The following is a 144179-nucleotide window of genomic DNA, read 5'->3' on the forward strand; positions in this document are numbered from 1 at the left end:
CAATTGATTGTTGAGGACTGAGGGCTGAAGATTGAGGATTCAGGATTGAGGATTCAGGATTGAGGTTTGAGGACTGAGGATTGAGGATTGAGGATTGAGGATTGAGTATTGAGGATTGAAGATTGAGGATTGGGTATTGAGGATTGAACACTCAGGATTGAGGATTGAGGGTAGAGGATTGAGGATTGAGGATCGAATATTGAATATCGACGATTGAAGATTGAGGATTGAGGATTGAGGGTTGTGGATTGCGGACGAGGACTGAGGGTTGAGTATTGATGTTTGAGGTCTGAGGATTGAGGATTGAGGATTGAGAATTGAGGATTGAGGATTGAGGATTGAAGATTGAGGATTGGGTGTTGAGGATTGAAGAATGAGGATAGAGGATTGAGGATTGAAGATTGAGGGTTGAAGATTGAGTATTGTGGATTGAAGGTTGAGGATTGAGGATTCAGGATTGAGGATTGAGGATTGAAGATTGAGGATTGGGAATTGAGGGTTGACGGTTGAGGATTGAGGATTAAATATTGAGGATTGGGTATTGAGTATTGAACATACAGGATTGAGGATTGAGGATAGAGGATTGAGGATTGAGGATTGAGGATTGAAGATTGAGGACTGGGTTTCGAGGAGTGACGAATTAGGATTGAGGATTGAGGATTGAGAGTTGAGGATTGCAGATTGAATATTGAGGATAGAAGATTGAGGATTAAGGATTGAGGATTGAGGATTGAGGACTGAGGATTGAGGATTGAGGATTGAAGATTGAGTATTGAAGATTGAAGATTGAGGATTTAGGATTGAGGATTGAAGATTGAGGACTGAGTGTTGAGGGTTGAGTGAAGAGAAATGATGTTTGTGGATTGAGATTTGAAGTTTGAAGAATGGGGATTGAGTATTGAAAACTGTGAATTGAGGATATTCTATTGAGGATTGAGGATTGACAATTGATTGTTGAGGACTGAGGGCTGAAGATTGAGGATTCAGTATTGAAGATTCGGTATTGATGTTTCAGGACTGAGGAATGAGGGTTGAGGGTTGAGGATTGCGGATTGAGGATTTGGGATTGAGGATTGAGGATTGAGGATTGAGGATTGAGGATTGAGGATTGAGTGTTGTGGATTGAGAATTGAGGATTGGGGATTGAAGATTGAGTATTGAGGATTCAAGATTGAGGATTGAGGATTGAGGATTGAAGATTGTGGACTGAGTGTTGAGGGTTGAGTGATGAGAATTGATGTTTGTGGATTGAGATTTGAAGATTGAAGAATGGGGATTGAGTATTGAAAACTGTGAATTGAGGATATTCTATTGAGGATTGAGGATTGACTATTGATTGTTGAGGACTGAATTTTGCGGATTCAGGATTGAGGATTCGGGATTGAGGTTTCAGGACTGAGGATTGAGGGTTGAGGATTGAGGATTGTGGATTGAGGATTGAAGGTTGAATATTGATGATTGAAGATTGAGGATTGAGGATTGAGGTTTGTGGATTGAGGACGAGGACTGAGGGTTGGGTATTGATGCTTGAGGTCTGAGGATTGAGGATTGCGGATTGCGAATTGAGGATTGAGGATTGTGGATTGAAGATTGAGGATTGAAGATTGAGTCTCGGGTATTGAGGATTGAAGATTGAGGATTGGGGACGGAGTGTTGAGGGTTGAGTGATGAGCATTTATGTTTGTGGATAGAGATTTGAAGATTGCAGATTGAGTATTGAGTATTGAAAACTGTGAATTGATGATGTTGTATTGAGGATTGAGGATTGACAACAGATTGTTGAGGACTGAGGGCTGAAGACTGAGTATTCAGGATTGAGGATTGAGGATTGAAGATTGAGGATTGCGGATTGAGGATTGAGGATTGAGGATTGCAGATTGAATATTGAGGATAGAAGATTGAGGACTGAGGATTGAGGATTGAGGATTGAGGACTGAGGATTGAGGATTGAGGATTGAAGATTGAGGATTGAGTATTGAAGATTGAGGATTGAGGATTGAGGATTGAGGATTGAGGATAGAGGGTTGAAGATTGAGGATTGAAGATTGAGTATTGAGGATTCAAGGTTGCGGATTGAGGATTGAGGATTGAAGATTGAGGACTGAGTGTTGAGGGCTGAGTGATGAGTATTGATGTTTGTGGATTGAGATTTGAAGATTGAAGAATGGGGATTGAGTATTGAAAACTGTGAATTGAGGATATTCTATTGTGGATTGAGGATTGACAATTGATTGTTGAGGACTGAGGGCTGAAGATTGAGGATTCAGTATTGAAGATTCGGTATTGATGTTTCAGGACTGAGGAATGAGCGTTGAGGGTTGAGGATTGAGGATTGAGGATAGAGGATTGAGGATTGAGGATTGAAGATTGAATATTGGTGATTGAAGATTGAGGATTGAGGATTGAGGGCTGTGGATTGCGGACGAGGACTGAGGGTTGAGTATTGATGCTTGAGGTCTGAGGATTGAGGATTGAGTGTTGAGAATTGAGGATTGAGGATTGAGGATTGAAGATTGAGGATTGGGTGTTGAGGATTGAAGAATGAGGATAGAGGATTGGGAATTGAAGATTGAGAGTTGAAGATTGAGTATTGAGGATTGTAGATTGAGGATTGATGATTGAGGATTGATGATTGAGGATAGAGAATTGAGGATTGAGGATTGAAGATTGAGTATTGAGGATTGAAAATTGAGGATTTAGGATTGAGGATTGAAGATTGAGGACTGAGTGTTGAGGGTTGAGTGATGAGAATTGATGTTTGTGGATTGAGATTTGAAGATTGAAGAATGGGGATTGAGTATTGAAAACTGTGAATTGAGGATATTCTATTGTGGATTGAGGATTGACAATTGATTGTTGAGGACTGAGGGCTGAAGATTGAGGATTCAGTATTGAAGATTCGGTATTGATGTTTCAGGACTGAGGAATGAGCGTTGAGGGTTGAGGATTGAGGATTGAGGATAGAGGATTGAGGATTGAGGATTGAAGATTGAATATTGATGATTGAAGATTGAGGATTGAGGATTGAGGGCTGTGGATTGCGGACGAGGACTGAGGGTTGAGTATTGATGCTTGAGGTCTGAGGATTGAGGATTGAGTGTTGAGAATTGAGGATTGAGGATTGAGGATTGAAGATTGAGGATTGGGTGTTGAGGATTGAAGAATGAGGATAGAGGATTGGGAATTGAAGATTGAGAGTTGAAGATTGAGTATTGAGGATTGTAGATTGAGGATTGATGATTGAGGATTGATGATTGATGATAGAGAATTGAGGATTGAGGATTGAAGATTGAGTATTGAGGATTCAAGATTGAGGATTGAGGATTGAGGATTGAAGATTGTGGACTGAGTGTTGAGGGTTGAGTGATCAGAATTGATGTTTGTGGATTGAGATTTGAAGACTGAAGAATGGGGATTGAGTATTGAAAACTGTGAATTGAGGATATTCTATTGAGGATTGAGGATTGACTATTGATTGTTGAGGACTGAGGACTGAATTTTGCGGATTCAGGATTGAGGATTCGGGATTGAGGTTTCAGGACTGAGGATTGAGGGTTGAGGATTGAGGATTGTGGATTGAGGATTGAAGGTTGAATATTGATGATTGAAGATTGAGGATTGAGGATTGAGGGTTGTGGATTGAGGACGAGGACTGAGGGTTGGGTATTGATGCTTGAGGTCTGAGGATTGAGGATTGCGGATTGCGAATTGAGGATTGAGGATTGTGGATTGAAGATTGAGGATTGAAGATTGAGTCTCGGGTATTGAGGATTGAAGATTGAGGATTGGGGACGGAGTGTTGAGGGTTGAGTGATGAGCATTTATGTTTGTGGATAGAGATTTGAAGATTGCAGATTGAGTATTGAGTATTGAAAACTGTTAATTGATGATGTTGTATTGAGGATTGAGGATTGACAACAGATTGTTGAGGACTGAGGGCTGAAGACTGAGTATTCAGGATTGAGGATTGAGGATTGAAGATTGAGGATTGCGGATTGAGGATTGAGGATTGAGGATTGCAGATTGAATATTGAGGATAGAAGATTGAGGACTGAGGATTGAGGATTGAGGATTGAGGACTGAGGATTGAGGATTGAGGATTGAAGATTGAGGATTGAGTATTGAAGATTGAGGATTGAGGATTGAAGATTGAGGATTGAGGATAGAGGATTGAAGATTGAGGATTGAAGATTGAGTATTGAGGATTCAAGGTTGCGGATTGAGGATTGAGGATTGAAGATTGAGGACTGAGAGTTGAGGGCTGAGTGATGAGTATTGATGTTTGTGGATTGAGATTTGAAGATTGAAGAATGGGGATTGAGTATTGAAAACTGTGAATTGAGGATATTCTATTGTGGATTGAGGATTGACAATTGATTGTTGAGGACTGAGGGCTGAAGATTGAGGATTCAGTATTGAAGATTCGGTATTGATGTTTCAGGACTGAGGAATGAGCGTTGAGGGTTGAGGATTGAGGATTGAGGATAGAGGATTGAGGATTGAGGATTGAAGATTGAATATTGATGATTGAAGATTGAGGATTGAGGATTGAGGGCTGTGGATTGCGGACGAGGACTGAGGGTTGAGTATTGATGCTTGAGGTCTGAGGATTGAGGATTGAGTGTTGAGAATTGAGGATTGAGGATTGAGGATTGAAGGTTCAGGATTGGGTGTTGAGGATTGAAGAATGAGGATAGAGGATTGGGAATTGAAGATTGAGTGTTGAAGATTGAGTATTGAGGATTGAAGATTGATGATTGAGGTTTGAGGATTGAGGATTGAGGACTGAGGACTGAGGATTGAGGGTTGAGGATTGAAGATAGAGTATTGAGTATTGAAGATTGAGGATTGAGGATTGAGGATTGAGGATTGAGGATAGAGGATTGAAGATTGAGGATTGGGGATTGAGGATTGACGATTGATGATTGAGGATAGAGGATTGAAGATTGAGGATTGGGGATTGAGGATTGACGATTGAGGATTGAGTGTTGAGGATTGAGAGTTGAGGATTCAGGATTGAAGATTGAGTATTGAGGATTCAAGATTGAGGATTGAGGATTGAGGATTGAAGACCGTGGACTGAGTGTTGAGGGTTGAGTGATGAGAATTGATGTTTGTGGATTGAGATTTGAAGATTGAAGAATGGGGATTGAGTATTGAAAACTGTGAATTGAGGATATTCTATTGAGGATTGAGGATTGACAATTGATTGTTGAGGTCTGAGGACTTAAGTTTGCGGATTCAGGATTGAGGATTCGGGATTGAGGTTTCAGGACTGAGGATTGAGGGTTGAGGATTGAGGATTGAGGATTGAGGATTGAGGATTGAGGACTGAGGATTGAGGATTGAGTATTGAGGATCGAAAATTGAGGATTGATGATTGAGGATTGAGGATTGAGGATTGAGGATGAGGGTTGAGGGTTGAGGATGGAGGTTTGAGGACTAAGGACTGAGGATTGAGGATAGAGAATTGAGGATTGAGGATTGAGGATTGAAGACTGAGGCTCCGGTATTGAGGTTTGAGGATTGAGGATTGAGGATTGAGGATCGAAGGTTGAATATTGATGATTGAACATTGCGGATTTAGGATTAAGGGTTGTGGATTGAGGACGAGGACAGAGGGTTGGGTATTTGTGCTTGAGGTCTGAGGATTGAGGATTGAGGATTGCGAATTGAGGATTGAGTGTTGAGAATTGAGGATTGAGGATTGAAGATTGAGAATTGTGTATTGAGGATTGAAGAATGAGGATTGAGGATTGAGGATTGAGGATTGAGGATTGAAGATTGAGTATACAGGATTGGAGATTGACGATTGAGGATAGAGGATTGAGGATTGAGGACTGAGGATTGAGGATTGAAGATTGAAGTTTGAGCACTGAGGATTGAAGATTGAGGATTGAGGATTGAGGATTGATGATTGAGGATTGAAGATTGATGATTGGGGACTGAGTGTTGAGCGTTGAGTGATGAGAATTGATGTTTGTGGATTGAGACTTGAAGATTGAAGATTGGGGATTTGGTATTGAAAACTGCGAATTGGGTATATTCTATTGAGGATTGAGGACTGACAATTGGTTGTTGAGGACTGAGGGCTGAAGATTGAGGATTCAGGATCGAGGATTCAGGATTGAGGTTTGAGGACTGAGGATTGAGGATCGAGGATTGAGGATTGAGTATTGAGGATTGAAGATTGAGGATTGGGTATTGAGAATTGAACATTCAGGATTGAGGATTGAGGATAGAGGATTGAGTATTGAGGATTGAAGGTAGAATATTGATGATTGAAGATTGAGGATTGAGGATTGAGCGTTGTCGATTGCGGACGGGGACTGAGGGTTGAGTATTGATGTTTGAGGTCTGAGGATTGAGGATTGAGGATTGAGAATTGAGGGTTGAGGATTGAGGATTGAAGATTGAGGATTGGGTGTTGAGGATTGAAGAATGAGAATTGAGGATTGAGGATTGAAGATTGAGGGTTGAAGATTGAGTATTGAGGATTGAAGATTGAGGATTGAGGATTGAGGATTGAGGATTGAGGATTGAGGATTGAGGATTGAGGATTGAGGATTGAAGATTGAGTATTGAGGATTGAAGATTGAGGATTGGGGATTGAGGAGTGAGGATTAAGGATTGAAGATTGAGGATTGAGGATTGAGGATTGAGGATTGACGATTCAGGATTGAAGATTGAGGATTGAGGATTGAAGATTGAGGATTGGGAATTGAGGATTGACGATTGAGGATTGAGTGTTGAGGATTGAGGATTGAGGGTTGAGGATTGAAGGTTGAGTATTGAGGATTGAAGATGGCGGATTTAGGATTGACGATTGAAGATTGAGGACTGAGTGTTGAGGGTTGAGTGATGATAATTGATGTTTGTGGATTGAGATTTGAAGATTGAAGAATGGGGATTGAGTATTGAAAACTGCTAATTGAAGATATTCTATTGAGGATTGAGGATTGACAATTGATTCTTGAGGACTGAGGGCTGAGGATTGAGGATTCAGGATTGAGGATTCGGTATAGAGGTATCAGGACAGAGGATTGTGGGTTGAGGATTGAGGATTGAGGATTAAGGATTTGGGATTGAGGATTGAGGATTGAGGATTGAGGATTGAGGATTGAGGATTGAGTATTGAAGATTGAGTATTGAGGATTGAATGTTGAGGATTCAGGATTGAGGATTGACGATTGAGGATTGAGTATTGCGGATTGAGAATTGAGGATTGAGGATTGATGATTGAGGATTGAGGACTGAGGATTGAAGATTGAGGATTGGGAATTGAGGATTGACGATTGAGGATTGAGTATTGAGGATTGAGGATTGAGGGTTGAGGATTGAAGTTTGAGTATTGAGGATTGAAGATGGCGGATTTAGGATTGACGATTGAAGATTGAGGACTGAGTGTTGAGGGTTGAGTGATGATAATTGATGTTTGTGGATTGAGACTTGAAGATTGAAGAATGGGGATTGAGTATTGAAAACTGCTAATTGAAGATATTCTATTGAGGATTGAGGATTGACAATTGATTCTTGAGGACTGAGGGCTGAGGATTGAGGATTCAGGATTGAGGATTCGGTATTGAGGTATCAGGACTGAGGATTGTGGGTTGAGGATTGAGGATTGAGGATTAAGGATTTGGGATTGAGGATTGAGGATTGAGGATTGAGGATTGAGGATTGAGGATTGAGTATTGAAGATTGAGAATTGAGGATTGAATGTTGAGGATTCAGGATTGAGGATTGACGATTGAGGATTGAGTATTGCGGATTGAGAATTGAGGATTGAGGATTGAGGATTGAGGATTGAGGACTGAGGATTGAAGATTGAGGATTGGGAATTGAGGATTGACGATTGAGGATTGAGTATTGAGGATTGAGGATTGAGGGTTGAGGATTGAAGGTTGAGTATTGAGGATTGAATATTGCGGATTTAGGATTGACGATTGAAGATTGAGGACTGAGTGTTGAGGGTTGAGTGATGATAATTGATGTTTGTGGATTGAGATTTGAAGATTGAAGAATGGGGATTGAGTATTGAAAACTGCTAACTGAAGATATTCTAGTGAGGATTGAGGATTGACAATTGATTCTTGAGGACTGAGGGCTGAGGATTGAGGATTCAGGATTGAGGATTCGGTATTGAGGTATCAGGACTGAGGACTGTGTTGAGGATTGAGGATTGAGGATTAAGGATTTGGGATTGAGGATTGAGGTCTGAGGATTGAGGACTGAGGATTGAGAATTGAGGATTGAGGACTGAGGATTGAAGATTGAGGATTGGGTGTTGAGGATTGAAGAATGAGGATTGAGGATTGGGGATTGAAGATTGAGTGTTGAAGATTGAGTATTGAGGATTGAAGGTTGAAGATTGAAGATTGAGTATCGAGGATTGAAGATTGAGGATTGGGGATGGAGGATTGAGGATTGAGAATTGCGGGTTGAGGATTGAGGATTGAAGATTGAGGATTGGGTGTTGAGGATTGAAGAATGAGAATTGAGGATTGAGGATTGAAGATTGAGGGTTGAAGATTGATTATTGAGGATTGAAGATTGAGGATTGAGGATTGAGGATTGAGGATTGAGGATTGAGGATTGAGGATTGAGGATTGAAGATTGAGTATTGAGGATTGAAGATTGATGATTGGGGATTGAGGAGTGAGGATTAAGGATTGAAGATTGAGGATTGAGGATTGAGGATTGAGGATTGAGGATTGAGGATTGAGGATTGAGGATTGAGGATTGAAGATTGAGTATTGAGGATTGAAGATTGAGGATTGGGGATTGAGGAGTGAGGATTAAGGATTGAAGATTGAGGATTGAGGATTGAGGATTGAGGATTGACGATTCAGGATTGAAGATTGAGGATTGAGGATTGAAGATTGAGGATTGGGAATTGAGGATTGACGATTGAGGATTGAGTGTTGAGGATTGAGGATTGAGGGTTGAGGATTGAAGGTTGAGTATTGAGGATTGAAGATGGCGGATTTAGGATTGACGATTGAAGATTGAGGACTGAGTGTTGAGGGTTGAGTGATGATAATTGATGTTTGTGGATTGAGATTTGAAGATTGAAGAATGGGGATTGAGTATTGAAAACTGCTAATTGAAGATATTCTATTGAGGATTGAGGATTGACAATTGATTCTTGAGGACTGAGGGCTGAGGATTGAGGATTCAGGATTGAGGATTCGGTATAGAGGTATCAGGACAGAGGATTGTGGGTTGAGGATTGAGGATTGAGGATTAAGGATTTGGGATTGAGGATTGAGGATTGAGGATTGAGGATTGAGGATTGAGGATTGAGTATTGAAGATTGAGTATTGAGGATTGAATGTTGAGGATTCAGGATTGAGGATTGACGATTGAGGATTGAGTATTGCGGATTGAGAATTGAGGATTGAGGATTGATGATTGAGGATTGAGGACTGAGGATTGAAGATTGAGGATTGGGAATTGAGGATTGACGATTGAGGATTGAGTATTGAGGATTGAGGATTGAGGGTTGAGGATTGAAGTTTGAGTATTGAGGATTGAAGATGGCGGATTTAGGATTGACGATTGAAGATTGAGGACTGAGTGTTGAGGGTTGAGTGATGATAATTGATGTTTGTGGATTGAGACTTGAAGATTGAAGAATGGGGATTGAGTATTGAAAACTGCTAATTGAAGATATTCTATTGAGGATTGAGGATTGACAATTGATTCTTGAGGACTGAGGGCTGAGGATTGAGGATTCAGGATTGAGGATTCGGTATTGAGGTATCAGGACTGAGGATTGTGGGTTGAGGATTGAGGATTGAGGATTAAGGATTTGGGATTGAGGATTGAGGATTGAGGATTGAGGATTGAGGATTGAGGATTGAGTATTGAAGATTGAGAATTGAGGATTGAATGTTGAGGATTCAGGATTGAGGATTGACGATTGAGGATTGAGTATTGCGGATTGAGAATTGAGGATTGAGGATTGAGGATTGAGGATTGAGGACTGAGGATTGAAGATTGAGGATTGGGAATTGAGGATTGACGATTGAGGATTGAGTATTGAGGATTGAGGATTGAGGGTTGAGGATTGAAGGTTGAGTATTGAGGATTGAATATTGCGGATTTAGGATTGACGATTGAAGATTGAGGACTGAGTGTTGAGGGTTGAGTGATGATAATTGATGTTTGTGGATTGAGATTTGAAGATTGAAGAATGGGGATTGAGTATTGAAAACTGCTAACTGAAGATATTCTAGTGAGGATTGAGGATTGACAATTGATTCTTGAGGACTGAGGGCTGAGGATTGAGGATTCAGGATTGAGGATTCGGTATTGAGGTATCAGGACTGAGGACTGTGTTGAGGATTGAGGATTGAGGATTAAGGATTTGGGATTGAGGATTGAGGTCTGAGGATTGAGGACTGAGGATTGAGAATTGAGGATTGAGGACTGAGGATTGAAGATTGAGGATTGGGTGTTGAGGATTGAAGAATGAGGATTGAGGATTGGGGATTGAAGATTGAGTGTTGAAGATTGAGTATTGAGGATTGAAGGTTGAAGATTGAAGATTGAGTATCGAGGATTGAAGATTGAGGATTGGGGATGGAGGATTGAGGATTGAGAATTGCGGGTTGAGGATTGAGGATTGAAGATTGAGGATTGGGTGTTGAGGATTGAAGAATGAGAATTGAGGATTGAGGATTGAAGATTGAGGGTTGAAGATTGAGTATTGAGGATTGAAGATTGAGGATTGAGGATTGAGGATTGAGGATTGAGGATTGAGGATTGAGGATTGAGGATTGAAGATTGAGTATTGAGGATTGAAGATTGATGATTGGGGATTGAGGAGTGAGGATTAAGGATTGAAGATTGAGGATTGAGGATTGAAGATTGAGGATTGGGAATTGAGGATTGACGATTGAGGAGTGAGTATTGAGGATTGAGAATTGTGGATTGAGGATTGAAGATTGAGTATTGAGGATTGAAGATTGAGGATTTAGGATTGAGGATTGAAGATTGAGGACTGAGTGTTGAGGGTTGAGTGAAGAGAATTGATGTTTGTGGATTGAGATTTGAAGTTTGAAGAATGGGGATTGAGTATTGAAAACTGTGAATTGAGGATATTCCATTGAGGATTGAGGATTGACAATTGATTGTCGAGGACTGAGGGCTGAAGATTGAGGATTAAGTATTGAAGATTCGGTATTGATGTTTCAGGACTGAGGAATGAGCGTTGAGGGTTGAGGATTGAGGATTGAGGATTTGGGATTGAGGATTGAGGATTGAGGATTGAGGATTGAGGATTGAGGATTGAGTGTTGAGGATTGAGAATTGAGGATTGAGGATTGAAGATTGTGTATTGAGGATTCAAGATTGAGGATTGAGGATTGAGGATTGAAGATTGTGGACTGAGTGTTGAGGGTTGAGTGATGAGAATTGATGTTTGTGGATTGAGATTTGAAGATTGAAGAATGGGGATTGAGTATTGAAAACTGTTAATTGAAGATATTCTATTGAGGATTGAGGATTGACAATTGATTCTTAAGGACTGAGGGCTGAGGATTGAGGAATCAGGATTGAGGATTCGGTATTGAGGTATCAGGAATGAGGATTGTGGGTTGAGGATTGAGGATTGAGGATTAAGGATTTGGGATTGAGGATTGAGGATTGGGTATTGAGGATTGAACATTCAGGATTGAGGATTGAGGATAGAGGATTGAGTATTGAGGATTGAAGGTTGAATATTTATGATTGAAGATTGAGGATTGAGGATTGAGCGTTGTCGATTGCGGACGAGGACTGAGGGTTGAGTATTGATGTTTGAGGTCTGAGGATTGAGGATTGAGGATTGAGAATTGAGGGTTGAGGATTGAGGATTGAAGATTGAGGATTGGGTGTTGAGGATTGAAGAATGAGAATTGAGGATTGAGGATTGAAGATTGAGGGTTGAAGATTGAGTATTGAGGATTGAAGATTGAGGATTGAGGATTGAGGATTGAGGATTGAGGATTGAGGATTGAGGATTGAGGATTGAAGATTGAGTATTTAGGATTGAAGATTGAGGATTGGGGATTGAGGAGTGAGGATTAAGGATTGAAGATTGAGGATTGAGGATTGAAGATTGAGGATTGGGAATTGAGGATTGACGATTGAGGATTGAGTGTTGAGGATTGAGAATTGAGGATTGAGGATTGAAGATTGAGTATTGAGGATTGAAGATTGAGGATTTAGGATTGAGGATTGAAGATTGAGGACTGAGTGTTGAGGGTTGAGTGAAGAGAATTGATGTTTGTGGATTGAGATTTGAAGTTTGAAGAATGGGGATTGAGTATTGAAAACTGTGAATTGAGGATATTCCATTGAGGATTGAGGATTGACAATTGATTGTCGAGGACTGAGGGCTGAAGATTGAGGATTAAGTATTGAAGATTCGGTATTGATGTTTCAGGACTGAGGAATGAGCGTTGAGGGTTGAGGATTGAGGATTGAGGATTTGGGATTGAGGATTGAGGATTGAGGATTGAGGATTGAGGATTGAGGATTGAGTGTTGAGGATTGAGAATTGAGGATTGAGGATTGAAGATTGAGTTTTGAGTATTCAAGATTGAGGATTGAGGATTGAGGATTGAAGATTGTGGACTGAGTGTTGGGGGTTGAGTGATGAGAATTGATGTTTGTTGATTGAGATTTGAAGATTGAAGAATGGGGATTGAGTATTGAAAACTGTTAATTGAAGATATTCTATTGAGGATTGAGGATTGACAATTGATTCTTGAGGACTGAGGGCTGAGGATTGAGGAATCAGGATTGAGGATTCGGTATTGAGGTATCAGGAATGAGGATTGTGGGTTGAGGATTGAGGATTGAGGATTAAGGATTTGGGATTGAGGATTGAGGATTGAGGATTGAGGATTGAGGATTGAGGATTGAGTATTGAAGATTGAGTATTGAGGATTGAATGTTGAGGATTCAGGATTGAGGATTGGCGATTGAGGATTGAGTATTGCGGATTGAGAATTGAGGATTGAGGATTGAGGATTGATGATTGAATATTGATGATTGAAGATTGAGGATTGAGGATTGAGGGTTGTGGATTGCGGACGAGGACTGAGGGTTGAGTATTGATGCTTGAGGTCTGAGGATTTAGGCCTGAGGATTGAGAATTGAGGATTGAGGACTGAGGATTGAAGATTGAGGATTGGGTGTTGAGGATTGACGAATGAGGATTGAGGATTGGGGATTGAAGATTGAGTGTTGAAGATTGAGTATTGAGGATTGAAGATTGATGATTGAGGTTTGAGGATTGAGGATTGAGGAGTGAGGAGTGAGGATTGAAGATTGAAGATTGAGTATTGAGGATTGAAGATTGAGGATTGGGGATGGAGGATTGAGGATTAAGGATTGAAGATTGAGGATTGAGGATTGAAGATTGACGATTGGGAATTGAGGATTGACGATTGAGGATTGAGTATTGAGGATTGAGAATTGAGGATTGAGGATTGAAGATTGAGTATTGAGGATTGAAGATTGAGGATTTAGGATTGGGGATTGAAGATTGAGGACTGAGTGTTGAGGGTTGAGTGATGAGAATTGATGTTTGTGGATTGAGATTTGATGATTGAAGAATGGGGATTGAGTATTGAAAGCTGTGAATTGAGGATATTCTATTGAGCATTGCGGATTGACAACTGATTGTTGAGGACTGAGGGCTGAAGTTTGAGGATTCAAGATTGAGGATTTGGAATTGATGTTTCAGGACTGAGGATTGAGGGTTGAAGATTGAGGATTGAGGATTGAGGATTTGGGATTGAGGATTGAGGATTGAGGATTGAGGATTGAGGATTGAGGATCGAGGATTGAAGTTTGAGTATTGAGGATTGAAGGTTGAGGATTGAGGATTGAGTATTGAGGATTGAGGATTGAGGATTGAGGATTGAGGATTGAAGATTGAGTACTGGGCTTCAAGGAGTGACGAATTAGGATTGAGGATTGAGGATTGAGGATTGAGGATTGCGGATTGAGTATTGAGGATAGAAGATTGAGGATTGAGGATTGAGGATTGAGGACTGAGGACTGAGGATTGAGGGTTGAGGATTGAAGATTGAGTATTGAGTATTGAAGATTGAGGATTGAGGATTGAGGATTGAGGATTGAGGATAGAGGATTGAAGATTGAGGATTGGGGATTGAGGATTGACGATTGAGGATTGAGTGTTGAGGATTGAGAGTTGAGGATTCAGGATTGAAGATTGAGTATTGAGGATTCAAGATTGAGGATTGAGGATTGAGGATTGAAGACCGTGGACTGAGTTTTGAGGGTTGAGTGATGAGAATTGATGTTTGTGGATTGAGATTTGAAGATTGAAGAATGGGGATTGAGTATTGAAAACTGTTAATTGAAGATATTCTATTGAGGATTGAGGATTGAGTATTGAGGATTGAGTATTGAAGATTGAGTATTGAGGATTGAATGTTGAGGATTCAGGATTGAGGATTGACGATTGAGGATTGAGTATTGCGGATTGAGAATTGAGGATTGAGGATTGAGGATTGAAGATTGAATATTGATGATTGAAGATTGAGGATTGTGGATTGAGGGCTGTGGATTGCGGACGAGGACTGTGGGTTGTGTATTGATGCTTGAGGTCTGAGGATTGAGGACTGAGGATTGAGAATTGCGGATTGAGGACTGAGGATTGAAGATTGAGGATTGGGTGTTGAGGATTGAAGAATGAGGATTGAGGATTGGGGATTGAAGATTGAGTGTTGAAGATTGAGTATTGAGGATTGAAGATTGATGATTGAGGTTTGAGGATTGAGGATTGAGGACTGAGGACTGAGGATTGAGGGTTGAGGATTGAAGATTGAGTATTGAGTATTGAAGATTGAGGATTGAGGATTGAGGATTGAGGATTGAGGATTGAGGATAGAGGATTGAAGATTGAGGATTGGGGATTGAGGATTGACGATTGAGGATTGAGTGTTGAGGATTGAGAGTTGAGGATTCAGGATTGAAGATTGAGTATTGAGGATTCAAGATTGAGGATTGAGGATTGAGGATTGAAGACCGTGGACTGAGTGTTGAGGGTTGAGTGATGAGAATTGATGTTTGTGGATTGAGATTTGAAGATTGAAGAATGGGGATTGAGTATTGAAAACTGTGAATTGAGGATATTCTATTGAGGATTGAGGATTGACAATTGATTGTTGAGGTCTGAGGACTTAAGTTTGCGGATTCAGGATTGAGGATTCGGGATTGAGGTTTCAGGACTGAGGATTGAGGGTTGAGGATTGAGGATTGAGGATTGAGGATTGAGGATTGAGGATTGAGGATTGAGGATTGAGTATTGAGGATCGAAAATTGAGGATTGATGATTGAGGATTGAGGATTGAGGATTGAGGATGAGGGTTGAGGGTTGAGGATTGAGGTTTGAGGACTAAGGACTGAGGATTGAGGATAGAGAATTGAGGATTGAGGATTCAGGATTGAAGACTGAGGCTCCGGTATTGAGGTTTGAGGATTGAGGATTGAGGATTGAGGATCGAAGGTTGAATATTGATGATTGAACATTGCGGATTTAGGATTAAGGGTTGTGGATTGAGGACGAGGACAGAGGGTTGGGTATTGATGCTTGAGGTCTGAGGATTGAGGATTGAGGATTGCGAATTGAGGATTGAGGATTGAGGATTGAGGATTGAGGATTGAGGATTTGGTATTGAGGATTGAAGAATGAGGATTGAGGATTGAGGATTGAGGATTGAGGATTGAGGACTGAGGATTGAGGATTGAGGATTGAACATTGAGGATTGGGTATTGTGGATTGAACATTCAGGATTGAGGATTGAGTATAGAGGATTGATGATTGAGGATTGAAGATTGAATATTGATGATTGAAGGTTGAGGATTGAGGATTGAGGGTTGTGGATTGCGGACGACTCCTGAGGGTTGAGTATTGATGTTTGAGGTCTGACGATTGAGGATTGAGTGTTGAGAATTGAGGATTGAGGATTGAAGATTGAGAATTGTGTATTGAGGATTGAAGAATGAGGATTGAGGATTGAGGATTGAGGATTGAGGATTGAAGATTGAGTATTCAGGGTTGGAGATTGACGATTGAGGATAGAGGATTGAGGATTGAGGACTGAGGATTGAGGATTGAAGATTGAAGTTTGAGCACTGAGGATTGAAGATTGAGGATTGAGGATTGAGGATTGAGGATTGAAGATTGAGGATTGGGAATTGAGGATTGACGATTGAGGATTGAGGATTGAGGATTGAGGATTGAGGATTGAGTATTGAAGATTGAGTATTGAGGATTGAATGTTGAGGATTCAGGATTGAGGATTGACGATTGAGGATTGAGTATTGCGGATTGAGAATTGAGGATTGAGGATTGAGGATTGAGGATTGAGGACTGAGGATTGAAGATTGAGGATTGGGAATTGAGGATTGACGATTGAGGATTGAGTATTGAGGATTGAGGATTGAGGGTTGAGGATTGAAGGTTGAGTGTTGAGGATTGAAGATTGCGGATTTAGGATTGACGATTGAAGATTGAGGTCTGAGTGTTGAGGGTTGAGTGATGATAATTGATGTTTGTGGATTGAGATTTGAAGATTGAAGAATGGGGATTGAGTATTGAAAACTGCTAACTGAAGATATTCTATTGAGGATTGAGGATTGACAATTGATTCTTGAGGACTGAGGGCTGAGGATTGAGGATTCAGGATTGAGGATTCGGTATTGAGGTATCAGGACTGAGGACTGTGTGTTGAGGATTGAGGATTGAGGATTAAGGATTTGGGATTGAGGATTGAGGTCTGAGGATTGAGGACTGAGGATTGAGAATGGAGGATTGAGGACTGAGGATTGAAGATTGATGATTGAGGTTTGAGGATTGAGGATTGAGGACTGAGGACTGAGGATTGAGGGTTGAGGATTGAAGATTGAGTATTGAGTATTGAAGATTGAGGATTGAGGATTGAGGATTGAGGATTGAGGATAGAGGATTGAAGATTGAGGATTGGGGATTGAGGATTGACGATTGAGGATTGAGTGTTGAGGATTGAGAGCTGAGGATTCAGGATTGAAGATTGAGTATTGAGGATTCAAGATTGAGGATTGAGGATTGAGGATTGAAGACCGTGGACTGAGTGTTGAGGGTTGAGTAATGAGAATTGATGTTTGTGGATTGAGATTTGAAGATTGAAGAATGGGGATTGAGTATTGAAAACTGTGAATTGAGGATATTCTATTGAGGATTGAGGATTGGCAATTGATTGTTGAGGTCTGAGGACTTAAGTTTGCGGATTCAGGATTGAGGATTCGGGATTGAGGTTTCAGGACTGAGGATTGAGGGTTGAGGATTGAGGATTGAGGATTGAGGATTGAGGATTGAGGATTGAGGATTGAGGATTGAGGATTGAGGATTGAGGATAGAGAATTGAGTATTGAGGATTGAAAATTGAGGATTTAGGATTGAGGATTGAAGATTGAGGTCTGAGTGTTGAGGGTTGAGTGATGAGAATTGATGTTTGTGGACTGAGATTTGAAGATTGAAGAATGGGGATTGAGTATTGAAAACTGTGAATTGAGGATATTCTATTGAGGATTGAGGATTGACAATTGATTGTTGAGGACTGAGGGCTGAAGATTGAGGACTCAGGATTGAGGATTCGGTATTGAGGTTTCAGGACTGAGGATTGAGGTTTGAGGATTGAGGATTGAGGATTGAGGATTGAAGGTTGAGGATAGGGTATTGAGGATTGAACATTCAGGATTGAGGACTGAGGATAGAGGATTGAGGATTGAGGATTGAAGGTTGAATATTGATGATTGAAGATTGAGGATTGAGGATTGAGGGTTGTGGATTGCGGACGAGGGCTGAGGGTTGAGTATTGATGTTTGAGGTCTTTAGGATTGAGGACTGAGGATTGAGAATTAGGGATTGAGGACTGAGGATTGAGGATTGAGGATTGAGGATTGAGTATTGAGGATTGAAGATTGAGAATTGGGTATTGAGGATTGAACATTCAGGATTGAGGATTGAGGATAGAAGATTGAGGATTGAGGATTGAAGATTGAATATTGATGATTGAAGATTGAGTATTGAGGATTGAGGGTTGTGGATTGCGGACGAGGACTGAGGGTTGAGTACTGATGCTTGAGGTCTGACGATTGAGGATTGAGGATTGAGAATTGAGGATTGAGGATTGAGGATTGAAGATTGAGGATTGGGTGTTGAGGATTGAAGAATGAGGATAGAGGATTGAGGATTGAAGATTGAGGGTTGAAGATTGAGTATTGAGGATTGAAGATTGAGGATTGAGGATTGAGGATTGAGGATTGAGGATTGAGGATTGAGGATTGAAGATTGAAGATTGAGTATTGAAGATTGAAGATTGAGGTTTGAGGATTGAGGATTGACGATTCAGGATTGAAGATTGAGGATTGAGGATTGAAGATTGAGGATTGGGAATTGAGGATTGACGATTGAGGATTGAGTATTGAGGATTGAGGATTGAGGGTTGAGGATTGAAGGTTGAGTATTGAGGATTGAAGATTGCGGATTTAGGATTGACGATTGAAGATTGAGGACTGAGTGTTGAGGGTTGAGTGATGATAATTGATGTTTGTGGATTGAGATTTGAAGATTGAAGAATGGGGATTGAGTATTGAAAACTGTTAATTGAAGATATTCTATTGAGAATTGAGGATTGACAATTGATTCTTGAGGACTGAGGGCTGAGGATTGAGGATTCAGGATTGAGGATTCGGTATTGAGGTATCAGGACTGAGGATTGTGGGTTGAGGATTTAGGATTCAGGATTAAGGATTTGGGATTGAGGATTGAGGATTGAGGATTGAGGATTGAGGATTGAGGATTGAGTATTGAAGACTGAGTGTTGAGGATTGAATATTGAGGATTCAGGATTGAGGATTGACGATTGACGATTGAGGATTGAGTATTGCGGATTGAGAATTGAGGATTGACGATTGAGGATTGAAGATTGAATATTGATGATTGAAGATTGAGGATTGAGGATTGAGGGTTGTGGATTGCGGACGAGGACTGAGGGTTGAGTATTGATGCTTGTGGTCTGAGGATTGAGGACTGAGGATTGAGAATTGAGGATTGAGGACTGAGGATTGAAGATTGAGGATTGGGTGTTGAGGATTCAAGAATGAGGATTGAGGATTGGGGATTGAAGATTGAGTGTTGAAGATTGAGTATTGAGGATTGAAGATTGATGATTGAGGTTTGAGGATTGGGGATTGAGGATTGAGGATAGAAGATTGAAGATTGAGTATTGAGGATTGAAGATTGTGGACTGAGTGTTGAGGGTTGAGTGATGAGAATTGATGTTTGTTGATTGAGATTTGAAGATTGAAGAATGGGGATTGAGTATTGAAAACTGTTAATTGAAGATATTCTATTGAGGATTGAGGATTGACAATTGATTCTTGAGGACTGAGGGCTGAGGATTGAGGAATCAGGATTGAGGATTCGGTATTGAGGTATCAGGAATGAGGATTGTGGGTTGAGGATTGAGGATTGAGGATTAAGGATTTGGGATTGAGGATTGAGGATTGAGGATTGAGGATTGAGGATTGAGGATTGAGTATTGAAGATTGAGTATTGAGGATTGAATGTTGAGGATTCAGGATTGAGGATTGGCGATTGAGGATTGAGTATTGCGGATTGAGAATTGAGGATTGAGGATTGAGGATTGATGATTGAATATTGATGATTGAAGATTGAGGATTGAGGATTGAGGGTTGTGGATTGCGGACGAGGACTGAGGGTTGAGTATTGATGCTTGAGGTCTGAGGATTTAGGCCTGAGGATTGAGAATTGAGGATTGAGGACTGAGGATTGAAGATTGAGGATTGGGTGTTGAGGATTGACGAATGAGGATTGATATTGGGGATTGAAGATTGAGTGTTGAAGATTGAGTATTGAGGATTGAAGATTGATGATTGAGGTTTGAGGATTGAGGATTGAGGAGTGAGGAGTGAGGATTGAAGATTGAAGATTGAGTATTGAGGATTGAAGATTGAGGATTGGGGATGGAGGATTGAGGATTAAGGATTGAAGATTGAGGATTGAGGATTGAAGATTGACGATTGGGAATTGAGGATTGACGATTGAGGATTGAGTATTGAGGATTGAGAATTGAGGATTGAGGATTGAAGATTGAGTATTGAGGATTGAAGCTTGAGGATTTAGGATTGGGGATTGAAGATTGAGGACTGAGTGTTGAGGGTTGAGTGATGAGAATTGATGTTTGTGGATTGAGATTTGATGATTGAAGAACGGGGATTGAGTATTGAAAGCTGTGAATTGAGGATATTCTATTGAGCATTGCGGATTGACAACTGATTGTTGAGGACTGAGGGCTGAAGTTTGAGGATTCAAGATTGAGGATTTGGAATTGATGTTTCAGGACTGAGGATTGAGGGTTGAAGATTGAGGATTGAGGATTGAGGATTTGGGATTGAGGATTGAGGATTGAGGATTGAGGATTGAGGATTGAGGATCGAGGATTGAAGTTTGAGTATTGAGGATTGAAGGTTGAGGATTGAGGATTGAGTATTGAGGATTGAGGATTGAGGATTGAGGATTGAGGATTGAAGATTGAGTACTGGGCTTCAAGGAGTGACGAATTAGGATTGAGGATTGAGGAATGAGGATTGAGGATTGCGGATTGAGTATTGAGGATAGAAGATTGAGGATTGAGGATTGAGGATTGAGGACTGAGGACTGAGGATTGAGGGTTGAGGATTGAAGATTGAGTATTGAGTATTGAAGATTGAGGATTGAGGATTGAGGATTGAGGATTGAGGATAGAGGATTGAAGATTGAGGATTGGGGATTGAGGATTGACGATTGAGGATTGAGTGTTGAGGATTGAGAGTTGAGGATTCAGGATTGAAGATTGAGTATTGAGGATTCAAGATTGAGGATTGAGGATTGAGGATTGAAGACCGTGGACTGAGTTTTGAGGGTTGAGTGATGAGAATTGATGTTTGTGGATTGAGATTTGAAGATTGAAGAATGGGGATTGAGTATTGAAAACTGTTAATTGAAGATATTCTATTGAGGATTGAGGATTGAGTATTGAGGATTGAGTATTGAAGATTGAGTATTGAGGATTGAATGTTGAGGATTCAGGATTGAGGATTGACGATTGAGGATTGAGTATTGCGGATTGAGAATTGAGGATTGAGGATTGAGGATTGAAGATTGAATATTGATGATTGAAGATTGAGGATTGTGGATTGAGGGCTGTGGATTGCGGACGAGGACTGTGGGTTGTGTATTGATGCTTGAGGTCTGAGGATTGAGGACTGAGGATTGAGAATTGCGGATTGAGGACTGAGGATTGAAGATTGAGGATTGGGTGTTGAGGATTGAAGAATGAGGATTGAGGATTGGGGATTGAAGATTGAGTGTTGAAGATTGAGTATTGAGGATTGAAGATTGATGATTGAGGTTTGAGGATTGAGGATTGAGGACTGAGGACTGAGGATTGAGGGTTGAGGATTGAAGATTGAGTATTGAGTATTGAAGATTGAGGATTGAGGATTGAGGATTGAGGATTGAGGATTGAGGATAGAGGATTGAAGATTGAGGATTGGGGATTGAGGATTGACGATTGAGGATTGAGTGTTGAGGATTGAGAGTTGAGGATTCAGGATTGAAGATTGAGTATTGAGGATTCAAGATTGAGGATTGAGGATTGAGGATTGAAGACCGTGGACTGAGTGTTGAGGGTTGAGTGATGAGAATTGATGTTTGTGGATTGAGATTTGAAGATTGAAGAATGGGGATTGAGTATTGAAAACTGTGAATTGAGGATATTCTATTGAGGATTGAGGATTGACAATTGATTGTTGAGGTCTGAGGACTTAAGTTTGCGGATTCAGGATTTAGGATTCGGGATTGAGGTTTCAGGACTGAGGATTGAGGGTTGAGGATTGAGGATTGAGGATTGAGGATTGAGGATTGAGGATTGAGGATTGAGGATTGAGTATTGAGGATCGAAAATTGAGGATTGATGATTGAGGATTGAGGATTGAGGATTGAGGATGAGGGTTGAGGGTTGAGGATTGAGGTTTGAGGACTAAGGACTGAGGATTGAGGATAGAGAATTGAGGATTGAGGATTCAGGATTGAAGACTGAGGCTCCGGTATTGAGGTTTGAGGATTGAGGATTGAGGATTGAGGATCGAAGGTTGAATATTGATGATTGAACATTGCGGATTTAGGATTAAGGGTTGTGGATTGAGGACGAGGACAGAGGGTTGGGTATTGATGCTTGAGGTCTGAGGATTGAGGATTGAGGATTGCGAATTGAGGATTGAGGATTGAGGATTGAGGATTGAGGATTGAGGATTTGGTATTGAGGATTGAAGAATGAGGATTGAGGATTGAGGATTGAGGATTGAGGATTGAGGACTGAGGATTGAGGATTGAGGATTGAACATTGAGGATTGGGTATTGTGGATTGAACATTCAGGATTGAGGATTGAGTATAGAGGATTGATGATTGAGGATTGAAGATTGAATATTGATGATTGAAGGTTGAGGATTGAGGATTGAGGGTTGTGGATTGCGGACGACTCCTGAGGGTTGAGTATTGATGTTTGAGGTCTGACGATTGAGGATTGAGTGTTGAGAATTGAGGATTGAGGATTGAAGATTGAGAATTGTGTATTGAGGATTGAAGAATGAGGATTGAGGATTGAGGATTGAGGATTGAGGATTGAAGATTGAGTATTCAGGGTTGGAGATTGACGATTGAGGATAGAGGATTGAGGATTGAGGACTGAGGATTGAGGATTGAAGATTGAAGTTTGAGCACTGAGGATTGAAGATTGAGGATTGAGGATTGAGGATTGAGGATTGAAGATTGAGGATTGGGAATTGAGGATTGACGATTGAGGATTGAGGATTGAGGATTGAGGATTGAGGATTGAGTATTGAAGATTGAGTATTGAGGATTGAATGTTGAGGATTCAGGATTGAGGATTGACGATTGAGGATTGAGTATTGCGGATTGAGAATTGAGGATTGAGGATTGAGGATTGAGGATTGAGGACTGAGGATTGAAGATTGAGTATTGAGGATTCAAGATTGAGGATTGAGGATTGAGGATTGAAGACCGTGGACTGAGTTTTGAGGGTTGAGTGATGAGAATTGATGTTTGTGGATTGAGATTTGAAGATTGAAGAATGGGGATTGAGTATTGAAAACTGTTAATTGAAGATATTCTATTGAGGATTGAGGATTGAGTATTGAGGATTGAGTATTGAAGATTGAGTATTGAGGATTGAATGTTGAGGATTCAGGATTGAGGATTGACGATTGAGGATTGAGTATTGCGGATTGAGAATTGAGGATTGAGGATTGAGGATTGAAGATTGAATATTGATGATTGAAGATTGAGGATTGTGGATTGAGGGCTGTGGATTGCGGACGAGGACTGTGGGTTGTGTATTGATGCTTGAGGTCTGAGGATTGAGGACTGAGGATTGAGAATTGCGGATTGAGGACTGAGGATTGAAGATTGAGGATTGGGTGTTGAGGATTGAAGAATGAGGATTGAGGATTGGGGATTGAAGATTGAGTGTTGAAGATTGAGTATTGAGGATTGAAGATTGATGATTGAGGTTTGAGGATTGAGGATTGAGGACTGAGGACTGAGGATTGAGGGTTGAGGATTGAAGATTGAGTATTGAGTATTGAAGATTGAGGATTGAGGATTGAGGATTGAGGATTGAGGATTGAGGATAGAGGATTGAAGATTGAGGATTGGGGATTGAGGATTGACGATTGAGGATTGAGTGTTGAGGATTGAGAGTTGAGGATTCAGGATTGAAGATTGAGTATTGAGGATTCAAGATTGAGGATTGAGGATTGAGGATTGAAGACCGTGGACTGAGTGTTGAGGGTTGAGTGATGAGAATTGATGTTTGTGGATTGAGATTTGAAGATTGAAGAATGGGGATTGAGTATTGAAAACTGTGAATTGAGGATATTCTATTGAGGATTGAGGATTGACAATTGATTGTTGAGGTCTGAGGACTTAAGTTTGCGGATTCAGGATTGAGGATTCGGGATTGAGGTTTCAGGACTGAGGATTGAGGGTTGAGGATTGAGGATTGAGGATTGAGGATTGAGGATTGAGGATTGAGGATTGAGGATTGAGTATTGAGGATCGAAAATTGAGGATTGATGATTGAGGATTGAGGATTGAGGATTGAGGATGAGGGTTGAGGGTTGAGGATTGAGGTTTGAGGACTAAGGACTGAGGATTGAGGATAGAGAATTGAGGATTGAGGATTCAGGATTGAAGACTGAGGCTCCGGTATTGAGGTTTGAGGATTGAGGATTGAGGATTGAGGATCGAAGGTTGAATATTGATGATTGAACATTGCGGATTTAGGATTAAGGGTTGTGGATTGAGGACGAGGACAGAGGGTTGGGTATTGATGCTTGAGGTCTGAGGATTGAGGATTGAGGATTGCGAATTGAGGATTGAGGATTGAGGATTGAGGATTGAGGATTGAGGATTTGGTATTGAGGATTGAAGAATGAGGATTGAGGATTGAGGATTGAGGATTGAGGATTGAGGACTGAGGATTGAGGATTGAGGATTGAACATTGAGGATTGGGTATTGTGGATTGAACATTCAGGATTGAGGATTGAGTATAGAGGATTGATGATTGAGGATTGAAGATTGAATATTGATGATTGAAGGTTGAGGATTGAGGATTGAGGGTTGTGGATTGCGGACGACTCCTGAGGGTTGAGTATTGATGTTTGAGGTCTGACGATTGAGGATTGAGTGTTGAGAATTGAGGATTGAGGATTGAAGATTGAGAATTGTGTATTGAGGATTGAAGAATGAGGATTGAGGATTGAGGATTGAGGATTGAGGATTGAAGATTGAGTATTCAGGGTTGGATATTGACGATTGAGGATAGAGGATTGAGGATTGAGGACTGAGGATTGAGGATTGAAGATTGAAGTTTGAGCACTGAGGATTGAAGATTGAGGATTGAGGATTGAGGATTGAGGATTGAAGATTGAGGATTGGGAATTGAGGATTGACGATTGAGGATTGAGGATTGAGGATTGAGGATTGAGGATTGAGTATTGAAGATTGAGTATTGAGGATTGAATGTTGAGGATTCAGGATTGAGGATTGACGATTGAGGATTGAGTATTGCGGATTGAGAATTGAGGATTGAGGATTGAGGATTGAGGATTGAGGACTGAGGATTGAAGATTGAGGATTGGGAATTGAGGATTGACGATTGAGGATTGAGTATTGAGGATTGAGGATTGAGGGTTGAGGATTGAAGGTTGAGTATTGAGGATTGAAGATTGCGGATTTAGGATTGACGATTGAAGATTGAGGTCTGAGTGTTGAGGGTTGAGTGATGATAATTGATGTTTGTGGATTGAGATTTGAAGATTGAAGAATGGGGATTGAGTATTGAAAACTGCTAGCTGAAGATATTCTATTGAGGATTGAGGATTGACAATTGATTCTTGAGGACTGAGGGCTGAGGATTGAGGATTCAGGATTGAGGATTCGGTATTGAGGTATCAGGACTGAGGACTGTGTGTTGAGGATTGAGGAATGAGGATTAAGGATTTGGGATTGAGGATTGAGGTCTGAGGATTGAGGACTGAGGATTGAGAATGGAGGATTGAGGACTGAGGATTGAAGATTGATGATTGAGGTTTGAGGATTGAGGATTGAGGATTGAGGATAGAAGATTGAAGATTGAGTATTGAGGATTGAAGATTGAGGATTGGGGATGGAGGATTGAGGATTAAGGACTGAAGATTGAGGATTGAGGATTGAAGATTGACGATTGGGAATTGAGGATTGACGATTGAGGATTGAGTATTGAGGATTGAGAATTGAGGATTGAGGATTGAAGATTGAGTATTGAGGATTGAAGATTGAGGAATGAGTGTTGAGGGTTGAGTGATGAGAATTGATGTTTGTGGATTGAGATTTGATGATTGAAGAATGGGGATTGAGTATTGAAAGCTGTGAATTGAGGATACTCTATTGAGGATTGAGGATTGACAACTGATTGTTGAGGACTGAGGGCTGAAGGTTGAGGATTCAAGATTGAGGATTTGGAATTGATGTTTCAGGACTGAGGATTGAGGGTTGTGGATTGCGGACGAGGACTGAGGGTTGAGTACTGATGTTTGAGGTCTGACGATTGAGGATTGAGGATTGAGAATTGAGGATTGAGGATTGAGGATTGAACATTGAGGATTGGGTATTGTGGATTGAACATTCAGGATTGAGGATTGAGTATAGAGGATTGATGATTGAGGATTGAAGATTGAATATTGATGATTGAAGGTTGAGGATTGAGGATTGAGGGTTGTGGATTGCGGACGACTCCTGAGGGTTGAGTATTGATGTTTGAGGTCTGACGATTGAGGATTGAGTGTTGAGAATTGAGGATTGAGGATTGAAGATTGAGAATTGTGTATTGAGGATTGAAGAATGAGGATTGAGGATTGAGGATTGAGGATTGAGGATTGAAGATTGAGTATTCAGGGTTGGAGATTGACGATTGAGGATAGAGGATTGAGGATTGAGGACTGAGGATTGAGGATTGAAGATTGAAGTTTGAGCACTGAGGATTGAAGATTGAGGATTGAGGATTGAGGATTGAGGATTGAAGATTGAGGATTGGGAATTGAGGATTGACGATTGAGGATTGAGGATTGAGGATTGAGGATTGAGGATTGAGTATTGAAGATTGAGTATTGAGGATTGAATGTTGAGGATTCAGGATTGAGGATTGACGATTGAGGATTGAGTATTGCGGATTGAGAATTGAGTGTTGAGGATTGAGGATTGAGGATTGAGGACTGAGGATTGAAGATTGAGGATTGGGAATTGAGGATTGACGATTGAGGATTGAGTATTGAGGATTGAGGATTGAGGGTTGAGGATTGAAGGTTGAGTATTGAGGATTGAAGATTGCGGATTTAGGATTGACGATTGAAGATTGAGGTCTGAGTGTTGAGGGTTGAGTGATGATAATTGATGTTTGTGGATTGAGATTTGAAGATTGAAGAATGGGGATTGAGTATTGAAAACTGCTAACTGAAGATATTCTATTGAGGATTGAGGATTGACAATTGATTCTTGAGGACTGAGGGCTGAGGATTGAGGATTCAGGATTGAGGATTCGGTATTGAGGTATCAGGACTGAGGACTGTGTGTTGAGGATTGAGGATTGAGGATTAAGGATTTGGGATTGAGGATTGAGGTCTGAGGATTGAGGACTGAGGATTGAGAATGGAGGATTGAGGACTGAGGATTGAAGATTGATGATTGAGGTTTGAGGATTGAGGATTGAGGACTGAGGACTGAGGATTGGGGGTTGAGGATTGAAGATTGAGTATTGAGTATTGAAGATTGAGGATTGAGGATTGAGGATTGAGGATTGAGGATAGAGGATTGAAGATTGAGGATTGGGGATTGAGGATTGACGATTGAGGATTGAGTGTTGAGGATTGAGAGCTGAGGATTCAGGATTGAAGATTGAGTATTGAGGATTCAAGATTGAGGATTGAGGATTGAGGATTGAAGACCGTGGACTGAGTGTTGAGGGTTGAGTAATGAGAATTGATGTTTGTGGATTGAGATTTGAAGATTGAAGAATGGGGATTGAGTATTGAAAACTGTGAATTGAGGATATTCTATTGAGGATTGAGGATTGACAATTGATTGTTGAGGTCTGAGGACTTAAGTTTGCGGATTCAGGATTGAGGATTCGGGATTGAGGTTTCAGGACTGAGGATTGAGGGTTGAGGATTGAGGATTGAGGATTGAGGATTGAGGATTGAGGATTGAGGATTGAGGATTGAGGATTGAGGATAGAGAATTGAGGATTGAGGATTGAAGATTGAGTATTGAGGATTGAAAATTGAGGATTTAGGATTGAGGATTGAAGATTGAGGACTGAGTGTTGAGGGTTGTGTGATGAGAATTGATGTTTGTGGACTGAGATTTGAAGATTGAAGAATGGGGATTGAGTATTGAAAACTGTGAATTGAGGATATTCTATTGAGGATTGAGGATTGACAATTGATTGTTGAGGACTGAGGGCTGAAGATTGAGGATTCAGGATTGAGGATTCGGTATTGAGGTTTCAGGACTGAGGATTGAGGTTTGAGGATTGAGGATTGAGGATTGAGGATTGAAGGATGAGGATAGGGTATTGAGGATTGAACATTCAGGATTGAGGACTGAGGACAGAGGATTGAGGATTGAGGATTGAAGGTTGAATATTGATGATTGAAGATTGAGGATTGAGGATTGAGGGTTGTGGATTGCGGACGAGGGCTGAGGGTTGAGTATTGATGTTTGAGGTCTTTAGGATTGAGGACTGAGGATTGAGAATTAGGGATTGAGGACTGAGGATTGAGGATTGAGGATTAGGGATTGAGTATTGAGGATTGAAGATTGAGAATTGGGTATTGAGGATTGAACATTCAGGATTGAGGATTGAGGATAGAAGATTGAGGATTGAGGATTGAAGATTGAATATTGATGATTGAAGATTGAGTATTGAGGATTGAGGGTTGTGGATTGCGGACGAGGACTGAGGGTTGAGTACTGATGCTTGAGGTCTGACGATTGAGGATTGAGGATTGAGAATTGAGGATTGAGGATTGAGGATTGAAGATTGAGGATTGGGTGTTGAGGATTGAAGAATGAGGATAGAGGATTGAGGATTGAAGATTGAGGGTTGAAGATTGAGTATTGAGGATTGAAGATTGAGGATTGAGGATTGAGGATTGAGGATTGAGGATTGAGGATTGAGGATTGAAGATTGAAGATTGAGTATTGAAGATTGAAGATTGAGGTTTGAGGATTGAGGATTGACGATTCAGGATTGAAGATTGAGGATTGAGGATTGAAGATTGAGGATTGGGAATTGAGGATTGACGATTGAGGATTGAGTATTGAGGATTGAGGATTGAGGGTTGAGGATTGAAGGTTGAGTATTGAGGATTGAAGATTGCGGATTTAGGATTGACGATTGAAGATTGAGGACTGAGTGTTGAGGGTTGAGTGATGATAATTGATGTTTGTGGATTGAGATTTGAAGATTGAAGAATGGGGATTGAGTATTGAAAACTGTTAATTGAAGATATTCTATTGAGAATTGAGGATTGACAATTGATTCTTGAGGACTGAGGGCTGAGGATTGAGGATTCAGGATTGAGGATTCGGTATTGAGGTATCAGGACTGAGGATTGTGGGTTGAGGATTTAGGATTCAGGATTAAGGATTTGGGATTGAGGATTGAGGATTGAGGATTGAGGATTGAGGATTGAGGATTGAGTATTGAAGACTGAGTGTTGAGGATTGAATATTGAGGATTCAGGATTGAGGATTGACGATTGAGGATTGAGTATTGCGGATTGAGAATTGAGGAGTGACGATTGAGGATTGAAGATTGAATATTGATGATTGAAGATTGAGGATTGAGGATTGAGGGTTGTGGATTGCGGACGAGGACTGAGGGTTGAGTATTGATGCTTGTGGTCTGAGGATTGAGGACTGAGGATTGAGAATTGAGGATTGAGGACTGAGGATTGAAGATTGAGGATTGGGTGTTGAGGATTCAAGAATGAGGATTGAGGATTGGGGATTGAAGATTGAGTGTTGAAGATTGAGTATTGAGGATTGAAGATTGATGATTGAGGTTTGAGGATTGGGGATTGAGGATTGAGGATAGAAGATTGAAGATTGAGTATTGAGGATTGAAGATTGAGGATTGGGGATGGAGGATTGAGGATTAAGGACTGAAGATTGAGGATTGAGGATTGAAGATTGACGATTGGGAATTGAGGATTGACGATTGAGGATTGAGTATTGAGGATTGAGAATTGAGGATTGAGGATTGAAGATTGAGTATTGAGGATTGAAGATTGAGGAATGAGTGTTGAGGGTTGAGTGATGAGAATTGATGTTTGTGGATTGAGATTTGATGATTGAAGAATGGGGATTGAGTATTGAAAGCTGTGAATTGAGGATACTCTATTGAGGATTGAGGATTGACAACTGATTGTTGAGGACTGAGGGCTGAAGGTTGAGGATTCAAGATTGAGGATTTGGAATTGATGTTTCAGGACTGAGGATTGAGGGTTGTGGATTGCGGACGAGGACTGAGGGTTGAGTACTGATGTTTGAGGTCTGACGATTGAGGATTGAGGATTGAGAATTGAGGATTGAGGATTGAGGATTGAACATTGAGGATTGGGTATTGTGGATTGAACATTCAGGATTGAGGATTGAGTATAGAGGATTGATGATTGAGGATTGAAGATTGAATATTGATGATTGAAGGTTGAGGATTGAGGATTGAGGGTTGTGGATTGCGGACGACTCCTGAGGGTTGAGTATTGATGTTTGAGGTCTGACGATTGAGGATTGAGTGTTGAGAATTGAGGATTGAGGATTGAAGATTGAGAATTGTGTATTGAGGATTGAAGAATGAGGATTGAGGATTGAGGATTGAGGATTGAGGATTGAAGATTGAGTATTCAGGGTTGGAGATTGACGATTGAGGATAGAGGATTGAGGATTGAGGACTGAGGATTGAGGATTGAAGATTGAAGTTTGAGCACTGAGGATTGAAGATTGAGGATTGAGGATTGAGGATTGAGGATTGAAGATTGAGGATTGGGAATTGAGGATTGACGATTGAGGATTGAGGATTGAGGATTGAGGATTGAGGATTGAGTATTGAAGATTGAGTATTGAGGATTGAATGTTGAGGATTCAGGATTGAGGATTGACGATTGAGGATTGAGTATTGCGGATTGAGAATTGAGTGTTGAGGATTGAGGATTGAGGATTGAGGACTGAGGATTGAAGATTGAGGATTGGGAATTGAGGATTGACGATTGAGGATTGAGTATTGAGGATTGAGGATTGAGGGTTGAGGATTGAAGGTTGAGTATTGAGGATTGAAGATTGCGGATTTAGGATTGACGATTGAAGATTGAGGTCTGAGTGTTGAGGGTTGAGTGATGATAATTGATGTTTGTGGATTGAGATTTGAAGATTGAAGAATGGGGATTGAGTATTGAAAACTGCTAACTGAAGATATTCTATTGAGGATTGAGGATTGACAATTGATTCTTGAGGACTGAGGGCTGAGGATTGAGGATTCAGGATTGAGGATTCGGTATTGAGGTATCAGGACTGAGGACTGTGTGTTGAGGATTGAGGATTGAGGATTAAGGATTTGGGATTGAGGATTGAGGTCTGAGGATTGAGGACTGAGGATTGAGAATGGAGGATTGAGGACTGAGGATTGAAGATTGATGATTGAGGTTTGAGGATTGAGGATTGAGGACTGAGGACTGAGGATTGGGGGTTGAGGATTGAAGATTGAGTATTGAGTATTGAAGATTGAGGATTGAGGATTGAGGATTGAGGATTGAGGATAGAGGATTGAAGATTGAGGATTGGGGATTGAGGATTGACGATTGAGGATTGAGTGTTGAGGATTGAGAGCTGAGGATTCAGGATTGAAGATTGAGTATTGAGGATTCAAGATTGAGGATTGAGGATTGAGGATTGAAGACCGTGGACTGAGTGTTGAGGGTTGAGTAATGAGAATTGATGTTTGTGGATTGAGATTTGAAGATTGAAGAATGGGGATTGAGTATTGAAAACTGTGAATTGAGGATATTCTATTGAGGATTGAGGATTGACAATTGATTGTTGAGGTCTGAGGACTTAAGTTTGCGGATTCAGGATTGAGGATTCGGGATTGAGGTTTCAGGACTGAGGATTGAGGGTTGAGGATTGAGGATTGAGGATTGAGGATTGAGGATTGAGGATTGAGGATTGAGGATTGAGGATTGAGGATAGAGAATTGAGGATTGAGGATTGAAGATTGAGTATTGAGGATTGAAAATTGAGGATTTAGGATTGAGGATTGAAGATTGAGGACTGAGTGTTGAGGGTTGTGTGATGAGAATTGATGTTTGTGGACTGAGATTTGAAGATTGAAGAATGGGGATTGAGTATTGAAAACTGTGAATTGAGGATATTCTATTGAGGATTGAGGATTGACAATTGATTGTTGAGGACTGAGGGCTGAAGATTGAGGATTCAGGATTGAGGATTCGGTATTGAGGTTTCAGGACTGAGGATTGAGGTTTGAGGATTGAGGATTGAGGATTGAGGATTGAAGGATGAGGATAGGGTATTGAGGATTGAACATTCAGGATTGAGGACTGAGGACAGAGGATTGAGGATTGAGGATTGAAGGTTGAATATTGATGATTGAAGATTGAGGATTGAGGATTGAGGGTTGTGGATTGCGGACGAGGGCTGAGGGTTGAGTATTGATGTTTGAGGTCTTTAGGATTGAGGACTGAGGATTGAGAATTAGGGATTGAGGACTGAGGATTGAGGATTGAGGATTAGGGATTGAGTATTGAGGATTGAAGATTGAGAATTGGGTATTGAGGATTGAACATTCAGGATTGAGGATTGAGGATAGAAGATTGAGGATTGAGGATTGAAGATTGAATATTGATGATTGAAGATTGAGTATTGAGGATTGAGGGTTGTGGATTGCGGACGAGGACTGAGGGTTGAGTACTGATGCTTGAGGTCTGACGATTGAGGATTGAGGATTGAGAATTGAGGATTGAGGATTGAGGATTGAAGATTGAGGATTGGGTGTTGAGGATTGAAGAATGAGGATAGAGGATTGAGGATTGAAGATTGAGGGTTGAAGATTGAGTATTGAGGATTGAAGATTGAGGATTGAGGATTGAGGATTGAGGATTGAGGATTGAGGATTGAGGATTGAAGATTGAAGATTGAGTATTGAAGATTGAAGATTGAGGTTTGAGGATTGAGGATTGACGATTCAGGATTGAAGATTGAGGATTGAGGATTGAAGATTGAGGATTGGGAATTGAGGATTGACGATTGAGGATTGAGTATTGAGGATTGAGGATTGAGGGTTGAGGATTGAAGGTTGAGTATTGAGGATTGAAGATTGCGGATTTAGGATTGACGATTGAAGATTGAGGACTGAGTGTTGAGGGTTGAGTGATGATAATTGATGTTTGTGGATTGAGATTTGAAGATTGAAGAATGGGGATTGAGTATTGAAAACTGTTAATTGAAGATATTCTATTGAGAATTGAGGATTGACAATTGATTCTTGAGGACTGAGGGCTGAGGATTGAGGATTCAGGATTGAGGATTCGGTATTGAGGTATCAGGACTGAGGATTGTGGGTTGAGGATTTAGGATTCAGGATTAAGGATTTGGGATTGAGGATTGAGGATTGAGGATTGAGGATTGAGGATTGAGGATTGAGTATTGAAGACTGAGTGTTGAGGATTGAATATTGAGGATTCAGGATTGAGGATTGACGATTGAGGATTGAGTATTGCGGATTGAGAATTGAGGAGTGACGATTGAGGATTGAAGATTGAATATTGATGATTGAAGATTGAGGATTGAGGATTGAGGGTTGTGGATTGCGGACGAGGACTGAGGGTTGAGTATTGATGCTTGTGGTCTGAGGATTGAGGACTGAGGATTGAGAATTGAGGATTGAGGACTGAGGATTGAAGATTGAGGATTGGGTGTTGAGGATTCAAGAATGAGGATTGAGGATTGGGGATTGAAGATTGAGTGTTGAAGATTGAGTATTGAGGATTGAAGATTGATGATTGAGGTTTGAGGATTGGGGATTGAGGATTGAGGATAGAAGATTGAAGATTGAGTATTGAGGATTGAAGATTGAGGATTGGGGATGGAGGATTGAGGATTAAGGACTGAAGATTGAGGATTGAGGATTGAAGATTGACGATTGGGAATTGAGGATTGACGATTGAGGATTGAGTATTGAGGATTGAGAATTGAGGATTGAGGATTGAAGATTGAGTATTGAGGATTGAAGATTGAGGAATGAGTGTTGAGGGTTGAGTGATGAGAATTGATGTTTGTGGATTGAGATTTGATGATTGAAGAATGGGGATTGAGTATTGAAAGCTGTGAATTGAGGATACTCTATTGAGGATTGAGGATTGACAACTGATTGTTGAGGACTGAGGGCTGAAGGTTGAGGATTCAAGATTGAGGATTTGGAATTGATGTTTCAGGACTGAGGATTGAGGGTTGTGGATTGCGGACGAGGACTGAGGGTTGAGTACTGATGTTTGAGGTCTGACGATTGAGGATTGAGGATTGAGAATTGAGGATTGAGGATTGAGGATTGAAGATTGAGGATTGGGTGTTGAGGATTGAAGAGTGAGGATAGAGGATTGAGGATTGAAGATTGAGGGTTGAAGATTGAGTATTGAGGATTGAAGATTGAGGATTGAGGATTGAGGATTGAGGATTGAGGATTGAGGATTGAGGATTGAAGATTGAGTATCGAGGATTGAAGATTGAGGATTGAGGTTTGAGGATTGACGATTCTGGATTGAAGATTGAGGATTGAGGATTGAAGATTGAGGATTGGGATTGAGGATTGACGATTGAGGATTGAGTATTGAGGATTGAGGATTGAGGGTTGAGGACTGAAGGTTGAGTATTGAGGATTGAAGATTGCGGATTTAGGATTGACGATTGAAGATTGAGGACTGAGTGTTGAGGGTTGAGTGATGATAATTGATGTTTGTGGATTGAGATTTGAAGATTGAAGAATGGGGATTGAGTATTGAAAACTGTTAATTGAAGATATTCTATTGAGGATTGAGGATTGACAATTGATTCTTGAGGACTGAGGGCTGAGGATTGAGGATTCAGGATTGAGGATTCGGTATTGAGGTATCAGGACTGAGGATTGTGGGTTGAGCATTTAGGATTGAGGATTAAGGATTTGGGATTGAGGATTGAGGATTGAGGATTGAGGATTGAGGATTGAGGATTGAGGATTGAGGATTGAGTATTGAAGATTGAGTGTTGAGGATTGAGGGTTGAGGATTGAAGGTTGAGTATAGAGGATTGAAGATTGCGGATTTAGGATTGACGATTGAAGATTGAGGACTGAGTGTTGAGGGTTGAGTGATGATAATTGATGTTTGTGGATTGAGATTTGAAGATTGAAGAATGGGGATTGAGTATTGAAAACTGTTAATTGAAGATATTCTATTGAGGATTGAGGATTGACAATTGATTCTTGAGGACTGAGGGCTGAGGATTGAGGATTCAGGATTGAGGATTGACGATTGAGGATTGAGTATTGCGGATTGAGAATTGAGGATTGACGATTGAGGATTGAAGATTGAATATTGATGATTGAAGATTGAGGATTGAGGAATGAGTGTTGAGGGTTGAGTGATGAGAATTGATGTTTGTGGATTGAGATTTGATGATTGAAGAATGGGGATTGAGTATTGAAAGCTGTGAATTGAGGATACTCTATTGAGGATTGAGGATTGACAACTGATTGTTGAGTATTGAGGATTGAATGTTGAGGATTCAGGATTGAGGATTGGCGATTGAGGATTGAGTATTGCGGATTGAGAATTGAGGATTGAGGATTGAGGATTGATGATTGAATATTGATGATTGAAGATTGAGGATTGAGGATTGAGGGTTGTGGATTGCGGACGAGGACTGAGGGTTGAGTATTGATGCTTGAGGTCTGAGGATTTAGGCCTGAGGATTGAGAATTGAGGATTGTGGACTGAGGATTGAAGATTGAGGATTGGGTGTTGAGGATTGAAGAATGAGGATTGAGGATTGGGGATTGAAGATTGAGTGTTGAAGATTGAGTATTGAGGATTGAAGATTGATGATTGAGGTTTGAGGATTGAGGATTGAGGAGTGAGGAGTGAGGATTGAAGATTGAAGATTGAGTATTGAGGATTGAAGATTGAGGATTGGGGATGGAGGATTGAGGATTAAGGATTGAAGATTGAGGATTGAGGATTGAAGATTGACGATTGGGAATTGAGGATTGACGATTGAGGATTGAGTATTGAGGATTGAGAATTGAGGATTGAGGATTGAAGATTGAGTATTGAGGATTGAAGATTGAGGATTTAGGATTGGGGATTGAAGATTGAGGACTGAGTGTTGAGGGTTGAGTGATGAGAATTGATGTTTGTGGATTGAGATTTGATGATTGAAGAATGGGGATTGAGTATTGAAAGCTGTGAATTGAGGATATTCTATTGAGGATTGGGGATTGACAACTGATTGTTGAGGACTGAGGGCTGAAGTTTGAGGATTCAAGATTGAGGATTTGGAATTGATGTTTCAGGAATGAGGATTGAGTGTTGAGGATTGAGGATTGAGGATTGAGGATTTGGGATTGAGGATTGAGGATTGAGGATTGAGGATTGAGGATTGAGGATTGGGGATTGAAGTTTGAGTATTGAGGATTGAATGTTGAGGATTGAGGATTGAGTATTGAGGATTGAGGATTGAGGATTGAGGATTGAGGATTGAAGATTGAGTACTGGGCTTCAAGGAGTGACGAATTAGGATTGAGGATTGAGGATTGAGGATTGAGGATTGCGGATTGAGTATTGAGGATAGAAGATTGAGGATTGAGGATTGAGGACTGAGGACTGAGGATTGAGGGTTGAGGATTGAAGATTGAGTATTGAGTATTGAAGATTGAGGATTGAGGATTGAGGATTGAGGATTGAGGATAGAGGATTGAAGATTGAGGATTGGGGATTGAGGATTGACGATTGAGGATTGAGTGTTGAGGATTGAGAGTTGAGGATTCAGGATTGAAGATTGAGTATTGAGGATTCAAGATTGAGGATTGAGGATTGAGGATTGAGTATTGAAGATTGAGTATTGAGGATTGAATGTTGAGGATTCAGGATTGAGGATTGACGATTGAGGATTGAGTATTGCGGATTGAGAATTGAGGATTGAGGATTGAGGATTGAGGATTGAGGACTGAGGATTGAAGATTGAGGATTGGGAATTGAGGATTGACGATTGAGGATTGAGTATTGAGGACTGAGGATTGAGGGTTGAGGATTGAAGGTTGAGTATTGAGGATTGAAGATTGCGGATTTAGGATTGACGATTGAAGATTGAGGTCTGAGTGTTGAGGGTTGAGTGATGATAATTGATGTTTGTGGATTGAGATTTGAAGATTGAAGAATGGGGATTGAGTATTGAAAACTGCTAACTGAAGATATTCTATTGAGGATTGAGGATTGACAATTGATTCTTGAGGACCGAGGGCTGAGGATTGAGGATTCAGGATTGAGGATTCGGTATTGAGGTATCAGGACTGAGGACTGTGTGTTGAGGATTGAGGATTGAGGATTAAGGATTTGGGATTGAGGATTGAGGTCTGAGGATTGAGGACTGAGGATTGAGAATTGAGGATTGAGGACTGAGGATTGAAGATTGATGATTGAGGTTTGAGGATTGAGGATTGAGGACTGAGGACTGAGGATTGAGGGTTGAGGATTGAAGATTGAGTATTGAGTATTGAAGATTGAGGATTGAGGATTGAGGATTGAGGATTGAGGATAGAGGATTGAAGATTGAGGATTGGGGATTGAGGATTGACGATTGAGGATTGAGTGTTGAGGATTGAGAGCTGAGGATTCAGGATTGAAGATTGAGTATTGAGGATTCAAGATTGAGGATTGAGGATTGAGGATTGAAGACCGTGGACTGAGTGTTGAGGGTTGAGTAATGAGAATTGATGTTTGTGGATTGAGATTTGAAGATTGAAGAATGGGGATTGAGTATTGAAAACTGTGAATTGAGGATATTCTATTGAGGATTGAGGATTGACAATTGATTGTTGAGGTCTGAGGACTTAAGTTTGCGGATTCAGGATTGAGGATTCGGGATTGAGGTTTCAGGACTGAGGATTGAGGGTTGAGGATTGAGGATTGAGGATTGAGGATTGAGGATTGAGGATTGAGGATTGAGGATTGAGGATTGAGTATTGAGGATCGAAAATTGAGGATTGATGATTGAGGATTGAGGATTGAGGATTGAGGATGAGGGTTGAGGGTTGAGGATTGAGGTTTGAGGACTAAGGACTGAGGATTGAGGATAGAGAATTGAGGATTGAGGATTGAGGATTGAAGGTTGAATATTGATGATTGAACATTGCGGATTTAGGATTAAGGGTTGTGGATTGAGGACGAGGACAGAGGGTTGGGTATTGATGCTTGAGGTCTGAGGATTGAGGATTGAGGATTGCGAATTGAGGATTGAGGATTGAGGATTGAGGATTGAGGATTTGGTATTGAGGATTGAAGAATGAGGATTGAGGACTGAGGGTTGAGTACTGATGTTTGAGGTCTGACGATTGAGGATTGAGGATTGAGAATTGAGGATTGAGGATTGAGGATTGAAGATTGAGGTTTGAGGATTGAGGATTGAGGACTGAGGACTGAGGATTGAGGGTTGAGGATTGAAGATTGAGTATTGAGTATTGAAGATTGAGTATTGAGGATTGAAGATTGAGGATTGAGGATTGAGGATTGAGGATTGAGGATTGAGGATTGAGGATTGAAGATTGAGTATCGAGGATTGAAGATTGAGGATTGAGGTTTGAGGATTGACGATTCTGGATTGAAGATTGAGGATTGAGGATTGAAGATTGAGGATTGGGATTGAGGATTGACGATTGAGGATTGAGTATTGAGGATTGAGGATTGAGGGTTGAGGACTGAAGGTTGAGTATTGAGGATTGAAGATTGCGGATTTAGGATTGACGATTGAAGATTGAGGACTGAGTGCTGAGGGTTGAGTGATGATAATTGATGTTTGTGGATTGAGATTTGAAGATTGAAGAATGGGGATTGAGTATTGAAAACTGTTAATTGAAGATATTCTATTGAGGATTGAGGATTGACAATTGATTCTTGAGGACTGAGGGCTGAGGATTGAGGATTCAGGATTGAGGATTCGGTATTGAGGTATCAGGACTGAGGATTGTGGGTTGAGCATTTAGGATTGAGGATTAAGGATTTGGGATTGAGGATTGAGGATTGAGGATTGAGGATTGAGGATTGAGGATTGAGGATTGAGTATTGAAGATTGAGTGTTGAGGATTGAGGGTTGAGGATTGAAGGTTGAGTATAGAGGATTGAAGATTGCGGATTTAGGATTGACGATTGAAGATTGAGGACTGAGTGTTGAGGGTTGAGTGATGATAATTGATGTTTGTGGATTGAGATTTGAAGATTGAAGAATGGGGATTGAGTATTCAAAACTGTTAATTGAAGATATTCTATTGAGGATCGAGGATTGACAATTGATTCTTGAGGACTGAGGGCTGAGGATTGAGGATTCAGGATTGAGGATTGACGATTGAGGATTGAGTATTGCGGATTGAGAATTGAGGATTGACGATTGAGGATTGAAGATTGAATATTGATGATTGAAGATTGAGGATTGAGGAATGAGTGTTGAGGGTTGAGTGATGAGAATTGATGTTTGTGGATTGAGATTTGATGATTGAAGAATGGGGATTGAGTATTGAAAGCTGTGAATTGAGGATACTCTATTGAGGATTGAGGATTGACTACTGATTGTTGAGTATTGAGGATTGAATGTTGAGGACTCAGGATCGAGGATTGGCTATTGAGGATTGAGTATTGCGGATTGAGAATTGAGGATTGAGGATTGAGGATTGATGATTGAATATTGATGATTGAAGATTGAGGATTGAGGATTGAGGGTTGTGGATTGCGGACGAGGACTGAGGGTTGAGTATTGATGCTTGAGGTCTGAGGATTTAGGCCTGAGGATTGAGAATTGAGGATTGAGGACTGAGGATTGAAGATTGAGGATTGGGTGTTGAGGATTGAAGAATGAGGATTGAGGATTGGGGATTGAAGATTGAGTGTTGAAGATTGAGTATTGAGGATTGAAGATTGATGATTGAGGTTTGAGGATTGAGGATTGAGGAGTGAGGAGTGAGGATTGAAGATTGAAGATTGAGTATTGAGGATTGAAGATTGAGGATTGGGGATGGAGGATTGAGGATTAAGGATTGAAGATTGAGGATTGAGGATTGAAGATTGACGATTGGGAATTGAGGATTGACGATTGAGGATTGAGTATTGAGGATTGAGAATTGAGGATTGAGGATTGAAGATTGAGTATTGAGGATTGAAGATTGAGGATTTAGGATTGGGGATTGAAGATTGAGGACTGAGTGTTGAGGGCTGAGTGATGAGAATTGATGTTTGTGGATTGAGATATGATGATTGAAGAATGGGGATTGAGTATTGAAAGCTGTGAATTGAGGATATTCTATTGAGGATTGGGGATTGACAACTGATTGTTGAGGACTGAGTGCTGAAGTTTGAGGATTCAAGATTGAGGATTTGGAACTGATGTTTCAGGAATGAGGATTGAGTGTTGAGGATTGAGGATTGAGGATTGAGGATTTGGGATTGAGGATTGAGGATTGAGGATTGAGGATTGAGGATTGAGGATTCGGGATTGAAGTTTGAGTATTGAGGATTGAATGTTGAGGATTGAGGATTGAGTATTGAGGATTGAGGATTGAGGATTGAGGATTGAGGATTGAAGATTGAGTACTGGGCTTCAAGGAGTGACGAATTAGGATTGAGGATTGAGGATTGAGGATTGAGGATTGCGGATTGAGTATTGAGGATAGAAGATTGAGGATTGAGGATTGAGGATTGAGGACTGAGGACTGAGGATTGAGGGTTGAGGATTGAAGATTGAGTATTGAGTATTGAAGATTGAGGATTGAGGATTGAGGATTGAGGATTGAGGATAGAGGATTGAAGATTGAGGATTGGGGATTGAGGATTGACGATTGAGGATTGAGTGTTGAGGATTGAGAGTTGAGGATTCAGGATTGAAGATTGAGTATTGAGGATTCAAGATTGAGGATTGAGGATTGAGGATTGAGTATTGAAGATTGAGTATTGAGGATTGAATGTTGAGGATTCAGGATTGAGGATTGACGATTGAGGATTGAGTATTGCGGATTGAGAATTGAGGATTGAGGATTGAGGATTGAGGATTGAGGACTGAGGATTGAAGATTGAGGATTGGGAATTGAGGATTGACGATTGAGGATTGAGTATTCAGGATTGAGGATTGAGGGTTGAGGATTGAAGGTTGAGTATTGAGGATTGAAGATTGCGGATTTAGGATTGACGATTGAAGATTGAGGTCTGAGTGTTGAGGGTTGAGTGATGATAATTGATGTTTGTGGATTGAGATTTGAAGATTGAAGAATGGGGATTGAGTATTGAAAACTGCTAACTGAAGATATTCTATTGAGGATTGAGGATTGACAATTGATTCTTGAGGACTGAGGGCTGAGGATTGAGGATTCAGGATTGAGGATTCGGTATTGAGGTATCAGGACTGAGGACTGTGTGTTGAGGATTGAGGATTGAGGATTAAGGATTTGGGATTGAGGATTGAGGTCTGAGGATTGAGGACTGAGGATTGAGAATTGAGGATTGAGGACTGAGGATTGAAGATTGATGATTGAGGTTTGAGGATTGAGGATTGAGGACTGAGGACTGAGGATTGAGGGTTGAGGATTGAAGATTGAGTATTGAGTATTGAAGATTGAGGATTGAGGATTGAGGATTGAGGATTGAGGATAGAGGATTGAAGATTGAGGATTGGGGATTGAGGATTGACGATTGAGGATTGAGTGTTGAGGATTGAGAGCTGAGGATTCAGGATTGAAGATTGAGTATTGAGGATTCAAGATTGAGGATTGAGGATTGAGGATTGAAGACCGTGGACTGAGTGTTGAGGGTTGAGTAATGAGAATTGATGTTTGTGGATTGAGATTTGAAGATTGAAGAATGGGGATTGAGTATTGAAAACTGTGAATTGAGGATATTCTATTGAGGATTGAGGATTGACAATTGATTGTTGAGGTCTGAGGACTTAAGTTTGCGGATTCAGGATTGAGGATTCGGGATTGAGGTTTCAGGACTGAGGATTGAGGGTTGAGGATTGAGGATTGAGGATTGAGGATTGAGGATTGAGGATTGAGGATTGAGGATTGAGGATTGAGTATTGAGGATCGAAAATTGAGGATTGATGATTGAGGATTGAGGATTGAGGATTGAGGATGAGGGTTGAGGGTTGAGGATTGAGGTTTGAGGACTAAGGACTGAGGATTGAGGATAGAGAATTGAGGATTGAGGATTGAGGATTGAAGGTTGAATATTGATGATTGAACATTGCGGATTTAGGATTAAGGGTTGTGGATTGAGGACGAGGACAGAGGGTTGGGTATTGATGCTTGAGGTCTGAGGATTGAGGATTGAGGATTGCGAATTGAGGATTGAGGATTGAGGATTGAGGATTGAGGATTTGGTATTGAGGATTGAAGAATGAGGATTGAGGACTGAGGGTTGAGTACTGATGTTTGAGGTCTGACGATTGAGGATTGAGGATTGAGAATTGAGGATTGAGGATTGAGGATTGAAGATTGAGGATTGGGTGTTGAGGATTGAAGAGTGAGGATAGAGGATTGAGGATTGAAGATTGAGGGTTGAAGATTGAGTATTGAGGATTGAAGATTGAGGATTGAGGATTGAGGATTGAGGATTGAGGATTGAGGATTGAGGATTGAAGATTGAGTATCGAGGATTGAAGATTGAGGATTGAGGTTTGAGGATTGACGATTCTGGATTGAAGATTGAGGATTGAGGATTGAAGATTGAGGATTGGGATTGAGGATTGACGATTGAGGATTGAGTATTGAGGATTGAGGATTGAGGGTTGAGGACTGAAGGTTGAGTATTGAGGATTGAGGATGCAGGATTGAGGATTGAGGATTGAAGATTGAGGATTGGGTGTTGAGGATTGAAGAATGAGGATAGAGGATTGAGGATTGAAGATTGAGAGTTGAAGATTGAGTATTGAGGATTGTAGATTGAGGATTGAGGATTGTGGATTGAGGATTGAGGATAGAGAATTGAGGATTGAGGATTGAAGATTGAGTATTGAGGATTGAAAATTGAGGATTTAGGATTGAGGATTGAAGATTGAGGACTGAGTGTTGAGGGTTGAGTGATGAGAATTGATGTTTGTGGACTGAGATTTGAAGATTGAAGAATGGGGATTGAGTATTGAAAGCTGTGAAGTGAGGATACTCTATTGAGGATTGAGGATTGACAACTGATTGTTGAGGACTGAGGGCTGAAGGTTGAGGATTCAAGATTGAGGATTTGGAATTGATGTTTCAGGACTGAGGATTGAGGGTTGTGGATTGCGGACGAGGACTGAGGGTTGAGTACTGATGTTTGAGGTCTGACGATTGAGGATTGAGGATTGAGAATTGAGGATTGAGGATTGAGGATTGAAGATTGAGGATTGGGTGTTGAGGATTGAAGAGTGAGGATAGAGGATTGAGGATTGAAGATTGAGGGTTGAAGATTGAGTATTGAGGATTGAAGATTGAGGATTGAGGATTGAGGATTGAGGATTGAGGATTGAGGATTGAGGATTGAAGATTGAGTATCGAGGATTGAAGATTGAGGATTGAGGTTTGAGGATTGACGATTCTGGATTGAAGATTGAGGATTGAGGATTGAAGATTGAGGATTGGGATTGAGGATTGACGATTGAGGATTGAGTATTGAGGATTGAGGATTGAGGGTTGAGGACTGAAGGTTGAGTATTGAGGATTGAAGATTGCGGATTTAGGATTGACGATTGAAGATTGAGGACTGAGTGTTGAGGGTTGAGTGATGATAATTGATGTTTGTGGATTGAGATTTGAAGATTGAAGAATGGGGATTGAGTATTGAAAACTGTTAATTGAAGATATTCTATTGAGGATTGAGGATTGACAATTGATTCTTGAGGACTGAGGGCTGAGGATTGAGGATTCAGGATTGAGGATTCGGTATTGAGGTATCAGGACTGAGGATTGTGGGTTGAGCATTTAGGATTGAGGATTAAGGATTTGGGATTGAGGATTGAGGATTGAGGATTGAGGATTGAGGATTGAGGATTGAGGATTGAGTATTGAAGATTGAGTGTTGAGGATTGAGGGTTGAGGATTGAAGGTTGAGTATAGAGGATTGAAGATTGCGGATTTAGGATTGACGATTGAAGATTGAGGACTGAGTGTTGAGGGTTGAGTGATGATAATTGATGTTTGTGGATTGAGATTTGAAGATTGAAGAATGGGGATTGAGTATTGAAAACTGTTAATTGAAGATATTCTATTGAGGATTGAGGATTGACAATTGATTCTTGAGGACTGAGGGCTGAGGATTGAGGATTCAGGATTGAGGATTGACGATTGAGGATTGAGTATTGCGGATTGAGAATTGAGGATTGACGATTGAGGATTGAAGATTGAATATTGATGATTGAAGATTGAGGATTGAGGAATGAGTGTTGAGGGTTGAGTGATGAGAATTGATGTTTGTGGATTGAGATTTGATGATTGAAGAATGGGGATTGAGTATTGAAAGCTGTGAATTGAGGATACTATATTGAGGATTGAGGATTGACAACTGATTGTTGAGTATTGAGGATTGAATGTTGAGGATTCAGGATTGAGGATTGGCGATTGAGGATTGAGTATTGCGGATTGAGAATTGAGGATTGAGGATTGAGGATTGATGATTGAATATTGATGATTGAAGATTGAGGATTGAGGATTGAGGGTTGTGGATTGCGGACGAGGACTGAGGGTTGAGTATTGATGCTTGAGGTCTGAGGATTTAGGCCTGAGGATTGAGAATTGAGGATTGAGGACTGAGGATTGAAGATTGAGGATTGGGTGTTGAGGATTGAAGAATGAGGATTGAGGATTGGGGATTGAAGATTGAGTGTTGAAGATTGAGTATTGAGGATTGAAGATTGATGATTGAGGTTTGAGGATTGAGGATTGAGGAGTGAGGAGTGAGGATTGAAGATTGAAGATTGAGTATTGAGGATTGAAGATTGAGGATTGGGGATGGAGGATTGAGGATTAAGGATTGAAGATTGGGGATTGAGGATTGAAGATTGACGATTGGGAATTGAGGATTGACGATTGAGGATTGAGTATTGAGGATTGAGAATTGAGGATTGAGGATTGAAGATTGAGTATTGAGGATTGAAGATTGAGGATTTAGGATTGGGGATTGAAGATTGAGGACTGAGTGTTGAGGGTTGAGTGATGAGAATTGATGTTTGTGGATTGAGATTTGATGATTGAAGAATGGGGATTGAGTATTGAAAGCTGTGAATTGAGGATATTCTATTGAGGATTGGGGATTGACAACTGATTGTTGAGGACTGAGGGCTGAAGTTTGAGGATTCAAGATTGAGGATTTGGAATTGATGTTTCAGGAATGAGGATTGAGTGTTGAGGATTGAGGATTGAGGATTGAGGATTTGGGATTGAGGATTGAGGATTGAGGATTGAGGATTGCGGATTGAGGATTGGGGATTGAAGTTTGAGTATTGAGGATTGAATGTTGAGGATTGAGGATTGAGTATTGAGGATTGAGGATTGAGGATTGAGGATTGAGGATTGAAGATTGAGTACTGGGCTTCAAGGAGTGACGAATTAGGATTGAGGATTGAGGATTGAGGATTGAGGATTGCGGATTGAGTATTGAGGATAGAAGATTGAGGATTGAGGATTGAGGATTGAGGACTGAGGACTGAGGATTGAGGGTTGAGGATTGAAGATTGAGTATTGAGTATTGAAGATTGAGGATTGAGGATTGAGGATTGAGGATTGAGGATAGAGGATTGAAGATTGAGGATTGGGGATTGAGGATTGACGATTGAGGATTGAGTGTTGAGGATTGAGAGTTGAGGATTCAGGATTGAAGATTGAGTATTGAGGATTCAAGATTGAGGATTGAGGATTGAGGATTGAGTATTGAAGATTGAGTATTGAGGATTGAATGTTGAGGATTCAGGATTGAGGATTGACGATTGAGGATTGAGTATTGCGGATTGAGAATTGAGGATTGAGGATTGAGGATTGAGGATTGAGGACTGAGGATTGAAGATTGAGGATTGGGAATTGAGGATTGACGATTGAGGATTGAGTATTGAGGATTGAGGATTGAGGGTTGAGGATTGAAGGTTGAGGATTGAAGGTTGAGTATTGAGGATTGAAGATTGCGGATTTAGGATTGACGATTGAAGATTGAGGTCTGAGTGTTGAGGGTTGAGTGATGATAATTGATGTTTGTGGATTGAGATTTGAAGATTGAAGAATGGGGATTGAGTATTGAAAACTGCTAACTGAAGATATTCTATTGAGGATTGAGGATTGACAATTGATTCTTGAGGACTGAGGGCTGAGGATTGAGGATTGAGAATTGAGGATTGAGGATTGAGGATTGAAGATTGAGGATTGGGTGTTGAGGATTGAAGAGTGAGGATAGAGGATTGAGGATTGAAGATTGAGGGTTGAAGATTGAGTATTGAGGATTGAAGATTGAGGATTGAGGATTGAGGATTGAGGATTGAGGATTGAGGATTGAGGATTGAAGATTGAGTATCGAGGATTGAAGATTGAGGATTGAGGTTTGAGGATTGACGATTCTGGATTGAAGATTGAGGATTGAGGATTGAAGATTGAGGATTGGGATTGAGGATTGACGATTGAGGATTGAGTATTGAGGATTGAGGATTGAGGGTTGAGGACTGAAGGTTGAGTATTGAGGATTGAGGATGCAGGATTGAGGATTGAGGATTGAAGATTGAGGATTGGGTGTTGAGGATTGAAGAATGAGGATAGAGGATTGAGGATTGAAGATTGAGAGTTGAAGATTGAGTATTGAGGATTGTAGATTGAGGATTGAGGATTGTGGATTGAGGATTGAGGATAGAGAATTGAGGATTGAGGATTGAAGATTGAGTATTGAGGATTGAAAATTGAGGATTTAGGATTGAGGATTGAAGATTGAGGACTGAGTGTTGAGGGTTGAGTGATGAGAATTGATGTTTGTGGACTCAGATTTGAAGATTGAAGAATGGGGATTGAGTATTGAAAGCTGTGAAGTGAGGATACTCTATTGAGGATTGAGGATTGACAACTGATTGTTGAGGACTGAGGGCTGAAGGTTGAGGATTCAAGATTGAGGATTTGGAATTGATGTTTCAGGACTGAGGATTGAGGGTTGTGGATTGCGGACGAGGACTGAGGGTTGAGTACTGATGTTTGAGGTCTGACGATTGAGGATTGAGGATTGAGAATTGAGGATTGAGGATTGAGGATTGAAGATTGAGGATTGGGTGTTGAGGATTGAAGAGTGAGGATAGAGGATTGAGGATTGAAGATTGAGGGTTGAAGATTGAGTATTGAGGATTGAAGATTGAGGATTGAGGATTGAGGATTGAGGATTGAGGATTGAGGATTGAGGATTGAAGATTGAGTATCGAGGATTGAAGATTGAGGATTGAGGTTTGAGGATTGACGATTCTGGATTGAAGATTGAGGATTGAGGATTGAAGATTGAGGATTGGGATTGAGGATTGACGATTGAGGATTGAGTATTGAGGATTGAGGATTGAGGGTTGAGGACTGAAGGTTGAGTATTGAGGATTGAAGATTGCGGATTTAGGATTGACGATTGAAGATTGAGGACTGAGTGTTGAGGGTTGAGTGATGATAATTGATGTTTGTGGATTGAGATTTGAAGATTGAAGAATGGGGATTGAGTATTGAAAACTGTTAATTGAAGATATTCTATTGAGGATTGAGGATTGACAATTGATTCTTGAGGACTGAGGGCTGAGGATTGAGGATTCAGGATTGAGGATTCGGTATTGAGGTATCAGGACTGAGGATTGTGGGTTGAGCATTTAGGATTGAGGATTAAGGATTTGGGATTGAGGATTGAGGATTGAGGATTGAGGATTGAGGATTGAGGATTGAGGATTGAGTATTGAAGATTGAGTGTTGAGGATTGAGGGTTGAGGATTGAAGGTTGAGTATAGAGGATTGAAGATTGCGGATTTAGGATTGACGATTGAAGATTGAGGACTGAGTGTTGAGGGTTGAGTGATGATAATTGATGTTTGTGGATTGAGATTTGAAGATTGAAGAATGGGGATTGAGTATTGAAAACTGTTAATTGAAGATATTCTATTGAGGATTGAGGATTGACAATTGATTCTTGAGGACTGAGGGCTGAGGATTGAGGATTCAGGATTGAGGATTGACGATTGAGGATTGAGTATTGCGGATTGAGAATTGAGGATTGACGATTGAGGATTGAAGATTGAATATTGATGATTGAAGATTGAGGATTGAGGAATGAGTGTTGAGGGTTGAGTGATGAGAATTGATGTTTGTGGATTGAGATTTGATGATTGAAGAATGGGGATTGAGTATTGAAAGCTGTGAATTGAGGATACTATATTGAGGATTGAGGATTGACAACTGATTGTTGAGTATTGAGGATTGAATGTTGAGGATTCAGGATTGAGGATTGGCGATTGAGGATTGAGTATTGCGGATTGAGAATTGAGGATTGAGGATTGAGGATTGATGATTGAATATTGATGATTGAAGATTGAGGATTGAGGATTGAGGGTTGTGGATTGCGGACGAGGACTGAGGGTTGAGTATTGATGCTTGAGGTCTGAGGATTTAGGCCTGAGGATTGAGAATTGAGGATTGAGGACTGAGGATTGAAGATTGAGGATTGGGTGTTGAGGATTGAAGAATGAGGATTGAGGATTGGGGATTGAAGATTGAGTGTTGAAGATTGAGTATTGAGGATTGAAGATTGATGATTGAGGTTTGAGGATTGAGGATTGAGGAGTGAGGAGTGAGGATTGAAGATTGAAGATTGAGTATTGAGGATTGAAGATTGAGGATTGGGGATGGAGGATTGAGGATTAAGGATTGAAGATTGGGGATTGAGGATTGAAGATTGACGATTGGGAATTGAGGATTGACGATTGAGGATTGAGTATTGAGGATTGAGAATTGAGGATTGAGGATTGAAGATTGAGTATTGAGGATTGAAGATTGAGGATTTAGGATTGGGGATTGAAGATTGAGGACTGAGTGTTGAGGGTTGAGTGATGAGAATTGATGTTTGTGGATTGAGATTTGATGATTGAAGAATGGGGATTGAGTATTGAAAGCTGTGAATTGAGGATATTCTATTGAGGATTGGGGATTGACAACTGATTGTTGAGGACTGAGGGCTGAAGTTTGAGGATTCAAGATTGAGGATTTGGAATTGATGTTTCAGGAATGAGGATTGAGTGTTGAGGATTGAGGATTGAGGATTGAGGATTTGGGATTGAGGATTGAGGATTGAGGATTGAGGATTGCGGATTGAGGATTGGGGATTGAAGTTTGAGTATTGAGGATTGAATGTTGAGGATTGAGGATTGAGTATTGAGGATTGAGGATTGAGGATTGAGGATTGAGGATTGAAGATTGAGTACTGGGCTTCAAGGAGTGACGAATTAGGATTGAGGATTGAGGATTGAGGATTGAGGATTGCGGATTGAGTATTGAGGATAGAAGATTGAGGATTGAGGATTGAGGATTGAGGACTGAGGACTGAGGATTGAGGGTTGAGGATTGAAGATTGAGTATTGAGTATTGAAGATTGAGGATTGAGGATTGAGGATTGAGGATTGAGGATAGAGGATTGAAGATTGAGGATTGGGGATTGAGGATTGACGATTGAGGATTGAGTGTTGAGGATTGAGAGTTGAGGATTCAGGATTGAAGATTGAGTATTGAGGATTCAAGATTGAGGATTGAGGATTGAGGATTGAGTATTGAAGATTGAGTATTGAGGATTGAATGTTGAGGATTCAGGATTGAGGATTGACGATTGAGGATTGAGTATTGCGGATTGAGAATTGAGGATTGAGGATTGAGGATTGAGGATTGAGGACTGAGGATTGAAGATTGAGGATTGGGAATTGAGGATTGACGATTGAGGATTGAGTATTGAGGATTGAGGATTGAGGGTTGAGGATTGAAGGTTGAGGATTGAAGGTTGAGTATTGAGGATTGAAGATTGCGGATTTAGGATTGACGATTGAAGATTGAGGTCTGAGTGTTGAGGGTTGAGTGATGATAATTGATGTTTGTGGATTGAGATTTGAAGATTGAAGAATGGGGATTGAGTATTGAAAACTGCTAACTGAAGATATTCTATTGAGGATTGAGGATTGACAATTGATTCTTGAGGACTGAGGGCTGAGGATTGAGGATTCAGGATTGAGGATTCGGTATTGAGGTATCAGGACTGAGGACTGTGTGTTGAGGATTGAGGATTGAGGATTAAGGATTTGGGATTGAGGATTGAGGTCTGAGGATTGAGGACTGAGGATTGAGAATTGAGGATTGAGGACTGAGGATTGAAGATTGATGATTGAGGTTTGAGGATTGAGGATTGAGGACTGAGGACTGAGGATTGAGGGTTGAGTATTGAAGATTGAGTATTGAGTATTGAAGATTGAGGATTGAGGATTGAGGATTGAGGATTGAGGATAGAGGATTGAAGATTGAGGATTGGGGATTGAGGATTGACGATTGAGGATTGAGTGTTGAGGATTGAGAGCTGAGGATTCAGGATTGAAGATTTAGTATTGAGGATTCAAGATTGAGGATTGAGGATTGAGGATTGAAGACCGTGGACTGAGTGTTGAGGGTTGAGTAATGAGAATTGATGTTTGTGGATTGAGATTTGAAGATTGAAGAATGGGGATTGAGTATTGAAAACTGTGAATTGAGGATATTCTATTGAGGATTGAGGATTGACAATTGATTGTTGAGGTCTGAGGACTTAAGTTTGCGGATTCAGGATTGAGGATTCGGGATTGAGGTTTCAGGACTGAGGATTGAGGGTTGAGGATTGAGGATTGAGGATTGAGGATTGAGGATTGAGGATTGAGGATTGAGGATTGAGGATTGAGTATTGAGGATCGAAAATTGAGGATTGATGATTGAGGATTGAGGATTGAGGATTGGGGATGAGGGTTGAGGGTTGAGGATTGAGGTTTGAGGACTAAGGACTGAGGATTGAGGATAGAGAATTGAGGATTGAGGATTGAGGATTGAAGGTTGAATATTGATGATTGAACATTGCGGATTTAGGATTAAGGGTTGTGGATTGAGGACGAGGACAGAGGGTTGGGTATTGATGCTTGAGGTCTGAGGATTGAGGATTGAGGATTGCGAATTGAGGATTGAGGATTGAGGATTGAGGATTGAGGATTTGGTATTGAGGATTGAAGAATGAGGATTGAGGATTGAGGATTGAGGATTGAGGATTGAGGACTGAGGATTGAGGATTGAGGATTGAACATTGAGGATTGGGTATTGTGGATTGAACATTCAGGATTGAGGATTGAGTATAGAGGATTGATGATTGAGGATTGAAGATTGAATATTGATGATTGAAGGTTGAGGATTGAGGATTGAGGGTTGTGGATTGCGGACGACTCCTGAGGGTTGAGTATTGATGTTTGAGGTCTGACGATTGAGGATTGAGTGTTGAGAATTGAGGATTGAGGATTGAAGATTGAGAATTGTGTATTGAGGATTGAAGAATGAGGATTGAGGATTGAGGATTGAGGATTGAGGATTGAAGATTGAGTATTCAGGATTGGAGATTGACGATTGAGGATAGAGGATTGAGGATTGAGGACTGAGGATTGAGGATTGAGGATTGAAGTTTGAGCACTGAGGATTGAAGATTGAGGATTGAGGATTGAGGATTGATGATTGAGGATTGAAGATTGATGATTGGGGACTGAGTGTTGAGCGTTGAGTGATGAGAATTGATGTTTGTGGATTGAGACATGAAGATTGAGGTTTGGGGATTGAGTATTGAAAACTGCGAATTGGGTATATTCAATTGAGGATTGAGGACTGACAATTGGTTGTTGAGGACTGAGGGCTGAAGATTGAGGATTCAGGATCGAGGATTCAGGATTGAGGTTTGAGGACTGAGGATTGAGGATTGAGGATTGAGGATTGAGTATTGAGGATTGAAGATTGAGGATTGGGTATTGAGAATTGAACATTCAGGATTGAGGATTGAGGATAGAGGATTGAGTATTGAGGATTGAAGGTTGAATATTGATGATTGAAGATTGAGGATTGAGGATTGAGCGTTGTCGATTGCGGACGAGGACTGCGGGTTGAGTATTGATGTTTGAGGTCTGCGGATTGAGGATTGAGGATTGAGAATTGAGGGTTGAGGATTGAGGATTGAAGATTGAGGATTGGGTGTTGAGGATTGAAGAATGAGAATTGAGGATTGAGGATTGAAGATTGAGGGTTGAAGATTGAGTATTGAGGATTGAAGATTGAGGATTGAGGATTGAGGATTGAGGATTGAGGATTGAGGATTGAGGATTGAGTATTGAAGATTGAGTATTGAGGATTGAAGATTGAGGATTGGGGATTGAGGAGTGAGGATTAAGGATTGAAGATTGAGGATTGAGGATTGAGGATTGAGGATTGACGATTCAGGATTGAAGATTGAGGATTGAGGATTGAAGATTGAGGATTGGGAATTGAGGATTGACGATTGAGGATTGAGTATTGAGGATTGAGGATTGAGGGTTGAGGATTGAAGGTTGAGTATTGAGGATTGAAGATGGCGGATTTAGGATTGACGATTGAAGATTGAGGACTGAGTGTTGAGGGTTGAGTGATGATAATTGATGTTTGTGGATTGAGATTTGAAGATTGAAGAATGGGGATTGAGTATTGAAAACTGCTAATTGAAGATATTCTATTGAGGATTGAGGATTGACAATTGATTCTCGAGGACTGATGGCTGAGGATTGAGGATTCAGGATTGAGGATTCGGTATTGAGGTATCAGGACTGAGGATTGTGGGTTGAGGATTGAGGATTGAGGATTAAGGATTTGGGATTGAGGATTGAGGATTGAGGTTTGAGGATTGAGGATTGAGGATTGAGTATTGAAGATTGAATATTGAGGATTGAATGTTGAGGATTCAGGATTGAGGATTGACGATTGAGGATTGAGTATTGCGGATTGAGAATTGAGGATTGAGGATTGAGGATTGAGGATTGAGGACTGAGGATTGAAGATTGAGGATTGGGTATTGTGGATTGAACATTCAGGATTGAGGATTGAGTATAGAGGATTGACGATTGAGGATTGGGAATTGAGGATTGACGATTGAGGATTGAGTATTGAGGATTGAGGATTGAGGGTTGAGGATTGAAGGTTGAGTATTGAGGATTGAAGATTGCGGATTTAGGATTGACGATTGAAGATTGAGGACTGAGTGTTGAGGGTTGAGTGATGATAATTGATGTTTGTTGATTGAGATTTGAAGATTGAAGAATGGGGATTGAGGATTGAAAACTGCTAACTGAAGATATTCTATTGAGGATTGAGGATTGACAATTGATTCTTGAGGACTGAGGGCTGAAGATTGAGGATTCAGGATTGAGGATTCGGTATTGATGTTTCAGGACTGAGGATTGTGGGTTGAGGATTGAGGATTGAGGATTAAGGATTTGGGATTGAGGATTGAGGATTGAGGATTGAGGATTGAGGATTGAGGATTGAGGATTGAGTATTGAAGATTGCGTGTTGAGGATTGAACGTTGAGGATTCAGGATTGAGGATTGACGATTGAGGATTGAGTATTGCGGATTGAGAATTGAAGATTGAGGATTGAGGATTGAAGATTGAATATTGATGATTGAAGATTGAGGATAGAGGATTGAGGGTTGTGGATTGCGGACGAGGACTGAGGGTTGAGTATTGATGCTTGAGGTAGGAGGATTGAGGACTGAGGATTGAGAATTGAGTATTGAGGACTGAGGATTGAAGATTGAGGATTGGGTGTTGAGGATTGAAGAACGAGGATTGAGGATTGGGGATTGAAGATTGAGTGTTGAAGATTGAGTATTGAGGATTGAAGATTGATGATTGAGGTTTGAGGATTGAGGATTGAGGATTGAGTATTGAGGATTGAAGATTGAAGATTGAGTATTGAGGATTGAAGATTGAGGATTGGGGATGGAGGACTGAGGATTAAGGATTGAAGATTGAGGATTGAGGATTGAAGATTGACGATTGGGAATTGAGGATTGACGATTGAGGATTGAGTATTGAGGATTGAGAATTGAGGATTGAGGATTGAAGATTGAGTATTGAGGATTGAAGATTGAGGATTTAGGAATGGGGATTGAGGATTGAGGACTGAGTGTTGAGGGTTGAGTGATGAGAATTGATGTTTGTGGATTGAGATTTCATGATTGAAGAATGGGGATTGAGTATTGAAAGCTGTGAATTGAGGATATTCTATTGAGGATTGAGGATTGACAACTGATTGTTGAGGACTGAGGGATCAAGGTTGAGGGTTCAAGATTGATTATTTGGAATTGATGTTTCAGGACTGAGGATTGAGGGTTGAGGATTGAGGATTGAGGATTGAGGATTTGGGATTGAGGATTGAGGATTGAGGATTGAGGATTGAGGATTGAGGATGAGGGTTGAGAGTTGAGGATTGAGGTTTGAGGACTAAGGACTGAAGATTGAGGATAGAGAATTGAGGATTGAGAATTGAGGATTGAGGATTGAGGATTGAAGATTGAGGATTGGGTGTTGAGGATTGAAGAATGAGGATAGAGGATTGAGGATTGAAGATTGAGGGTTGAAGATTGAGTATTGTGGATTGAAGGTTGAGGATTAAGGATTCAGGATTGAGGATTGAGGATTGAAGATTGAGGATTGGGAATTGAGTGTTGACGGTTGAGGATTGAGGATTAAATATTGAGGATTGGGTATTCAGTATTGAACATTCAGGATTGAGGATTGAGGATAGAGGATTGAGGATTGAGGATTGAAGATTGAATATTGATGATTGAAGATTGAGGATTGAGGATTGAGTGTTGTGGATTGCGGACGAGGACTGAGGGTTAAGTATTGATGTTTGAGGTCCTAGGATTGAGGATTGAGGATTGAGAATTGAGGATTGAGGATTGAGGATTGAAGATTGAGGATTGGGTGTTGAGGATTGAAGAATGAGGATAGAGGATTGAGAATTGAAGATTGAGAGTTGAAGATTGAGTATTGAGGATTGTAGATTGAGGATTGAGGATTGAGGATTGAGGATTGAGGATAGAGAATTGAGGATTGAGGATTGAAGATTGAGTATTGAGGATTGAAAATTGAGGATTTAGGATTGAGGATTGAAGATTGAGGACTGAGTGTTGAGGGTTGAGTGATGAGAATTGATGTTTGTGGACTGAGATTTGAAGATTGAAGAATGGGGATTGAGTATTGAAAACTGTGAATTGAGGATATTCTATTGAGGATTGAGGATTGACAATTGATTGTTGAGGACTGAGGGCTGAAGATTGAGGATTCAGGATTGAGGATTCGGTATTGAGGTTTCAGGACTGAGGATTGAGGTTTGAGGATTGAGGATTGAGGATTGAGGATTGAAGGTTGAGGATAGGGTATTGAGGATTGAACATTCAGGATTGAGGACTGAGGATAGAGGATTGAGGATTGAGGATTGAAGGTTGAATATTGATGATTGAAGATTGAGGATTGAGGATTGAGGGTTGTGGATTGCGGACGAGGGCTGAGGGTTGAGTATTGATGTTTGAGGTCTTTAGGATTGAGGACTGAGGATTGAGAATTAGGGATTGAGGACTGAGGATTGAGGATTGAGGATTGAGGATTGAGTATTGAGGATTGAAGATTGAGAATTGGGTATTGAGGATTGAACATTCAGGATTGAGGATTGAGGATAGAAGATTGAGGATTGAGGATTGAAGATTGAATATTGATGATTGAAGATTGAGTATTGAGGATTGAGGGTTGTGGATTGCGGACGAGGACTGAGGGTTGAGTACTGATGCTTGAGGTCTGACGATTGAGGATTGAGGATTGAGAATTGAGGATTGAGGATTGAGGATTGAAGATTGAGGATTGGGTGTTGAGGATTGAAGAATGAGGATAGAGGATTGAGGATTGAAGATTGAGGGTTGAAGATTGAGTATTGTGGATTGAAGGTTGAGGATTAAGGATTCAGGATTGAGGATTGAGGATTGAAGATTGAGGATTGGGAATTGAGTGTTGACGGTTGAGGATTGAGGATTAAATATTGAGGATTGGGTATTCAGTATTGAACATTCAGGATTGAGGATTGAGGATAGAGGATTGAGGATTGAGGATTGAAGATTGAATATTGATGATTGAAGATTGAGGATTGAGGATTGAGTGTTGTGGATTGCGGACGAGGACTGAGGGTTAAGTATTGATGTTTGAGGTCCTAGGATTGAGGATTGAGGATTGAGAATTGAGGATTGAGGATTGAGGATTGAAGATTGAGGATTGGGTGTTGAGGATTGAAGAATGAGGATAGAGGATTGAGAATTGAAGATTGAGAGTTGAAGATTGAGTATTGAGGATTGTAGATTGAGGATTGAGGATTGAGGATTGAGGATTGAGGATAGAGAATTGAGGATTGAGGATTGAAGATTGAGTATTGAGGATTGAAAATTGAGGATTTAGGATTGAGGATTGAAGATTGAGGACTGAGTGTTGAGGGTTGAGTGATGAGAATTGATGTTTGTGGACTGAGATTTGAAGATTGAAGAATGGGGATTGAGTATTGAAAACTGTGAATTGAGGATATTCTATTGAGGATTGAGGATTGACAATTGATTGTTGAGGACTGAGGGCTGAAGATTGAGGATTCAGGATTGAGGATTCGGTATTGAGGTTTCAGGACTGAGGATTGAGGTTTGAGGATTGAGGATTGAGGATTGAGGATTGAAGGTTGAGGATAGGGTATTGAGGATTGAACATTCAGGATTGAGGACTGAGGATAGAGGATTGAGGATTGAGGATTGAAGGTTGAATATTGATGATTGAAGATTGAGGATTGAGGATTGAGGGTTGTGGATTGCGGACGAGGGCTGAGGGTTGAGTATTGATGTTTGAGGTCTTTAGGATTGAGGACTGAGGATTGAGAATTAGGGATTGAGGACTGAGGATTGAGGATTGAGGATTGAGGATTGAGTATTGAGGAATGAAGATTGAGAATTGGGTATTGAGGATTGAACATTCAGGATTGAGGATTGAGGATAGAAGATTGAGGATTGAGGATTGAAGATTGAATATTGATGATTGAAGATTGAGTATTGAGGATTGAGGGTTGTGGATTGCGGACGAGGACTGAGGGTTGAGTACTGATGCTTGAGGTCTGACGATTGAGGATTGAGGATTGAGAATTGAGGATTGAGGATTGAGGATTGAAGATTGAGGATTGGGTGTTGAGGATTGAAGAATGAGGATAGAGGATTGAGGATTGAAGATTGAGGGTTGAAGATTGAGTATTGAGGATTGAAGATTGAGGATTGAGGATTGAGGATTGAGGATTGAGGATTGAGGATTGAAGATTGAAGATTGAGTATTGAAGATTGAAGATTGAGGATTGAGGATTGAGGATTGACGATTCAGGATTGAAGATTGAGGATTGAGGATTGAAGATTGAGGATTGGGAATTGAGGATTGACGATTGAGGATTGAGTATTGAGGATTGAGGATTGAGGGTTGAGGATTGAAGGTTGAGTATTGAGGATTGAAGATTGCGGATTTAGGATTGACGATTGAAGATTGAGGACTGAGTGTTGAGGGTTGAGTGATGATAATTGATGTTTGTGGATTGAGATTTGAAGATTGAAGAATGGGGATTGAGTATTGAAAACTGTTAATTGAAGATATTCTATTGAGAATTGAGGATTGACAATTGATTCTTGAGGACTGAGGGCTGAGGATTGAGGATTCAGGATTGAGGATTCGGTATTGAGGTATCAGGACTGAGGATTGTGGGTTGAGGATTTAGGATTCAGGATTAAGGATTTGGGATTGAGGATTGAGGATTGAGGATTGAGGATTGAGGATTGAGGATTGAGTATTGAAGACTGAGTGTTGAGGATTGAATATTGAGGATTCAGGATTGAGGATTGACGATTGAGGATTGAGTATTGCGGATTGAGAATTGAGGATTGACGATTGAGGATTGAAGATTGAATATTGATGATTGAAGATTGAGGATTGAGGATTGAGGGTTGTGGATTACGGACGAGGACTGAGGGTTGAGTATTGATGCTTGTGGTCTGAGGATTGAGGACTGAGGATTGAGAATTGAGGATTGAGGACTGAGGATTGAAGATTGAGGATTGGGTGTTGAGGATTCAAGAATGAGGATTGAGGATTGGGGATTGAAGATTGAGTGTTGAAGATTGAGTATTGAGGATTGAAGATTGATGATTGAGGTTTGAGGATTGGGGATTGAGGATTGAGGATAGAAGATTGAAGATTGAGTATTGAGGATTGAAGATTGAGGATTGGGGATGGAGGATTGAGGATTAAGGACTGAAGATTGAGGATTGAGGATTGAAGATTGACGATTGGGAATTGAGGATTGACGATTGAGGATTGAGTATTGAGGATTGAGAATTGAGGATTGAGGATTGAAGATTGAGTATTGAGGATTGAAGATTGAGGAATGAGTGTTGTGGGTTGAGTGATGAGAATTGATGTTTGTGGATTGAGATTTGATGATTGAAGAATGGGGATTGAGTATTGAAAGCTGTGAATTGAGGATACTCTATTGAGGATTGAGGATTGACAACTGATTGTTGAGGACTGAGGGCTGAAGGTTGAGGATTCAAGATTGAGGATTTGGAATTGATGTTTCAGGACTGAGGATTGAGGGTTGTGGATTGCGGACGAGGACTGAGGGTTGAGTACTGATGTTTGAGGTCTGACGATTGAGGATTGAGGATTGAGAATTGAGGATTGAGGATTGAGGATTGAAGATTGAGGATTGGGTGTTGAGGATTGAAGAGTGAGGATAGAGGATTGAGGATTGAAGATTGAGGGTTGAAGATTGAGTATTGAGGATTGAAGATTGAGGATTGAGGATTGAGGATTGAGGATTGAGGATTGAGGATTGAGGATTGAAGATTGAGTATCGAGGATTGAAGATTGAGGATTGAGGTTTGAGGATTGACGATTCTGGATTGAAGATTGAGGATTGAGGATTGAAGATTGAGGATTGGGATTGAGGATTGACGATTGAGGATTGAGTATTGAGGATTGAGGATTGAGGGTTGAGGACTGAAGGTTGAGTATTGAGGATTGAAGATTGCGGATTTAGGATTGACGATTGAAGATTGAGGACTGAGTGTTGAGGGTTGAGTGATGATAATTGATGTTTGTGGATTGAGATTTGAAGATTGAAGAATGGGGATTGAGTATTGAAAACTGTTAATTGAAGATATTCTATTGAGGATTGAGGATTGACAATTGATACTTGAGGACTGAGGGCTGAGGATTGAGGATTCAGGATTGAGGATTCGGTATTGAGGTATCAGGACTGAGGATTGTGGGTTGAGCATTTAGGATTGAGGATTAAGGATTTGGGATTGAGGATTGAGGATTGAGGATTGAGGATTGAGGATTGAGGATTGAGGATTGAGGATTGAGTATTGAAGATTGAGTGTTGAGGATTGAGGGTTGAGGATTGAAGGTTGAGTATAGAGGATTGAAGATTGCGGATTTAGGATTGACGATTGAAGATTGAGGACTGAGTGTTGAGGGTTGAGTGATGATAATTGATGTTTGTGGATTGAGATTTGAAGATTGAAGAATGGGGATTGAGTATTGAAAACTGTTAATTGAAGATATTCTATTGAGGATTGAGGATTGACAATTGATTCTTGAGGACTGAGGGCTGAGGATTGAGGATTCAGGATTGAGGATTGACGATTGAGGATTGAGTATTGCGGATTGAGAATTGAGGATTGACGATTGAGGATTGAAGATTGAATATTGATGATTGAAGATTGAGGATTGAGGAATGAGTGTTGAGGGTTGAGTGATGAGAATTGATGTTTGTGGATTGAGATTTGATGATTGAAGAATGGGGATTGAGTATTGAAAGCTGTGAATTGAGGATACTCTATTGAGGATTGAGGATTGACAACTGATTGTTGAGTATTGAGGATTGAATGTTGAGGATTCAGGATTGAGGATTGGCGATTGAGGATTGAGTATTGCGGATTGAGAATTGAGGATTGAGGATTGAGGATTGATGATTGAATATTGATGATTGAAGATTGAGGATTGAGGATTGAGGGTTGTGGATTGCGGACGAGGACTGAGGGTTGAGTATTGATGCTTGAGGTCTGAGGATTTAGGCCTGAGGATTGAGAATTGAGGATTGAGGACTGAGGATTGAAGATTGAGGATTGGGTGTTGAGGATTGAAGAATGAGGATTGAGGATTGGGGATTGAAGGTTGAGTGTTGAAGATTGAGTATTGAGGATTGAAGATTGATGATTGAGGTTTGAGGATTGAGGATTGAGGAGTGAGGAGTGAGGATTGAAGATTGAAGATTGAGTATTGAGGATTGAAGATTGAGGATTGGGGATGGAGGATTGAGGATTAAGGATTGAAGATTGAGGATTGAGGATTGAAGATTGACGATTGGGAATTGAGGATTGACGATTGAGGATTGAGTATTGAGGATTGAGAATTGAGGATTGAGGATTGAAGATTGAGTATTGAGGATTGAAGATTGAGGATTTAGGATTGGGGATTGAAGATTGAGGACTGAGTGTTGAGGGTTGAGTGATGAGAATTGATGTTTGTGGATTGAGATTTGATGATTGAAGAATGGGGATTGAGTATTGAAAGCTGTGAATTGAGGATATTCTATTGAGGATTGGGGATTGACAACTGATTGTTGAGGACTGAGGGCTGAAGTTTGAGGATTCAAGATTGAGGATTTGGAATTGATGTTTCAGGAATGAGGATTGAGTGTTGAGGATTGAGGATTGAGGATTGAGGATTTGGGATTGAGGTTTGAGGATTGAGGATTGAGGATTGAGGATTGAGGATTGAGGATTGAAGTTTGAGTATTGAGGATTGAAGGTTGAGGATTGAGGATTGAGTATTGAGGATTGAGGATTGAGGATTGAGGATTGAGGATTGAAGATTGAGTACTGGGCTTCAAGGAGTGACGAATTAGGATTGAGGATTGAGGATTGAGGATTGAGGATTGAGGATTGCGGATTGAGTATTGAGGATAGAAGATTGAGGATTGAGGATTGAGGATTGAGGACTGAGGACTGAGGATTGAGGGTTGAGGATTGAAGATTGAGTATTGAGTATTGAAGATTGAGGATTGAGGATTGAGGATTGAGGATTGAGGATAGAGGATTGAAGATTGAGGATTGGGGATTGAGGATTGACGATTGAGGATTGAGTGTTGAGGATTGAGAGTTGAGGATTCAGGATTGAAGATTGAGTATTGAGGATTCAAGATTGAGGATTGAGGATTGAGGATTGAAGACCGTGGACTGAGTTTTGAGGGTTGAGTGATGAGAATTGATGTTTGTAGATTGAGATTTGAAGATTGAAGAATGGGGATTGAGTATTGAAAACTGTTAATTGAAGATATTCTATTGAGGATTGAGGATTGAGTATTGAGGATTGAGTATTGAAGATTGAGTATTGAGGATTGAATGTTGAGGATTCAGGATTGAGGATTGACGATTGAGGATTGAGTATTGCGGATTGAGAATTGAGGATTGAGGATTGAGGATTGAAGATTGAATATTGATGATTGAAGATTGAGGATTGAGGATTGAGGGCTGTGGATTGCGGACGAGGACTGTGGGTTGTGTATTGATGCTTGAGGTCTGAGGATTGAGGACTGAGGATTGAGAATTGCGGATTGAGGACTGAGGATTGAAGATTGAGGATTGGGTGTTGAGGATTGAAGAATGAGGATTGAGGATTGGGGATTGAAGATTGAGTGTTGAAGATTGAGTATTGAGGATTGAAGATTGATGATTGAGGTTTGAGGATTGAGGATTGAGGACTGAGGACTGAGGATTGAGGGTTGAGGATTGAAGATTGAGTATTGAGTATTGAAGATTGAGGATTGAGGATTGAGGATTGAGGATTGAGGATAGAGGATTGAAGATTGAGGATTGGGGATTGAGGATTGACGATTGAGGTTTGAGTGTTGAGGATTGAGAGTTGAGGATTCAGGATTGAAGATTGAGTATTGAGGATTCAAGATTGAGGATTGAGGATTGAGGATTGAAGACCGTGGACTGAGTGTTGAGGGTTGAGTGATGAGAATTGATGTTTGTGGATTGAGATTTGAAGATTGAAGAATGGGGATTGAGTATTGAAAACTGTGAATTGAGGATATTCTATTGAGGATTGAGGATTGACAATTGATTGTTGAGGTCTGAGGACTTAAGTTTGCGGATTCAGGATTGAGGATTCGGGATTGAGGTTTCAGGACTGAGGATTGAGGGTTGAGGATTGAGGATTGAGGATTGAGGATTGAGGATTGAGGATTGAGGATTGAGGATTGAGTATTGAGGATTGAAAATTGAGGATTGATGATTGAGGATTGAGGATTGAGGATTGAGGATGAGGGTTGAGGGTTGAGGATTGAGGTTTGAGGACTAAGGACTGAGGATTGAGGATAGAGAATTGAGGATTGATAATTGAGGATTGAAGACTGAGGCTCCGGTATTGAGGTTTGAGGATTGAGGATTGAGGATTGAGGATCGAAGGTTGAATATTGATGATTGAACATTGCGGATTTAGGATTAAGGGTTGTGGATTGAGGACGAGGACAGAGGGTTGGGTATTGATGCTTGAGGTCTGAGGATTGAGGATTGAGGATTGCGAATTGAGGATTGAGGATTGAGGATTGAGGATTGAGGATTTGGTATTGAGGATTGAAGAATGAGGATTGAGGATTGAGGATTGAGGATTGAGGATTGAGGACTGAGGATTGAGGATTGAGGATTGAACATTGAGGATTGGGTATTGTGGATTGAACATTCAGGATTGAGGATTGAGTATAGAGGATTGATGATTGAGGATTGAAGATTGAATATTGATGATTGAAGGTTGAGGATTGAGGATTGAGGGTTGTGGATTGCGGACGACTCCTGAGGGTTGAGTATTGATGTTTGAGGTCTGACGATTGAGGATTGAGTGTTGAGAATTGAGGATTGAGGATTGAAGATTGAGAATTGTGTATTGAGGATTGAAGAATGAGGATTGAGGATTGAGGATTGAGGATTGAGGATTGAAGATTGAGTATTCAGGATTGGAGATTGACGATTGAGGATAGAGGATTGAGGATTGAGGACTGAGGATTGAGGATTGAAGATTGAAGTTTGAGCACTGAGGATTGAAGATTGAGGATTGAGGATTGAGGATTGATGATTGAGGATTGAAGATTGATGATTGGGGACTGAGTGTTGAGCGTTGAGTGATGAGAATTGATGTTTGTGGATTGAGACTTGAAGATTGAAGATTGGGGATTGAGTATTGAAAACTGCGAATTGGGTATATTCTATTGAGGATTGAGGACTGACAATTGGTTGTTGAGGACTGAGGGCTGAAGATTGAGGATTCAGGATCGAGGATTCAGGATTGAGGTTTGAGGACTGAGGATTGAGGATTGAGGATTGAGGATTGAGTATTGAGGATTGAAGATTGAGGATAGGGTATTGAGAATTGAACATTCAGGATTGAGGATTGAGGATAGAGGATTGAGTATTGAGGATTGAAGGTTGAATATTGATGATTGAAGATTGAGGATTGATGATTGAGCGTTGTCGATTGCGGACGAGGACTGAGGGTTGAGTATTGATGTTTGAGGTCTGAGGATTGAGGATTGAGGATTGAGAATTGAGGGTTGAGGATTGAGCATTGAAGATTGAGGATTGGGTGTTGAGGATTGAAGAATGAGAATTGAGGATTGAGGATTGAAGACTGAGGGTTGAAGATTGAGTATTGAGGATTGAAGATTGAGGATTGAGGATTGAGGATTGAGGATTGAGGATTGAGGATTGAGGATTGAGGATTGAGGATTGAGGATTGAAGATTGAGTATTGAGGATTGAACATTCAGGATTGAGGATTGAGGATAGAGGATTGAGGATTGAGGATTGAAGATTGAATATTGATGATTGAAGATTGAGGATTGAGGATTGAGGATTGAGGATAGAGGATTGAAGATTGAGGATTGGGGATTGAGGATTGACGATTGAGGATTGAGTGTTGAGGATTGAGAATTGAGGATTCAGGATTGAAGATTGAGTATTGAGGATTCAAGATTGAGGATTGAGGATTGAGGATTGAAGATCGTGGACTGAGTGTTGAGGGTTGAGTGATGAGAATTGATGTTTGTGGATTGAGATTTGAAGATTGAAGAATGGGGATTGAGTATTCAAAATTGTGAATTGAGGATATTCTATTGAGGATTGAGGATTGAGAATTGATTGTTGAGGTCTGAGGACTGAAGTTTGCGGATTCAGGATTAAGGACTCGGGATTGAGGTTTCAGGACTGAGGATTGGGGGTTGAGGATTGAGGATTGAGGATTGAGGATTGAGTATTGAGGATAGAGGATTGAGGATTGAGTATTGAGGATTGAAAATTGAGGATTGATGATTGAGGATTGAGGATTGAGGATTGAGGATGAGGGTTGAGGGTTGAGGATTGATGTTTGAGGACTAAGGACTGAGCATTGAGGATAGAGAATTGAGGATTGAGGATTGAGGATTGAAGATTGAGGCTCCGGTATTGAGGTTTGAGGATTGAGGATTGAGGATTGAGGATTGAGGATTGAGGATGAGGGTTGAGGGTTGAGGATTGAGGTTTGAGGACTAAGGACTGCGGATTGAGGATAGGGAATTGAGGATTGAGGATTGAGGATTGAGGATTGAGGATTGAGGATTGAGGATTGAAGATTGAATATTGATGATTGAAGATTGAGGATTGAGGATTGAGGGTTGTGGATTGCGGGCGAGGACTGAGGTTTGAGTATTGATGCTTGATGTCTGAGGATTGAGGACTGAGGATTGAGAATTGAGGATTGAGGATTGAAGATTGAAGATTGAGGATTGGGTGTTGAGGATTGAAGAATGAGGATTGAGGATTGAGGATTGAAGATTGAGTACTGAGGATTGAAGATTGAGGATTCAGGATTGAGGATTGAGGATTGACGATTGAAGATTGAGGCTCCGGTATTGAGGTTTGAGGATTGAGGATTGAAGATTGAGGATTGAGGATTGAGGATTGAGGACTGAAGGTTGAATATTGATGATTGAGGATTGCGCATTGAGGATTAAGGGTTGTAGATTGAGGACGAGGACAGAGGGTTGTGTATTGACGCTTGAGGTCTGAGGATTGAGGATTGAGGATTGCGAATTGAGGATTGAGGATTGAGGATTGAAGATTGAGGATTTAGTATTGAGGATTGAAGAATGAGGATTCAGGATTGAGGATTGAGGATTGAGGATTGAAGGTTGAGGATTGGGTGTTGACGATTGAACATTCAGGATTGAGGATTGAGGATAGAGGATTGAGGATTGAGGATTGAAGATTGAATATTGATGATTGAAGATTGTGGATTGAGGATTGAGGGTTGTGGATTGCGGACGAGGGCTGAGGGTTGAGTATTGATGTTTGAGGTCTGAGGATTGAGGATTCAGGATTGAGAATTGAGGATTGAGGACTGAGGATTGAGGATTGATGATTGAGGATTGAGTATTGAGGATTGAAGATTGAGGATTGGGTATTGAGGATTGAACATTCAGGATTGAGGATTGAGGATTGAAGATTGAATATTGATGATTGACGATTGAGGATTGAGGATTGAGGGTTGTGGATTGCGGACGAGGACTGAGGGTTGAGTATTGATGTTTGAGGTCTGAGGATTGAGGATTGAGGATTGAGAATTGAGGATTGAGGATTGAGGATTGAAGATTCAGGATTGGGTGTTGAGGATCGAAGAATGAGGATTGAGGATTGAGGATTGAAGATTGAGGGTTCAAGAATGAGTATTGAGGATTGAGGATTGGGGATTGAGGGTTGAGGATTAAGGATTGAAGATTGAGGATTGGGGATTGAGGATTGAGGAGTAAGGATTGAAGATTGAGGATTGAGGATTGAAGATTGAGGATTGGGAATTGAGGATTGACGATTGAGGATTGACTATTGAGGATTGAGAATTGAGGATTGAGGATTGAAGATTGAGTATTGAGGATTGAAGATTGAGGATTTAGGATTGAGGATTGAAGATTGAGGACTGAGTGTTGAGGGTTGAGTGAAGAGAATTGATGTTTGTGGATTGAGATTTGAAGTTTGAAGAATGGGGATTGAGTATTGAAAACTGTGAATTGAGGATATTCTATTGAGGATTGAGGATTGACAATTGATTGTTGAGGACTGAGAGCTGAAGATTGAGGATTCAGTATTGAAGATGCGGTATTTATGTTTCAGGTCTGAGGAATGAGAGTTGAGGGTTGAGGATTGAGGATTGAGGATTTGGGATTGAGGATTGAGGATTGAGGATTGAGGATTGAGGATTGAGGATTGAGGATTGAGGATTGAGGATTGAAGATTGAGGATTGGGGACTGAGTGTTGAGCGTTGAGTGATGAGAATTGATGTTTGTGGATTGAGATTTGAAGATTGAATATTGGGGTTGAGTATTGAAAACTGCGAATTGGGTATATTCTATTGAGGATTGAGGACTGACAATTGATTGTTGAGGACTGAGGGCTGAAGATTGAGGATTCAGGATTCAGGATTCAGGATTGAGGTTTGAGGACTGAGGATTGAGGATTGAGGATTGAGGATTGAGTATTGAGGATTGAAGATTGAGGATTGGGTATTGAGGATTGAACATTCAGGATTGAGGATTGAGGATAGAGGATTGAGTATTGAGGATTGAAGGTTGAATATTGATGATTGAAGATTGAGGATTGAGGATTGAGCGTTGTCGATTGCGGACGAGGACTGAGGGTTGAGTATTGATGTTTGAGGTCTGAGGATTGAGGATTGGGAATTGAGGATTGAGGATTGAGGATTGAAGATTGAGGATCGAGGATTGAGGATTGAGGATGAAGGTTGAGGTTTGAGGATTGAGGTTTGAGGACTGAGGACTGAGGATTGAGGATTGAGGATTGAGGATTGAGGATTGCGTATTGAGGATTGAGTGTTGAGGATTGAAGATTGAGGATTTGGTATTGAGGATTGAGGATTCAGGATTGAGGATTGAGGATTGAAGATTGAGGATTGGGAATTGAGGGTTGACGGTTGAGGATTGAGGATTGAATATAGAGGATTGGGTATTGAGTATTGAACATTCAGGATTGAGGATTGAGGATAGAGGATTGAGGATTTAGGATTGAAGATTGAATATTGATGATTGAAGATTGAGGATTGAGGATTGAGGATTGAGTGTTGTGGATTGCGGACGAGGACTGAGGGTTAAGTATTGATGTTTGAGGTCTGAGGATTGAGGATTGAGGATTGAGAATTGAGGATTGAGGATTGAGGATTGAAGATTGAGGCTCCGGTATTGAGGTTTGAGGATTGAGGATTGAGGATTGAGGATTGAGGATTGAGGATGAGGGTTGAGGGTTGAGGATTGAGGTTTGAGGACTAAGGACTGATGATTGAGGATAGAGAATTGAGGATTGAGGATTGAGGATTGAGGATTGAGGATTGAGGATTGAGGATTGAAGATTGAATATTGATGATTGAAGATTGATGATTGAGGATTGAGGGTTGTGGATTGCGGACGAGGACTGAGGTTTGAGTATTGATGCTTGATGTCTGAGGATTGAGGACTGAGGATTGAGAATTGAGGATTGAGGATTGAGGATTGAAGATTGAGGATTGGGTGTTGAGGATTGAAGAATGAGGATTGAGGATTGAGGATTGAAGATTGAGTATTGAGGATTGAAGGTTGAATATTGATGATTGAAGATTGAGGATTGAGGATTGAGCGTTGTCGATTGCGGACGAGGACTGAGGGTTGAGTATTGATGTTTGAGGTCTGAGGATTGAGGATTGGGAATTGAGGGTTGAGGATTGATGTTTGAGGACTAAGGACTGAGCATTGAGGATAGAGAATTGAGGATTGAGGATTGAGGATTGAAGATTGAGGCTCCGGTATTGAGGTTTGAGGATTGAGGATTGAGGATTGAGGATTGAGGATTGAGGATGAGGGTTGAGGGTTGAGGATTGAGGTTTGAGGACTAAGGACTGAGGATTGAGGATAGAGAATTGAGGATTGAGGATTGAGGATTGAGGATTGAGGAATGAGGATTGAGGATTGAGGATTGAAGATTGAATATTGATGATTGAAGATTGATGATTGAGGATTGAGGGTTGTGGATTGCGGACGAGGACTGAGGTTTGAGTATTGATGCTTGATGTCTGAGGATTGAGGACTGAGGATTGAGAATTGAGGATTGAGGATTGAGGATTGAGGATTGAGGATTGAGGATTGAGGATTGAAGATTGAGTACTGAGGATTGAAGATTGAGGATTCAGGATTGAAGATTGAGGATTGACGGTTGAAGATTGAGGCTCCGGTATTGAGGTTTGAGGATTGAGGATTGAGGATTGAGGATTGAGGATTCAGGATTGAGGACTGAAGGTTGAATATTGATGATTGAAGATTGCGCATTGAGGATTAAGGGTTGTAGATTGAGGACGAGGACAGAGGGTTGTGTATTGACGCTTGAGGTCTGAGGATTGAGGATTGAGGATTGCGAATTGAGGATTGAGGATTGAGGATTGAAGATTGAGGATTTAGTATTGAGGATTGAAGAATGAGGATTGAGGATTGAGGATTGAGGATTGAGGATTGAGGATTGAGGATTGAGGATTGAGGATTGAGGATGAGGGTTGAGGGTTGATGATTGATGTTTGAGGACTAAGGACTGAGGATTGAGGATAGAGAATTGAGGATTGAGGATTGAGGATTGAGGATTGAGGATTGAGGATTGAGGATTGAAGATTGAATATTGATGATTGAAGGTTGATGATTGAGGATTGAGGGTTGTGGATTGCGGACGAGGACTGAGGTTTGAGTATTGAAGCTTGATGTCTGAGGATTGAGGACTGAGGATTGAGAATTGAGGATTGACGATTGAGGATTGAAAATTGAGGATTGGGTGTTGAGGATTGAAGAATGAGGATAGAGGATTGAGGATTGAAGATTGAGTACTGAGGATTGAAGATTGAGGATTCAGGATTGAGGATTGAGTATTGACGATTGAAGATTGAGGCTCCGGTATTGAGGTTTGAGGATTGAGGATTGAGGATTGAGGATTGAGGATTGAGGATTGAGGACTGAAGGTTGAATATTGATGATTGAAGATTGCGCATTGAGGATTAAGTGTTGTAGATTGAGGACGAGGACAGAGGGTTGTGTATTGACGCTTGAGGTCTGAGGATTGAGGATTGAGGATTGCGAATTGAGGATTGAGGATTGAGAATTGAAGATTGAGGATTTAGTATTGAGGATTGAAGAATGAGGATTGAGGATTGAGGATTGAGGATTGAGGATTGAGGATTGAGGATTGAGGATTGACGATTGTGGATTGAAGATTGAGGACTGAGTATTGTGGATTGAACATTCAGGATTGAGGATTGAGTATAGCGGATTGATGATTGAGGATTGAAGATAGAATATTGATGATTGAAGGTTGAGGATTGAGGATTGAGGGTTGTGGATTGCGGACGAGTACTGAGGGTTGAGTATTGATGCCTGAGGTCTGACGATTGAGGATTGAGTGTTGAGAATTGAGGATTGAGGATTGAAGATTGAGGATTGGGTATTGAGGATTGAAGAACGAGGATTGAGGATTGAGGATTGAGGATTGAGGATTGAAGATTGGGTATACAGGATTGGAGATTGACGATTGAGGATTGAGGATTGAGGATTGAGGACTGAGGATTGAGGATTGAGGATTGAAGATTGAGTACTGAGGATTGAAGATTGAGGATTGAGGATTGAGGATTGAGGATTGAGGATTGAATATTGTGGATTGAGGATTGAAGATTGAGGATTGGGAATTGAGGATTGACGATTGAGGATTGAGTATTGAGGATTGAGAATTGAGGATTGAGGATTGAAGATTCAGTATTAAGGATAGAAGATTGAGGATTGAGGACGAGGACAGAGGGTTGGGTATTGATGCTTGAGGTCTGAGGATTGAGGATTGAGGATTGGGAATTGAGGATTGAGGATTGAGGATTGAAGATTGAGGATCGAGGATTGAGGATTGAGGATGAAGGTTGAGGTTTGAGGATTGAGGTTTGAGGACTGAGGACTGAGGATTGAGGATTGAGGATTGAGGATTGAGGATTGCGTATTGAGGATTGAGTGTTGAGGATTGAAGATTGAGGATTTGGTATTGAGGATTGAGGATTCAGGATTGAGGATTGAGGATTGAAGATTGAGGATTGGGAATTGAGGGTTGACGGTTGAGGATTGAGGATTGAATATAGAGGGTTGGGTATTGAGTATTGAACATTCAGGATTGAGGATTGAGGATAGAGGATTGAGGATTGAGTATTGAGGATTGAGAATTGAGGATTGAGGATTGAAGATTGAGTATTAAGGATAGAAGATTGAGGATTGAGGACGAGGACAGAGGGTTGGGTATTGATGCTTGAGGTCTGAGGATTGAGGATTGAGGATTGGGAATTGAGGATTGAGGATTGAGGATTGAAGATTGAGGATCGAGGATTGAGGATTGAGGATGAAGGTTGAGGTTTGAGGATTGAGGTTTGAGGACTGAGGACTGAGGATTGAGGATTGAGGATTGAGGATTGAGGATTGAGGATTGCGTATTGAGGATTGAGTGTTGAGGATTGAAGATTGAGGATTTGGTATTGAGGATTGAGGATTCAGGATTGAGGATTGAGGATTGAAGATTGAGGATTGGGAATTGAGGGTTGACGGTTGAGGATTGAGGATTGAATATAGAGGATTGGGTATTGAGTATTGAACATTCAGGATTGAGGATTGAGGATAGAGGATTGAGGATTTAGTATTGAAGATTGAATATTGATGATTGAAGATTGAGGATTGAGGATTGAGGATTGAGTGTTGTGGATTGCGGACGAGGACTGAGGGTTAAGTATTGATGTTTGAGGTCTGAGGATTGAGGATTGAGGATTGAGAATTGAGGATTGAGGATTGAGGATTGAAGATTGAGGATTCGGTGTTGAGGATTGAAGAATGAGGATAGAGGATTGAGGATTGAAGGTTGAGAGTTGAAGATTCAGTATTGAGGATTGTAGATTGAGGATTGAGGATTGAGGATTGAGGATTGAGGATTGAGAATTGAGGATTGAGGATTGAAGATTGAGTATTGAGGATTGAAAATTGAGGATTTAGGATTGAGGATTGAAGATTGAGGACTGAGTGTTGAGGGTTGAGTGATGAGAATTGATGTTTGTGGATTGCGATTTGAAGATTGAAGAATGGGGATTGAGTATTGAAAACTGTGAATTGAGGATATTCTATTGAGGATTGAGGATTGACAATTGATTGTTGAGGACTGAGGGCTGAAGATTGAGGATTCAGGATTGAGGATTCGGTTTTGAGGTTTCAGGACTGAGGATTGAAGTTTGAGGATTGAGGATTCAGGATTGAGGATTGAGGATTGAAGGTTGAGGATTGGGTATTGAGGATTGAACATTCAGGATTGAGGATTGAGGATAGAGGATTGAGGATTGAGGATTGTAGATTGAGGATTGAAGTTTGAGGATTGAGGATTGAGGATTGAGGATTGAGGATTGAGGATTGAGGATTGAAGATTGAGTATTGAGGATTGAAGATTAGGGATTGAGGATTGAGGATTGACGATTCAGGATTGAAGATTGAGGATTGAGGATTGAAGATTGAGGATTGGGAATTGAGGATTGACGATTGAGGATTGAGTATTGAGGATTGAGGATTGAGGGTTGAGGATTGAAGGTTGAGTATTGAGGATTGAAGATTGCGGATTTAGGATTGACGATTGAAGATTGAGGACTGAGTGTTGAGGGTTGAGTGATGATAATTGATGTGTGTGGATTGAGATTTGAAGATTGAAGAATGGGGATTGAGTATTGAAAACTGTGAATTGAAGATATTCTATTGAGGATTGAGGATTGACAATTGATTGTTGAGGACTGAGGGCTGAGGATTGAGGATTCAGGATTGAGGATTCGGTATTGAGGTATCAGGACTGAGGATTGTGGGTTGAGAATTGAGGATTGAGGATTGAGGATTTGGGATTGAGGATTGAGGATTGAGGATTGAGGATTGAGGATTGAGGATTGAGTATTGAAGATTGAATATTGAGGATTCAAAATTGAGGATTGAGGATTGAGGATTGAGGATTGAGAATTGAGGATTGAGGATTGAGGATTGAAGATTGAGGACTGGTTTTCGAGGAGCGACAAATTAGGATTGAGGATTGAGGATTGAGGATTGAGGATTGCAGATTGAGTATTGAGGATAGAAGATTGAGGATTGAGGATTGAGGATTGAGGATTGAGGACTGAGGACTGAGGATTGAGGATTGAAGATTGAGTATTGAGTATTGAAGATTGAGGATTGAGGATTGAGGATTGAGGATTGAGGATAGAGGATTGAAGATTGAGGATTGGGGATTGAGGATTGACGATTGAGGATTGAGTGTTGAGGATTGAGAATTGAGGATTGAGGATTGAAGATTGAGTATTGAGGATTCAAGATTGAGGACTGAGGATTGAGGATTGAAGATTGTGGACTGAGTGTTGAGGGTTGAGTGATGAGAATTGATGTTTGTGGATTGAGATTTGAAGATTGAAGGATGGGGATTGAGTATTGAAAACTGTGAATTGAGGTAATTCTATTGAGGATTGAGGATTGACAATTGATTTTTGAGGACTGAGGGCTGAAGATTGAGGAATCAGGATTGAGGATTCGGTATTGAGGTTTCAGGACTGAGGATTGAGGATTGAAGGTTGAGGATTGCGTATTGAGGATTGAACATTCAGGATTGAGGAATGAGAATAGAGGATTGAGGATTGAGGATTGAAGATTGAATATTCATGATTGAAGATTGAGGATTGAGGATTGAGGGTTGTGGATTGCGGACGAGGGCTGAGGGTTGAGTATTGATGTTTGAGGTCTGAGGATTGAGGATTGAGGATTGAGAATTGAGGATTGAGGATTGAGGATTGAAGATTGAGGATTTGGTATTGAGGATTGAAGAATGAGGATAGAGGATTGAGGATTGAAGATTGAGGATTGGGTGTTGAGGATTGAAGAATGAGGATTGAGGATTGAGGGTTGAAGATTGAGGGTTGAAGATTGAGTATTGAGGATTGAGGATTGGGGATTGAGTGTTGAGGATTAAGGATAGAAGATTGAGGATTGGGGATTGAGGATTGAGGAGTAAGGATTGAAGATTGAGGATTGAGGATTGAAGATTGAGGATTGGGAATTGAGGATTGACGATTGAGGATTGACTATTGAGGATTGAGAATTGAGGAATGAGGATTGAAGATTGAGTATTGAGGATTGAAGATTGAGGATTTAGGATTGAGGATTGAAGATTGAGGACTGAGTGTTGAGGGTTGAGTGAAGAGAATTGATGTTTGTGGATTGAGATTTGAAGTTTGAAGAATGGGGATTGAGTATTGAAAACTGTGAATTGAGGATATTCTATTGAGGATTGAGGATTAACAATTGATTGTTGAGGACTGAGAGCTGAAGATTGAGGATTCAGGATTGAAGATTCTGTATTGATGTTTCAGGTCTGAGGAATGAGAGATGTTTGAGGTCTGAGGATTGAGGATTGAGGATTGAGAATTGAGAATTGAGGATTGAGGATTGAGGATTGAAGATTGAGGACTCGGTTTCGAGGAGGGACGAATTAGGATTGAGGATTGAGGAATGATGATTGAGGATTGCAGATTTAGTATTGAGGATAGAAGATTGAGGACTGAGGATTGAGGATTGATAATTGAGGACTGAGGATTGAGGATTGAGGATTGAAGATTGAGTATTGAGTATTGAAGATTGAGGATTGGAGATTGAGGATTGAGGATTGAGGATAGAGTATTGAAGATTGAGGTTTGGGGATTGAGGATTGAGAATTGAGGATTGACGATTGAGGATTGAAAATTGAGGATTGGGTGTTGAGGATTGAAGAATGAGGATAGAGGATTGAGGATTGAAGATTGAGTACTGAGGATTGAAGATTGAGGATTCAGGATTGAGGATTGAGTATTGACGATTGAAGATTGAGGCTCCGGTATTGAGGTTTGAGGATTGAGGATTGAGGATTGAGGATTGAGGATTGAGGATTGAGGACTGAAGGTTGAATATTGATGATTGAAGATTGCGCATTGAGGATTAAGTGTTGTAGATTGAGGACGAGGACAGAGGGTTGTGTATTGACGCTTGAGGTCTGAGGATTGAGGATTGAGGATTGCGAATTGAGGATTGAGGATTGAGAATTGAAGATTGAGGATTTAGTATTGAGGATTGAAGAATGAGGATTGAGGATTGAGGATTGAGGATTGAGGATTGAGGATTGAGGATTGAGGATTGACGATTGTGGATTGAAGATTGAGGACTGAGTATTGTGGATTGAACATTCAGGATTGAGGATTGAGTATAGCGGATTGATGATTGAGGATTGAAGATAGAATATTGATGATTGAAGGTTGAGGATTGAGGATTGAGGGTTGTGGATTGCGGACGAGTACTGAGGGTTGAGTATTGATGCCTGAGGTCTGACGATTGAGGATTGAGTGTTGAGAATTGAGGATTGAGGATTGAAGATTGAGGATTGGGTATTGAGGATTGAAGAACGAGGATTGAGGATTGAGGATTGAGGATTGAGGATTGAAGATTGGGTATACAGGATTGGAGATTGACGATTGAGGATTGAGGATTGAGGATTGAGGATTGAGGACTGAGGATTGAGGATTGAGGATTGAAGATTGAGTACTGAGGATTGAAGATTGAGGATTGAGGATTGAGGATTGAGGATTGAGGATTGAATATTGTGGATTGAGGATTGAAGATTGAGGATTGGGAATTGAGGATTGACGATTGAGGATTGAGTATTGAGGATTGAGAATTGAGGATTGAGGATTGAAGATTCAGTATTAAGGATAGAAGATTGAGGATTGAGGACGAGGACAGAGGGTTGGGTATTGATGCTTGAGGTCTGAGGATTGAGGATTGAGGATTGGGAATTGAGGATTGAGGATTGAGGATTGAAGATTGAGGATCGAGGATTGAGGATTGAGGATGAAGGTTGAGGTTTGAGGATTGAGGTTTGAGGACTGAGGACTGAGGATTGAGGATTGAGGATTGAGGATTGAGGATTGCGTATTGAGGATTGAGTGTTGAGGATTGAAGATTGAGGATTTGGTATTGAGGATTGAGGATTCAGGATTGAGGATTGAGGATTGAAGATTGAGGATTGGGAATTGAGGGTTGACGGTTGAGGATTGAGGATTGAATATAGAGGGTTGGGTATTGAGTATTGAACATTCAGGATTGAGGATTGAGGATAGAGGATTGAGGATTGAGTATTGAGGATTGAGAATTGAGGATTGAGGATTGAAGATTGAGTATTAAGGATAGAAGATTGAGGATTGAGGACGAGGACAGAGGGTTGGGTATTGATGCTTGAGGTCTGAGGATTGAGGATTGAGGATTGGGAATTGAGGATTGAGGATTGAGGATTGAAGATTGAGGATCGAGGATTGAGGATTGAGGATGAAGGTTGAGGTTTGAGGATTGAGGTTTGAGGACTGAGGACTGAGGATTGAGGATTGAGGATTGAGGATTGAGGATTGAGGATTGCGTATTGAGGATTGAGTGTTGAGGATTGAAGATTGAGGATTTGGTATTGAGGATTGAGGATTCAGGATTGAGGATTGAGGATTGAAGATTGAGGATTGGGAATTGAGGGTTGACGGTTGAGGATTGAGGATTGAATATAGAGGATTGGGTATTGAGTATTGAACATTCAGGATTGAGGATTGAGGATAGAGGATTGAGGATTTAGTATTGAAGATTGAATATTGATGATTGAAGATTGAGGATTGAGGATTGAGGATTGAGTGTTGTGGATTGCGGACGAGGACTGAGGGTTAAGTATTGATGTTTGAGGTCTGAGGATTGAGGATTGAGGATTGAGAATTGAGGATTGAGGATTGAGGATTGAAGATTGAGGATTCGGTGTTGAGGATTGAAGAATGAGGATAGAGGATTGAGGATTGAAGGTTGAGAGTTGAAGATTCAGTATTGAGGATTGTAGATTGAGGATTGAGGATTGAGGATTGAGGATTGAGGATTGAGAATTGAGGATTGAGGATTGAAGATTGAGTATTGAGGATTGAAAATTGAGGATTTAGGATTGAGGATTGAAGATTGAGGACTGAGTGTTGAGGGTTGAGTGATGAGAATTGATGTTTGTGGATTGCGATTTGAAGATTGAAGAATGGGGATTGAGTATTGAAAACTGTGAATTGAGGATATTCTATTGAGGATTGAGGATTGACAATTGATTGTTGAGGACTGAGGGCTGAAGATTGAGGATTCAGGATTGAGGATTCGGTTTTGAGGTTTCAGGACTGAGGATTGAAGTTTGAGGATTGAGGATTCAGGATTGAGGATTGAGGATTGAAGGTTGAGGATTGGGTATTGAGGATTGAACATTCAGGATTGAGGATTGAGGATAGAGGATTGAGGATTGAGGATTGTAGATTGAGGATTGAAGTTTGAGGATTGAGGATTGAGGATTGAGGATTGAGGATTGAGGATTGAGGATTGAAGATTGAGTATTGAGGATTGAAGATTAGGGATTGAGGATTGAGGATTGACGATTCAGGATTGAAGATTGAGGATTGAGGATTGAAGATTGAGGATTGGGAATTGAGGATTGACGATTGAGGATTGAGTATTGAGGATTGAGGATTGAGGGTTGAGGATTGAAGGTTGAGTATTGAGGATTGAAGATTGCGGATTTAGGATTGACGATTGAAGATTGAGGACTGAGTGTTGAGGGTTGAGTGATGATAATTGATGTGTGTGGATTGAGATTTGAAGATTGAAGAATGGGGATTGAGTATTGAAAACTGTGAATTGAAGATATTCTATTGAGGATTGAGGATTGACAATTGATTGTTGAGGACTGAGGGCTGAGGATTGAGGATTCAGGATTGAGGATTCGGTATTGAGGTATCAGGACTGAGGATTGTGGGTTGAGAATTGAGGATTGAGGATTAAGGATTTGGGATTGAGGATTGAGGATTGAGGATTGAGGATTGAGGATTGAGGATTGAGGATTGAGGATTGAGTATTGAGGATTGAAGATTGAGGACTCGGTTTCGAGGAGTGACGAATTAGGATTGAGGATTGAGGATTGAGGATTGAGGATTGCAGATTGAGTATTGAGGATAGAAGATTGAGGATTGAGGATTGAGGATTGAGGATTGAGGACTGAGGACTGAGGATTGAGAATTGAAGATTGAGTATTGAGTATTGAAGATTGAGGACTGAGGATTGAGGATTGAGGATTGAGGATAGAAGATTGAGGATTGAGGATTGAGGATTGAGGATTGAGGACTGAGGACTGAGGATTGAGGATTGAAGATTGAGTATTGAGGATTCAAGATTGAGGGTTGAGGATTGAGGATTGAAGATTGTGGACTGAGTGTTGAGGGTTGAGTGATGAGAATTGATGTTTGTGGATTCAGATTTGAAGATTGACGAATGGGGATTGAGTATTGAAAACTGTGAATTGAGGTAATTCTATTGAGGATTGAGGATTGACAATTGATTGTTGAGGACTGAGGGCTGATGATTGAGGATTCAGGATTGAGGATTCGGTATTGAGGTTTCAGGACTGAGGATTGAGGTTTGAGGATTGAGGATTGAGGATTGAGGATTGAAGGTTGAGGATTGGGTATTGAGGATTGAAAATTCAGGATTGAGGAATGAGGATAGAGGATTGAGGATTGAGGATTGAAGATTGAATATTGATGATTGAAGATTGAGGATTGAGGATTGAGGGTTGTGGATTGCGGACGAGGGCTGAGGGTTGAGTATTGATGTTTGAGGTCTGAGGTTTGAGGATTGAGGATTGAGAATTGAGGATTGGGGACTCAGGATAGAGGATTGAGGATTGAGTGTTGAGTATTGAGGATTGAAGATTGAGTATTGAGGATTGAAGATTGAGGATTGGGGATTGAGGATTGAGGATTCAGGATTGAAGATTGAGGATTGAGGATTGAGGATTGAAGATTGAGTATTGAGGATTGAAGATTGAGGATTTAGGATTGAGGATTGATGATTGAGGACTGAGTGTTGAGGGTTGAGTGAAGAGAATTGATGTTTGCGGATTGTGATTTGAAGTTTGAAGAATGGGGATTGAGTATTCAAAACATTGAATTGAGGATATTCTATTGAGGATATTCTATTGAGGATTGAGGATTGACAGTTGATTGTTGAGGACTGAGGGCTGAAGATTGAGGATTCAGTATTGACGATTCGGTATTGATGTTTCAGGACTGAGGAATGAGGGTTGAGGGTTGAGGATTGAGGATTGAGGATTTGGGATTGAGGATTGAGGATTGAGGATTGAGGATTGAGGATTGAGGATTGAGTATTGAAGATTGAATATTGAGGATTCAAAATTGAGGATTGAGGATTGAGGATTGAGGATTGAGAATTGAGGATTGAGGATTGAGGATTGAAGATTGAGGACTGGTTTTCGAGGAGCGACAAATTAGGATTGAGGATTGAGGATTGAGGATTGAGGATTGCAGATTGAGTATTGAGGATAGAAGATTGAGGATTGAGGATTGAGGATTGAGGATTGAGGACTGAGGACTGAGGATTGAGGATTGAAGATTGAGTATTGAGTATTGAAGATTGAGGATTGAGGATTGAGGATTGAGGATTGAGGATAGAGGATTGAAGATTGAGGATTGGGGATTGAGGATTGACGATTGAGGATTGAGTGTTGAGGATTGAGAATTGAGGATTGAGGATTGAAGATTGAGTATTGAGGATTCAAGATTGAGGACTGAGGATTGAGGATTGAAGATTGTGGACTGAGTGTTGAGGGTTGAGTGATGAGAATTGATGTTTGTGGATTGAGATTTGAAGATTGAAGGATGGGGATTGAGTATTGAAAACTGTGAATTGAGGTAATTCTATTGAGGATTGAGGATTGACAATTGATTTTTGAGGACTGAGGGCTGAAGATTGAGGAATCAGGATTGAGGATTCGGTATTGAGGTTTCAGGACTGAGGATTGAGGATTGAAGGTTGAGGATTGCGTATTGAGGATTGAACATTCAGGATTGAGGAATGAGAATAGAGGATTGAGGATTGAGGATTGAAGATTGAATATTCATGATTGAAGATTGAGGATTGAGGATTGAGGGTTGTGGATTGCGGACGAGGGCTGAGGGTTGAGTATTGATGTTTGAGGTCTGAGGATTGAGGATTGAGGATTGAGAATTGAGGATTGAGGATTGAGGATTGAAGATTGAGGATTTGGTATTGAGGATTGAAGAATGAGGATAGAGGATTGAGGATTGAAGATTGAGGATTGGGTGTTGAGGATTGAAGAATGAGGATTGAGGATTGAGGGTTGAAGATTGAGGGTTGAAGATTGAGTATTGAGGATTGAGGATTGGGGATTGAGTGTTGAGGATTAAGGATAGAAGATTGAGGATTGGGGATTGAGGATTGAGGAGTAAGGATTGAAGATTGAGGATTGAGGATTGAAGATTGAGGATTGGGAATTGAGGATTGACGATTGAGGATTGACTATTGAGGATTGAGAATTGAGGAATGAGGATTGAAGATTGAGTATTGAGGATTGAAGATTGAGGATTTAGGATTGAGGATTGAAGATTGAGGACTGAGTGTTGAGGGTTGAGTGAAGAGAATTGATGTTTGTGGATTGAGATTTGAAGTTTGAAGAATGGGGATTGAGTATTGAAAACTGTGAATTGAGGATATTCTATTGAGGATTGAGGATTAACAATTGATTGTTGAGGACTGAGAGCTGAAGATTGAGGATTCAGGATTGAAGATTCTGTATTGATGTTTCAGGTCTGAGGAATGAGAGATGTTTGAGGTCTGAGGATTGAGGATTGAGGATTGAGAATTGAGAATTGAGGATTGAGGATTGAGGATTGAAGATTGAGGACTCGGTTTCGAGGAGGGACGAATTAGGATTGAGGATTGAGGAATGATGATTGAGGATTGCAGATTTAGTATTGAGGATAGAAGATTGAGGACTGAGGATTGAGGATTGATAATTGAGGACTGAGGATTGAGGATTGAGGATTGAAGATTGAGTATTGAGTATTGAAGATTGAGGATTGGAGATTGAGGATTGAGGATTGAGGATAGAGTATTGAAGATTGAGGTTTGGGGATTGAGGATTGACGATTGAGGATTGAGTGTTGAGGACTGAGAATTGAGGATTGAGGATTGAAGATTGAGTATTGAGGATTCAAGATTGAGGATTGAGGATTGAGGGTTGAAGATTGTGGACTGAGTGTTGAGGGTTGAGTGATGAGAATTGATGTTTGTGGATTGAGATTTGAAGATTGAAGAATGGGGATTGAGTATTGAAAACTGTAAATTGAGGAAATTCTATTGAGGATAGAGGATTGACAATTGATTGTTGAGGACTGAGGGCTGAAGATTGAGGAATCAGGATTGAGGATTCGGTATTGAGGTTTCAGGACTGAGGATCGAGGATTGAGGATTGAGGATTGAGGATTGAGGATGGAGGATTGAGGATTGAGGGTTGAAGATTGAATATTGATGATTGAAGATTGAGGATTGACTATTGAGGGTTGTGGATTGCGGACGAGGGCTGAGGGTTGAGTATTGATGTTTGAGGTCTGAGGTTTGAGGATTGAGGATTGAGAATTGAGGATTGAGGACTCAGGATTGAGGATTGAGGATTCAGGGTTGAGTATTGAGGATTGAAGATTGAGTATTGAGGATTGAAGATTGAGGATTGGGGATTGAGGATTGAGGATTCAGTTTTGAAGATTGAGGATTGAGGATTGAGGATTGAGGATTGAGGATTGAGGGCTGAGGACTGAGGATTGAGGATTGAAGATTGAGTATTGAGTATTGAAGATTGAGGATTGAGGATTGAGGATTGAGAATTGAGGATTGAGGATTGAAGATTGAGGTCTGAGTGTTGAGGGTTGAGTGAAGAGAATTGATGTTTGTGGATTGAGATTTGAAGTTTGAAGAATGGGGATTGAGTATTGAAAACTGTGAATTGAGGTAATTCTATTGAGGATTGAGGATTGACAATTGATTGTTGAGGACAGAGGGCTGAAGATTGAGGAATCAGGATTGAGGATTCGGTATTGAGGTTTCAGGACTGAGGATTGAGGTTTGAGGATTGAGGATTGAGGATTGAGGATTGATGGTTGAGGATTGCGTATTGAGGATTGAACATTCAGGATTGAGGAATGAGAATAGAGGATTGAGGATTGAGGATTGAAGATTGAATATTCATGATTGAAGATTGAGGATTGAGGATTGAGGGTTGTGGATTGCGGACGAGGGCTGAGGGTTGAGTATTGATGTTTGACGTCTGAGGATTGAGGATTGAGGATTGAGAATTGAGGATTGAGGACTGAGGATTGGGGATTGAGGATTGAGGATTGAGTATTGAGGATTGAGATTGAGGATTGGTTATTGAGGATTGAACATTCAGGATTGAGGATTGAGGACAGAGGATTGAGGATTGAGGATTGAAGATAGAATATTGATGATTGAAGATTGAGGATTGAGGATTGAGGGTTGTTGATTGCGGACGAGGACTGAGGGTTGAGTATTGATGTTTGAGGTCTGAGGATTGAGGATTCAGGATTGAGAATTGAGGATTGAGGATTGAGGATTGAAGATTGAGGATTTGGTATTGAGGATTGAAGAATGAGTATAGAGGATTGAGGATTGAAGATTGAGGATTTGGTGTTGAGGATTGAAGAATGAGGATTGAGGATTGAGGATTGAAGATTGAGGGTTGAAGATTGAGTATTGAGGATTGAGGATTGGGGATTGAGGGTTGAGTATTAAGGATTGAAGATTGAGGATTGGGGATTGAGGATTGAGGAGTAAGGATTGAAGATTGAGGATTGAGGATTGAAGATTGAGGATTGGGAATTGAGGATTGACGATTGAGGATTGACTATTGAGGATTGAGAATTGAGGATTGAGGATTGAAGATTGAGTATTGAGGATTGAAGATTGAGGACTGAGTGTTGAGGGTTGAGTGAAGAGAATTGATGTTTGTGGATTGAGATTTGAAGTTTGAAGAATGGGGATTGAGTATTGAAAACTGTGAATTGAGGATATTCTATTGAGGATTGTGGATTGACAATTGATTGTTGAGGACTGAGAGCTGAAGATTGAGGATTCAGTATTGAAGATTCGGTATTGATGTTTAAGGTCTGAGGAATGAGAGTTGAGGGTTGAGGATTGAGGATTGAGGATTTGGGATTGAGGATTGAGGATTGAGGATTGAGTATTGAAGATTGAGTATTGAGGATTGAAAATTGAGGATTGAGGATTCAGGATTGAGGATTGAGAATTGAGGATTGAGGATTGAGGATTGAAGATTGAGGACTCGGTTTCGAGGAGTGACGAATTAGGATTGAGGATTGAGGAATGATGATTGAGGATTGCAGATTAAGTATTGAGGATAGAAGACTGAGGACTGAGGCTTGAGGATTGAGGATTGAGGACTGAGGATTGAGGATTGAGGATTGAAGATTGAGTATTGAGTATTGAAGATTGAGGATTGGAGATTGAGGATTGAGGATTGATGATAGAGGATTGAAGATTGAGGATTGGGGATTGAGGATTGACGATTGAGGATTGAGTGTTGAGGACTGAGAATTGAGGATTGAGGAATGAAGATTGAGTATTGAGGATTCAAGATTGAGGATTGAGGATTGAGGGTTGAAGATTGTGGACTGAGTGTTGAGGGTTGAGTGATGAGAATTGATGTTTGTGGATTGAGATTTGAAGATTGAAGAATGGGGATTGAGTATTGAAAACTGTAAATTGAGTATATTCTATTGAGGATAGAGGATTGACAATTGATTGTTGAGGACTGAGGGCTGAAGATTGAGGAATCAGGATTGAGGATTCGGTATTGAGGTTTCAGGACTGAGGATTGAGGTTTGAGGATTGAGGATTGAGGATTGAGGATTGAAGGTTGAGGATTGGGTATTGAGGATTGAACATTCAGGATTGAGGATTGAGGACAGAGGATTGAGGATTGAGGGTTGAAGATTGAATATTGATGATTGAAGATTGAGGATTGGCTGTTGAGGGTTGTGGATTGCGGACGAGGGCTGAGGGTTGAGTATTGATGTTTGAGGTCTGAGGTTTGAGGATTGAGGATTGAGAATTGAGGATTGAGGACTCAGGATAGAGGATTGAGGATTGAGTGTTGAGTATTGAGGATTGAAGATTGAGTATTGAGGATTGAAGATTGAGGATTGGGGATTGAGGATTGAGGATTCAGGATTGAAGATTGAGGATTGAGGATTGAGGATTGAGGATTTAGGATTGAGGATTGATGATTGAGGACTGAGTGTTGAGGGTTGAGTGAAGAGAATTGATGTTTGTGGATTGTGATTTGAAGTTTGAAGAATGGGGATTGAGTATTCAAAACAGTGAATTGAGGATATTCTAATGAGGATTGAGGCTTGACAGTTGATTGTTGAGGACTGAGGGCTGAAGATTGAGGATTCAGTATTGACGATTCGGTATTGATGTTTCAGGACTGAGGAATGAGGGTTGAGGGTTGAGGATTGAGGATTGAGGATTTGGGATTGAGGATTGAGGATTGAGGATTGAGGATTGAGGATTGAGGATTGAGTATTGAAGATTGAATATTGAGGATTGAAAATTGAGGATTGAGGATTGAGGATTGAGGATTGAGAATTGAGGATTGAGGATTGAGGATTGAAGATTGAGGACTGGTTTTCGAGGAGCGACGAATTAGGATTGAGGATTGAGGATTGAGGATTGAGGATTGCAGATTGAGTATTGAGGATAGAAGATTGAGGATAGAGGATTGAGGATTGAGGATTGAGGACTGAGGACTGAGGATTGAGGATTGAAGATTGAGTATTGAGTACTGAAGATTGAGGATTGAGGATTGAGGATTGAGGATTGAGGATAGAGGATTGAAGATTGAGGATTGGGGATTGAGGATTGACGATTGAGGATTGAGTGTTGAGGATTGAGAATTGAGGATTGAGGATTGAAGATTGAGTATTGAGGATTCAAGATTGAGGACTGAGGATTGAGGATTGAAGATTGTGGACTGAGTGTTGAGGGTTGAGTGATGAGAATTGATGTTTGTGGGTTGAGATTTGAAGATTGAAGGATGGGGATTGAGTATTGAAAACTGTGAATTGAGGTAATTCTATTGAGGATTGAGGATTGACAATTGATTGTTGAGGACTGAGGGCTGAAGAGTGAGGTATCAGGATTGAGGATTCGGTATTGAGGTTTCAGGACTGAGGATTGAGGACTGAAGGTTGAGGATTGCGTATTGAGGATTGAACATTCAGGATTGAGGAATGAGAATAGAGGATTGAGGATTGAGGATTGAAGATTGAATATTCATGATTGAAGATTGAGGATTGAGGATTGAGGGTTGTGGATTGCGGACGAGGGCTGAGGGTTGAGTATTGATGTTTGAGGTCTGAGGATTGAGGATTGAGGATTGAGAATTGAGGATTGAGGATTGAGATTGAGGATTGGGTATTGAGGATTGAACATTCAGGATTGAGGATTGAGGATAGAGGATTGAGGATTGAGGATTGAAGATAGAATATTGATGATTGAAGATTGAGGATTGAGGATTGAGGGTTGTCGATTGCGGACGAGGACTGAGGGTTGAGTATTGATGTTTGAGGTCTGAGGATTGAGGATTCAGGATTGAGAATTGAGGATTGAGGATTGAGGACTGAAGATTGAGGATTTGGTATTGAGGATTGAAGAATGAGGATAGAGGATTGAGGATTGAAGATTGAGGATTGGGTGTTGAGGATTGAGGATTGAGGATTGAAGATTGAGGGTTGAAGATTGAGTATTGAGGATTGAGGATAGGGGATTGAGGGTTGAGGATTAAGGATAGAAGATTGAGGATTGGGGATTGAGGATTGAGGAGTAAGGATTGAAGATTGAGGATTGAGGATTGAAGATTGAGGATTGGGAATTGAGGATTGACGATTGAGGATTGACTATTGAGGATGGAGAATTGAGGATTGAGGATTGAAGATTGAGTATTGAGGATTGAAGGTTGAGGATTTAGGATTGAGGATTGAAGATTGAGGACTGAGTGTTGAGGGTTGAGTGAAGAGAATTGATGTTTGTGGATTGAGATTTGAAGTTTGAAGAATGGGGATTGAGTATTGAAAACTGTGAATTGAGGATATTCTATTGAGGATTGAGGATTGACAATTGATTGTTGAGGACTGAGAGCTGAAGATTGAGGATTCAGTATTGAAGATTCGGTATTGATGTTTCAGGTCTGAGGAATGAGAGATGTTTGAGGTCTGAGGATTGAGGATTGAGGATTGAGAATTGAGAATTGAGGATTGAGGATTGAGGATTGAAGATTGAGGACTCGGTTTCGAGGAGTGACGAATTAGGATTGAGGATTGAGGAATGATGATTGAGGATTGCAGATTGAGTATTGAGGATAGAAGATTGAGGACTGAGGATTGAGGATTGATAATTGAGGACTGAGGATTGAGGATTGAGGATTGAAGATTGAGTATTGAGTATTGAAGATTGAGGATTGGAGATTGAGGATTGAGGATTGAGGATAGAGTATTGAAGATTGAGGTTTGGGGATTGAGGATTGACGATTGAGGATTGAGTGTTGAGGACTGAGAATTGAGGATTGAGGATTGAAGATTGAGTATTGAGGAATCAAGATTGAGGATTGAGGATTGAGGGTTGAAGATTGTGGACTGAGTGTTGAGGGTTGAGTGATGAGAATTGATGTTTGTGGATTGAGATTTGAAGATTGAAGAATGGGGATTGAGTATTGAAAACTGTAAATTGAGGATATTCTATTGAGGATAGAGGATTGACAATTGATTGTTGAGGACTGAGGGCTGAAGATTGAGGAATCAGGATTGAGGATTCGGTATTGAGGTTTCAGGACTGAGGATCGAGGATTGAGGATTGAGGATTGAGGATTGAGGATGGAGGATTGAGGATTGAGGGTTGAAGATAGAATATTGATGATTGAAGATTGAGGATTGACTATTGAGGGTTGTGGATTGCGGACGAGGGCTGAGGGTTGAGTATTGATGTTTGAGGTCTGAGGTTTGAGGATTGAGGATTGAGAATTGAGGATTGAGGACTCAGGATTGAGGATTGAGGATTCAGGGTTGAGTATTGAGGATTGAAGATTGAGTATTGAGGATTGAAGATTGAGGATTGGGGATTGAGGATTGAGGATTCAGTTTTGAAGATTGAGGATTGAGGATTGAGGATTGAGGATTGAGGATTGAGGGCTGAGGACTGAGGATTGAGGATTGAAGATTGAGTATTGAGTATTGAAGATTGAGGATTGAGGATTGAGGATTGAGAATTGAGGATTGAGGATTGAAGATTGAGGACTGAGTGTTGAGGGTTGAGTGAAGAGAATTGATGTTTGTGGATTGAGATTTGAAGTTTGAAGAATGGGGATTGAGTATTGAAAACTGTGAATTGAGGATATTCTATTGAGGATTGAGGATTGACAATTGATTGTTGAGGACTGAGGGCTGAAGATTGAGGATTCAGTATTGACGATTCGCTATTGATGTTTCAGGACTGAGGATTGAGTATTGATGTTTGAGGTCTGAGGATTGAGGATGGAGGATTGAGAATTGAGGACTGAGGACTGAGGATTGGGGATTGAGGATTGAGGATTGAGTATTGAGGATTGAGATTGAGGATTGGGTATTGAGGATTGAACATTCAGGATTGAGGATTGAGGATAGAGGATTGAGGATTGAGGATTGAAGATTGAATATTGATGATTGAAGATTGAGGATTGAGGATTGAGGGTTGTGGATTGCGGACGAGGACTGAGGGTTGAGTATTGATGTTTGAGGTCTGAGGATTGAGGATTCAGGATTGAGAATTGAGGATTGAGGATTGAGGATTGAAGATTGAGGATTGGGTATTGAGGATTGAAGAATGAGGATAGAGGATTGAGGATTGAAGATTGGGGATTGGGTGTTGAGGATTGAAGAATGAGTATTAATGATTGAGGATTGAAGATTGAGGGTTGAAGATTGAGTATTGAGGATTGAGGATTGGGGATTGAGGGTTGAGGATTAAGGATTGAAGATTGAGGATTGGGGATTGAGGATTGAGGAGTAACGATTGAAGATTGAGGATTGAGGATTGAAGATTGAGGATTGGGAATTGAGGATTGACGATTGAGGATTGAGCATTGAGGATTGAGGATTGAGGGTTGAGGATTGAAGGTTGAGTATTGAGGATTGAAGATTGCGGATTTAGGATTGACGATTGAAGGTTGAGGACTGAGTGTTGAGGGTTGAGTGATGATAATTGATGTTTGTGGATTGAGATTTGAAGATTGAAGAATGGGGATTGAGTATTGAAAACTGTGAATTGAAGATATTCTATTGAGGGTTGAGGATTGACAATTGATAGTTGAGGACTGAGGGCTGAGGATTGAGGATTCAGGATTGAGGATTCGGTATTGAGGTATCAGGACTGAGGATTGTGGGTTGAGGATTGAGGATTGAAGATTGAGGGTTGAAGATTGAGTATTGAGGATTGAAGATCGAGGATTGAGGATTGAGGATTGAGGATTGAGGATTGAGGATTGAGGATTGAAGATTGAGTATTGAGGATTGAAGATTGAGGATTGGGGATTGAGGATTGGGGATTGAGGATTGAGGATTAAGGATTGAATATTGAGGATTGAGGATTGAAGATTGAGGATTGGGAATTGAGGATTGACGATTGAGGATTGAGTGTTGAGGATTGAGAATTGAGAATTGAGGATTGAAGATTGAGTATTGAGGATTGAAGATTGAGGATTTAGGATTGAGGATTGAAGATTGAGGACTGACTGTTGAGGGTTGAGTGAAGAGAATTGATGTTTGTGGAATGAGATTTGATGTTTGAAGAATGGGGATTGAGTATTGAAAACTGTGAATTGAGGATATTCTATTGAGGATTGAGGATTGACAATTGATTGTTGAGGACTGAGGGCTGAAGATTGAGGATTCAGTATTGACGACTCGGTATTGATGTTGCAGGACTGAGGAATGAGGGTTGAGGGTTGAGGATTGAGGATTGAGGATTTGGGATTGAGGATTGAGGATTGAGGATTGAGGATTGAGGATTGAGGATTGAGTATTGAAGATTGAGTATTGAGGATTGAAAATTGAGGATTGAGGATTGAGGATTGAAGATTGAGAATTGAGGATTGAGGATTGAGGATTGAAGATTGAGGACTGGGTTTCGAGGAGTGACGAATTAGGATTGAGGATTGAGGATTGAGGATTGAGGATTGAGGATTGCAGATTGAGTATTGAGGATAGAAGATTGAGGATTGAGGATTGAGGATTGAGGATTGAGGTCTGAGGACTGAGGATTGAGGATTGAAGATTGAGTATTGAGTATTGAAGATTGAGGATTGAGGATTGAGGATTGAGGATTGAGGATTGAGGATTGACGATTGAGTATTGAGGATTCAAGATTGAGGATTGAGGATTGAGGATTGAAGATTGTGGACTGAGTGTTGAGTGTTGAGTGATGAGAATTGATGTTTGTGGATTGAGATTTGAAGATTGAAGAATGGGGATTGAGTATTGAAAACTGTGAGTTGAGGATATTCTATTGAGGATTGAGGATTGACAATTGATTGTTGAGGACTGAGGGCTGAAGATTGAGGATTCAGTATTGACGATTCGGTATTGATGTTTCAGGACTGAGGATTGAGTATTGATGTTTGAGGTCTGAGGATTGAGGATGGAGGATTGAGAATTGAGGACTGAGGACTGAGGATTGGGGATTGAGGATTGAGGATTGAGTATTGAGGATTGAGATTGAGGATTGGGTATTGAGGATTGAACATTCAGGATTGAGGATTGAGGATAGAGGATTGAGGATTGAGGATTGAAGATTGAATATTGATGATTGAAGATTGAGGATTGAGGATTGAGGGTTGTGGATTGCGGACGAGGACTGAGGGTTGAGTATTGATGTTTGAGGTCTGAGGATTGAGGATTCAGGATTGAGAATTGAGGATTGAGGATTGAGGATTGAAGATTGAGGATTGGGTATTGAGGATTGAAGAATGAGGATAGAGGATTGAGGATTGAAGATTGAGGATTGGGTGTTGAGGATTGAAGAATGAGTATTAAGGATTGAGGATTGAAGATTGAGGGTTGAAGATTGAGTATTGAGGATTGAGGATTGGGGATTGAGGGTTGAGGATTAAGGATTGAAGATTGAGGATTGGGGATTGAGGATTGAGGAGTAACGATTGAAGATTGAGGATTGAGGATTGAAGATTGAGGATTGGGAATTGAGGATTGACGATTGAGAATTGACTATTGAGGATTGAGAATTGAGGATTGAGGATTGAAGATTGAGTATTGAGGATTGAAGATTGAGGATTTAGGATTGAGGATTGAAGATTGAGGACTGAGTGTAGAGGGTTGAGTGAAGAGAATTGATGTTTGTGGATTGAGATTTGAAGTTTGAAGAATAGGGATTGAGTATTGAAAACTGTGAATTGAGGATATTCTATTGAGGATAGAGGATTGACAATTGATTGTTGAGGACTGAGGGCTGAAGATTGAGGAATCAGGATTGAGGATTCGGTATTGAGGTTTCAGGACTGAGGATTGAGGTTTGAGGATTGAGGATTGAGGATTGAGGATTGAGGGTTGTGGATTGCGGACGAGGGCTGAGGGTTGAGTATTGATGTTTGAGGTCTGAGGATTGAGGTTTGAGGATTGAGAATTGAGGATTGAGGATTGAGGATTGAAGATTGAGGATTGGGTGTTGAGGATTGAAGAATGAGGATAGAGGATTGAGGAATGAAGATTGAGGGTTGAAGATTGAGTATTGAGGATTGAAGATTGAGGATTGAGAATTGAGGATTGAGGATTGAGGATTGAGGATTGAGGATTGAAGATTGAGTATTGAGGATTGATGATTGAGGATTGAGGAATGAGGATTAACGATTCAGGACTGAATATTGAGGATTGAGGAATGGGAATTGAGGATTGACGATTGAGGATTGAGCATTGAGGATTGAGGATAGAGGATTGAAGATTGAGGATTGGGGATTGAGGATTGACGATTGAGGATTGAGTGTTAAGGATTGAGTATTGAGGATTCAGGATTGAAGATTGAGTATTGAGGATTCAAGATTGAGGATGGAGGATTGAGGATTGATGATCGTGGACTGAGTGTTGAGGGTTGAGTGATGAGTATTGATGTTTGTGGATTGAGATTTGAAGATTGAAGAATGCGGATTGAGTATTGAAAACTGTGAATTGAGGATATTCTAGTGAGGATTGAGGATTGAAAATTGATTGTTGAGGTCTGAGGACTGAAGTTTGAGGATTCAGGATTAAGGACTCGGGATTGAGGTTTCAGGACTGAGGATTGAGGGTTGAGGATTGAGGATTGAGGATTGAGGATTGAGTATTGAGGATAGAGGATTGAGGATTGAGTATTGAGGATTGAAAATTGAGTATTGATGATTGAGGATTGAGGATTGAGGATTGAGGATGAGGGTTGAGGGTTGAGGATTGAGGTTTGAGGACTAAGGACTGAGGATTGAGGATAGAGAATTGAGGATTGAGGATTGAGGATTGAAGATTGAGGCTCCGGTATTGAGGTTTGAGGATTGAGGATTGAGGATTGAGGATTGAGGATTGAGGATTGAGGATTGAAGCTTGAATATTGATGATTGAAGATTGCGGATTGAGAATTAAGGGTTGTGGACTGAGGACGAGGACAGCGGGTTGGGTATTGATGCTTGAGGTCTGAGGATTGAGGATTGAGTATTGCGAATTGAGGATTGAGGATTGAGGATTGAAGATTGAGTATTCAGGATTGGAGATTGACGATTGAGGATTGAGGATTGAGGATTGAGGATTGAAGATTGAGGATTGAGGATTGAGGATTGAAGATTGAGGATTGGGAATTGAGGATTGACGATTGAGGATTGAGTATTGAGGATTGAGAATTGAGGATTGAGGATTGAAGATTGAGTATTGAGGATTGAAGATTGAGGATTGAGGATTGAGGATTGAGGATTGAGGACTGAGGATTGAGGATTGAGGATTGAAGATTGAGTATTGAGTATTGGAGATTGAGGATTGAGGATTGGGGATTGAGGATTGAGGACTGAGTGTTGAGGGCTGAGTGATGAGAATTGATGTTTGTGGATTGAGATTTGAAGATTGAAGAATGGGGATTCAGTATTGAAAACCGTGAATTGAGGATATTCTATTGAGGATTGAGGATTGACAATTGATTGTTGAGGACTGAGGACTGAAGTTTGCGGATTCAGGATTGAGGATTCGGGATTGAGGTTTCAGGACTGAGGATTGAGGGTTGAGGATTGAAGATTGAGGATTGAGGATTGAGGGTTGTGGACTGAGGACGAGGACTGAGGGTTGGGTATTGATGCTTGAGGTCTGAGGATTGAGGATTGAGGATTGCGAATTGAGGATTGAGGATTGAGGATTGAAGATTGAGGATTGAAGACTGAGGCTTGGGTATTGAGGATTGATGATTGAGGATGGAAGATTGAGGATTGAAGATTGAGGATTGGGGACGGAGTGTTGAGGGTTGAGTGATGAGCATTGATGTTTGAGGATAGAGATTTGAAGATTGCAGACTGAGTACTGAGTATTGAAAACTGTGAATTGATGATGTTGTATTGATGATTGAGGATTGACAACTGATTGTTGAGGACTGAGGGCTGAAGATTGAGGATTCAGGATTGAGGATTGAGGATTGAAGATTGAGGATTGCGGACTGAGGATTGAAGATTGAGGATTGAGGATTGAGGATTGAGGATTGAGGATTTAGGATCGAAGATTCAGTATTGAGGATTGGAGATAGAGTATTGAGGATTGAGGATTGAACATTGAGGACTGAGTGTTGAGGGTTGAGCGGTGAGAATTGATGTTTGTGGATAGAGATGTGAAGATTGCAGATTGAGTATTGAGTATTGAAAACTGTGAATTGAGGATATTCTATTGAGGACTGAGGATTGACAACTGATTGTTAAGGACTGAGGGCTGAAGGTTGAGGATTCAGGACTGAGGATTCAGAATTGAGGTTTGAGGACTGAGGATTGAGGATTGAAGATTGAGTATTGAGGGTTGAAGATTCAGGATTGAGGATTGAGGATTGAGGATTGAGAATTGAGGATTGAGGATTGAGGATTTAAGATTGAGGATTGGGTATTGACGAGTGACGAATTAGGATTGAGGATTGAGGATTGAGGTTTGAGGACTGAGGATTGCGGATTGAGGATTGAAGATTGATTATTGAGGATTGAAGATTGAGGATTGAGGATTGAGGATTGAGGATAGAGGATTGAAGGTTGAGGATTGGGGATTGAGGATTGACGATTGAGTATTGAGTATTGACGATTGAGGATTGAGGATTGAGTATTGAGGATTGAAGATTGAGGATTGAAGATTGAGGATTGGGGACGGAGTGTTGCGGGTTGTGTGATGAGAATTGATGTTTGTGGATAGAGATTTGAAGATTGCAGATTAAGTATTGAGTATTGAAAACTGTGAATTGATGTTGTTGTATTGAGGATTGAGGATTGACAACTGATTGTTGAGGACTGCGGGCTGAAGATTGAGGATTCAGAATTGAGGATTGAGGATTGATGATTGGGGATTGGGGACTGAGGATTGAAGATTGAGGATTGGGTATTGAGGATTGAAGAATGAGGATTGAGGATTGAGGACTGAGGATTGAGGATTGAAGGTTCAGTATTGAGGATTGCAGATTGAGAATTGAGGATTGAGGATTGAACATTGAGGACTGAGTGTTGAGGGTTGAGTGATGGGAATGAATGTTTGTGGATAGAGATTTGAAGATTGCAGATTAAGTATTGAGTATTGAAAACTGTGAATTCAGGATATTCTATTGAGGATTGAGGATTGTTAACTGATTGTTGATGACTGAGGGCAGAAGCTTGAGGATTCAAGATTGAGGATTCAGAATTGAGGTTTGAGGACTGAGGATTGAGGATTGCAGATTGAGTATTGAGGATTGATGATTGAGGATTGAGGATTGAGGATTGAGGTTTGAGGACTGAGGATTGCGGATTGAGGATTGAAGATTGATTATTGAGGATTGAAGATTGAGGATTGAGGATTGAGGATTGAGGATAGAGGATTGAAGGTTGAGGATTGGGTATTGAGGATTGAAGAATGAGTATTGAGGATTGAGGATTGAGGATTGAATATTGAGGATTGGGTACTGCGTGTTGAGGGTTGAGTGATAAGTGTTGATGTTTGTGTATAGAGGTTTCCAGATTGCAGATTGAGTACTGTGTATTGGAAACTGTGATGGTTGATATCCTATTGAGGATTGAGGATTGACAACTGACTGTTGAGGACTGAGGGCTGAAGATTGTGGATTCAGGATTGAGGATTCAGGATTGAGGATTGAGGATTGAGGATTGAGGATTGAGGATTGAGTATTGAGGATTGAAGATTGAATATTGATGAATGAAGATTGAGAATTGAGGATTGAGCGTTGAACATTGAGGACTGAGTGCTGAGGGCTGAGTGATGAGAATTGATGTTTGTGGATAGAGATGTGAAGATGGCAGATTGAGTATTGAGTATTGCAAACTGTGAATTGGTGATATTCTATTGAGGATTGAGGATTGGCAACTGATTGTTGAGGACTGAGGGCTGAAGATTGAGGTTTCAGGATTGAGGATTCAGGATTGATGTTTGATTACTGAGGATTGAGGATTGAGGTTTGAGGATTGAGGATTGAGGATTGATGATTGGCGATTGAGGATTGGGTATTGAAGATTGAGGATTGAGGATTGAAGATTGAGGATTGAGGATTGAAGGTTGAGCATTCAGGATTGAGGGTTCAGAATAGAGGTTTGAGGACTGAAGATTGAGTATTGAGGATTGAAGATTGAGTATCGAGGATTTTGGATTGAGGATTGAAGATTGAGGACTGAGTGTTGAGGATTGAATATTGAGGATTGGGGACTGAGTGTTGAGGGTTGAGTGATGAGAATTGATGTTTGTGTATAGAGATTTTAAGATTGCAGATTGAGTATTGTGTATTGAAAACTGTGAATTGTTGATATTCTATTGAGTATTGTGTATTGAAAACTGTGAATTGTTGATATTCTATTGAGGACTGAGGATTGACAACTGACTGTTGAGGACTGAGGGCTGAAGATTGAGGATTCAGGATTGAGGATTCGGGATTGATGATTGAGGATTGAGGATTGAGGACTGAGGATTGAGGGTTGAGGATTGAGGATTGAGGATTGAGGATTGAGTATTGAGGATAGAGGATTGAGGATTGAGTATTGAGGATTGAAAATTGAGTATTGATGATTGAGGATTGAGGATTGAGGATTGAGGATGAGGGTTGAGGGTTGAGGATTGAGGTTTGAGGACTAAGGACTGAGGATTGAGGATAGAGAATTGAGGATTGAGGATTGAGGATTGAAGATTGAGGCTCCGGTATTGAGGTTTGAGGATTGAGGATTGAGGATTGAGGATTGAGGATTGAGGATTGAGGATTGAAGCTTGAATATTGATGATTGAAGATTGCGGATTGAGAATTAAGGGTTGTGGACTGAGGACGAGGACAGCGGGTTGGGTATTGATGCTTGAGGTCTGAGGATTGAGGATTGAGTATTGCGAATTGAGGATTGAGGATTGAGGATTGAAGATTGAGTATTCAGGATTGGAGATTGACGATTGAGGATTGAGGATTGAGGATTGAGGATTGAAGATTGAGGATTGAGGATTGAGGATTGAAGATTGAGGATTGGGAATTGAGGATTGACGATTGAGGATTGAGTATTGAGGATTGAGAATTGAGGATTGAGGATTGAAGATTGAGTATTGAGGATTGAAGATTGAGGATTGAGGATTGAGGATTGAGGATTGAGGACTGAGGATTGAGGATTGAGGATTGAAGATTGAGTATTGAGTATTGGAGATTGAGGATTGAGGATTGGGGATTGAGGATTGAGGACTGAGTGTTGAGGGCTGAGTGATGAGAATTGATGTTTGTGGATTGAGATTTGAAGATTGAAGAATGGGGATTCAGTATTGAAAACCGTGAATTGAGTATATTCTATTGAGGATTGGGGATTGACAATTGATTGTTGAGGACTGAGGACTGAAGTTTGCGGATTCAGGATTGAGGATTCGGGATTGAGGTTTCAGGTCTGAGGATTGAGGGTTGAGGATTGAAGATTGAGGATTGAGGATTGAGGGTTGTGGACTGAGGACGAGGACTGAGGGTTGGGTATTGATGCTTGAGGTCTGAGGATTGAGGATTGAGGATTGCGAATTGAGGATTGAGGATTGAGGATTGAAGATTGAGGATTGAAGACTGAGGCTTGGGTATTGAGGATTGATGATTGAGGATGGAAGATTGAGGATTGAAGATTGAGGATTGGGGACGGAGTGTTGAGGGTTGAGTGATGAGCATTGATGTTTGAGGATAGAGATTTGAAGATTGCAGACTGAGTACTGAGTATTGAAAACTGTGAATTGATGATGTTGTATTGATGATTGAGGATTGACAACTGATTGTTGAGGACTGAGGGCTGAAGATTGAGGATTCAGGATTGAGGATTGAGGATTGAAGATTGAGGATTGCGGACTGAGGATTGAAGATTGAGGATTGAGGATTGAGGATTGAGGATTGAGGATTGAGGATTTAGGATCGAAGATTCAGTATTGAGGATTGGAGATAGAGAATTGAGGATTGAGGATTGAACATTGAGGACTGAGTGTTGAGGGTTGAGCGGTGAGAATTGATGTTTGTGGATAGAGATGTGAAGATTGCAGATTGAGTATTGAGTATTGAAAACTGTGAATTGAGGATATTCTATTGAGGACTGAGGATTGACAACTGATTGTTAAGGACTGAGGGCTGAAGGTTGAGGATTCAGGACTGAGGATTCAGAATTGAGGTTTGAGGACTGAGGATTGAGGATTGAAGATTGAGTATTGAGGGTTGAAGATTCAGGATTGAGGATTGAGGATTGAGGATTGAGAATTGAGGATTGAGGATTGAGGATTTAAGATTGAGGATTGGGTATTGACGAGTGACGAATTAGGATTGAGGATTGAGGATTGAGGTTTGAGGACTGAGGATTGCGGATTGAGGATTGAAGATTGATTATTGAGGATTGAAGATTGAGGATTGAGGATTGAGGATTGAGGATAGAGGATTGAAGGTTGAGGATTGGGGATTGAGGATTGACGATTGAGTATTGAGTATTGACGATTGAGGATTGAGGATTGAGTATTGAGGATTGAAGATTGAGGATTGAAGATTGAGGATTGGGGACGGAGTGTTGCGGGTTGTGTGATGAGAATTGATGTTTGTGGATAGAGATTTGAAGATTGCAGATTAAGTATTGAGTATTGAAAACTGTGAATTGATGTTGTTGTATTGAGGATTGAGGATTGACAACTGATTGTTGAGGACTGCGGGCTGAAGATTGAGGATTCAGAATTGAGGATTGAGGATTGATGATTGGGGATTGGGGACTGAGGATTGAAGATTGAGAATTGGGTATTGAGGATTGAAGAATGAGGATTGAGGATTGAGGACTGAGGATTGAGGATTGAAGGTTCAGTATTGAGGATTGCAGATTGAGAATTGAGGATTGAGGATTGAACATTGAGGACTGAGTGTTGAGGGTTGAGTGATGGGAATGAATGTTTGTGGATAGAGATTTGAAGATTGCAGATTAAGTATTGAGTATTGAAAACTGTGAATTCAGGATATTCTATTGAGGATTGAGGATTGTTAACTGATTGTTGATGACTGAGGGCAGAAGCTTGAGGATTCAAGATTGAGGATTCAGAATTGAGGTTTGAGGACTGAGGATTGAGGATTGCAGATTGAGTATTGAGGATTGATGATTGAGGATTGAGGATTGAGGTTTGAGGACTGAGGATTGCGGATTGAGGATTGAAGATTGATTATTGAGGATTGAAGATTGAGGATTGAGGATTGAGGATTGAGGATAGAGGATTGAAGGTTGAGGATTGGGTATTGAGGATTGAAGAATGAGTATTGAGGATTGAGGATTGAGGATTGAATATTGAGGATTGGGTACTGCGTGTTGAGGGTTGAGTGATAAGTGTTGATGTTTGTGTATAGAGGTTTCCAGATTGCAGATTGAGTACTGTGTATTGGAAACTGTGATGGTTGATATCCTATTGAGGATTGAGGATTGACAACTGACTGTTGAGGACTGAGGGCTGAAGATTGTGGATTCAGGATTGAGGATTCAGGATTGAGGATTGAGGATTGAGGATTGAGGATTGAGGATTGAGTATTGAGGATTGAAGATTGAATATTGATGAATGAAGATTGAGAATTGAGGATTGAGCGTTGAACATTGAGGACTGAGTGCTGAGGGCTGAGTGATGAGAATTGATGTTTGTGGATAGAGATGTGAAGATGGCAGATTGAGTATTGAGTATTGCAAACTGTGAATTGGTGATATTCTATTGAGGATTGAGGATTGGCAACTGATTGTTGAGGACTGAGGGCTGAAGATTGAGGTTTCAGGATTGAGGATTCAGGATTGATGTTTGATTACTGAGGATTGAGGATTGAGGTTTGAGGATTGAGGATTGAGGATTGATGATTGGCGATTGAGGATTGGGTATTGAAGATTGAGGATTGAGGATTGAAGATTGAGGATTGAGGATTGAAGGTTGAGCATTCAGGATTGAGGGTTCAGAATAGAGGTTTGAGGACTGAAGATTGAGTATTGAGGATTGAAGATTGAGTATCGAGGATTTTGGATTGAGGATTGAAGATTGAGGACTGAGTGTTGAGGATTGAATATTGAGGATTGGGGACTGAGTGTTGAGGGTTGAGTGATGAGAATTGATGTTTGTGTATAGAGATTTTAAGATTGCAGATTGAGTATTGTGTATTGAAAACTGTGAATTGTTGATATTCTATTGAGTATTGTGTATTGAAAACTGTGAATTGTTGATATTCTATTGAGGACTGAGGATTGACAACTGACTGTTGAGGACTGAGGGCTGAAGATTGAGGATTCAGGATTGAGGATTCGGGATTGATGATTGAGGATTGAGGATTGAGGATTGAGGATTGAGGATTGAAGAATGAGGATTGAGGATTGAGGATTGAGGATTGAGGATTGAAGATTGAGTAATGAGGATTGAAGATTGACGATTGAGGGTTGAGAATTGAGGATTGAGAATTGAGGACTGAGGACTGAACATTGAGAACTGAGTGTTGAAGGTTGGGTATTGATGCTTGAGGTCTGAGGATTGAGGATTGAGGATTGCGAATTGAGGATTGAGGATTGAGGATTGAAGATTGAGTATTCAGGATTGGAGATTGACGATTGAGGATTGAGGATTGAGGATTGAGGATTGAAGATTGAGGATTGAGGATTGAGGATTGAAGATCGAGGATTGGGAATTGAGGATTGACGATTGAGGATTGAGTATTGAGGATTGAGAATTGAGGATTGAGGATTGAAGATTGAATATTGAGGATTGAAGATTGAGGATTGAGGATTGAGGATTGAGGATTGAGGATTGAGGACTGAGGATTGAGGATTGAGGATTGAAGATTGAGTATTGAGTATTGAAGATTGAGGATTGAGGATTGGGGATTGAGCATTGAGGATTGAGGATAGAGGATTGAAGATTGAGGATTGGGGATTGAGGATTGACGATTGAGGATTGAGTGTTGAGGATTGAGAATTGAGGATTGAGGATTGAAGATTGAGTATTGAGGATTCAAGATTGAGGATTGAGGATTGAGGGTTGATGATTGAGGACTGAGTGTTGAGGGCTGAGTGATGAGAATTGATGTTTGTGGATTGAGATTTGAAGATTGAAGAATGGGGATTCAGTATTGAAAACTGTGAATTGAGGATATTCTATTGAGGATTGAGGATTGACAATTGATTGTTGAGGACTGAGGACTGAAGTTTGCGGATTCAGGATTGAGGATTCGGGATTGAGGTTTCAGGACTGAGGATTGAGGGTTGAGGATTGAAGATTGAGGATTGAGGATTGAGGGTTGTGGACTGAGGACGAGGACTGAGGGTTGGGTATTGATGCTTGAGGTCTGAGGATTGAGGATTGAGGATTGCGAATTGAGGATTGAGGATTGAGGATTGAAGATTGAGGATTGAAGACTGAGGCTTGGGTACTGAGGATTGATGATTGAGGATGGAAGATTGAGGATTGAAGATTGAGGATTGGGGACGGAGTGTTGAGGGTTGAGTGATGAGCATTGATGTTTGTGGATAGAGATTTGAAGATTGCAGACTGAGTACTGAGTATTGAAAACTGTGAATTGATGATGTTGTATTGATGATTGAGGATTGACAACTGATTGTTGAGGACTGAGGGCTGAAGATTGAGGATTCAGGATTGAGGATTGAGGATTGAAGATTGAGGATTGCGGACTGAGGATTGAAGATTGAGGATTGAGGATTGAGGATTGAGGATTGAGGGTTGTGGATTGCGGACGAGGGCTGAGGGTTGAGTATTGATGTTTGAGGTCTGAGGATTGAGGTTTGAGGATTGAGAATTGAGGATTGAGGATTGAGGATTGAAGATTGAGGATTGGGTGTTGAGGATTGAAGAATGAGGATAGAGGATTGAGGAATGAAGATTGAGGGTTGAAGATTGAGTATTGAGGATTGAAGATTGAGGATTGAGAATTGAGGATTGAGGATTGAGGATTGAGGATTGAGGATTGAAGATTGAGTATTGAGGATTGATGATTGAGGATTGAGGAATGAGGATTAACGATTCAGGACTGAACATTGAGGATTGAGGAATGGGAATTGAGGATTGACGTTTGAGGATTGAGCATTGAGGATTGAGGATTGAGGGTTGAGGATTGAAGGTTGAGTATTGAGGATTGAAGATTGCGGATTTAGGATTGACGATTGAAGGTTGAGGACTGAGTGTTGAGGGTTGAGTGATGATAATTGATGTTTGTGGATTGAGATTTGAAGATTGAAGAATGGGGATTGAGTATTGAAAACTGTGAATTGAAGATATTCCATTGAGGGTTGAGGATTGACAATTGATAGTTGAGGACTGAGGGCTGAGGATTGAGGATTCAGGATTGAGGATTCGGTATTGAGGTATCAGGACTGAGGATTGTGGGTTGAGGATTGAGGATTGAAGATTGAGGGTTGAAGATTGAGTATTGAGGATTGAAGATCGAGGATTGAGGATTGAGGATTGAGGATTGAGGATTGAGGATTGAGGATTGAAGATTGAGTATTGAGGATTGAAGATTGAGGATTGGGGATTGAGGATTGGGGATTGAGGATTGAGGATTAAGGATTGAATATTGAGGATTGAGGATTGAAGATTGAGGATTGGGAATTGAGTATTGACGATTGAGGATTGAGTGTTGAGGATTGAGAATTGAGGATTGAGGATTGAAGATTGAGTATTGAGGATCGAAGATTGAGGATTTAGGATTGAGGATTGAAGATTGAGGACTGACTGTTGAGGGTTGAGTGAAGAGAATTGATGTTTGTGGAATGAGATTTGATGTTTGAAGAATGGGGATTGAGTATTGAAAACTGTGAATTGAGGATATTCTATTGAGGATTGAGGATTGACAATTGATTGTTGAGGACTGAGGGCTGAAGATTGAGGATTCAGTATTGACGACTCGGTATTGATGTTGCAGGACTGAGGAATGAGGGTTGAGGGTTGAGGATTGAGGATTGAGGATTTGGGATTGAGGATTGAGGATTGAGGATTGAGGATTGACGATTGAGGATTGAGTATTGAAGATTGAGTATTGAGGATTGAAAATTGAGGATTGAGGATTGAGGATTGAAGATTGAGAATTGAGGATTGAGGATTGAGGATTGAAGATTGAGGACTGGGTTTCGAGGAGTGACGAATTAGGATTGAGGATTGAGGATTGAGGATTGAGGATTGCAGATTGAGTATTGAGGATAGAAGATTGAGGATTGAGGATTGAGGATTGAGGATTGAGGTCTGAGGACTGAGGATTGAGGATTGAAGATTGAGTATTGAGTATTGAAGATTGAGGATTGAGGATTGAGGATTGAGGATTGAGGATAGAGGATTGAAGATTGAGGATTGGGGACTGAGGATTGACGATTGAGGATTGAGTGTTGAGGATTGAGAATTGAGGATTGAGGATTGACGATTGAGTATTGAGGATTCAAGATTGAGGATTGAGGATTGAGGATTGAAGATTGTGGACTGAGTGTTGAGTGTTGAGTGATGAGAATTGATGTTTGTGGATTGAGATTTGAAGATTGAAGAATGGGGATTGAGTATTGAAAACTGTGAGTTGAGGATATTCTATTGAGGATTGAGGATTGACAATTGATTGTTGAGGACTGAGGGCTGAAGATTGAGGATTCAGTATTGACGATTCGGTATTGATGTTTCAGGACTGAGGATTGAGTATTGATTATTTGAGGTCTGAGGATTGAGGATGGAGGATTGAGAATTGAGGACTGAGGACTGAGGATTGGGGATTGAGGATTGAGGATTGAGTATTGAGGATTGAGATTGAGGATTGGGTATTGAGGATTGAACATTCAGGATTGAGGATTGAGGATAGAGGATTGAGGATTGAGGATTGAAGATTGAATATTGATGATTGAAGATTGAGGATTGAGGATTGAGGGTTGTGGATTGCGGACGAGGACTGAGGGTTGAGTATTGATGTTTGAGGTCTGAGGATTGAGGATTCAGGATTGAGAATTGAGGATTGAGGATTGAGGATTGAAGATTGAGGATTGGGTATTGAGGATTGAAGAATGAGAATAGAGGATTGAGGATTGAAGATTGAGGATTGGGTGTTGAGGATTGAAGAATGAGTATTAAGGATTGAGGATTGAAGATTGAGGGTTGAAGATTGAGTATTGAGGATTGAGGATTGGGGATTGAGGGTTGAGGATTAAGGATTGAAGATTGAGGATTGGGGATTGAGGATTGAGGAGTAACGATTGAAGATTGAGGATTGAGGATTGAAGATTGAGGATTGGGAATTGAGGATTGACGATTGAGAATTGACTATTGAGGATTGAGAATTGAGGATTGAGGATTGAAGATTGAGTATTGAGGATTGAAGATTGAGGATTTAGGATTGAGGATTGAAGATTGAGGACTGAGTGTAGAGGGTTGAGAGAAGAGAATTGATGTTTGTGGATTGAGATTTGAAGTTTGAAGAATAGGGATTGAGTATTGAAAACTGTGAATTGAGGATATTCTATTGAGGATAGAGGATTGACAATTGATTGTTGAGGACTGAGGGCTGAAGATTGAGGAATCAGGATTGAGGATTCGGTATTGAGGTTTCAGGACTGAGGATTGAGGTTTGAGGATTGAGGATTGAGGATTGAGGATTGAGGGTTGTGGATTGCGGACGAGGGCTGAGGGTTGAGTATTGATGTTTGAGGTCTGAGGATTGAGGTTTGAGGATTGAGAATTGAGGATTGAGGATTGAGGATTGAAGATTGAGGATTGGGTGTTGAGGATTGAGGAATGAGGATAGAGGATTGAGGAATGAAGATTGAGGGTTGAAGATTGAGTATTGAGGATTGAAGATTGAGGATTGAGAATTGAGGATTGAGGATTGAGGATTGAGGATTGAGGATTGAAGATTGAGTATTGAGGATTGATGATTGAGGATTGAGGAATGAGGATTAACGATTCAGGACTGAATATTGAGGATTGAGGAATGGGAATTGAGGATTGACGATTGAGGATTGAGCATTGAGGATTGAGGATAGAGGATTGAAGATTGAGGATTGGGGATTGAGGATTGACGATTGAGGATTGAGTGTTGAGGATTGAGTATTGAGGATTCAGGATTGAAGATTGAGTATTGAGGATTCAAGATTGAGGATGGAGGATTGAGGATTGATGATCGTGGACTGAGTGTTGAGGGTTGAGTGATGAGTATTGATGTTTGTGGATTGAGATTTGAAGATTGAAGAATGCGGATTGAGTATTGAAAACTGTGAATTCAGGATATTCTAGTGAGGATTGAGGATTGAAAATTGATTGTTGAGGTCTGAGGACTGAAGTTTGAGGATTCAGGATTAAGGACTCGGGATTGAGGTTTCAGGACTGAGGATTGAGGGTTGAGGATTGAGGATTGAGGATTGAGGATTGAGTATTGAGGATAGAGGATTGAGGATTGAGCATTGAGGATTGAAAATTGAGTATTGATGATTGAGGATTGAGGATTGAGGATTGAGGATGAGGGTTGAGGGTTGAGGATTGAGGTTTGAGGACTAAGGACTGAGGATTGAGGATAGAGAATTGAGGATTGAGGATTGAGGATTGAAGATTGAGGCTCCGGTATTGAGGTTTGAGGATTGAGGATTGAGGATTGAGGATTGAGGATTGAGGATTGAGGATTGAAGCTTGAATATTGATGATTGAAGATTGCGGATTGAGAATTAAGGGTTGTGGATTGAGGACGAGGACAGCGGGTTGGGTATTGATGCTTGAGGTCTGAGGATTGAGGATTGAGTATTGCGAATTGAGGATTGAGGATTGAGGATTGAAGATTGAGTATTCAGGATTGGAGATTGACGATTGAGGATTGAGGATTGAGGATTGAGGATTGAAGATTGAGGATTGAGGATTGAGGATTGAAGATTGAGGATTGGGAATTGAGGATTGACGATTGAGGATTGAGTATTGAGGATTGAGAATTGAGGATTGAGGATTGAAGATTGAGTATTGAGGATTGAAGATTGAGGATTGAGGATTGAGGATTGAGGATTGAGGACTGAGGATTGAGGATTGAGGATTGAAGATTGAGTATTGAGTATTGGAGATTGAGGATTGAGGATTGGGGATTGAGGATTGAGGATTGAGGATAGAGGATTGAAGATTGAGGATTGGGGAATGAGGATTGACGATTGAGGATTGAGTGTTGAGGATTGAGAATTGAGGATTGAGGATTGAAGATTGAGTATTGAGGATTCAAGATTGAGGATTGAGGATTGAGGGTTGATGATTGAGGACTGAGTGTTGAGGGCTGAGTGATGAGAATTGATGTTTGTGGATTGAGATTTGAAGATTGAAGAATGGGGATTCAGTATTGAAAACCGTGAATTGAGGATATTCTATTGAGGATTGAGGATTGACAATTGATTGTTGAGGACTGAGGACTGAAGTTTGCAGATTCAGGATTGAGGATTCGGGATTGAGGTTTCAGGACTGAGGATTGAGGGTTGAGGATTGAAGATTGAGGATTGAGGATTGAGGGTTGTGGACTGAGGACGAGGACTGAGGGTTGGGTATTGATGCTTGAGGTCTGAGGATTGAGGATTGAGGATTGCGAATTGAGGATTAAGGATTGAGGATTGAAGATTGAGGATTGAAGACTGAGGCTTGGGTATTGAGGATTGATGATTGAGGATGGAAGATTGAGGATTGAAGATTGAGGATTGGGGACGGAGTGTTGAGGGTTGAGTGATGAGCATTGATGTTTGTGGATAGAGATTTGAAGATTGCAGACTGAGTACTGAGTATTGAAAACTGTGAATTGATGATGTTGTATTGATGATTGAGGATTGACAACTGATTGTTGAGGACTGAGGGCTGAAGATTGAGGATTCAGGATTGAGGATTGAGGATTGAAGATTGAGGATTGCGGACTGAGGATTGAAGATTGAGGATTGAGGATTGAGGATTGAGGATTGAGGATTTAGGATCGAAGATTCAGTATTGAGGATTGGAGATAGAGAATTGAGGATTGAGGATTGAACATTGAGGACTGAGTGTTGAGGGTTGAGCGGTGAGAATTGATGTTTGTGGATAGAGATGTGAAGATTGCAGATTGAGTATTGAGTATTGAAAACTGTGAATTGAGGATATTCTATTGAGGACTGAGGATTGACAACTGATTGTTAAGGACTGAGGGCTGAAGGTTGAGGATTCAGGACTGAGGATTCAGAATTGAGGTTTGAGGACTGAGGATTGAGGATTGAAGATTGAGTATTGAGGGTTGAAGATTCAGGATTGAGGATTGAGGATTGAGGATTGAGAATTGAGGATTGAGGATTGAGGATTTAAGATTGAGGATTGGGTATTGACGAGTGGCGAATTAGGATTGAGGATTGAGGATTGAGGTTTGAGGACTGAGGATTGCGGATTGAGGATTGAAGATTGATTATTGAGGATTGAAGATTGAGGATTGAGGATTGAGGATTGAGTATAGAGGATTGAAGGTTGAGGATTGGGGATTGAGGATTGACGATTGAGTATTGAGTATTGACGATTGAGGATTGAGGATTGAGTATTGAGGATTGAAGATTGAGGATTGAAGATTGAGGATTGGGGACGGAGTGTTGCGGGTTGTGTGATGAGAATTGATGTTTGTGGATAGAGATTTGAAGATTGCAGATTAAGTATTGAGTATTGAAAACTGTGAATTGATGTTGTTGTATTGAGGATTGAGGATTGACAACTGATTGTTGAGGACTGCGGGCTGAAGATTGAGGATTCAGAATTGAGGATTGAGGATTGATGATTGGGGATTGGGGACTGAGGATTGAAGATTGAGGATTGGGTATTGAGGATTGAAGAATGAGGATTGAGGATTGAGGACTGAGGATTGAGGATTGAAGGTTCAGTATTGAGGATTGCAGATTGAGAATTGAGGATTGAGGATTGAACATTGAGGACTGAGTGTTGAGGGTTGAGTGATGGGAATGAATGTTTGTGGATAGAGATTTGAAGATTGCAGATTAAGTATTGAGTATTGAAAACTGTGAATTCAGGATATTCTATTGAGGATTGAGGATTGTTAACTGATTGTTGATGACTGAGGGCAGAAGCTTGAGGATTCAAGATTGAGGATTCAGAATTGAGGTTTGAGGACTGAGGATTGAGGATTGCAGATTGAGTATTGAGGATTGATGATTGAGGATTGAGGATTGAGGATTGAGGTTTGAGGACTGAGGATTGCGGATTGAGGATTGAAGATTGATTATTGAGGATTGAAGATTGAGGATTGAGGATTGAGGATTGAGGATAGAGGATTGAAGGTTGAGGATTGGGTATTGAGGATTGAAGAATGAGTATTGAGGATTGAGGATTGAGGATTGAATATTGAGGATTGGGTACTGCGTGTTGAGGGTTGAGTGATAAGTGTTGATGTTTGTGTATAGAGGTTTCCAGATTGCAGATTGAGTACTGTGTATTGGAAACTGTGATGGTTGATATCCTATTGAGGATTGAGGATTGACAACTGACTGTTGAGGACTGAGGGCTGAAGATTGAGGATTCAGGATTGTGGATTCAGGATTGAGGATTGAGGATTGAGGATTGAGGATTGAGGATTGAGTATTGAGGATTGAAGATTGAATATTGATGAATGAAGATTGAGAATTGAGGATTGAGCGTTGAACATTGAGGACTGAGTGCTGAGGGCTGAGTGATGAGAATTGATGTTTGTGGATAGAGATGTGAAGATGGCAGATTGAGTATTGAGTATTGCAAACTGTGAATTGGTGATATTCTATTGAGGATTGAGGATTGGCAACTGATTGTTGAGGACTGAGGGCTGAAGATTGAGGTTTCAGGATTGAGGATTCAGGATTGATGTTTGATTACTGAGGATTGAGGATTGAGGTTTGAGGATTGAGGATTGAGGATTGATGATTGGCGATTGAGGATTGGGTATTGAAGATTGAGGATTGAGGATTGAGGATTGAGGATTGAGTATTGAGGATTGAGGATTGAAGGTTGAATATTGATGTATGGAGATTGAGGATTGAGGATTGAGGGTTGTGGACTGCGGACGAGGACTGAGGGTTGAGTATTGATGTTTGTGGTCTGAGGATTGAGGATTGAGGATTGAGAATTGAGGATTGAGCATTGAACATTGAGGACTGAGTGTTGAGGGTTGAGTGATGAGAATTGATGTTTGTGGATAGAGATTTGAAGATGGCAGATTGAGTATTGAGTATTGAAAGCTGTGAATTGGTGATATTCTATTGACGATTGAGGATTGACAACTGATTGTTGAGGACTGAGGGCTGAAGATTGAGGATTCAGGATTGATGTTTGAGGACTGAGGATTCAGGGCTGAGGACTCAGAATTGAAGTTTAAGGACTGAGGATTGAGGATTAAAGATTGAGTATTGAGGATTGAAGATTGAGGATTGAGGATTGAAGGTTGAGCATTCAGGATTGAGGGTTCAGAATAGAGGTTTGAGGACTGAGGATTGAGGATTGAAGATTGAGTATCGAGGATTGAAGATTGAGGATTGAGGATTGGGGATTGAGAATTGAGGAATGAGGATGAGGGCTGAGGGTTGAGGATTGAGGTTTGAGGACTGAGGACTGAGGATTGAGTATTGACAATTGAGGATTGAGGATTGAGGATTGAGGATTGGGAATTTAGGATTGACGATTGAGGATTGAGCATTGAGGATTGAGAATTGAGGATTGAGGACTGAAGATTGAGTATTGAGGATTGAAGATTGAGGATTTTGGATTGAGGATTGAAGATTGAGGACTGAGTGTTGAGGGTTGAGTGATGAGGATTGATGTATGTGGATTGAGACTTGAAGATTGAAGAATTGGGATTGAGTATTGAAAACTGTGAATTGAGGATGTTCTGTCGAGGATTGAGGATTGACAATTGATTGTTGAGGACTGAGGTCTGAAGGTTGAGGATTCAGGATTGAGGATTCGGGATTGAGGTTTCAGGACTGAGGATTGACGGTTCAGGATTGAGGATTGAGGATTGAGGATTGAGAATTTGGGATTGAGGATTGAGGATTGAGGATTGAGGATTGAGGATTGAGGATTGAAGACTGAGTATTGTGGGTCGAAGATTGAGGATTGAGGATTGAGGATTGAAGATTGAGCATTGAGGATTGAAGGTTGACGATTGAGGTTTGAGGATTGAGGATTGAGGATTGAATATTGAGGATTGGGGACTGAGTGTTGAGGGTTGAGTGATGAGAATTGATGTTTGTGTATAGAGATTTTAAGATTGCAGATTGAGTATTGTGTATTGAAAACTGTGAATTGTTGATATTCTATTGAGTATTGTGTATTGAAAACTGTGAATTGTTGATATTCTATTGAGGACTGAGGATTGACAACTGACTGTTGAGGACTGAGGGCTGAAGATTGAGGATTCAGGATTGAGGATTCGGGATTGATGATTGAGGATTGAGGATTGAGGATTGAGGATTGAAGAATGAGGATTGAGGATTGAGGATTGAGGATTGAGGATTGAAGATTGAGTAATGAGGATTGAAGATTGACGATTGAGGATTGAGCATTGAGGATTGAGAATTGAGGATTGAGGACTGAAGATTGAGTATTGAGGATTGAAGATTGAGGATTTTGGATTGAGGATTGAAGATTGAGGACTGAGTGTTGAGGGTTGAGTGATGAGAATTGATGTATGTGGATTGAGACTTGAAGATTGAAGAATTGGGATTGAGTATTGAAAACTGTGAATTGAGGATGTTCTGTCGAGGATTGAGGATTGACAATTGATTGTTGAGGACTGAGGTCTGAAGGTTGAGGATTCAGGATTGAGGATTCGGGATTGAGGTTTCAGGACTGAGGATTGACGGTTGAGGATTGAGGATTGAGGATTGAGGATTTGGGATTGAGGATTGAGGATTGAGGATTGAGGATTGAGGATTGAGGATTGAGGATTGAGTATTGAAGATTGAGTATTGAGGATTGAAAATTGAGGATTGAGGATTGAGGATTGAGGATTGAGAATTGAGGATTGAGGATTGAGGATTGAAGATTGAGGACTCGGTTTCGAGGAGTGACGAATTAGGATTGAGGATTGAGGAATGATGATTGAGGATTGCAGATTGAGTATTGAGGATAGAAGATTGAGGACTGAGGATTGAGGATTGAGGATTGAGGACTGAGGATTGAGGATTGAGGATTGAAGATTGAGTATTGAGTATTGAAGATTGAGGATTGGAGATTGAGGATTCAGGATTGAGGATAGAGGATTGAAGATTGAGGATTGGGGATTGAGGATTGACGATTGAGGATTGAGTGTTGAGGACTGAGAATTGAGGATTGAGGATTGAAGATTGAGTATTGAGGATTCAAGATTGAGGATTGAGGATTGAGGATTGAAGATTGTGGACTGAGTGTTGAGTGTTGAGTGATGAGAATTGATGTTTGTGGATTGAGATTTGAAGATTGAAGAATGGGGATTGAGTATTGAAAACTGTAAATTGAGGATATTCTATTGAGGATTGAGGATTGACAATTGATTGTTGAGGACTGAGGGCTGAAGATTGAGGATTCAGGATTGAGGATACGGTATTGAGGTTTCATGACTGAGGATTGAGGTTTGAGGATTGAGGATTGAGGATTGAGGATTGAAGGTTGAGGATTGGGTATTGAGGATTGAACATTCAGGATTGAGGATTGAGGATAGAGGATTGAGGATTGAGGATTGAATATTGAATATTGATGATTGAAGATTGAGGATTGAGGTTTGAGGATTGAGGATAGAGGATTGAAGATTGAGGATTGGGGATTGAGGATTGACGATTGAGGATTGAGGTTTGAGGATTGAGTATTAAGGATTGAAGATGGAGGATTGGGTATTGAGGATTGTACATTCAGGATTGAGGATTGAGGATAGAGGATTGAGTATTGAGGATTGAAGGTTGAATATTGAAGATTGAAGATTGAGGATTGAGGACTGAGCGTTGTGGATTGCGGACGAGGACTGAGGGTTGAGTATTGATGTTTGAGATCTGAGGATTGAGGATTGAGGATTGAGAATTAAGGATTGAGGATTGAGGATTGAAGATTGAGGATTGGGTGTTGAGGATTGAAGAACGAGGATTGAGGATTCAGGATTGAAGATTGAGTGTTGAAGATTGAGTATTGAGGATTGAAGATTGAGGATTGAGGATTGACGATTGAGGATTGAGGATTGAGAACTGAGGATTGAAGATTGAGTATTGAGGTTTGAAGATTGAGGATTGGGGATTGAGGATTGAGGATTAAGGATTGAAGATTGAAGATTGGGGATTGAAGATTGAGGATTGGGAATTGAGGATTGACGATTGAGGATTGAGCATTGAGGATTGCGAATTGAGGATTGAGGATTGAAGGTTGAATATTGATGATTGAAGATTGCGGATTGAGGATTAAGGGTTGTTGATTGAGGACGAGGACAGCGGGTTGGGTATTGATGCTTGAGGTCTGAGGATTGAGGATTGAGGATTGTGAATTGAGGATTGAGGATTGAGGATTGAAGATTGAGTATTCAGGATTGGAGATTGACGATTGAGGATTGAGGACTGAGGGTTGAGTATTGATGTTTGAGGTCTGAGGATTGAGGATTCAGGATTGAGAATTGAGGATTGAGGATTGAGGATTGAAGATTGAGGATTTGGTATTGAGGATTGAAGAATGAGGATAGAGCATTGAGGATTGAAGATTGAGGATTGGGTGTTGAGGATTGAAGAATAAGGATTGAGGATTGAGGATTGAAGATTGAGGGTTGAAGATTGAGTATTGAGGAATGAGGATTGGGGATTGAGGGTTGAGGATTAAGGATTGAAGATTGAGGATTGGGGATTGAGGATTGAGGAGTAAGGATTGAAGATTGAGGATTGAGGATTGAAGATTGAGGATTGGGAATTGAGGATTGACAATTGAGGATTGACTATTGAGGATTGAGAATTGAGGATTGAGGATTGAAGATTGAGTATTGAGGATTGAAGATTGAGGATTTAGGATTGAGGATTGAAGATTGAGGACTGAGTGTTGAGGGTTGAGTGAAGAGAATTGATGTTTGTGGATTGAGATTTGAAGTTTGAAGAATGGGGATTGAGTATTGAAAACTGTGAATTGAGGATATTCTATTGAGGATTGAGGATTGACAATTGATTGTTGAGGACTGAGAGCTGAAGATTGAGGATTCAGTATTGAAGATTCGGTATTGATGTTTCAGGTCTGAGGAATGAGAGTTGAGGGTTGAGGATTGAGGATTGAGGATTTGGGATTGAGGATTGAGGATTGAGGATTGAGGATTGAGGATTGAGGATTGAGGATTGAGTATTGAAGATTGAGTATTGAGGATTGAAAATTGAGGATTGAGGATTGAGGATTGAGGATTGAGAATTGAGGATTGAGGATTGAGGATTGAAGATTGAGGACTCGGTTTCGAGGAGTGACGAATTAGGATTGAGGATTGAGGAATGATGATTGAGGATTGCAGATTGAGTATTGAGGATAGAAGATTGAGGACTGAGGATTGAGGATTGAGGATTGAGGACTGAGGATTGAGGATTGAGGATTGAAGATTGAGTATTGAGTATTGAAGATTGAGGATTGGAGATTGAGGATTCAGGATTGAGGATAGAGGATTGAAGATTGAGGATTGGGGATTGAGGATTGACGATTGAGGATTGAGTGTTGAGGACTGAGAATTGAGGATTGAGGATTGAAGATTGAGTATTGAGGATTCAAGATTGAGGATTGAGGATTGAGGATTGAAGATTGTGGACTGAGTGTTGAGTGTTGAGTGATGAGAATTGATGTTTGTGGATTGAGATTTGAAGATTGAAGAATGGGGATTGAGTATTGAAAACTGTAAATTGAGGATATTCTATTGAGGATTGAGGATTGACAATTGATTGTTGAGGACTGAGGGCTGAAGATTGAGGATTCAGGATTGAGGATACGGTATTGAGGTTTCATGACTGAGGATTGAGGTTTGAGGATTGAGGATTGAGGATTGAGGATTGAAGGTTGAGGATTGGGTATTGAGGATTGAACATTCAGGATTGAGGATTGAGGATAGAGGATTGAGGATTGAGGATTGAATATTGAATATTGATGATTGAAGATTGAGGATTGAGGTTTGAGGATTGAGGATAGAGGATTGAAGATTGAGGATTGGGGATTGAGGATTGACGATTGAGGATTGAGGTTTGAGGATTGAGTATTAAGGATTGAAGATGGAGGATTGGGTATTGAGGATTGTACATTCAGGATTGAGGATTGAGGATAGAGGATTGAGTATTGAGGATTGAAGGTTGAATATTGATGATTGAAGATTGAGGATTGAGGACTGAGCGTTGTGGATTGCGGACGAGGACTGTGGGTTGAGTATTGATGTTTGAGATCTGAGGATTGAGGATTGAGGATTGAGAATTAAGGATTGAGGATTGAGGATTGAAGATTGAGGATTGGGTGTTGAGGATTGAAGAACGAGGATTGAGGATTCAGGATTGAAGATTGAGTGTTGAAGATTGAGTATTGAGGATTGAAGATTGAGGATTGAGGATTGACGATTGAGGATTGAGGATTGAGAACTGAGGATTGAAGATTGAGTATTGAGGTTTGAAGATTGAGGATTGGGGATTGAGGATTGAGGATTAAGGATTGAAGATTGAAGATTGGGGATTGAAGATTGAGGATTGGGAATTGAGGATTGACGATTGAGGATTGAGCATTGAGGATTGCGAATTGAGGATTGAGGATTGAAGGTTGAATATTGATGATTGAAGATTGCGGATTGAGGATTAAGGGTTGTTGATTGAGGACGAGGACAGCGGGTTGGGTATTGATGCTTGAGGTCTGAGGATTGAGGATTGAGGATTGCGAATTGAGGATTGAGGATTGAGGATTGAAGATTGAGTATTCAGGATTGGAGATTGACGATTGAGGATTGAGGATTGAGGATTGAGGACTGAGGATTGAGGATTGAGGATTGAAGATTGAGGATTGAGGATTGAAGATTGAGGATTGGGAATTGAGGATTGACGATTGAGGATTGAGTATTGAGGATTGAGAATTGAGGATTGAGGATTGAAGATTGAGTATTGAGGATTGAAGATTGAGGATTGAGGATTGAGGATTGAGGATTGAGGATTGAGGACTGAGGATTGAGGATTGAGGATTGAAGATTGAGTATTGAGTATTGAAGATTGAGGATTGAGGATTGGGGATTGAGGATTGAGGATTGAGGATAGAGGATTGAAGATTGAGGATTGGGGATTGAGGATTGACGATTGAGGATTGAGTGTTGAGGATTGAGAATTGAGGATTGAGGATTGAAGATTGAGTATTGAGGATTCAAGATTGAGGATTGAGGATTGAGGGTTGATGATTGAGGACTGAGTGTTGAGGGCTGAGTGATGAGAATTGATGTTTGTGGATTGAGATTTGAAGATTGAAGAATGGGGATTGAGTATTGAAAACTGTGAATTGAGGATATTCTATTGAGGATTGAGGATTGACAATTGATTGTTGAGGACTGAGGACTGAAGTTTGCGGATTCAGGATTGAGGATTCGGGATTGAGGTTTCAGGACTGAGGATTGAGGGTTGAGGATTGAGGATTGTGGATTGAGGATTGAATGTTTAATATTGATGATTGAAGATTGAGGATTGAGGATTGAGGGTTGTGGATTGAGGACGAGGACTGAGGGTTGGGTATTGATGCTTGAGCTCTGAGGATTGAGGATTGAGGATTGCGAATTGAGGATTGAGGATTGAGGATTGAGGATTGAGGATTGAGGATTGAGAATTGAGGATTGAGGATTGAGGATTTAAGATTGAGGATTGGGTATTGACGAGTGACGAATTAGGATTGAGGATTGAGGATTGAGGATTGAGGATTGCAGATTGAGTATTGAGGATTGATGACTGAGGATTGATGATTGAGGATTGAGGTTTGAGGACTGAGGATTGCGGATTGAGGATTGAAGATTGATTATTGAGGATTGAAGATTGAGGATTGAGGATTGAGGATTGAAGATAGAGGATTGAAGGTTGAGGATTGGGGATTGAGGATTGACGATTGAGTATTGAGTATTGACGATTGAGGATTGAGGATTGAGTATTGAGGATTGAAGATTGAGGATTGATGATTGGCGATTGAGGATTGGGTATTGAAGATTGAGGATTGAGGATTGAGGATTGAGGATTGAGTATTGAGGATTGAGGATTGAAGGTTGAATATTGATGTATGAAGATTGAGGATTGAGGATTGAGGGTTGTGGAGTGCGGACGAGGACTTAGGGTTAAGTATTGATGTTTGTGGTCTGATGATTGAGGATTGAGGATTGAGAATTGAGGATTGAGGATTGAACATTGAGGACTGAGTGTTGAGGGTTGAGTGATGAGAATTGATGTTTGTGGATAGAGATTTGAAGATGGCAGATTGAGTATTGAGTATTGAAAGCTGTGAATTGGTGATATTCTATTGATGATTGAGGATTGACATCTGATTGTTGAGGACTGAGGGCTGAAGACTGAGGATTCAGGATTGAGGATTCAGGATTGATGTTTGAGGACTGAGGATTCAGGGCTGAGGACTCAGAATTGAAGTTTAAGGACTGAGGATTGAGGATTAATGATTGAGTATTGAGGATTGAAGATTGAGGATTGAGGATTGAAGGTTGAGCATTCAGGATTGAGGATTCAGAATTGAGGTTTGAGGACTGAGGATTGAGGATTGAAGATTGAGTATCGAGGATTGAAGATTGAGGATTGAGGATTGAGGATTGAGAATTGAGGAATGAGGATGAGGGCTGAGGGTTGAGGATTGAGGTTTGAGGACTGAGGACTGAGGATTGAGTATTGACAATTGAGGATTGAGGATTGAAGATTGAGGATTGGGAATTGAGGATTGACGATTGAGGATTGAGCATTGAGGATTGAGAATTGAGGATTGAGGACTGAAGATTGAGTATTGAGGATTGAAGATTGAGGATTTTGGATTGAGGATTGAAGATTGAGGACTGAGTGTTGAGGGTTGAGTGATGAGAATTGATGTATGTGGATTGAGACTTGAAGATTGAAGAATTGGGATTGAGTATTGAAAACTGTGAATTGAGGATATTCTGTCGAGGATTGAGGATTGACAATTGATTATTGAGGACTGAGGTCTGAAGGTTGAGGATTCAGGATTGAGGATTCGGGATTGAGGTTTCAGGACTGAGGATTGACGGTTGAGGATTGAGGATTGAGGATTGAGGATTGAGAATTTGGGATTGAGGATTGAGTCTTGAGGATTGAGGATTGAGGATTGAGAATTGAGGATTGAGGATTGAGGATTGAGGATTGAGGCTCCGGTATTGAGGTTTGAGGATTGAGGATTGAGGATTGAGGATTGAGGATTGAGGATTGAGGATTGAATGTTGAATATTGATGATTGAAGATTGCGGATTGAGGATTAAGGGTTGTGGATTGAGGACGAGGACAGCGGGTTGGGTATTGATGCTTGAGGTCTGAGGATTGAGGATTGAGGATTGCGAATTGAGGATTGAGGATTGAGGATTGAAGATTGAGGATTTGGTATTGAGGATTGAAGAATGAGGATTGAGGATTGAGGATTGAGGATTGAGGATTGAGGAATGAGGATTGAGGATTGAGGATTGAGGATTGAAGATTGAGGATTGGGTATTGTGGATTGAACATTCAGGATTGAGGATTGAGTATAGAGGATTGATGATTGAGGATTGAGTATTGAATATTGATGATTGAAGGTTGAGGATTGAGGATTGAGGGTTGTGGATTGTGGACGAGTACTGAGGGTTCAGTATTGATGCTTGAGGTCTGACGATTGAGGATTGAGTGTTGAGAATTGAGGATTGAGGATTGAAGATTGAGGATTGTGTATTGAGGATTGAAGAATGAGAATTGAGGATTGAGGATTGAAGATTGAGGGTTGAAGATTGAGTATTGAGGATTGAAGATTGAGGATTGAGGATTGAGGATTGAGGATTGAGGACTGAGGATTGAGGATTGAAGATTGAGTATTGAGGATTGAAGATTGAGGATTGGGGATTGAGGATTGAGGATTAAGGATTGAAGATTGAGGATTGAGGATTGAAGATTGAGAATTGGGAATTGAGGATTGACGATTGAGGATTGAGTATTGAGGATTGAGAATTGAGGATTGAGGATTGAGTATTGAGGATTGAGAATTGAGGATTGAGGATTGAAGGTTGAGTATTGAGGATTGAAGATTGCGGATTTAGGATTGACGATTGAAGATTGAGGACTGAGTGTTGAGGGTTGTGTGATGATAATTGATGTTTGTGGATTGAGATTTGAAGATTGAAGAATGGGGATTGAGTATTGAAAACTGTTAATTGAAGATATTCTATTGAGGATTGAGGATTGACAATTGATTCTTGAGGACTGAGGGCTGAGGATTGAGGATTCAGGATTGAGGATACGGTATTGAGGTATCAGGACTGAGGATTGTGGGTTGAGGATTGAGGATTGAGGATTAAGGATTTGGGATTGAGGATTGAGGATTGAGGATTGAGGATTGTGGGTTGTGGATTGCGGACGAGGACTGAGGGTTGAGTATTGATGCTTGAGGTCTGAGGATTGAGGATTGAGTGTTGAGAATTGAGGGTTGAGGATTGAGGATGGAAGATTGAGGATTGGGTATTGGGGATTGAAGAATGAGGATTGAGGATTGAGGATTGAGGATTGAGAATTGAAGATTGACAGTTCAGGATTGGAGATTGCCGATTGAGGATTGAGGATTGAGGATTGAGGGTTCAGGATTGAGGATTGAGGATCGAAGACTGAGTATTGAGGATTGAAGGTTGAGGATTGAGGATTGAGGGTTGAAGATTGAGGATTGAAGATTGAGGATTGGGGACTGAGTGTCGAGCGTTGAGTGATGAGAATTGATGTTTGTGGATTGAGATTTGAAGATTCAAGATTGGGGATTGAGTATTGAAAACTGTGAATTGGGTATATTCTATTGAGGATTGAGGACTGACAATTGATTGTTGAGGACTGAGGGCTGAAGATTGAGGATTCAGGATTGAGGATTCAGGATTGAGGTTTGAGGACTGAGGATTGAGGATTGAGGATTGAGGATTGAGTATTGAGGATTGAAGATTGAGGATTGGGTATTGAGGACTGAACACTCAGGATTGAGGATTGAGGATAGAGGATTGAGGATTGAGGATCGAATATTGAATATTGATAATTGAAGATTGAGGATTGAGGATTGAGGGTTGTGGATTGCGGACGAGGACTGAGGGTTGAGTATTGATGTTTGAGGTCTGAGGATTGAGGATTGAGGATTGAGAATTGCGGATTGAGGATTGAGGATTGAAGATTGAGGATTGGGTGTTGAGGATTGATGAATGAGGATAGAGGATTGAGGATTGAAGATTCAGGGTTAAAGATTGAGTATTGTGGATTGAAGGTTCAGGATTGAGGATTCAGGATTGAGGATTGAGGATTGAAGGTTGAGGATTGGGAATTGAGGGTTGACGGTTGAGGATTGAGGATTAAATATTGAGGATTGGGTATTGAGTATTGAACATTCAGGATTGAGGATTGAGGATAGAGCATTGAGGATTGAGGATTGAAGATTGAATATTGATGATTGAAGATTGAGGATTGAGGATTGAGTGTTGTGGATTGCGGACGAGGACTGAGGGTTGAGTATTGATGTTTGAGGTCTGAGGATTGATGATTGAGGATTGAGAATTGAGGATTGAGGATTGAGGATTGAAGATTAAGGGTTGGGTGTTGAGGATTGAAGAATGAGGATAGAGGATTGAGGATTGAAGATTGAGAGTTGAAGATTGTGTATTGAGGATTGTTGATTGAGGATTGAGGATTGAGGATTGAGTATTGAGGATTGAGGATAGAGAATTGAGGATTGAGGATTGAAGATTGAGTATTGAGGATTGAAAATTGAGGATTTAGGATTGAGGATTGAAGATTGAGGACTGAGTGTTGAGGGTTGAGTGATGAAAAGTGATGTTTGTGGATTGAGATTTGAAGATTGAGGAATGGGGATTGAGTATTGAAAACTGTGAATTGAGGATATTCTATTGAGGATTGAGGATTGACAATTGATTGTTGAGGACTGAGGGCTGAAGATTGAGGATTCAGGATTTAGGATTCGGTATTGAGGTTTCAGGACTGAGGATTGAGGTTTGAGGATTGAGGATTGAGGATTGTGGATTGAAGGTTGAGGATAGGGTATTGAGGATTGAACATTCAGTATTGAGGACTCAGGATAGAGGATTGAGGATTGATGATTGAAGATTGAATATTGATGATTGAAGATTGAGGATTGAGGATTGAGGGTTGTGGATTGCGGACGAGGGCTGAGGGTTGAGTATTGATGTTTTAGGTCTGAGGATTGAGGATTGAGGATTGAGAATTGAGGATTGAGGACTGAGGATTGAGGATTGAGTATTGAGGATTGAAGATTGAGGATTGGGTATTGAGGATTGAACATTCAGGGTTGAGGATTGAGGATAGAGGATTGAGGATTGAGGATTGGGAATTGAGGATTGACCATTGAGGATTGAGTGTTGAGGATTGATAATTGAGGATTGAGGATTGAGGATTGAGGATTGAGAATTGCGGATTGAGGATTGAGGATTGAAGATTGAGGACTGGGTTTCGAGGAGTGACGAATTAGGATTGAGTATTGAGGATTGAAGATTGATGATTGGGGATTGAGGATTGAGGATGCAGTTTTGAAGATTGAGGGTTGAGGATTGAGGATTGAGGATTTGGGATTGAGGATTGAGGATTGAGGATCGAGGATTGCGGATTGAGGATCGAGGATTGAGGATTGAGGATTGAGTATTGAAGATTGAGTATTGAGGATTGAAAATTGACGATTAAGGATTGAGGATTGAGGATTGAGAATTGAGGATTGAGGATTGAGGATTGAAGATTGAGGCCTGGGTTTCGAGGAGTGACGAATTAGGACTGAGGATTGAGGATTGAGGATTGAGGATTGCAGATTGAGTATTGAGGATAGAAGATTGAGGATTGAGGATTGAGGATTGAGGATTGAGGACTGATGACTGAGGATTGAGGATTGAAGATTGAGTATTGAGTATTGAAGATTGAGGATTGAGGATTGAGGATTGAGGATTGAGGATTGAGGATTGAGGATTGAAGATTGAGGACTCGGTTTCGAGGAGTGACGAATTAGGATTGAGGATTGAGGATTGAGGATTGAGGGTTGCAGATTGAGTATTGAGGATAGAAGATTGAGGATTGAGGATTGAGGATTGAGGGTTGAGGACTGAGGACTGTGGATTGAGGATTGAAGATTGAGTATTGAGTATTGAAGATTGAGGACTGAGGATTGAGGATTGAGGATTGAGAATAGAAGATTGAGGATTGAGGATTGATGATTGAGGATTGAGGACTGAGGACTGAGGATCGAGGATTGAAGATTGAGTATTGAGGATTCAAGATTGAGGGTTGAGGATTGAGGATTGAAGATTGTGGACTGAGTGTTGAGGGTTGAGTGATGAGAATTGATGTTTGTGTATTGAGATTTGAAGATTGAAGAATGGGGATTGAGTATTGAAAACTGTGAATTGAGGTAATTCTATTGAGGATTGAGGATTGACAATTGATTGTTGAGGACTGAGGGCTGAAGATTGAGGATTCAGGATTGAGGATTCGGTATTGAGGTTTCAGGACTGAGGATTGAGGTTTGAGTATTGAGGATTGAGGATTGAGTATTGAAGGTTGAGGATTGGGTATTGAGGATTGAAAATTCAGGATTGAGGAATGAGGATAGATGATTGAGGATTGAGGATTGAAGGTTGAATATTGATGATTGAAGATTGAGGATTGAGGATTGAGGGTTGTGGATTGCGGACGAGGGCTGAGGGTTGAGTATTGATGTTTGAGGTCTGAGGATTGAGGATTCAGGATTGAGAATTGAGGATTGAGGATTGAGGATTGAAGATTGAGGATTTGGTATTGAGGATTGAAGAATGAGGATAGAGGATTGAGGATTGAAGATTGAGGATTGGGTGTTGAGGATTGAAGATTGAGTATTGAGTATTGAAGATTGAGGATTGGAGATTGAGGATTGAGGATTGAGGATAGAGGATTGAAGATTGAGGATTGGGGATTGAGGATTGACGATTGAGGATTGAGTGTTGAGGACTGAGAATTGAGGATTGAGGATTGAAGATTGAGTATTGAGGATTGAAGATTGAGGATTGGGGATTGAGGATTGAGGATTCAGGATTGAAGATTGAGGATTGAGGATTGAAGATTGAGGATTGGGAATTGGGAATTGAGGATTGACGATTGAGGATTGAGTGTTGAGGATTGAAAATTGAGGATTGAGGATTGAGGATTGAGGATTGAGAATTGCGGATTGAGGATTGGGGATTGAAGATTGAGGACTGGGTTTCGAGGAGTGACGAATTAGGATTGAGGATTGAGGATTGAGGATTGAGGATTGCAGATTGAGTATTGAGGATAGAAGATTGAGGATTGAGGATTGAGGATTGAGGATTGAAGGCTGAGGACTGAGGATTGAGGATTGAAGATTGAGTATTGAGTATTGAAGATTGAGGATTGAGGATTGAGGATTGAGAATTGAGGATTGAGGATTGAAGATTGAGGACTGAGTGTTGAGGGTTGAGTGAAGAGAATTGATGTTTGTGGATTGAGATTTGAAGTTTGAAGAATGGGGATTGAGTATTGAAAACTGTGAATTGAGGATATTCTATTGAGGATTGAGGATTGACAATTGATTGTTGAGGACTGAGGGCTGAAGATTGAGGATTCAGTATTGACGATTCGGTATTGATGTTTCAGGACTGAGGGTTGAGTATTGACGTTTGAGGTCTGAGGATTGAGGATGGAGGATTGAGAATTGAGGACTGAGGACTGAGGATTGGGGATTGAGGATTGAGGATTGAGTATTGAGGATTGAGATTGAGGATTGGGTATTGAGGATTGAACATTCAGGATTGAGGATTGAGGATAGAGGATTGAGGATTAAGGATTGAAGATTGAATATTGATGATTGAAGATTGAGGATTGAGGATTGAGGGTTGTGGATTGCGGACGAGGACTGAGGGTTGAGTATTGATGTTTGAGGTCTGAGGATTGAGGATTCAGGACTGAGAATTGAGGATTGAGGATTGAGGATTGAAGATTGAGGATTGGGTATTGAGGATTGAAGAATGAGGATAGAGGATTGAGGATTGAAGATTGAGGATTGGGTGTTGAGGATTGAAGAATGAGTATTAAGGATTGAGGATTGAAGATTGAGGGTTGAAGATTGAGTATTGAGGATTGAAGATTGGGGATTGAGGGTTGAGGATTAAGGATTGAAGATTGAGGATTTAGGATTGAGGATTGAAGATTGAGGACTGAGTGTTGAGGGTTGAGTGAAGAGAATTGATGTTTGTGGATTGAGATTTGAAGTTTGAAGAATAGGGATTGAGTATTGAAAACTGTGAATTGAGGATATTCTATTGAGGATAGAGGATTGACAATTGATTGTTGAGGACTGAGGGCTGAAGATTGAGGAATCAGGATTGAGGATTCGGTATTGAGGTTTCAGGACTGAGGATTGAGGTTTGAGGATTGAGGATTGAGGAGTGAGGATTGAGGGTTGTGGATTGCGGACGAGGGCTGAGGGTTGAGTATTGATGTTTGAGGTCTGAGGATTGAGGTTTGAGGATTGAGAATTGAGGATTGAGGATTGAGGATTGAAGATTGAGGATTGGCTGTTGAGGATTGAAGAATGAGGATAGAGGATTGAGGAATGAAGATTGAGGGTTGAAGATTGAGTATTGAGGATTGAAGATTGAGGATTGAGAATTGAGGATTGAGGATTGAGGATTGAGGATTGAGGATTGAAGGTTGAGTATTGAGGATTGATGATTGAGGATTGAGGAATGAGGATTGACGATTCAGGACTGAATATTGAGGATTGAGGAATGGGAATTGACGATTGACGATTGAGGATTGAGCATTGAGGATTGAGGATTGAGGGTTGAGGATTGAAGGTTGAGTATTGAGGATTGAAGATTGCGGATTTAGGATTAACGATTGAAGGTTGAGGACTGAGTGTTGAGGGTTGAGTGATGATAATTGATGTTTGTGGATTGAGATTTGAAGATTGAAGAATGGGGATTGAGTATTGAAAACTGTGAATTGAAGATATTCTATTGAGGGTTGAGGATTGACAATTGATTGTTGAGGACTGAGGGCTGAGGATTGAGGATTCAGGATTGAGGATTCGGTATTGAGGTATCAGGACTGAGGATTGTGGGTTGAGGATTGAGGATTGAGGATTAAGTATTTGGGATTGAGGATTGAGGTTTGAGGATTGAGGATTGAGGATTGAGGATTGAGTATTGAAGATTGAGTATTGAGGATTGAAGGTTGAGGATTCAGGATTGAGGATTGACGATTGAGGATTGAGGATTGCGGATTGAGAATTGAGGATTGAGGATTGAGGATTGAAGATTGAATATTTATGATTGAATATTGAGGATTGAGGATTGAGGGTTGTGGATTGCGGACGAGGACTGAGGGTTGAGTATTGATGCTTGATGTCTGAGGATTGAGGACTGAGGATTGAGAATTGAGGATTGAGGATTGAGGATTGAAGATTGAGGATTGGGTGTTGAGGATTGAAGAATGAGGATTGAGGATTGAGGATTGAAGATTGAGTACTGAGGATTGAAGATTGAGGATTGAGGATTGAGGGTTGAACATTCAGGATTGAGGATTGAGGATAGAGAATTGAGTATTGAGGATTGAATGTTGAATATTGATGATTGAAGATTGAGGATTGAGGATTGAGCGTTGTCGATTGCGGACGAGGACTGAGGGTTGAGTATTGATGTTTGAGGTCTGAGGATTGAGGATTGAGGATTGAGAATTGAGGATTGAGGATTGAGGATCGAAGATTGAGGATTGGGTGTTGAGGATTGAAGAATGAGGATTGAGGATTGAGGATTGAAGATTGAGTATTGAGTATTGAAGATTGAGGATTGGGGATTGAGGATTGAGGATTAAGGATTGAATATTGAGGATTGAGGATTGAAGATTGAGGATTGGGAATTGAGGATTGACGATTGAGGATTGAGTGTTGAGGATTGAGAATTGAGGATTGAGGATTGAAGATTGAGTATTGAGGATTGAAGATTGATGATTTAGGATTGAGGATTGAAGATTGAGGACTGAGTGTTGAGGGTTTAGTGAAGAGAATTGATGTTTGTGGAATGAGATTTGATGTTTGAAGAATGGGGATTGAGTATTGAAAACTGTGAATTGAGGATATTCTATTGAGGATTGAGGTTTGACAATTGATTGTTGAGGACTGAGGGCTGAAGATTGAGGATTCAGTATTGACGACTCGGTATTGATGTTTCAGGACTGAGGAATGAGGGTTGAGGGTTGAGGATTGAGGATTGAGGATTTGGGATTGAGGATTGAGGATTGAGGATTGAGGATTGAGGATTGAGGATTGAGTATTGAAGATTGAGTATTGAGGATTGAAAATTGAGGATTGAGGATTGAGGATTGAGGATTGAAAATTGAGGATTGAGGATTGAGGATTGAAGATTGAGGACTGGGTTTCGAGGAGTGACGAATTAGGATTGGGGATTGAGGATTGAGGATTGAGGATTGCAGATTGAGTATTGAGGATAGAAGATTGAGGATTGAGGATTGAGGATTGAGGATTGAGGACTGAGGACTGAGGATTGAGGATTGAAGATTGAGTATTGAGTATTGAAGATTGAGGATTGAGGATTGAGGATTGAGGATTGAGGATAGAGGATTGAAGATTGAGGATTGGGGATTGAGGATTGACGATTGAGGATTGAGTGTTGAGGATTGAGAATTGAGGATTGAGGATTGAAGATTGAGTATTGAGGATTCAAGATTGAGGATTGAGGATTGAGGATTGAAGATTGTGGACTGAGTGTTGAGTGTTGAGTGATGAGAATTGATGTTTGTGGATTGAGATTTGAAGATTGAAGAATGGGGATTGAGTATTGAAAACTGTGAGTTGAGGATATTCTATTGAGGATTGAGGATTGACAATTGATTGTTGAGGACTGAGGGCTGAAGATTGAGGATTCAGGATTGAGGATACGGTATTGAGGTTTCATGACTGAGGATTGAGGTTTGAGGATTGAGGATAGAGGATTGAGGATTGAAGGTTGAGGATTGGGTATTGAGGATTGAACATTCAGGATTGAGGATTGAGGATAGAGGATTGAGGATTGAGGATTGAATATTGAATATTGATGATTGAAGATTGAGGATTGAGGATTGAGGATTGAGGATAGAGGATTGAAGATTGAGGATTGGGGATTGAGGATTGACGATTGAGGATTGAGTGTTGAGGATTGAGTATTGAGGATTCAGGATTGAAGATTGAGTATTGAGGATTCAAGATTGAGGATTGAGGATTGAGGATTGATGATCGTGGACTGAGTGTTGAGGGTTGAGTGATGAGAATTGATGTTTGTGGATTGAGATTTGAGGATTGAAGAATGGGTATTGAGTATTGAAAACTGTGAATTGAGGATGTTCTAGTGAGGATTGAAGATTGAAAATTGATTGTTGAGGTCTGAGGACTGAAGTTTGAGGATTCAGGGTTAAGGACTCGGGATTGAGGTTTCAGGACTGAGGATTGAGGGTTGAGGATTGAGGATTGAGGATTGAGGATTGAGTATTGAGGATAGAGGATTGAGGATTGAGTATTGAGGATTGAAAATTGAGTATTGATAATTGAGGATTGAGGATTGAGGATTGAGGATGAGGGTTGAGGGTTGAGGATTGAGGTTTGAGGACTAAGGACTGAGGATTGAGGATAGAGAATTGAGGATTGAGGATTGAGGATTGAAGATTGAGGCTCCGGTATTGAGGTTTGGGGATTGAGGATTGAGGATTGAGGATTGAGGATTGAGGATTGAGGATTGAAGGTTGAATATTGATGATTGAAGATTGCGGATTGAGAATAAAGGGTTGTGGATTGAGGACGAGGACAGCGGGTTGGGTATTGATGCTTGAGGTCTGAGGATTGAGGATTGAGGATTGCGAATTGAGGATTGAGGATTGAGGATTGAAGATTGAGTATTCAGGATTGGAGATTGACGATTGAGCATTGAGGATTGAGGATTGAGGACTGAGGATTGAGGATTGAGGATTGAAGATTGAGGATTGAGGATTGAGGATTGAAGATTGTGGATTGGGAATTCAGGATTGACGATTGAGGATTGAGTATTGATGATTGAGAATTGAGGATTGAGGATTGAAGATTGAGTATTGAGGATTGAAGATTGAGGATTGAGGATTGAGGATTGAGGATTGAGGACTGAGGATTGAGGATTGAGGATTGAAGATTGAGTATTGAGTATTGAAGATTGAGGATTGCGAATTGAGGATTGAGGATTGAGGATTGAAGATTGAGGATTGAAGACTGAGGCTTGGGTATTGAGGATTGATGATTGAGGATGGAAGATTGAGGATTGAAGATTGAGGATTGGGGACGGAGTGTTGAGGGTTGAGTGATGAGCATTGATGTTTGTGGATAGAGATTTGAAGATTGCAGATTGAGTACTGAGTATTGAAAACTGTGAATTGATGATGTTGTATTGATGATTGAGGATTGACAACCGATTGTTGAGGACTGAGGGCTGAAGAATGAGGATTCAGGATTGAGGATTGAGGATTGAAGATTGAGGATTGCGGACTGAGGATTGAAGATTGAGGATTGAGGATTGAGGATTGAGGATTGAGGATTTAGGATTGAAGATTCAGTATTGAGGATTGGAGATAGAGAATTGAGGATTGAGGATTGAACATTGAGGACTGAGTGTTGAGGGTTGAGTGGTGAGAATTGATGTTTGTGGATAGAGATGTGAAGATTGCAGATTGAGTATTGAGTATTGAAAACTGTGAATTGAGGATATTCTATTGAGGACTGAGGATTGACAACTGATTGTTGAGGACTGAGGGCTGAAGGTTGAGGATTCAGGACTGAGGATTCAGAATTGAGGTTTGAGGACTGAGGATTGAGGATTGAAGATAGAGTATTGAGGGTTGAAGATTCAGGATTGAGGATTGAGGATTGAGGATTGAGGATTGAGAATTGAGGATTGAGGATTGATGATTTAAGATTGAGGATTGGGTATTGACGAGTGACGAATTAGGATTGAGGATTGAGGATTGAGGTTTGAGGACTGAGGATTGCGGATTGAGGATTGAAGATTGATTATTGAGGATTGAAGATTGAGGATTGAGGATTGAGGATTGAGGATAGAGGATTGAAGGTTGAGGATTGGGGATTGAGGATTGACGATTGAGTATTGAGTATTGTCGATTGAGGATTGAGGATTGAGTATTGAGGATTGAAGATTGAGGATTGAAGATTGAGGATTGGGGACGGAGTGTTGCGGGTTGTGTGATGAGAATTGATGTTTGTGGATAGAGATTTGAAGATTGCAGATTGAGTATTGAGTATTGAAAACTGTGAATTGATGTTGTTGTATTGAGGATTGAGGATTGACAACTGATTGTTGAGGACTGCGGGCTGAAGATTGAGGATTCAGAATTGAGGATTGAGGATTGATGATTGGGGATTGGGGACTGAGGATTGAAGATTGAGGATTGAGGATTGAGGATTGAGGATTGAGGATTTAAGATTGAAGATTCAGTATTGAGGATTGAAGATTGAGGATTGAGGATTGAGGATTGATGACTGAGGATTGAAGATTGAATATAGAGGATTGAAGATTGACGATTGAGGATTAAGAATTGAGGATTGCGTATTGAGGGTAGAGGATTGAAGATTGAGCATTGAGGATTGATGGTTGAGGATTGAGGATTGAGGATTGAGGATTCAGGATTGAAGATTGAGGATTGAGGATTGAAGGTTGAATATTGATGAATGAATATTGAGGATTGAGGATTAAGGTTTGTGGATTGAGGACGAGGACTGAGGGTTGTGTATTGATGCTTGAGGTCTGAGGATTGAGGATAGAGGATTGCGAATTGAGGATTGAGGATTGAGGATTGAAGATTGAGGATTGGGTATTGAGGATTGAAGAATGAGGATTGAGGATTGAGGACTGAGGATTGAGGATTGAAGGTTCAGTATTGAGGATTGCAGATTGAGAATTGAGGATTGAGGATTGAACATTGAGGACTGAGTGTTGAGGGTTGAGTGATGGGAATGAATGTTTGTGGATAGAGATTTGAAGATTGCAGATTGAGTATTGAGTATTGAAAACTGTGAATTCAGGATATTCTATTGAGGATTGAGGATTGTTAACTGATTGTTGATGACTGAGGGCAGAAGCTTGAGGATTCAAGATTGAGGATTCAGAATTGAGGTTTGAGGACTGAGGATTGAGGATTGCAGATTGAGTATTGAGGATTGTTGATTGAGGATTGAGGATTGAGGATTGAGGTTTGAGGACTGAGGATTGCGGATTGAGGATTGAAGATTGATTATTGAGGATTGAAGATTGAGGATTGAGGATTGAGGATTGAGGATAGAGGATTGAAGGTTGAGGATTGGGTATTCAGGATTGAAGAATGAGTATTGAGGATTGAGGATTGAGGATTGAATATTGAGTATTGGGTACTGCGTGTTGAGGGTTGAGTGATAAGTGTTGATGTTTGTGTATAGAGGTTTCAAGATTGCAGATTGAGTATTGTGTATTGGAAACTGTGATGGTTGATATCCTATTGAGGATTGAGGATTGACAACTGGCTGTTGAGGACTGAGGGCTGAAGATTGAGGATTCAGGATTGAGGATTCAGGATTGAGGATTGAGGATTGAGGATTGAGGATTGAGGATTGAGTATTGAGGATTGAAGATTGAATATTGATGAATGAAGATTGAGAATTGAGGATTGAGCGATGAACATTGAGGACTGAGTGCTGAGGGTTGAGTGATGAGAATTGATGTTTGTGGATAGAGATGTGAAGATGGCAGATTGAGTATTGAGTATTGCAAACTGTGAATTGGTTATATTCTATTGAGGATTGAGGATTGGCAACTGATTGTTGGGGACTGAGGGCTGAAGATTGAGGTTTCAGGATTGAGGATTCAGGATTGATGTTTGATTACTCAGGATTGAGGATTGAGGATTGAGGATTGAGGATTGAGTTTTGAGGATTGAGGATTGAAGGTTGAATATTGATGTATGAAGATTGAGGATTGAGGATTGAGGGTTGTGGACTGCGGACGAGGACTGAGGGTTAAGTATTGATGTTTGTGGTCTGAGGATTGAGGATTGAGGATTGAGAATTGAGGATTGAGGATTGAACATTGAGGACTGAGTGTTGAGGTTTGAGTGATGAGAATTGATGTTTGTGGATAGAGATTTGAAGATGGCAGATTGAGTATTGAGTATTGAAAGCTGTGAATTGGTGATATTCTATTGATGATTGAGGATTGACATCTGATTGTTGAGGACTGAGGGCTGAAGATTGAGGATTCAGGATTGAGGATTCAGGATTGATGTTTGAGGACTGAGGATTCAGGGCTGAGGACTCAGAATTGAAGTTTAAGGACTGAGGATTGAGGATTAAAGATTGAGTATTGAGGATTGAAGATTGAGGATTGAGGATTGAAGGTTGAGCATTCAGGATTGAGGATTCAGAATTGTGGTTTGAGGACTGAGGATTGAGGATTGAAGATTGAGTATCGAGGATTGAAGATTGAGGATTGAGGATTGAGGATTGAGAATTGAGGAATGAGGATGAGGGCTGAGGGCTGAGGATTGAGGTTTGAGGACTGAGGACTGAGGATTGAGTATTGACAATTGAGGATTGAGGATTGAAGATTGAGGATTGGGAATTGAGGATTGACGATTGAGGATTGAGCATTGAGGATTGAGAATTGAGGATTGAGGACTGAAGATTGAGTATTGAGGATTGAAGATTGAGGATTTTGGATTGAGGATTGAAGATTGAGGACTGAGTGTTGAGGGTTGAGTGATGAGAATTGATGTATGTGGATTGAGACTTGAAGATTGAAGAATTGGGATTGAGTATTGAAAACTGTGAATTGAGGATATTCTGTCGAGGATTGAGGATTGACAATTGATTATTGAGGACTGAGGTCTGAAGGTTGAGGATTCAGGATTGAGGATACGGGATTGAGGTTTCAGGACTGAGGATTGACGGTTGAGGATTGAGGATTGAGGATTGAGGATTGAGAATTTGGGATTGAGGATTGAGTCTTGAGGATTGAGGATTGAGGATTGAGGATTGAAGACTGAGTATTGTGGGTCGAAGATTGAGGATTGAGGATTGAGGATTGAAGATTGAGCATTGAGGATTGAAGGTTTGACGATTGAGGTTTGAGGATTGAGGATTGAGGATTGAATATTGAGGATTGGGGACTGAGTGTTGAGGGTTGAGTGATGAGAATTGATGTTTGTGTATAGAGATTTCAAGATTGCAGATTGAGTATTGTGTATTGAAAACTGTGAATTGTTGATATTCTATTGAGGATTGAGGATTGACAACTGACTGTTGAGGACTGAGGGCTGAAGATTGAGGATTCAGGATTGAGGATTCGGGATTGATGATTGCGGATTGAGGATTGAGGATTGATGATTGAAGAATGAGGATTGCGGATTGAGGATTGAGGATTGAGGATCGAGGATTGGGGATTGAGGATGAGTGCTGAGGGTTGAGGATTGAGGTTTGAGGACTGAGGACTGGGGATTGAGGATTGAGAATTGAGGATTGAGGATTGAGGATTGGGGATTGAGGATTGAGGATTGAGTATTGAGGATTGTGTATTGAAGATTGAGTATTGAGGATTGAAAATTGAGGATTGAGGATTGAGGATTGAGGATTGAGAATTGAGGATTGAGGATTGAAGGTTGAAGATTGAGGACTGGGTTTCGAGGAGTGACGAATTAGGATTGAGGATTGAGGATTGAGGATTGAGGATTGCAGATTGAGTATTGAGGATTGAAGATTGTGGACTGAGTGTTGAGGGTTGAGTGATGAGGATTGATGTTTGTGGATTGAGATTTGTAGATTGAAGAATGGGGATTGAGTATTGAAAACTGTGAATTGAGGATATACTATTGAGAATTGAGGATTGACAATTGATTGTTGAGGTCTAAGGACTGAAGTTTGCGGATTCGGGATTGAGGATTCGGGATTGAGGTTTCAGGACAGAGGATTGAGTGTTGAGGATTGAGGATTGAGGATTGCGGATTGAGTATTGAGGATTGAGGATTGAGGATAGAGAATTGAGGATTGAGGATTGAGGATTGAGGATTGAGGCTCCGGTATTGAGGTTTGAGGATTGAGGATTGAGGATTGAGGATTGAGGATTGAGGATTGAGGATTGAATGTTGAATATTGATGATTGAAGATTCCGTATTGAGGATTAAGCGTTGTGGATTGAGGACGAGGACAGCGGGTTGGGTATTGATGCTTGAGGTCTGAGGATTGCGGATTGAGGATTGCGAATTGAGGATTGAGGATTGAGGATTGAAGATTGAGGATTTGGTATTGAGGATTGAAGAATGAGGATTGAGGATTGAGGATTGAGGATTGAGGATTGAGGAATGAGGATTGAGGATTGAGGATTGAGGATTGAAGATTGAGGATTGGGTATTGTGGATTGAACATTCAGGATTGAGGATTGAGTATAGAGGATTGATGATTGAGGATTGAGGATTGAATATTGATGATTGAAGGTTGAGGATTGAGGATTGAGGGTTGTGGATTGCGGACGAGTACTGAGGGTTCAGTATTGATGCTTGAGGTCTGACGATTGAGGATTGAGTGTTGAGAATTGAGGATTGAGGATTGAAGATTGAGGATTGGGTATTGAGGATTGAAGAATGAGGATTGAGGATTGAGGATTGAGGATTGAGGATTGAAGATTGAGTATTCAGGATTGGAGATTGACGATTGAGGATTGAGGATTGAGAATTGAAGATTGACAATTCAGGATTGGAGATTGCCGATTGAGGATTGAGGATTGAGGATTGAGGGTTCAGGATTGAGGATTGAGGATTGAAGACTGAGTATTGAGGATTGAAGGTTGAGGATTGAGGATTGAGGGTTGAGGATTGAGGATTGAAGATTGAGGATTGGGGACTGAGTGTCGAGCGTTGAGTGATGAGAATTGATGTTTGTGGATTGAGATTTGAAGATTGAAGATTGGGGATTGAGTATTGAAAAGTGTGAATTGGGTATATTCTATTGAGGATTGAGGACTGACAATTGATTGTTGAGGACTGAGGGCTGAAGATTGAGGATTCAGGATTGAGGATTCAGGATTGAGGTTTGAGGACTGAGGATTGAGGATTGAGGATTGAGGATTGAGTATTGAGGATTGAAGATTGAGGATTGGGTATTGAGGACTGAACCCTCAGGATTGAGGATTGAGGATAGAGGATTGAGGATTGAGGATCGAATATTGAATATTGATGATTGAAGATTGAGGATTGAGGATTGAGGGTTGTGGATTGCGGACGAGGACAGAGGGTTGAGTATTGATGTTTGAGGTCTGAGGATTGAGGATTGAGGATTGAGAATTGAGGATTGAGGATTGAGGATTGAAGATTGAGGATTGGGTGTTGAGGATTGAAGAATGAGGATAGAGGATTGAGGATTGAAGATTGAGGGTTAAAGATTGAGTATTGTGGATTGAAGGTTCAGGATTGAGGATTCAGGATTGAGGATTGAGGATTGAAGATTGAGGATTGGGAATTGAGGGTTGACGGTTGTGGATTGAGGATTAAATATTGAGGATTGGGTATTGAGTATTGAACATTCAGGATTGAGGATTGAGGATAGAGGATTGAGGATTGAGGATTGAAGATTGAATATTGATGATTGAAGATTGAGGATTGAGGATTGAGTGTTGTGGATTGCGGACGAGGACTGAGGGTTGGGTATTGATGTTTGAGGTCTGAGGATTGAGGATTGAGGATTGAGAATTGAGGATTGAGGATTGAGGATTGAAGATTAAGGGTTGGGTGTTGAGGATTGAAGAATGAGGATAGAGGATTGAGGATTGAAGATTGAGAGTTGAAGATTGAGTATTGAGGATTGTTGATTGAGGATTGAGGATTGAGGATTGAGGATTGAGGATAGAGAATTGAGAATTGAGGATTGAAGATTGTGTATTGAGGATTGAAAATTGAGGATTTAGGATTGAGGATTGAAGATTGAGGACTGAGTGTTGAGGGATGAGTGATGAAAATTGATGTTTGTGGATTGAGATCTGAAGATTGAAGAATGGGGATTGAGTATTGAAAACTGTGAATTGAGGATATTCTATTGAGGATTGAGGATTGACAATTGATTGTTGAGGACTGAGGGCTGAAGATTGAGCATTCAGGATTGAGGATTCGGTATTGAGGTTTCAGGACTGAGGATTGAGGTTTGAGGATTGAGGATTGAGGATTGAGGATTGAAGGTTGAGGATAGGGTATTGAGGATTGAACATTCAGGATTGAGGACTCAGGATAGAGGATTGAGGATTGATGATTGAAGATTGAATATTGATGATTGAAGATTGAGGATTGAGGATTGAGTGTTGTGGATTGCGGACGAGGGCTGAGGGTTGAGTATTGATGTTTTAGGTCTGAGGATTGAGGATTGAGGATTGAGAATTGAGGATTGAGGATTGAGGATTGAGGGTTGTGGATTGCGGACGAGGACTGAGGGTTGAGTATTGATGTTTGAGGTCTGACGATTGAGGATTGAGGATTTAGAATTGAGGATTGAAGATTGAGGATTCAAGATTGAGGATTGGGTGTTGAGGATTGAAGAATGAGGATAGAGGATTGAGGATTGAAGATTGAGGGTTGATGATTGAGTATTGAGGACTGAAGATTGAGGATTGAGGATTGAGGATTGAGGATTGAGGATTGAGGATTGAAGATTGAGTATTGAGGATTGAAGATTGAGGATTGAGGATTGAGGATTGACGATTCAGGATTGAAGATTGAGGATTGAGTATTGAAGATTGAGGATTGGGAATTGAGGATTGACGATTGAGGATTGAGTATTGAGGATTGAGGATTGAGGGTTGAGGATTGAAGGTTGAGTATTGAGGATTGAAGATTGCGGATTTAGGATTGACGATTGAAGAATGAGGACTGAGTGTTGAGGGTTGTGTGATGATAATTGATGTTTGTGGATTGAGATTTGAAGATTGAAGAATGGGGATTGAGTAACGAAAACTGTTAATTGAAGATATTCTATTGAGGATTGAGGATTGACGATCGATTCTTGAGGACTGAGGGCTGAGGATTGAGGATTCAGGATTGAGGATTCGGTATTGAGGTATCAGGACTGAGGATTGTGGGTTGAGGACTGAGGATTGAGTATTGAGGATTGAAGTTTGAGTACTGAGGATTGAAGATTGAGGATTGAGGATTGAGGATTGAGGATTGAGGATTGAAGATCGAGGATTGGGGACTGAGTGTTGAGCGTTGAGTGATGAGAATTGATGTTTGTGTATTGAGATTTGAAGATTGAAGATTGGGGATTGAGTATTGAAAACTGCGGGTTGGATATATTCTATTGAGGATTGAGGACTGACAATTGATTGTTGAGGACTGAGGGCTGAAGATTGAGGATTCAGGATTGAGGATTCAGGATTGAGGTTTGAGGACTGAGGATTGAGGATTGAGGATTGAGGATTGAGGATTGAGGATTGAGGATTGAAGATTGAGGATTGGGTGTTGAGGATTGAAGAATGAGAATTGAGGATTGAGGATTGAAGATTGAGGGTTGAAGATTGAGTATTGAGGATTGAAGATTGAGGATTGAGGATTGAGGATTGAGGATTGAGGATTGAGGATTGAGGATTGAAGATTGAGTATTGAGAATTGAAGATTGAGGATATAGGATTGAGGATTGAGGATCGAATATTGAATATTGATGATTGAAGATTGAGGATTGAGGATTGAGGGTTGTGGATTGCGGACGAGGACTGAGGGTTGAGTATTGATGTTTGAGGTCTGAGGATTGAGGATTGAGGATTGAGAATTGAGGATTGAGGATTGTGGATTGAAGATTGAGGATTGTGTGTTGAGGATTTAAGAATGAGGATAGAGGATTGAGGATTGAAGATTGAGGGTTGAAGATTGAGTATTGTGGATTGAAGGTTCAGGATTGAGGATTCAGGATTGAGGACTGAGGATTGAATATCGAGGATTGGGAATTGAGGGTTGACGGTTGAGGATTGAGGATTAAATATTGAGGATTGGGTATTGAGTATTGAACATTCAGGATTGAGGATTGAGGATAGAGGATTGAGGATTGAGGATTGAAGATTGAATATTGATGATTGAAGATTGAGGATTGAGGATTGAGTGTTGTGGATTGCGGACGAGGACTTAGGGTTGAGTATTGATGTTTGAGGTCTGAGGAATGAGGATTGAGGATTGAGAATTGAGGATTGAGGATTGAGGATTGAAGATTGAGGGTTGGGTGTTGAGGATTGAAGAATGAGGACAGAGGATTGAGGATTGAAGATTGAGAGTTGAAGATTGAGTATTGAGGATTGTAGATTGAGGATTGAGGATTGAGGATTGAACATTCAGTATTGAGGACTCAGGATAGAGGATTGAGGATTGATGATTGAAGATTGAATATTGATGATTGAAGATTGAGGATTGAGGATTGAGGGTTGTGGATTGCGGACGAGGACTGAGGGTTGAGTAATGATGTTTGAGGTCTGACTGTTGAGGATTGAGGATTGAGAATTGAGGATTGAAGATTGAGGATTCAAGATTGAGGATTGGGTGTTGAGGATTGAAGAATGAGGATAGAGGATTGAGGATTGAAGATTGAGGGTTGATGATTGAGTATTGAGGATTGAAGATTGAGGATTGAGGATTGAGGATTGAGGATTGAGGATTGAAGATTGAATATTGATGATTGAAGATTGAGGATTGAGGACTGAGGGTTGTGGATTGCGGACGAGGACTGAGGATTAAGGATTGAAGCTTGAGGATTGAGGATTGAAGATTGACGATTGGGAATTGAGGATTGACGATTGAGGATTGAGTATTGAGGATTGAGAGTTGAGGATTGAGGATTGAAGATTGAGTATTGAGGTTTGAAGATTGAGGATTTAGGATTGGGGATTGAAGATTGAGGACTGAGTGTTGAGGGTTGAGTTATGATAATTGATGTTTGTGGATTGAGATTTGAAGACTGAAGAATGGGGATTGAGTACTGAAAACTGTTAATTGAAGATATTCTATTGCGGATTGAGGATTGACAATTGATTCTTGAGGACTGAGGGCTGAGGATTGAGGATTCAGGATTGAGGATTCGGTATTGAGGTATCAGGACTGAGGATTGTGGGTTGAGGATTGAGGATTGAGGATTAAGGACTTGGGATTGAGGATTGAGGATTGAGGATTGAGGATTGAGGATTGAGGATTGAGTATTGAAGATTGAGTATTGAGGATTGAATGTTGAGGATTCAGGATTGAGGATTGACGATTGAGGATTGAGTATTGCGGATTGAGAATTGAGGATTGAGGATTGAGGATTGAGGATTGAGGATTGAAGATTCAGGATTGGGTATTGCGGATTGAACATTCAGGATTGAGGATTGAGGATAGAGGATTGAGTATTGAGGATTGAAGATTGAATATTGATGATTGAAGATTGAGGATTGAGGATTGAGGGTTGTGGATTGCGGACGAGGACTGAGGGTTGAGTATTGATTCTTGAGGTCTGAGGATTGAGGATTGAGTGTTGAGAATTGAGGGTTGAGGATTGAGGATTGAAGATTGAGGATTGGGTATTGGGGATTGAAGAATGAGGATTGAGGATTGAGGATTGAGGATTGAGAATTGAAGATTGACAATTCAGGATTGGAGATTGACGATTGAGGATTGAGGATTGAGGATTGATGGTTCAGGATTGAGGGTTGAGGATTGAAGACTGAGTATTGAGGATTGAAGGTTGAGGATTGAGGATTGAGGGTTGAGGATTGAGGATTGAAGATTGAGGATTGGGGACTGAGTGTCGAGCGTTGAGTGATGAGAATTGATGTTTGTGGATTGAGATTTGAAGATTGAAGATTGAGGATTGAGTATTGGAAACTGTGAATTGGGTATATTCTATTGAGGATTGAGGACTGACAATTGATTGTTGAGGACTGAGGGCTGAAGATTGAGGATTCAGGATTGAGGATTCAGGATTGAGGTTTGAGCACTGAGGATTGAGGATTGAGGATTGAGGATTGAGTATTGAGGATTGAAGATGGAGGATTGGGTATTGAGGACTGAACACTCAGGATTGAGGATTGAGGATATAGGATTGAGGATTGAGGATCGAATATTGAATATTGATGATTGAAGATTGAGGATTGAGGATTGAGGGTTGTGGATTGCGGACGAGGACTGAGGGTTGAGTATTGATGTTTGAGGTCTGAGGATTGAGGATTGAGGATTGAGAATTGAGGATTGAGGATTGTGGATTGAAGATTGAGGATTGGGTGTTGAGGATTGAAGAATGAGGATAGAGGATTGAGGATTGAAGATTGAGGGTTGAAGATTGAGTATTGTGGATTGAAGGTTCAGGATTGAGGATTCAGGATTGAGGATTGAGGACTGAATATTGAGGATTGGGAATTGAGGGTTGACGGTTGAGGATTGAGGATTAAATATTGAGGATTGGGTATTGAGTATTGAACATTCAGGATTGAGGATTGAGGATAGAGGATTGAGGATTGAGGATTGAAGATTGAATATTGATGATTGAAGATTGAGGATTGAGGATTGAGGATTGAAGATTGAGGATTGGGTATTGAGGATTGAACATTCAGGATTGAGGATTGAGGATAGAGGATTGAGGAATGAGGATTGAAGATTGAATATTGATGATTGAAGATTGAGGATTGAGGATTGAGGGTTGTGGATTGAGGACTGAGGATTGAGGATTGAGGATTGAGGATTGAGTATTGAGGATTGAAGATTGAGGATTGGGTATTGAGGATTGAACATTCAGGATTGAGGATTGAGGATAGAGGATTGAGGAATGAGGATTGAAGATTGAATATTGATGATTGAAGATTGAGGATTGAGGATTGAGGGTTGTGGATTGCGGACGAGGACTGAGGGTTGAGTATTGATGTTTGAGGTCTGACGATTGAGGATTGATGATTGAGAATTGAGGATTGAGGATTGAGGATTGAAGATTGAGGATTGGGTGTTGAGGATTGAAGAATGAGGATAGAGGATTGAGGATTGAAGATTGAGGGTTGAAGATTGAGTATTGAGGATTGAAGATTGAGGATTGAGTATTGAGGATTGAGGATTGAGGGTTGAGGATTGAAGGTTGAGTATTGAGGATTGAAGATTGCGGATTTAGGATTGACGATTGAAGATTGACGACTGAGTGTTGAGGGTTGTGTGATGATAATTGATGTTTGTGGATTGAGATTTGAAGATTGAAGAATGGGGATTGAGTATTGAAAACTGTTAATTGAAGATATTCTATTGAGGATTGAGGATTGACAATTGATTCTTGAGGACTGAGGGCTGAGGATTCAGGATTGAGGATTCGGTATTGAGGTATCAGGACCGAGGATTGTGGGTTGAGGATTGAGGATTGAGGATTAAGGATTTGGGATTGAGGATTGAGAATTGAAGATTGACAATTCAGGATTGGAGATTGCCGATTGAGGATTGAGGATTGAGGATTGAGGGTTCAGGATTGAGGATTGAGGATTGAAGACTGAGTATTGAGGATTGAAGGTTGAGGATTGAGGATTGAGGGTTGAGGATTGAGGATTGAAGATTGAGGATTGGGGACTGAGTGTCGAGCGTTGAGTGATGAGAATTGATGTTAGTGGATTGATATTTGAAGATTCAAGATTGGGGATTGAGTATTGAAAACTGTGAATTGGGTATATTCTATTGAGGATTGTGGACTGACAATTGATTGTTGAGGACTGAGGGCTAAAGATTGAGGATACAGGATTGAGGATTCAGGATTGAGGTTTGAGGACTGAGGATTGAGGATTGAGGATTGAGGATTGAGTATTGAGGATTGAAGATTGAGGATTGGGTATTGAGGACTGAACACTCAGGATTGAGGATTGAGGATAGAGGATTGAGGATTGAGGATCGAATATTGAATATTGATGATTGAAGATTGAGGATGGAGGATTGAGGGTTGTGGATTGCGGACGAGGACTGAGGGTTGAGTATTGATGTTTGAAGTCTGAGGATTGAGGAGTGAGGATTGAGAATTGAGGATTGAGGATTGAGGATTGAAGATTGAGGATTGGGTGTTGAGGATTGAAGAATGAGGATAGAGGATTGAGGATTGAAGATTCAGGGTTAAAGATTGAGTATTGTGGATTGAAGGTTCAGGATTCAGGATTCAGGATTGAGGATTGAGGATTGAAGATTGAGGATTGGGAATTGAGGGTTGACGGTTGAGGATTGAGGATTAAATATTGAGGATTGGGTATTGAGTATTGAACATTCAGGATTGAGGATTGAGGATAGAGGATTGAGGATTGAGGGTTGAAGATTGTATATTGATGATTGAAGATTGAGGATTGACTATTGAGGGTTGTGGATTGCGGACCAGGGCTGAGGGTTGAGTATTGATGTTTGAGGTCTGAGGTTTGAGGATTGAGGATTGAGAATTGAGGATTGAGGACTCAGGATTGAGGATTGAGGATTCAGGGTTGAGTATTGAGGATTGAAGATTGAGTATTGAGGATTGAAGATTGAGGATTGGGGATTGAGGATTGAGGATTCAGTTTTGAAGATTGAGGATTGAGGATTGAAGGTTGAGGATTGGGAATTGAGGATTGACGATTGAGGATTGAGTGTTGAGGATTGAAAATTGAGGATTGAGGATTGAGGATTGAGGATTGAGAATTGCGGATTGAGGATTGAGGATTGAAGATTGAGGACTGGGTTTCGAGGAGTGACGAATTAGGATTGAGTATTGAGGATTGAAGATTGATGATTGGGGATTGAGGATTGAGGATTCAGTTTTGAAGATTGAGGGTTGAGGATTGGGGATTGAGGATTTGGGATTGAGGATTGAGGATTGAGGATCGAGGATTGAGGATTGAGGATCGAGGATTGAGGATTGAGGATTGAGTATTGAAGATTGAGTATTGAGGATTGAAAATTGACGATTGAGCATTGAGGATTGAGGATTGAGAATTGAGGATTGAGGATTGAGGATTGAAGATTGAGGACTGGGTTTCGAGGAGTGACGAATTAGGATTGAGGATTGAGGATTGAGGATTGAGGATTGCAGATTGAGTATTGAGGATAGAAGATTGAGGATTGAGGATTGAGGATTGAGGATTGAGGACTGAGGACTGAGGATTGAGGATTGAAGATTGAGTATTGAGTATTGAAGATTGAGGATTGAGGATTGAGGATTGAGGATTGAGGATTGAGGATTGAGGATTGAAGATTGAGGACTCTGTTTCGAGGAGTGACGAATTAGGATTGAGGATTGAGGATTGAGGATTGAGGATTGCAGATTGAGTATTGAGGATAGAAGATTGAGGATTGAGGATTGAGGACTGAGGACTGTGGATTGAGGATTGAAGATTGAGTATTGAGTATTGAAGATTGAGGACTGAGGATTGAGGATTGAGGATTGAGAATAGAAGATTGAGGATTGGGGATTGATGATTGAGGATTGAGGACTGAGGACTGAGGATTGAGGATTGAAGATTGAGTATTGAGGATTCAAGATTGAGGGTTGAGGATTGAGGATTGAAGATTGTGGACTGAGTGTTGAGGGTTGATTGATGAGAATTGATGTTTGTGGATTGAGATTTGAAGATTGAAGTATGGGGATTGAGTATTGAAAACTGTGAATTGAGGTAATTCTATTGAGGATTGAGGATTGACAATTGATTGTTGAGGACTGAGGGCTGAAGATTGAGGATTCAGGATTGAGGATTCGGTATTGAGGTTTCAGGACTGAGGATTGATGTTTGAGTATTGAGGATTGAGGATTGAGTATTGAAGGTTGAGGATTGGGTATTGAGGATTGAAAATTCAGGATTGAGGAATGAGGATAGAGGATTGTGGATTGAGGATTGAAGGTTGAATATTGATGATTGAAGATTGAGTATTGAGGATTGAGGGTTGTGGATTGCGGACGAGGGCTGAGGGTTGAGTATTGATGTTTGAGGTCTCAGGATTGAGGATTGAGGATTGAGAATTGAGGATTGAGGACTGAGGATTGGGGATTGAGGATTGAGGATTGAGTATTGAGGATTGAGATTGAGGATTGGGTATTGAGGATTGAACATTCAGGATTGAGGATTGAGGATAGAGGATTGAGGATTGAGGATTGAAGATAGAATATTGATGATTGAAGATTGAGGATTGAGGATTGAGGGTTGTGGATTGCGGACGAGGACTGAGGGTTGAGTATTGATGTTTGTGGTCTGAGGATTGAGGATTGAGGATTGAGAGTTGAGGATTGAGGATTGAACATTGAGGACTGAGTGTTGAGGGTTGAGTGATGAGAATTGATGTTTGTGGATAGAGATTTGAAGATGGCAGATTGAGTATTGAGTATTGAAAGCTGTGAATTGGTGATATTCTATTGATGATTGAGGATTGAAAACTGATTGTTGAGGACTGAGGGCTGAAGATTGAGGATTCAGGATTGAGGATTAAGGATTGATGTTTGAGGACTGAGGATTCAGGGCTGAGGACTCAGAATTGAAGTTTAAGGACTGAGGATTGAGGATTAAATATTGAGTATTGAGGATTGAAGATTGAGGATTGAGGATTGAAGGTTGAGCATTCAGGATTGAGGATTCAGAATTGAGGTTTGAGGACTGAGGATTGAGGATTGAAGATTGAGTATCGAGGATTGAAGATTGAGGATTGAGGATTGAGGATTGAGAATTGAGGAATGAGGATGAGGGCTGAGGGTTGAGGATTGAGGTTTGAGGACTGAGGACTGAGGATTGAGTATTGACAATTGAGGATTGAGGATTGAAGATTGAGGATTGGGAATTGAGGATTGACGATTGAGGATTGAGCATTGAGGATTGAGAATTGAGGATTGAGGACTGAAGATTGAGTATTGAGGATTGAAGGTTGAGGATTTTGGATTGAGGATTGAAGATTGAGGACTGAGTGTTGAGGGTTGAGTGATGAGAATTGATGTATGTGGATTGAGACTTGAAGATTGAAGAATTGGGATTGAGTATTGAAAACTGTGAATTGAGGATATTCTGTCGAGGATTGAGGATTGACAATTGATTATTGAGGACTGAGGTCTGAAGGTTGAGGATTCAGGATTGAGGATACGGGATTGAGGTTTCAGGACTGAGGATTGACGGTTGAGGATTGAGGATTGAGGATTGAGGATTGAGAATTTGGGATTGAGGATTGAGTCTTGAGGATTGAGGATTGAGGATTGAGGATTGAAGACTGAGTATTGTGGGTCGAAGATTGAGGATTGAGGATTGAGGATTGAAGATTGAGCATTGAGGATTGAAGGTTTGACGATTGAGGTTTGAGGATTGAGGATTGAGGATTGAATATTGAGGATTGGGGACTGAGTGTTGAGGGTTGAGTGATGAGAATTGATGTTTGTGTATAGAGATTTCAAGATTGCAGATTGAGTATTGTGTATTGAAAACTGTGAATTGTTGATATTCTATTGAGGATTGAGGATTGACAACTGACTGTTGAGGACTGAGGGCTGAAGATTGAGGATTCAGGATTGAGGATTCGGGATTGATGATTGCGGATTGAGGATTGAGGATTGATGATTGAAGAATGAGGATTGCGGATTGAGGATTGAGGATTGAGGATCGAGGATTGGGGATTGAGGATGAGTGCTGAGGGTTGAGGATTGAGGTTTGAGGACTGAGGACTGGGGATTGAGGATTGAGAATTGAGGATTGAGGATTGAGGATTGGGGATTGAGGATTGAGGATTGAGTATTGAGGATTGTGTATTGAAGATTGAGTATTGAGGATTGAAAATTGAGGATTGAGGATTGAGGATTGAGGATTGAGAATTGAGGATTGAGGATTGAAGGTTGAAGATTGAGGACTGGGTTTCGAGGAGTGACGAATTAGGATTGAGGATTGAGGATTGAGGATTGAGGATTGCAGATTGAGTATTGAGGATTGAAGATTGTGGACTGAGTGTTGAGGGTTGAGTGATGAGGATTGATGTTTGTGGATTGAGATTTGTAGATTGAAGAATGGGGATTGAGTATTGAAAACTGTGAATTGAGGATATACTATTGAGAATTGAGGATTGACAATTGATTGTTGAGGTCTAAGGACTGAAGTTTGCGGATTCGGGATTGAGGATTCGGGATTGAGGTTTCAGGACAGAGGATTGAGTGTTGAGGATTGAGGATTGAGGATTGCGGATTGAGTATTGAGGATTGAGGATTGAGGATAGAGAATTGAGGATTGAGGATTGAGGATTGAGGATTGAGGCTCCGGTATTGAGGTTTGAGGATTGAGGATTGAGGATTGAGGATTGAGGATTGAGGATTGAGGATTGAATGTTGAATATTGATGATTGAAGATTCCGTATTGAGGATTAAGCGTTGTGGATTGAGGACGAGGACAGCGGGTTGGGTATTGATGCTTGAGGTCTGAGGATTGCGGATTGAGGATTGCGAATTGAGGATTGAGGATTGAGGATTGAAGATTGAGGATTTGGTATTGAGGATTGAAGAATGAGGATTGAGGATTGAGGATTGAGGATTGAGGATTGAGGAATGAGGATTGAGGATTGAGGATTGAGGATTGAAGATTGAGGATTGGGTATTGTGGATTGAACATTCAGGATTGAGGATTGAGTATAGAGGATTGATGATTGAGGATTGAGGATTGAATATTGATGATTGAAGGTTGAGGATTGAGGATTGAGGGTTGTGGATTGCGGACGAGTACTGAGGGTTCAGTATTGATGCTTGAGGTCTGACGATTGAGGATTGAGTGTTGAGAATTGAGGATTGAGGATTGAAGATTGAGGATTGGGTATTGAGGATTGAAGAATGAGGATTGAGGATTGAGGATTGAGGATTGAGGATTGAAGATTGAGTATTCAGGATTGGAGATTGACGATTGAGGATTGAGGATTGAGAATTGAAGATTGACAATTCAGGATTGGAGATTGCCGATTGAGGATTGAGGATTGAGGATTGAGGGTTCAGGATTGAGGATTGAGGATTGAAGACTGAGTATTGAGGATTGAAGGTTGAGGATTGAGGATTGAGGGTTGAGGATTGAGGATTGAAGATTGAGGATTGGGGACTGAGTGTCGAGCGTTGAGTGATGAGAATTGATGTTTGTGGATTGAGATTTGAAGATTGAAGATTGGGGATTGAGTATTGAAAAGTGTGAATTGGGTATATTCTATTGAGGATTGAGGACTGACAATTGATTGTTGAGGACTGAGGGCTGAAGATTGAGGATTCAGGATTGAGGATTCAGGATTGAGGTTTGAGGACTGAGGATTGAGGATTGAGGATTGAGGATTGAGTATTGAGGATTGAAGATTGAGGATTGGGTATTGAGGACTGAACCCTCAGGATTGAGGATTGAGGATAGAGGATTGAGGATTGAGGATCGAATATTGAATATTGATGATTGAAGATTGAGGATTGAGGATTGAGGGTTGTGGATTGCGGACGAGGACAGAGGGTTGAGTATTGATGTTTGAGGTCTGAGGATTGAGGATTGAGGATTGAGAATTGAGGATTGAGGATTGAGGATTGAAGATTGAGGATTGGGTGTTGAGGATTGAAGAATGAGGATAGAGGATTGAGGATTGAAGATTGAGGGTTAAAGATTGAGTATTGTGGATTGAAGGTTCAGGATTGAGGATTCAGGATTGAGGATTGAGGATTGAAGATTGAGGATTGGGAATTGAGGGTTGACGGTTGAGGATTGAGGATTAAATATTGAGGATTGGGTATTGAGTATTGAACATTCAGGATTGAGGATTGAGGATAGAGGATTGAGGATTGAGGATTGAAGATTGAATATTGATGATTGAAGATTGAGGATTGAGGATTGAGTGTTGTGGATTGCGGACGAGGACTGAGGGTTGGGTATTGATGTTTGAGGTCTGAGGATTGAGGATTGAGGATTGAGAATTGAGGA

The sequence above is a fragment of the Calliopsis andreniformis genome, unplaced genomic scaffold (genome assembly GCF_051401765.1).
Source record: "Calliopsis andreniformis isolate RMS-2024a unplaced genomic scaffold, iyCalAndr_principal scaffold0018, whole genome shotgun sequence".
NCBI classification, from domain to species: Eukaryota; Metazoa; Arthropoda; class Insecta; order Hymenoptera; family Andrenidae; genus Calliopsis; species Calliopsis andreniformis.